The sequence below is a fragment of the Heptranchias perlo genome, unplaced genomic scaffold, assembly GCF_035084215.1.
Source record: "Heptranchias perlo isolate sHepPer1 unplaced genomic scaffold, sHepPer1.hap1 HAP1_SCAFFOLD_460, whole genome shotgun sequence".
Taxonomy (NCBI): domain Eukaryota; kingdom Metazoa; phylum Chordata; class Chondrichthyes; order Hexanchiformes; family Hexanchidae; genus Heptranchias; species Heptranchias perlo.
Window position 1 is genome coordinate 25,160 of NW_027139474.1, and position 144,179 is coordinate 169,338.

Genomic DNA, 144,179 nt, shown 5'->3' on the forward strand with positions numbered 1-144,179 from the left:
GTGGGATTCCTGCCGGCTGTTGACCCAGGTGGGATTCCTGCCAGCTGTTGACCCAGGTGGGAGTCCTGCCGGCTGTTGACCCAGGTGTGAGTCCTGCCAGCTGTTGACCTAGGTGGGAGTCCTGCCAGCTGTTGACCCAGGTGGGATTCCTACCAGCTGTTGACCTGGCCTCAAATCCCTGGGTCGGGGTCATTTGAATATTCGATCCTACCAGCTGTTGACCCAGGTGGGATTCCTGCCAGCTGTTAATCCAGGTGGGATTCCTACCGGCTGTTGACCCAGGTGGGATTCCTACCAGCTGTTGACCCAGGTGGGATTCCTGCCAGCTGTTGACTCAGGTGGGATTCCTGCCAGCTGTTGACCCAGGTGGGATTCCTGCCAGCTGTTGACCCAGGTGGGATTCCTACCAGCTGTTGACCCAGGTGGGATTCCTGCCGGCTGTTGACCCAGGTGGGATTCCTACCAGCTGTTGACCCAGGTGGGATTCCTACCAGCTGTTGACTCAGGTGGGATTCCTGCCAGCTGTTGACCCAGGTGGGATTCCTGCCGGCTGTTGACCCAGGTGGGATTCCTGTCAGCTGTTGACTCAGGTGGGATTCCTGCCAGCTGTTGACCCAGGTGGGATTCCTGCCGGCTGTTGACCCAGGTGGGATTCCTGCCGGCTGTTGACCCAGGTGGGATTCCTGCCAGCTGTTGACCCAGGTGGGATTCCTGCCAGCTGTTGACCCAGGTGGGAGTCCTGCCAGCTGTTGACCTAGGTGGGAGTCCTGCTAGCTGTTGACCCAGGTGGGATTCCTGCCAGCTGTTAACCCAGGTGGGATTCCTGCCGGCTGTTGACTCAGGTGGGATTCCTGCCAGCTGTTGACCCAGGTGGGCGTCCTGCCGGCTGTTGACCCAGGTGGGATTCCTGCCAGCTGTTGACCCAGGTGGGAGTCCTGCCAGCTGTTGACCTAGGTGGGAGTCCTGCTAGCTGTTGACCCAGGTGGGATTCCTGCCAGCTGTTAACCCAGGTGGGATTCCTGCCAGCTGTTAACCCAGGTGGGATTCCTACCGGCTGTTGACCCAGGTGGGATTCCTACCAGCTGTTGACCCAGGTGGGATTCCTACCAGCTGTTGACCTGGCCTCAAATCCCTGGGTCGGGGTCATTTGAATATTCGATCCGGGCACCCATGCATGTAGCGACGCATCGGGGGCACCCGCCCTGCTGAAGAGGCAATGGTCGCACCGCTTCCCTGCCCCTCTGAGAGGGGGAACCCCAGGCCTGAAACAGGCCAAAGGGTAGTTGCTAAAAAAGATTTATCAAGGAGCATAAGGCCAGCTTTATAAAAGTAATTGATCTCTCTGATCCACTGGAACAAGCTGGATGCAATTCCTGGAGTAACCCAGGAATGCCCCATAAACACCCGCCGAAAGTTCAATTGTGCCGTAATGGAAGCAGCCCTAACAAACTCCCAGAACACTGGTGAAATTGCAATTAATGGAAACCAAGTGGATCTGGGTTCCACCTCCCATTGTAACCCTACAGCTGGAATTCTGCTCCTCCTCCCAACTGGAATTTCAACTTCGGGCCTTGATTTCATAGTATTTTTTTTGGACTAAATGCACACAATTTTTTCCATAGAGGCATCGTACAACAAGGAGAAACTGGAAACAAAAAATAGACAAAGGGGGTAGGGAAACAAAGTGAACCAAAACATCAGCTCAACACCACTTATAAAAGATGCTTCAAAGGGAGAGTGGAGCTGGACTACATTGTATCTGCATGTTGAGCTCCTTACCTCAGCCCTGCCAGCTATTTCCTGACGGGAAGAGAGGGAAATTTCCATCCCTGTCCCTTTTGCAGAACTCCCAGCAGTTGATTTCAGGGCAGCATTGATTATAGGGCCAGGAGCAGGTCACATGTCCTCTCTACTGTGGATGGCTTGAAGCCAGGGGAGGGGAGTAAATAGCACAATGGCCGACAAATTAAGATGGGTATAGAGGGATATGGGCCAAGTGCAGGCAATTGGGACTAGCTTAGTGGTATAAACTGGGCGACATGGACATGTTGGGCTGAAGGGTCTGTTTCCATGTTGTAAACTTCTATGATTCTAAATACACCATTTCAGTGAGGTCCTATTCGAAATCAATTGAAATAATTAAAAATGTTCTTTTTTTCAAATAGCATGGCAAACTGCACAGAACAACCCCAAATGTTAACCATTTTTTCAGATGCTGACGGGATATACTGTATATTTTTCCAGTATCATTTTGTTTCAGATTTCCAGGATTCACAGATTTTTTATCTAACAAGATATGCAATCTCAAAGCATCCAGGCAATATCACAAGCCGAAGCTTCGCTGTGAAAAAATGCTTAAGAAGCACATGTTAATTGTTACAAAAATTGGTGGTGGAAGTGTTCTGATTTACGGTGGAAGGTACGTATCCTGAACCTCGAAGGTCATTATCTTTATTATCAGCATCCATCAAACTACATTTGATTGCTCCACATAGTTTTCCGAGAGCATTTATAATGCTCTATATTTTTGAACTTGCCTTCTATATCTGACTACTCAGTGACAATTTTCAGAAAATAACGCTATAGAACTAAAACATAATATCATACCATCATAGGAGGCCATTCGGCCCATTGTGCCTGTGCTGGCTCTTTGGTAGAGCCATACAACTAGTCCCACTCCCCTGCTCTTTCCCCATAGCCCTGTAATTTTTTTCCCTTCAAGTATTTATCCCATTCCCTTTTGAAAGTTTTTATTGAATCTGCTTCCACCACCCGTTCAGGCAGAGCATTGTGCTGCGTTAAAAAGATGTTTCCTCATGTCACCTCTGGTTCATTTGTCAATCACCTCTGGTTACCGACCCTTCTGTCACAGGAAACAGTTTCTCTTTGTTCACTTTATCAAAACTTCATGATTTTGAACACCTCTATCAAATCTCCCCTTAACCTTCTCTGTTCTAAGGAGAACAACCCCAGCTTCTCCAGTCTCTCCACATAACTGAAGTCCCTCATCCCTGGTACCATTCTAGTAAATCTCTTCTGTACCCTCCCTAAGGCCTTGACATCCTTCCTAAACCAGTGTTTTATAAAGATTTAGCATAACTTTTTTGCTTTTGTACTCTATCCCTTGATTAATAAAGCCATATGCTTTTTTAATAGCCTTCTTAACTTGTCCTGCCACCTTCAAAAGATTTGTGTATCTGCACCCCCAGGTCTCTCTGTTCCTGCACCCCCTTCAAAATTGTACCATTTAGTTTAGATTGCCTCTCTTCATTCTTCCTACCAAAATGTATCACTTCACACTTCTCTGTTTTAAATTTCATCTGCCATGTGTCTGCACATTTCACCAGTCAGTCTATGTCCTCCTGAAGTCTGTTACTATCCTCAACATTGTTTACTACATTTCTGAGTTTCGTGTCATCTGCAAACTTTGAAATTTTGCCCTGTATACTGATGTCCAGGCCATTAATATAAATCAAAAAGAGCAGTGGTCCTAATACTGACCCCTGGGGAACACCACTGTATACTTCCCTCCAGTCTGATAAACAACCATTCACCACTACTCTCTGCTTTCTGTCCCTGAGCCAATTTTGTACCCACGCTGCCACTGTCCCTTTAATCCCATGGGCTTTAATTTTGCCATCAAGTCTATTGTGTGGCACTTAGTCAAATGCCTTTTGAAAGTCCATATACACCACATCAACCACACTACCCTCATCAACCCTCTCTGTCACTTCATCAAAGAACTCAATCAAGTTCGTCAAACATGATTTTCCTTTAACAAATCCGTGCTGACTTTCATTTATTAGCCCAGACTTTTCCAAGTGCCAATTAATTTTGTCCCAGATTATTGTCTCTAAAAGTTTCCCCACCACCAATGTTAGGTAGAGTGGCCTGTAATTGCCGGGTTTATCCCCCTCTTTTGGAACGGGGTGTAACATTTGCAATCCTCCAGTCCTCCGGAACTGTCCCCATATCTAAGGACAAGTGGAAGATTGTGGCCAGAGCCTCCGCAATTTCCACCCTAACTTCCCTCAGTAACCTAGGATCCATCCCATCTGGACCAGGTGACTTTTCTACTTTGAGTACTGCCAATCTTTTAAGTACCTCCTCTTTATCTATTTTTATCCTATCCAATATCACTACTACCTCCTCCTTTACTGCTACATTGGCAGCATCCTCTTCTCCAGTGATGACGGATGCAAAGTATTCATTCAGTACCTCAGCCACACCCTCTGCCTCCACAAGAAGATCAACTTTTTTTGTCCTAATCGGCCCCACCCTCCTTGGGCTACCCTTTTTTTTTTGATTCGTTCATGGGATGTGGGCGTCGCTGGCGAGGCCGGCATTTATTGCCCATCTATTTATTACTATTTATATGTTTATAAAAGACTTTAGGATTCCCTTTTGTGTTAGCCACCAGTCTATTCTCTTTGCCCCTTTTGTTCCCTTTTTTAGATCTCCTCTGTACTTTCTGTATTTAGCTTGGTTCTCCACTGTATTATGAACCTTACATTTGTCATAAGCCTCCTTTTTCTCTTTTGCTTTAATCTGTGGAGCTCCTGCGTGCACACGGCAACATACAGAAACATTTAAGAGAATAAACTGCCGCGATGGCTTACTGAGGGGTTCTCAAAAAAAAAATTTTTTAAATTGAATGCCTTGTAGTCAGTGTTGGAACCTGTATTGGTAGCTCTTTAGCCAGGTCTTGAATGCCTGGGCAGATAGGACGAGTCTCTTCATTTGGATGGTTCGTCAGGGTCCTAAGTGACATCACGTTACTTGCTGTCAGTTGAGCCTTTAGCATAAAATTCAATTCTAATTGGGCAATTTCTCACAGAAAGATCATGAAATGAAAATGTGACACTGATGAAGTTAATGGTCCTTTAAACACTGGTCGAGAATTAGGAGTGGAAATCTGTCTCGGGCAAAATGGGCGCTGGCGAATCGGCAGCCCGTTTTACACTCTGCCTGATTTTCTTTTCCGATGAAATCAATCTCACCGCTATATTACCGTGTGCATGCAGAAGCTTCACTGTCTATGGGTAGCACTGTGCTGCGGTACGAAATCCAGCCTTTCAGAGAAATGGACCAAAATTTATTTTTTTGGAACTCTACAAGTCGGCTCACTAATGTTGTTGCAGCCAGCAACCCCAAGCCCCACCCAGTAACTTTCCTGAGGCAGGCACCCCAGATGAGACATTAATGGAATGGGCATCTGTCCTATGTATGATTGGGTAAAGTGGGACGGAGCCATGGCACAGCTGGTGGGTGAGTCGATGTTCTGTCCCGCCCAAGGTCTAGCCCCAAAAGTTCCCTTAAAATTCGGGACCAACTTGTTGTTTCAAATAGTAATATTGTGAGCAGCCATATTCTCGGTTTCTAAAATACTGAGAAAATGCAGGTAATTCAACTTAAGGCTATGAGCACAGAACTAGAGGATATGAGTGTAAAATGAACAAGGCTTAAGCAGTGGATATTCACAATAGACTGCCAACTAAGGCGGTTAATGTTGTGTTAATTACAACCTTTAAAAAGAGAGCTAAATGAATAGCTGGTTAAGAAGAGAATTAAGGGTTGTAAGGATAATTACAGCTGGAGCTAATCAAATACTGTGTGAAGCCACTGAGACCATGGATACGGGCCAATGAATTCAACCAGTCTCGAACATTTATTATCCTTTCATAAGATTTTAACACCATACAGATAGATTAGCTGGCCTTTCAGCTCATTGCTGTTTGAAGGGCACTGCTGGTGGAGAATGGCTGCTTTATTTGCCGACATAACATCAGTCACTGCAAAAGCAATTCATGCGGGGAGATTTCAATCTTTGGGCGGCTGACTGACGGAGCTGGCTGCCCGTTCTGGGATTGAAGAGGCCAGAGCCGATTTGAGGCCCGGGCCTCAACCGGCCAGCAGCAGGCACCAAACGGGTAGCTCCTCGGTTTCGGGCCTGAGGAATCTTGGCTGGCTCCTACTCCTAGCTGGTCCTGAGTAGTTTGGGGGAGGAGGCGGGGGTGGTGGGACGTGTGGCCCGGCCCAGCAGTGGCTCGCAGTAGTTTTGTGGAACCAGGAAGACCACTCCTGCTCCGTCTGGCTCCGCAAAAATATAACGTTAAAGATTTTTTGGGGCCCTTTAAGGACCGCTGCTTAGGCCGCTCAACACGAGTATGCATGCATGTGTGTCCCTTAAAATTGCAATCAGGGTCCTACTATGTCATAGGACCCCGATTTGAATAATCAAGATGCCTACTGCCTGAAACAGGCGGGTGCTCCGGCCACCCAAGGGAAGGCCCCTTTCAAAATGGCAGCAGCCAGCTGCCGGCGATAACAAGGGGGTAAGTCTACCGACCCCATTTTGAGGACGTTCCCTGCATTTTAACGCCGATTTCAGCCAGTTAAAATCGGCTTGATTGTGTGAACGACGTAGGTAGAAAGAGGGATGAGGTCCTGGAGGCAGATTTTAAGGAGCTAGGAAAGAGACTAATAAGCAGGACCTCGAAGGTAGTAATCTCCGGATTACTCCCGGTGCCGCGCGTTAGCAAGTATAGAAATAGGAGGATAGGGAAGATGAATGCGTGACTGGAGGCAGGGCTTTAGATTCCTGGGGTATTGGGAGCGGTTCTGGTGGAGGTGGGATCTGTACAGGCCGGACGGGTTGCACCTCAACAGGGCCGGGACCAATGTCCTCGCAGGGAGGTTCACTAGTGCTGTGGGGGAGGGTTTAAACTAATTTGGCAGGAGGATGGGCACCAGGATGTAGCACTGGAAAGGAGAATCAAGGTGCACAAAGGATTGGGAGAGTCAGATAGCACTAGAGTAAGAAATAGTACAGTATTAGGTGGAATCAGACTAAGAGAGAATACAAGAAGGTCTAAGATAGGCTTACAGTGCATGCGTGTAAACACACGAAGCGTGGTAAATAAGGTTGGTGAGCTGCAGGCACAAATAGCCACATGGGAATATGATGTCATGGCAATAACGGAGACCTGGCACAAAAAAGGGCAGGAGTGCGTACTAAATATTCATGGATACAAGGTGTTCAGGAAAGATAGGGAAGGATAGGAAGAATGGGGAGGGGTGGCAGTATTGATTAAGGAGAATATTGCAGTGCTGGAGAGAGAGGATGTCCTGGAGGGGTCAAGGACAGAATCTATTTGGTTAGAGTTAAGAAATAATAGAGGTGCCATTACACTACTGGGTGTATTCTATAGGCCACCAACTAGTGGGAAGGATATAGAGGAGCAAATTTGCAGGGAAATTACAGAGAGGTGCAAGAACCATAAAGTAGTGATAATGGGGGACTTCAATTGCCCTAATATAGACTGGGATGGTAATAACGTAAAGGGCAAAGAGGGGGAAGAATTTCTGAAATGTGTTCAGGAGAACTTCCTTGATCAGTACGTTTCTGGCCCAATGAGGAAGGAGGCATTGCTGGATCCGGTTCTGGGGAATGAGATGGGTCAAGTGGAACAAGTGTCAGTGGGGGAACATTTAGGGAACAGTGATCATAGTATCATAAGGTTTAGATTAGTTATGGAAAAGGACAAGGAGCAATCTAGAGTAAAAATACTTAATTGGAGGAGGGCCAATTTCAATGGGATGAGAACAGATCTGGCCCAGGCAAATTGGAATCAAAGATTGGCAGGCGAAACTGTAATCGAACAATGGGCGGCCTTTAAAGAGGAGATGGTTCGGGTACAGTCTCGGTACATTCACATGAGGGAGAAAGGTAGGGCAACTAGAGCCAGAGCTCCCTGGATGACAAAAGAGATAGAGAGTAAGATGGAGCCTTCTCGAGGGCAATTAGGGATGGGCAATAAATGCCGGCCTTGCCAGCGACGCCCACATCCCGTGAACGAATAAAAAAAAAAGACGTCAGGTTAATAATACAATTGAGAACCAGGCTGAATATAGAAAGTTCAGAGGGGAAGTGAAAAAGGAAATAAGAGGGACAAAGAGAGAGTCTGAGAATAGACTGGCGGCCAACATAAAAGGGAATCCAAAAGTCTTCTATAGGCATATAAACAGTAAATGGGTAGTAAGAGGAGGGATGGGGCCAATTAGGGACCAAAAAGGAGATCTACTCATGGAGGCAGAGGGCATGGTCGAGGTACTAAATGAGTACTTTGCATCTGTCTTTACCAAGGAGGAAGATGCTGCCATAGTCACAGTAAAAGAGGAGGAAGTTAAGATACTGGATGGGCTAAAAATTGATAAAGGGGAAGTACTAGAAAGGCTGGCTGTACTTAAAGTATATAAGTCACCAGGTCCGGATGGGATGCACCCTAGGTTGCTGAGAGAATGGTGGAAATTGCGGAGGTACTGGCCATAATCTTCCAAACATCCTTAGATACTGGGCTGGTGCCAGAGGACTGGAGAATTGCAAATGTTATACCCTTGTTCAAAAAAGGGTGTAAGGATAAACTCGGTAACTACAGACCAGTCAGTTTAACCTCGGTGGTGGGGAAACTTTTGGAAACGATAATCCGAGACAGAATTAACAGTCACTTGGACAAGTGTGGATTGATTAGGGAAATCCAGCACGGATGTGTTAAAGGCAAATCGTGTTTAACTAACTTAATTGAGTTTTTTGATGAGATAACAGAGAGGGTTGATGAGGGCAATGCAGTTGATGTGGTGCATATGGACTTCCAAAAGGTGTATGATAAAGTGCCACATAATAGGCTTGTCAGCAAAGTTGAAGCCCATGGAATAAAAGGGGCAGTGGCAGCATGGATACGAAATTGGCCAAGGGACAGGAAACAGAGAGTAGTGGTGAACGGATGTTTTTCGGACTGGAGGGAGGTGTACAGTGGTGTTCCCCAGGGGTCAGTGCTGGGACCACTGCTTTTCTTGATATATATTAATGACTTGGGCTTGGGTGTACAGGGCACAATTTCAAAATTTGCAGATGACACAAATCTTAGAAGTGTAGTGAACAGTGAGGAGGACAGTGATAGACTTCAAGAGGATACAGACAGGCTGGTGGTGGAATGGGCGGACACATGGCAGATGAAATTTAACGCAGTGAAGTGCAAAGTGATACATTTTGGTAGGAAGAACAATAAAGGCAATATATAAAGTAGGTGCAGAAACAGAGAGACCTGGGGGTATATGTGCACAGTTCGTTGATGGTGGCAGGACAGGTTGAGAAAGCAGTTAAAAAAGCATACGGGATCCTGGGCTTTATAAATAGAGGCATAGAGTACAAAAGCAAGTAAGTTATGATGAACCTTCATAAAACACTGGGTCGACCAAAACTGGAGTATTATGTCCAATTCTGGGCACCGCACTTTAGGAAAGATTTACTAGAATGATTCCAGGGATGTGAGACTTCAGTTACGTGGATAGACTGGAGAAGCTGGGGTTGTTCTCCTTAGAACAGAGACGGTTGAGAGGAGATTTAATAGAGGTGTACAAAATCATGAAGGATTTAGACAGAGTAGATAGAAAGAAACTGTTCCCATCGGTGGAAGGGTCGAGAACCAGAGGACACAGATTTCAGGTGATTGGCAAAAGAACCAGAGGCGACATGTGGGAAAACATTTTTACGCAGCGAGTGGTTATGATCTGGAATGCACTGCCTGAAAGGGTGGTGGAGGCAGATTCAGTCGTAGCTTTCAAAAGGGAATTGGATAAATACTTGCAGGGAATAAATCTCCAGGGCTACGGGGAAAGGGTGGGGGAGTGGGACTAATTGGATTGATCTTGCAGAGAGCCGACAGGGGCTCAACGGGTCGAATTGCCTACTTCTGTGCTGTAACCATTCTATGATTCTAAGTGCTTTGAGATACTTTGATGAATATTACGGGGCAATTTTCCACACTTGCCCGCTGACAGCACATATCAGAAAATGGCAGGCGTACTGCCCATAATTTTTTAAAAAATACAGTGAGGTGGTCAGGTTGGTATTCCAGAGTTTCATTTGTTTTACCCTTATTATTGGAGGTAGGGACAGAGACAAACTTCGCAAAACCTTTCCTTAGATGATACTGAGTTGAGTTCATTATAGAGGTCATTGTACATGGCCAGTGGAAGGAATGGAGCTGATTGACTAAATGCCATTTCATGTTTCATGTGCCCAATATGCACTGGTGGTGGCCGAGGCAGCTCACGGGCCACCTGCTTACTGGGAAAATGTACTCCTGTAAATCTAAATTCAGATATAGAACTCCGGTGTAGACCTTTGAAATAAGTAGGGTTAGTGAAATTTAGCTGATTAAGAATTGGGAAGGTACCAGGGTACTGAGAAATGGCAAATACTGTAATCTGAAAGAAACTAAAAGGCCAGAGGGGCATGCAGCATGAAGCTCCAGAACACTGCGTTCACAGTAGGTCGTACGTTCCACTTGCTAAGTTCCTTTATTTCAGCAAGTGCTACAGTGTCGAGGAATCGAACATCGACCAAGCATTTCCCCATGTGGAGGGAGGGAGAATAATAAGAAAAGTCACCCTACGACTCTTTGGCACGTCTCCTGCTTTTCAGGTAGACTTTGGAAGCACTCTAAGAACAGATTGGCCAGAAACTTTTTTTTTATTCGTTCATGGGATGTGGGCGTCGCTGGCATTTATTGCCCATCCCTAATTGCCCTTGAGAAGGTGGTGGTGAGCCGCCTTCTTGAACCGCTGCAGTCCGTGTGGTGACGGTTCTCCCACAGTGCTGTTAGGAAGGGAGTTCCAGGATTTTGACCCAGCGACGATGAAGGAACTGCGATATATTTCCAAGTCGGGATGGTGTGCGACTTGGAGGGGAACGCGCAGGTGGTGTTGTTCCCATGCGCCTGCTGCCCTTGTCCTTCTAGGTGGTAGAGGTCACGGGTTTGGGAGGTGCTGTCAAAGAAGCCTTGGTGAGTTGCTGCAGTGCATCCTGTGGATGGTTCACACTGCAGCCACGGTGCGCCGGTGGTGAAGGGAGTGAATGTTTAGGGTGGTGGATGGGGTGCCAATCAAGCGGGCTGCTTTGTCCTGGATGGTGTCGAGCTGCACTCATCCAGGCAAGTGGAGAGTATTCCACCACACTCCTGACTTGTGCCTTGTAGATGGTGAATGGCACAGGACTCCAAAGAAATAGGAAAACGAACAGCTCAGAAGAGTGATACTGGGAATCTGGACCGTGGAGGCTAGCTCGTGTTGGTTGGTGAAATGCATGAATATTGTAAAGGGAAACAGGTCATCTCCCCAAAATTAATCAGGATAAATGGATGCAAATATGCATTTTTGTTTGCTAGTGATTGTCTCACATACTTACTGGGAGGTGGCCCAGCCAGCAGGTAGCTTGGCACATAGAAAGCTCTGATTTTGCAAGACTGGCAAAATTGGGGCTGTGCCTGCTTGTGATGCAGGTGCATTGTATTAGCAGCATGGAGTACTGGCCTCACCTACATCTCTACACATGGAAAACATATAACCTGGCCATGAATGCTATTGGTTTGAGGGGTGAAAATACAGCCAAGCAGCAGCTCATAAAGGGTAGCTGCTGGCTTTCAGAGCACTCGTAAACTTCCGGTGGCCGAGATAAAACTTTGCTGGTCGGAGAAATGGATGCAAGGGAAAATGTGGGCAAAACTGTCCCATCTGCTGACAATACTTTGGAGGTCGTGCTGTAGGAGGTAATGCAAAATAAGGTGGCCCAGAAGGCTTACCCTCCCATGAGAGCTGAGATACAAACAGCATGGGGGGAGGTAGCCAAGCAAATCAATTCAGGCTCTCAGGCCCATCATACTTGGAAGCAAATGAGGCCCAAGTATGCCTGTATCAGAAGTGCCAAGGTAAGGATACCTCCATTTGTCTGCTTGCTTGAACTTTGTCCATGGAAGTTGTGGCCCCAATCAAAATGTTTCTCTCCTGCACCCTCGGGGAGATAGCATGCATTTACCTCTTTTCACAATAATCTTTCATACAACAGAAGCTCAAGGGCACAATTGCAAGTGGATCACAGTAACACCTTGCACATAGAAGTTCAAACTTCGACTGACGTTAGAGTACTGCCAGCAGAGACACCATGCTAGGTTACTTGCAAAGTCCTGTCACTGGGAGGTCTGGGCATAAGGTTGTTGTTTGCGGGGTTTAGGTAGTTGCTAAGATCTTCCTTAATGAGTTCTGCTTACTGACCAAGGCAGCATACGGCCACTGAGAGAAGACCAGGACAGTTGGCGGATCCACCATACAGAAGCAGCTCACTCATTATGAGGAGATGATCATGACACTTCTTAGCCATGAATATGTGAAAGGGTGAGTTTGGCAAGTTGGATGCACGTTGTCACAGCCCGAAACAGTGACAACATGTATCATCGAGAGGGGAGCAACCGGTCCCTGGCAAAAGTCTGCCGGACTGTAGTGAACCTCCACATTCAGGTACGTATCTTTAATAAACATACCGTTTTGGCAGCAACCTGCAGCAGTACCTTTCAGGCCGGCTGGTTGCGCTGCATGTAGAACAAGTTTTCCTGAACACAGCCAGTCCAGCACCTGCTACGTTCAAGGGCAACCCAATTTTGCACAACGGGCCTCAAACAGGTGTTAGGCCTGTAAGAGTAGGTACACCGGGTGGAATAGCCAGCACCATATTAGGCAGGATTAGAGTAGTGGTAAGGGTTAATGGAGTCTCCGAACATAAAGAGGTGCAGAGACCAGCACGGAGGCGTGGGAAGATGTGGGAAAAGGAATCTTAATAGGTGGACTGGCACCAGGGAGTCTGGAGAACAAGAAGGGAGTGTGATGGGATAATGGGTCTCTGTACCTCTTTTATGTAATTAAAACTAAGAGAGATAAGGATGTAAAGGCCATTATAAATAAATGTGGTCACTCATGGATGGAGAATGTTCGGAGAACAATAAACAGGTGGTACAACAACAACAACAACAACAACAACAACAACTTGCATTTCTACCCAGTGTAACTACTCTTACAAGCCTAACGCCTGGCGGAAGGGTCGAGAACCAGAGGACGCAGATTTAAGGTGATTGGCAAAAGTACCAAAGGCGACATGAGGAACAACTTTATTACTCAGCGAGTGGTTATGATCTGGAATGCACTGCCCGGGGGGGTGGTGGTGGAGGCAGATTCAATCGTGGCCTTCAAAGGGGAATTGGATAAGTACTTGAAGGGAGAAAAAATCTCCAGGGCTACGGGAAAAGGTCGGAGAAGTGGGACTAGCTTGATTGCTCTTACAAAGACCCGACACAGGCTCAACGGGCTGACTGGCCTCCTTTTGTGGTGTAACCATTCTATGATTTCTATTGCACCTTTAATGTAATAAAACCTCCCAAGACGCTTCACAGGAGCGTTATTAAACAAAATTTTTGAAGTAAGGAGATCACATAAGGAGATATTAGAACAGGTGACCAAAAGCTTGGTCAAAGAGGTAGGTTTTATGGTATTTCTTAAAGGAGGAGAGGTAGAGAGGCGGAGAGGTTTAGGGAGGGAATTCCAGAGCTTAGGGCCTAGGCAGCTGAAGGCACGGCCGCCAATGGTGGAGCGATTAAAATCGGGGATGTGTAAGAGGCTAGAACTGGAGGAGCGCAGAGATCTCGGAGGGTCGTAGGGCTGGAAGAGATCACAGAGATGGGGCGGGGTGAGGCCATGGAGGGATTTGAAAACAAAGGATGAGAATTTTAAAATTGAGGCGTTGCTAGACCAGGAGCCAATGTAGGTCAGTGAGCTTAGGGGTGGGTGAATGGGACTTCGTGCAATTTAGGATACGGGCAGCAGAGTTTTGGATGAGCTCAACTTTATGAAGGTTGGAAGATGGGAAGCCGGCCAGGAAAGTATTGGAATAGTCAGGTCCAGAGGTAACAAAGCCATGGATGAGGGTTTCAGAAGCAGATGAGCTGAAGCGGGGCCGGAGATGGGCAACATTACAGGAGGTGGAAGTAGGCGGTCTTGGTGATGGAGCAGACATGTGGTTGGAAGCTCATTTCATTGTCAAATAGGACCCCACGGTTACAAATGGTCCAGTTCAGTCTCAGACAGTGGCCAGGGAGAGGGATGGAGTCGGTGGCTAGGGAACGGAGTTCGTGGCGGACTGAATACAATGGCTTCGGTCTTTCCAATATATAATTAAGAGGAAATTTCTGCTCATCCAGTACTGGATGTCGGACAAGTGGTGTGACAAATCAGAGACAGTGGAGGGGTCAAGAGACGTGGTGGTGAGATTGAACTGGGTGTGTGGAACCTGACGTCGTGTTTTCGAATGATGTGGCCAAGGGGCAAGTATGTAGATGAGAAATAGGAGGGGGCCAAGGATAGATCCATGAGGGACTCCAGAGATAACGGTGCGGGAGCAGGAAGAGAAGCCATTGCAGGTGATTCTCTGGCTACAACTGAATAGTTAAGAACGGAACCAGGCGAGCGCAGCCCCACCCAACTGGACGACAGAGTAGAGGCATTGGAGGAGGATGGTGTGGTCAACCGTGTCAAAGGCTGCAGACAGGTGGAGAAGGATGAGGAGGGACAGTTTACCGTGGTCACAGTCACATAGGATGTCATTTTAGTGAGCATGGGTGAGGGGGGAAGTAGTTGTATTGAGCAATGCGATAACATATCAGCCGAAAGGACTTACACACTAACTGCACGCAGTCAGAACACGCTTATGTATTAACCTCACACTTAAGAGACGTAGTTAACCCTGTAAAGATACCGCACTTCAGGAACTTTACCTATTCTTGTATAGGGAAATCAAGACAACATCGCTTACAGGTCCCGATGAAGCATCGAAATTTACGGCATAAAAGGAGGCTATTTGGCCCATCATGTCTGTGCTGGCCGAAAAAGAGCTATCCAGCTGAATCCCACTTTCCAGCATTTGGTCCGTTGCCTTGTAGGTTACGGCACTTCAAGTACACATCCAAGTACTTTTTAAATGAGTTGAGGGTTTCTGCCTCTACCACCCTTTCAGGCAGTGAGTTCCAGACCCCCACCACCCTCTGGGTGAAAAAAATTCTCCTCAACTCCCCTCTAATCCTTCTACCAATCACTTTAAATCTATGCCCCCTGGTTATTGACGCCTCTGCTAAGGGAAATAGATCCTCCCTATCCACTCTATCTAGGCCCCTCATAATTTTATACACCTCAATTAAATCACCCCTCGGCCTCCTTTGTTCCAATGAAAATAATCCCAGCCTATCCAATCTTTCCCCACAGCTAAAATTCTCCAGTCCTGGCAACATCCTCGTAAATCTCCTCTGTACCCTCTCTAGTGCATTCATATCTTTCCTGTAATGTGGTGACCAGAACTGTACGCAGTACTCTGGCTGTGGCCTAACTAGCCTTTTAGACAGTTCTAGCATAACCTCCCTGCTGTTACATTCTATGCCTCGCCTGATGAAGGAAAGTATCCCGTATGCCTTCTTAACCACCTTCTCTATCTGTCCTGCTACCTTCAGGGATCTGTGGACATGCACTCCAAGGTCCCTCTCTTCCTCTACACCTCTCAGTATCCTCACCGCATGTAATGGGTTATATTAGTTTGTTCATTGATAAAGATTATTCATCAGACTTGAGTCTACCTTGAGTCCACGTACCTATAAGGGATAAGGATTATTCTGAAACCCAACAAGGCCCCTTATTTGCACATGCAATGGGACTAACGCCTGATTCAGGCGCGGACCCTGGATGCCTATATTTGTGCCTATACCAACATGGCGGGTGGAACACTACCCGCTTGTAATGAGCATGTGCTTCCTACCTGCTTTGGCACCTGTTTAGCATCTGAAAAACAAGCGTCTAAGCCATCGAATTTCTAGACCTTTAAGTCTATTCCTTTGCTTGCAGGACAAATTGGAACATTATAAAAGGGAACAGATCTGAAGTAGAAAACAGCTTGGAAATGACAAGCCCTTGATTCGAATTGAAGAGACCACTCTGGACATCAGTAACTATGGCAGCATTGAGGATGTAGGGGAGGGTGAAGACAATGGCTTCCTCCAATCTCAGGGCGAGTACCATCCTGCTCACCATGTTTTGTTCTTCTTTCTACTGATACACAGGCACACACTAAACCACTAAAGGGTCATGCCAGTATATTGCAAAGCCAGCAACGCTTGAAGATGTTTCTTGCAGCCAGTATTATACCCATATGTTCCTATTCCGTTTTGTAGACCTGAAGAGTGAGCATTATTTTCATCAACTTCTGCAAACCCCCGTACTAACCAATTGTATATTCAGTTGTCTGAAAGTTGTGATTTGCTATTTTTTTCTGGTTGCCAGATCTTCCCCAATAGCTGAAGGAGGACCCACTATGGCCAGAAAAGATAGCAGCTGGATTATCTCTGCTACTGGCAGCCGTGCCAGTAAGTGATACAGAAAAATACCTTTGAGCTGCCTCTCGAGTGTCTCTGGAAGCAACCTTATTTATTTTACAGCACTGTCACTGAACTCAGGACTGCTATCAGCAGGAGTACGATAAGAGGCAAGTATATAAATAGCATCTGCTTCAGTATGTATTAACAGGAACACATTTCTATCCTTGTATGTGTGTTACATATATTGCTGAATTATAAATAGAATAGGACAACGGTATAAGTTTAGTAAAGATTTTAATTCTGCGAATTTCGAGTCCATCTGCAGATGTTACAACTGATGAATGTACACATTACTCAGACACAGGTTAAACCAGCACACTCATGATTAAAGTTTAACAAAAATAACGTGATTTGACATTTGAGAGCAGCATTAACTGAAAATTTCAGTGCCTGTATGAGAAAAAAGGTACAGTAAATCACACTTAATTAAGACGACCAGAACAGCTTTGCTTAGAGTTTGTAGTGTATGCAGCCTTCGATTAAACCCCATAAACCAAGCGTTTACTTTTCTTTTGATATATGTTAGGGAAACCAATGTAAAAGTTTTGAAGAACCCTTGGCATTTACTCTCCACTAAAACTGAAAAAAAGATAGTGCTTCTAGCAAGTCTCCACTATGGTCACATATTTTGGCTCGGCTCTAGATACTGTTCTTTGATATTCCACGTTTCGATTTGTTTGTATATGTTCTCTTGTTCAGCACTGTGCTGTGTGATCATTCACGGTCAGGATTCTGTTCTTGGTTATACAACAGTTAAAACAATTACAAGCCCCCTAAAAGCAATAGGAGACCCTGGCTGTTCTGCAATTCTAGCTTTGATAACTCTGTATTCAAACATTTTACTCCCATTTTAAACTTTAAAAGTGGAGCTGGAAAATGTACATTGGCTACTGTCCTGCTCTAAGGCCAGTAAAAGGTATCGTTACCTGATCAAGTGAGTACTTAACAGGATTTTTCCATGAAGTGATTAGGTTGGTTGAATACAAAGAAGAGGGTCCAAATGGTGGGATTTTCAAGTAGGGTTTTAGTACCTTATGTCCAAATGTTTAAAATTCAGGTTGAATGTTGATTATACCTTTCTATGAACTCGACTTTGTTCAAAAGATTGCAGCTTCATTAATGCTTTCTTTTTTTGACTGAGTTCTCAAGTCCACCACACTATTAACTTACATGGATTCATAGCTGTAGTGTTACATATTGGGTCTTAAATGGCAGACTCAACTTCTAGACTTAATCTCAACTGACATTTACACATCGGCATTCCTTAAGGTGGGGTATGCAAACTCTGATCCATGGGGAGAGGGAAGGAAACTGGGATGATACTCCCCATCACCCAAATGCATTCTCTGTAATGGGCTGGCCAAAGAGCAGTCATTACAGTGAGATATTTGCAGGTCGAGTCACTGTGGAAAAAGAATTAATTACAACTTACAAGACCACCAAAAATGTGAGATCAGGGATTTAAAAAAAAAATAGCTAGGGATAACATTTCATTAGGTATGACACAGTTTTCATTAGTAATAAAGAACAATTTGCTGTTTGCTTAAAAGTATATCACAGTACTTGTTAATGTAACGTTGAAACATTTGAGAATGACGAGTTATAAACAAACATTTAATTCAAATATGGAAGAGAGAATTAGGGTCATCACACTGCTATTAATGCAAATTAGAAACTGCATGGACTTTTTCGTTCTTTGCACAGCTTCACCAACACGTCGGGTAACCCTGCAGCAAAGCTTTGGACCCTGCAATTTATTTTTAAGGCATATGTGTAACTGCATGAGTCAATTAAAGCAACACTGCTGCATAACTGTTATACTTTCAAATCACTGGATACCTCATAGGAACATTAATTTATCTTAATAAATACCAATTTTCACTGCAATTTTAAAATAAAATAATTTAAACGGCATAGTCAGCTTTTCAGTGTGTGCTTCAAGTATGGGACGCTACACTTGAAGCAGATATCACAAGTCCAGCTCCAGTAGGTGTAGACACTTCTCTCTTCTTTTCGCTACCCACCCTTGGCGTTAAATTCCTGATTGAAAAAGTCGACGCGCTGCCCCAGAATCCAATGCACATCAAGACATTGTCCTGCACCGAAAGCTCCCTAACTATTTACCGATGCAAGTTCAGCCTCCACCCAAAGGCTCATGCCAGCAAATCATTTCAACACGTGTGTTACTGGGTGGAATGGGTCACACTTTCGGGAGCCCGGCTTCCTTGTGAACTTGCAGTGCCGCTGCACATACACAATACGCCACGTTAGCATCTGCATATGCGCGGCAGTGATTTGCATTATTTTTGGGAGAAATGGGAGCATCACTCTGTGTACTCTGCATAACCTGACCACAACAACCAGGGTACAATTATTTAATTCACCTCACTCACACAAGACAGTGCAACAAGAGAAGAAGTTACCTCATATCCTTTTTTTTTTAGTATGGTGTGCCTACGAGTGAGCTACAACCATAAAACCAACACTTCAAAATAGATGAGTGCCCGTGTAACATGAGCAGATGTGTCCTCCGGCTTAACTCAAACGCACAGAACAAAAAAACCTCGAATGCTGGAAATCTGAAATAAAAACAGAAAATACTGAAGATACAAAGCAGCACCTGAAACAGTAACTGTTCTTTCTCTTTCAAATCCTTCACTGGGCTACAGTGCATCTCCAGCATTTTCTGTCTTTACCTCAACAGCACATAGGGCCATAGGCTTTCAGACGCAGGCTGTCCAGGTACCTAATGAACTGCAGCTTAAAAGTTTGTGGTAACAGAGCAAACTATCTCCACGCATCGAGCCTTCGACAAACAACAATCATGGAGATTCCTGAGAGGAGTGACTGGAGTTTCTGGGCAAGTACAAGGTGCACGGGATGACCAGGCGCTCGTTCGGAACTGCGTCCACTAGAATCAGCGGAAAACAGGAGATTTGTGTATGATTGTTGATCGTTCACTGAAGCGTCCAGTCAAACTGGGCATAGTTAGTGAGAGGAAGAGGATGGGTACACTGAGCAGACTTTTATTGCTGGATAGTCGCTTGCAGTGAAGAGGGATCGACTGTGCGAAACACATCTACGAAGCCCTCAATCACCTGCTTCGACAAGATGCCAACACAACCATGTCCTGTGTTTTTTAAAAACCAGCAAGCCAAGTATTTATGAAGAGGTATAGGATTCCTGAAACGTTTAAAATGTAATAATTATGCAGCATTGCAACTTTAGGTAGAGCTAAGGCATGGGACAAACCCAGAGCCAAATTACATTTCAGTTGAAACATATAAATATGGTTTAAGATTAAAGTGAATACAAGACAGCACCTAACACACAAATAAGCAGTAAGGCAACAACAGTATTGTAAACTAAAATCAACCACATTTTACCTGATTCACACTGGGATCCATTGCTCTAGTTCAGGAAACAAGCTAACATTTTTAAAACTATATAGGGCTGATATGATTTTCCCTACCTTTCTAAGACTTAGGTACTTTTTTTTTGTATAAGGAAGCTTCTCTAAATTTACTTTCCCTATTGATCACAACAATATTCAGTTCCAAATTCCTACCCTATATGGCTATATAACGCAGGATCGGATATAGTTAACACATTGGTAACTTTTGAAATTGCTTCAGAACATCACAAAAATCTTAGTGTGCTGACAAAACACGCTTCGAGCCCTGGAATCTTAGTGGATTTTCTTTGCTGGATAGTGGTCCATCTGTGCAGAGAGGCCATTTGTGTGTCCATTCGCAGCTATTGTAGAACCATTTAGACAGTCTTTCCTTCTGAAAGCACTCTTTTTCTTGTAGGTCTGAAATTGTCCAAACACAAAAGAGAAAAGAAATGAATATGGGCAAAGCATAGCACAGTAGGCCCACTTGTAGGCAATTCTAATGAATAAGTATCTTGTATACAAGGCAATTCTTCTTGAGACCTTAGATAAAGGTGTATTTGTATGTAACCCAATAATATACAAAAGACAACTCTGTGCCTCCCCCGGTTTCTTGCACTTTATACAGTAGTTTCATACACGCTCGGGACCATGGGGAAGTAGAGCCTTCCACAGTTAAACCGAGGCCTCGGTTTTTATAGGGAACGGTGCTTAGGCCTCATTTGAATAAATCTCTGCAGAGTCTCGCCCAACACCCGGCCAGAGTGACTACGTGACCAGCGGGCGGGAGTGGGCATCGGGCAGCAGGAGGCAGCAGCCAGGAACCCGTGAGAACGTCCTTGGGAGTCAGTCCCAGGGAAAGCTCTAGGCATGATCGGGGGGGGGGGGGGGGGGGGATAGGGTGGGGGGAGAGGCTCTGGACACAACCTGGGGGGGAAGAGAGGCTCTGGGCACGATCAGGGGGAAGGGGGGGGGGAGACTCTGGGCAGGATCGGGATGGGGCGGAGGCTCCGACAAAGGTCGGGATGGGGAAGGGGGGAGGCTCCGACAAAGGTCGGGATGGGGAAGGGGGAGGCTCTGACAAAGATCGGGATGGGGGAGGGGGGAGGCTCCGACAAAGATCGGGATGGGGAGGGGGAGGCTCTGACAAAGATCGGGATGGGGAGGGGGAGGCTCTGACAAAGATCGGGATGGGGAGGGGGAGGCTCTGACAAAGATCGGGATGGGGAGGGGGAGGCTCTGACAAAGATCGGGATGGGGGAGGGTCTGATAAAGATCGGGATGGGGGAGGGGGGAGACTCTGACAAAGATCGGGATGGGGAGGGAGGAGACTCTGACAAAGATCGGGATGGGGAGGGGGAGGCTCTGACAAAGATCGGGATGGGGAGGGGGAGGCTCTGACAAAGATCGGGATGGGGGAGGGTCTGATAAAGATCGGGATGGGGGAGGGGGGAGACTCTGACAAAGATCGGGATGGGGAGGGAGGAGACTCTGACAAAGATCGGGATGGGGGAGGGGGGAGGGTCTGACAAAGATCGGGATGGGGGAGGGGGGAGGGTCTGACAAAGATCGGGAGGCGGGTAGCCCAGCACAAGGGAGGCCCAAGACTTTGCCCCTCCTGGCCCAAAAGGAAACCTAAAAAAAAAACTTTAAAACTTACCTTCTGGGGCTCTTCTGGCCCAGGACCTGACTCGCAACAGGCAGCCATCACCTCGCATCGGACCCAATCTGAGTATTTAAAGTAGGATCCCATTTCCTTCCTGCAGGTGTCTCGCTCGCCTACTCAAAAGAGCAGGTTAAGATCGGGGCTCGGCGGGAAGGCAGAGGGATCAGAGGGGGTAAATCTTATTTTAACTGCTCCCCCCCCCCCGACCCCGCCCGGTTACCGCCAGGCGGGGCCAGTTAAAATCTGGACCTAACTCTCTCTCACTTGGATAGCAATGTATAACCAGGCAAGAGTAGAAGCACAAATGTTACACTCGGCCAGTCGATCCTGCCTGTGTGTATTTCACGGGAAAATCAGAGTTGCAACGAAGGAGGACTGACTTTCTATATCAAAGCTTTGAGAGTGTCCATCTCCCTCAAGATTCACATTCCAGATGCCACACTTCAAAGTGTCAAAACTATATTAAACGAAGGGGGTGCAGGAACAGAGAGACCTGGGGGTGCACATACACAAATTTTTGAAGGTGGCAGGACAAGTTGAGAAGGCTGTTAAAAATGAGTATGGGCTTTATTAATAGAGGCATAGAGTACAAAAGCGAGGAAGTTATGCTAAACCTTTATAAAACTCTGGTTAGGCCTCAACGGGAGTATTGTGTTCAATTCTGGGCACCGCACTTTAGGAAAGATGTGAAGGCCTTAGAGGGGGTGCAGAAGAGAATGATACCAGGGATGAGGGACTTCAGTTATGTGGAGAGACTGGAGAAGCTGGGGCTGTTCTCCTTAGAGCAGAGAAGGTTAAGGGGAGATTTGATCGAGGTGTTCAAGATCATGAACGGTTTTGACCGAGTAAATAAGGAGAAACTGTTTCCAGTGACAGGAGGGTCGGTAACCAGAGGACACAGATTTAAGGTGATCGGCAAAAGAGCCAGAGGCGACATGAGGAAACATTTTTTTTTACGCAGCGAGTTGTTATGATCTGGAATGCACTGCCTGAAAGGGCGGTGGAACCAGATTCAATAGTAACTTTCAAAAGGGAATTGGATAAATACTTGAAGGGAAAAAATTGGCAGGGCTATGGGGAAAGAGCAGGGGAATGGGACTAGTTGGATAGCTCTTTCAAAGAGGTGGCACAGGCACGATGGGCCGAATGGCCTCCTCCTGTGCTGTACTTACTATGATTTAGAGAAAGTAGGGCATTTTATTTTCTGACCTAGAGCTGAAAATTTTCACGGACCTGGTAATCGGGAACCTTTCCTCACAATGTGGATGTGACATGCTCTGAGATTACCTGGGATGTGACATGCTCTGAGATTACCTGGGATGTGACATGCTCTGAGATTACCTGGGATGTGACATGCTCTGAGATTACCTGGGATGTGACACAGCAACTTCTTCATTTTAATGCAGGGCTATAATTTCCAGGCTATACATTGCATGTCCTTACATGAGAAATTTTTCAGGGGTTCTTCCGGTCTCCCGCCGTAAAACCGGCTTAAAAAAAGCAGTAGGGACGAGCATAATTGGGCTACCTGTGTTTTTTGGGGGGTTTCGCCAGTCTTCTACCAGAGTTACGGTGGGAGATTGGGACAACCCCCACAAAAGTTCTGGGCCGATGTGTTTTTGATAATCCTACTTGTGATTTTTTTTTAAGCAATCATTTATGAAGTCAATGGGCCTGTATGGTAGAAAATAACTTTTCAGTACCAAGAAGTAAATGCTGCAATTTCCGAAACGATTTGACAGGAACCTTTGAAGCCATTGTGTTTCTGCGGTATGTCTTGATGCGGATTTTCTGCTGCTTACTGCCTGCGTGAAGTGGGGAAAATTCACTTGGATGGATTCTGAAGGGAAGATTCTGCACGAAAAACCTCTCTGACTTTTTTGACAAAGTAACATCCCAAGTGGGCTGAGGAGCCCTATGACATGATGTCCCTCGACTTCCAAAAGGCATTTGACAAAGTTCTTCATGAAGGGCTGTTAGTTAAGCTTCAAGCTGTGAAGATCCAGGGTAATGGATAAGAAATTGGCTTGAGGGTGGAAAACAAGTGCTTGTTGTTGAAGTTATGATGTCAGGGTGGAAGGGAGCACTAAGTGGAGTGCCAAGGCTCGGTGTTGGGAGCACAACTGTCTCTAATTTACAGCAATTAGATTCAGAAACCCTAGAAAAATTGGTCAAATTTGCAAATGATACCAAAATAGGAGGGGCAGTGGAATCAAAGGAGGCAGATCTGAAATTAAAGAATACGTTGCACAAAAAGTGGGGAGAACAATGGCAGATGGCGTTTAATGCAAACAACTGTAAAGTACTGCTCATAAGCAGGAATAATGGTCGGCATAAGTACTCCATGAATGATGCTGAAGCTAAAGGTAAACAATTTTACAACACCAAGTTATAGTCCAGCAATTTTATTTTAAATTCACAAGCTTTCGGAGGCTACCTCCTTCGTCAGGTGAACGATGTGAAGGAGGTAGCATCCGAAAGCTTGTGAATTTAAAATAAAATTGCTGGACTATAACTTGGTGTTGTAAAATTGTTTACAATTGTCAACCCCAGTCCATCACCGGCATCTCCACATCGAAGCTAAAGGTGAAAGAGACCTAGGATGTTTGGTAGACTTTGATGCTCAAAATGTTCAACCAAGAGTAGCAATCGACAAAGTCAATAGAATGTCGGACTATTTAGCCAGAAGAGCAGAATAGAAGTCAGAGGAAGTCATGCTCAAACCGCACAGTGATCTTGCCAGACCACACCTTCAGTACTATGTACACCGAGAGACAAAGGACTGTTTTCAGGAAGTCCTTCAACGCTTGGAGACAGTGCAGAAAAGAGCCATAAAGTTGATCTTTAGTGTCAGATGCCTGAGTTATGAGAAAAGATTGGAGAAAACTGGACTTTTCAGCATCAACAGACGTGTTTGATCTTACAGAGGTATATGTGACAGTTAACAGAATGGAAAAGATAAAGCCACAAAATTACTTTAAATTGAGAGTAGAACAAGGGAATGTAGGTTCAAACTAGTAAAAGGTGAATTTAGGATTGATATCTGAGAGTTATTCTTGATGACTCTCAAGAGTAACACATGGAATAGACTCCTGGATAGAGTATTAGAGGTGAAAACCCTGGAGTCACTCAAGAAACAACTGGATGCTGCCATGGGGGACTTCAGGGCCTTTCTGGATAAAATGGGTCAAACAGCTTTCATCATCCATAATTATCTGGTGATTTTGTTAAATGGCTTATTTACATTAGTTAAGGTGATAAGTTGGAATAAATACAGCTGACTAGCTATCTTATTTCTCAATTGGTGCAAATAAGATGTAATGAGAGCAAATTATTTAAACAGCTGCCTAATGCTACCACTTACCTGAATATAGAAATTAGTGAAGAGGATAATCAGAGAGATCATGTAGCCAATCTGGAAATACAGCCAGCCACTTGGAAATCCACACGGCCAGATAACACCAAAACTAGTCTGAACTATCGTCAGAACAAACTGGAGCTGAAAATATTGGAGAAATTTAGAATCGTATCTAAGAAACTTGTAAGCAAAGACAAAGTAAAATACCAGATATGGAGTACCATTCTAAAACTAGTGAACTGACAGGGCAATCTTAATTTCTTATTTTAACTTGCCACATTAAGAGAGAGGTTTTGGTCCATTCTATGAATATGACGATAATGGATGTGCATGAGTAATACTGGGGATCAGCTTGATAACTAAAACTAGAGTTCATGGGGGTAAATTTCCTTGGAGCTTCTCTCACTGTGCTGCTGTAACTTCCCTAACTCATTCACGCATGTAAACGGGGTTTCCGCTGCACTTCTGGTGAAGTTACGGTAGTAGGTTATTGGTGAGTAAGTGCTGCTTGATAGAACCGTTGACAACTCCTTCCACCATTTTCACACACCTCGTGCCAAACTGCAATTTGATCTTTTTTTTTTGAGTATCCAAATTTAGCCCAGGACCAGCTCCACAATTCAGATTCCTTCTTTAACACAGATTGATATTTATTTATTTATGTATTTATTGTTTAAATATCCCAGATTAGATCTTGCACTGAACCTGAGCTTAACAACTCATACAATGTGATATCACTTTAACTACTGCCCAAACTTGGTCATGAGAGGGTGAAGGCTACAGTGTGTAATAACATTGTAAACACAATGGAAGATTTTCTTTGATTGCTATTTCTAGTTAAATTGTAAATGCATTCTTTTAGAACATTTACTGAAAATATCAAAGAACATGTCCCTGCTATAATCTCCCCGCCCAATTTACCCAGTTTAACTCCAATTTATCCCAGTTCAATAACTAGTTCCTTTTCAAAAAATCACATCCTTTTGAAATAAAATGAAACCTCTGGGGTAATTTTCCACTTCACTGCCTGGGCGGTAATCTGGCGGAGCAGATCGCTGGCCCGTGGATTTCATTGCGATGGAAATCAGACAGGTTCTACAACCCATTGAGCAATCTGTTCTACCAGATTACTGCCCAGGCAGTGAAGATATAAATTACCGCCTCATCTCTCTCTCTCTCTCTCTCTTTTCTCCCCGGCCACTGCTTCTGCCTTTCTTAAAGCATCTCATATTCTGCAGTATGCACCATGTATCTGTTACTCTAATTATATCCAAATCTTACTTCACGTTGAACACTTTAGTCCCACCATTTTATTTATTCCAACAATTGGTATAAAAACTACTCAGTTTGATCCTTTCTCTTCCCACCCAAAGTTCACCTTTATCCTCAAATTCCTTGTTTTTATCTTACAGCAAATCCCTCCTTTGTGCCATAATTTCTGAGAATGCCCTCAAATAATATCAGGTTTGAAACAATCTTACAATTATACTGACAACCATCTGCTTGCTTGACTGTAGTTTTTTTTTCTGCATTACCACTAGGTCTTTCTTTCTAGGCTTCAATATGTATTTCTTCCATGTGGCCATCTTTACCCATTTGTGCCTTCTTTAAATCTTTCTTCATGATACTGAATGCTTTTCATTAGTTTTCTTGCATTTATTTATTTATTTCAATCTTTATTACAAAAGCCCTACCCCCAAAAGGCTCTCAATCATTAATGATGTTAAATCTTTCCTTTCCTACCACCTCTTTAACCACTCATTTGCACTATTTACAAACTGACAATGTGGTCTTCTACTTAAGCTATGTTCATGGCAATCCAGTTTCCTTTCATATCTTTATTTGCGCTGCAGTTGATGTCTCATCTTTTGACTCTTTCTCCATTAACTCAGGGGTTCCCTAGGGCTCTGACCTCTTTCCCATTCTGCTCTCTCTCTACATCAATGATCTTCTCCCGCTCATCATCCAAGCCTGCCCATACCTTTACTGATGATTCCACTCTACATTCATCAACTTTCTTCAGACTGCAGGCCCATAGTGCACACAATCTTCATTCTTTTCACGGTACAATAGCAGAATCCCTACATATTGGTCTCCTCCTTGTTCTTTGATGGGGCAAACCTCTATGATTCTATAAGTGCAGGCAATTGGGACTAGCTTAGTGGTATAAACTGGGCGACATGGACATGATGGGCCGAAGGGCCTGTTTCCATGTTGTAAACTTCTATGATTCATATGAAAATCTTGTTTTCTTTCAATTCTTCAAAGACACATTTTCTTTTGCAAGTCCTTCCCCTTTTGCCTTTGATGACTCCACCTTTAGTCATTCATCGATCGACATTCTCAGCTCCAAAATCTCCGCTGATTTTGAATTGAACTTCCAATCTCTTCAATTTTTTTAAAGTTGCTTCAAAGAAATGTTGTTTCTTTTTTGTGCCAAATACTTCTTTCCTCCTTAATAAATCTTAATTCTCCATAAACCCAAGACATGAATACACCCCTCTATCTTAGGAGATTCTTCTAACGCCTCTCTCATACTCTTGGACACAATATAAGATAAAGTTTTTTGTCGGATAAGCAATCTTTCTCTCACCTCTAGCCTACAATCTTCTTCTCTCCATTGTAGCCTGTCTCCCTATTTTTACCAAAATTGATGATTATTGCTCCTCTAAACTATTCTCTCTCGGTTCACCTAAGCTCCAAATGTGCCATTCTAAATGCTCTTCCTCATCACCTCTCTCTCTCATCAGTCCCTCCTACAATCTACAGGCTTTTAAAAGCCAAGCTTGGCATAACCTACTTGGTGATTTATCGCATCATCCCTCCGACTTTCTTCAACCTTCCTGGTGTCCTTACACTGTTGTCTTTGGCCTTTCACTGAGTTTTCTCAATAATTAACAAAAAGTAATCGACACATTCCAGAAAAGTCCAGACACCATGATCCCCACTTAACATTCTCTCCCCTGAAAGATCATGTCCAACTTCACAGATTCACTTCTCAATTTTGGAAATCATAGGGGGTGATTTTAAACCCCAAGAACGGGTGGGTTGGGGGCGGGTGGGAGTTGAAAATAATTGTTTTTTTGGGGTCGCAACCACAAAATTTTCGGACTTTGCATTCCCAGTGGGAAGCCTGTACTTTTACACGCCGATGTTAAACCCGGAAATAAAGCCGGGTTGCGGTCGCGACCCAAAAAACAACTATTTTCAACTCCCACCCGCCCCCAACCCACCCGTTCTTGGGTGTTAAAATTACCCCCAAAGAGTTCCTCATGTCAGCATTCTCCATTATTCTGGATTGGGTCCAAGTCTACCCTTGAACCTGCTGGGCCGGACTGACTGACTGTTTTCCATCACCTCATTCCTTTACAGGATTTCTGTAACGCACTTTCAGAACCCTCCATTCTTCCTCTTTCCCACAGATATTTTCTAAGTTATGGCACTGCCATCTTATCACAAGCTAGTACATTGGTAATTATCACTTAGTTACCATCCAGAAGTTGTAAAGATCATACAAAATCATATTCGTTACCAATGGGAAAGTGCACCGTGTAGATCAGGCATGGGGGAGGAGGAGGGAGCAAATGGTTATAAAAATGTTAAATAATTTTAAATTTTATATTCATGTGCACATTAAAACCATGCGTGCTTTCTGTTCTGTGACTTAAATTGCTTCATTGTTTAATATTAGCAGTTAGCTTGTGGTAAAATGGCAGCGCCGTAACTTCACCAAAGACAAGCCACAATGATGCCCAACCACCCTCTACATTGCAGGATCTCATGCTCAAGAATTACCAACACTATGTGACCCATCCTCCGAGTCACGGAAAACTGAAGGGTTGATACATGAGTATCAGAAGCCACATTTAAATATTTGCACAAAATATAAACTGCAAAATTACAACTTCAACATCAGCTCTCCGTTATGAACAAATATCCACATAAACCAAGACAAAACACAGTAATGGTGGAAATTTGACCTTTGCTCACAAGTTTCCAGGTGGTTGAGTAAAGTGACAAGTAACACTTACCAACTGCCCTTGAGTAATGTATTTCTTCCACCAAAGATAAGGTCGCATGGCTGGGATAGCAGAAAGACCATAATAGGAATACATCAACATATGAATGAAACTGTTAAGAGTGGCCCCAAAGAAAGCTGCAAACAAACATGGAGTGTCAGTTGAACACAATGGAGATTATAGACAAGAAAATACATCAATGCTAAAATCTGGAAAATATGGAAACCAAAAAGACTGGTCTTGAAAAGCAGTCCATGTAATAAGACAATCCGTCTAATAAAGGGATCCAATTTGCCTCATCCTCCTGAGTTCTGTAGACAAGAGTCACTTATGCATAACTTTGAAAGGGTAGAGATTCTATAAACATATCAGAAAGTTTATCAGATAATGGAAGTAACGATTATCAAATGCCATTAATATCTTCCATTACAAAATGTGTGCAACAGCCCATAAATTTAGGAAGCCATATAACAAAAATTTAGAAGATGTTCTGTTTTCCTGATGCTACATTAAGCTCTAGTAACATAATAAAAGTACAAATCACCATCAGTCAGGAAGTTAAATAGTTCCAATGGATTTCCTTCTAAATAAGTTCACAAATAAGAAACTTGTACAGAGTTTGGACTTCAGCATTGATCAAACACAAAACATTCTAGATCAGGTATACAGATACACGGATTACTAAGCTGGAATTCAAATTTTGTAAGTACGTAGCAGAAAACACCATAGCCCAAATGCTAGAGATGAGCCTTCAGATTCAGCTTTGGGTTCCCTAAAATTTGGTCTTTATAAAGCTGAGTCACAGGGACCACTCTTCAAGCCTCTTTAGTTTCCCAGGATTAGACATATACCTACCACCAACTGGATTGCCTACATGGCCGAAGCACAAATTAGCACTCGTCACTCGATCACAAGTACCAGATGAATATTTTGCCAGTAAATTGCCAAGAATCTGACAGGCCTCACCACACTGTGATGGCAATTTGCAAACTCCTCTCAATTAACAGACAGCAGTAAATGTGACAAGGTATGAAAAATGACTTTTCATTTGCAATTAGCAATGGCTGAACAGCAAACGTTAAGTAATGCTTGCACATGATGTTTTTGTGTTTCTGCTTTTTGCACACTACTGCTCTTTTTTAAAGGGGTCGTGTACATCTAAATCCAAACTGGTCAGAATTGGGCCAAATCCGTGTCAATTATTTCATTGCTCATCCTAGCCACATGGGCTAAAAGGACATTATTCATTTAGCAAGAGATACCTCAATTACATAAAAGAGGCAATAAAAATTTAATAACCTCCATATGATCCATGAATTAAGCAAAAGTAATCATGAATAGTATTTTATGTTTAAACGGAGCATGCTTTATCCCTTTTCAAACAGGCCTGTTTTTCAATTCAAAGAAAATTAAAATTTAATCAAACAGTAATTTTCAAGCAAACCATTTCAAAGTACTAGGCCTTGAAGGGACAGATGCCTGATTGTTAAATTTGTAAAATTGTCAAAACTGTCAATTTGAAAAGGAAATACTGCAGCTTTGAAGGGCAACTAAACCCAAAATAACTCAGCATTAAATTACTTTTTTTTTCAGTTTCCCTGCAGCATTTGTGACTTATGAATGGACTGCATTTATACAGTACACTTGACAGGCACGGTCACTGCCTGGTGTTTAATACTGAACATCGTCTCAAACATTCAGTTCAGAGCCAATCGCACAGTGGGGGGGTGTATAGGATGCTTTGACCAGTACCCAAATGGTGCACATCATATAAACAAAATAAGCATCCGCACCCCCTGTCCTAGTGAACCACCCCAATAAATGCAGTCGAAAATATTAAAGCCCCTGAATTTCCTCGGACTTTATGCTGCTGCGCCGTCGTAACTTTGTCGGAGGTGTGGCGGAAACCCCAGTTTACGCTCGTAAACAAGGTGATCGCCACACAACCGGCAGAGTTACGTCGTACATTGGCAAGAGGTTCCAAAGAAAATCAAGGCCAAAGTTTCAAAATAATGCACTGAAATAGGAGCAGGGAGTTAAAATAAAAGATCCAAACAGGTTTAGGTTTAGTTGCCCTTTGAAAAATAAAGTAAGTCTCCTAAAAAAGGAAAGACCGTTATCTCTCTTACAGTGACCACAGGGCACCCAGTTCATAACAAACCACCAGATGTTGAACATGGTGGCATGGTGATAGACATGCAGAATAGTGATCTGATGGTAGTTCTTTCGTAAAATGAAGAAAAAAGTGTCCATGAACTCTATGACTTTAGAGAAGTAGTACCACCAAAGGACACGGATAATCTGTGAAAAAGAGGGAATAATGCTCAAATGTAGTTTATCATGGATGCATCACCATAAAAACCATCTGCTTAATAGCTCGCACAAGGTCTATAAGTGCATCAATTCATTTGTTTTCTAAAGGCAAATAATGTGATGAAGTAGGTTGTAAAACATCGTGGGCCAAATGTTATTATTCTTTGTGCCATCTGGCAAATTCTGTGCTTTACTGAGGACAGTAAATACAAGTCTTCGGCAGTGATTCCGAACAAAAAAATGTTCTTCTATTGCATACCATGAGTCAGTTTGACCGCATAAGAGGTTCGAGCGAGATCAAAAATCTTTTGACGAAAACCAGATCACAAACAGAGGACTTTTATTTTTGAAGAAACAATAAAGGAATAACTGCCCATTTCACTTTGGAGGCTCCGGATTTCATGAGGTAAAAATGACTGCTCTACCTACCAGGTACATGGCGTACTAATTCCTCCAGGGTGTTCCCGACAGCAATGCCAGCCTTGTGCAAAAATCCGCAAGAAACTTTTGTGGCACTCAGCATCAAACCAAAAACCAGCATTTAAATAGTTTCATGTGAGGGCCCCATTTTGCGCTACTACAAGTATTTACGTAAGGAGTCTTACAACACCACGGACCTTGTATTATAGTATTGCACCAACATATGGGTCATTCCATTATATTCAAATTAAATTAAAAACAAAATGACACAACTTATAAGATTTTACAGCAGTAAAACAGGGCCCTGTATTACAACACAGCAAGTTTACCACAATTTACTATAAATTCATTAGAAGCCTAGAAATTACTCCATTGGCAGCAATAAAACACCAAACTAGCATCATTTATGTTTATCTGGGTAATAAAGCTCACTCATGAACATTTGCACAATGTGATTCCTGCATGATGGGGGAGCCAATCACATCAGGCCTCCAATAGCCCTGGCCAACGTCTGTTGACAGCACAAACCAGCCTTTCAAACTGTGCAGGTGAGAAGAATCGAGGTGTTCTGAGAACATTTTGGGCCTGGCAGCAGAGTGTGGGAAACGAAGCAAATGCCTATTTAACTTTCAGGTTTTTCTGAGTATCTGGCAGAAGGAGTGACCGTATGTGAGACACCATCACTCCCACCTCTCCCCGAAGATGTGGCTCACCAGGCATGACAAGGTTATAGCCGAGAGAGTAAATACTGTGTTGCAAAACTGCTGAACCTGGGAGCATGTCTGCAAGAAGATGTCAGACATGAAGGTAATCCACAAAGGTAATTAATATGCATGAAAGGCACCTTCCAAAATATTGACGTGCACTTGTCATAGATGGAAATGAAAAGAACTTAGCCCTGACGAGCTTATTATGCTGAGCTGCTTATTCATGAAAAACATTATATGGAAGTTAACAAGTGCATTGGTGCTATGAGATGACCAAAGGAACCAATAAGATGAACGTGAAGAATAAGTACAGGAAAGAAAAGAAGTGGTCCTGAAGGATTATTGTATCAAGTTCATAGAAACCTAGGCACACAGCATGAATTCAGAAAGTCATTTTGGATAGTAATTGAACTTAGCAAGATGTGTCCAATTCCCTTTAAAGACCAACAATTACCTTTCTACCATGGAATTACACACCAGATACCATGTGGATTACACCACCATGCTCTCCTGTTCAATCTAAAAGGTGGTAAATATCACACTATTGGATTGTAATATTCAGGCTAAAACTCCTGGTCAGGTTTAATTACAAGTAAAATATACAGAAGCGGGAAAACAGAGCAAGTAACTAGCGGTACAATACTTGGCTTACACAATACTTAAACTGTTCCAAAGCAATAAAAAAATCCTAGTAGTTTCTTTCAGTAGCTTTTAACTGAGTCTCTGATATAAGATGATGATCCCACAGAGCCCCTTTTGCCTACCTCGCATGGACTAGGCAGTATACCGCAGGGACAGAGAGATTATGGGAAAACCCCACATTTCTTATACAAAGGTGGTTTCATTGCCCAAGATCAAATGGATTCTTCTCAATAGTCAGGCAATTGAGATGTTAACCTTTTCTAGTTCCCGTATACTTGTCAATGCTTTTGAATAATGGACAACTTCAGGGTTCACCCATCGTAGAGAATGAGTTTCAACCGTTTCCCCGGTCTACAAACTTTCATAGATTAACAATCCAAGGAGGGTTTGACCCAGACATCAACTAAGCTCTGAAGCAATTAACTGTCATTTACAGGCAACAATATCAAAAGAAAACAAGTAGGACAGGTGACTTCTATTAAACGGCAGCTGGATTAAAAGAGGTCGGTGTAATGCCTACTCTTTGGGCCACATAGACAAGGAAACGATGAGGCAGATGATGAACTCCTGGTCTGGGTCAGAAAGACCTCTTCATCGCATTGGCCTTTGGCGGCCAAAGAAGTGAGGGCCAGAAACGAAGGATGGCCGTACAGGAAGGAGAGGCCCACCCAGAAGAAGCAAAGCAATTTTTAAAAATAATGGACTCCCTGAAAGCCTCCGTTCACATTGGGCGCTGAGTGTCTGGAGTGCTGCTGAAGGTGCTCCAGCTGCAATCCGGGGAGGATCCCTAATTTACATTGAAGTCAGGGTCACAATAATCCGAGAGCTTTGAGGCATTTTTAATGCATGCCAGGCGAAAGGGGCAGTGAGCAGGCCTGAGGCTGCAGTATCCTATCATGCAGGGAGCCAGCGCCCAACACACAACAACGCTGTGGGTGCTGAGCATCATAGTATCAACTAACTAAAAACGACTTTTAATTGGTACTACTCGTAAAAAGATAATATAACATAGAGATGTTCATAGGAGCATAAAAGTGCGATCTAGCAGCATCGCACCTATGAAACAGGGAATAGTCCTCAAGATGTCTTTAAAAGGCCATCATCATTTTAGCAAGCTGAAGAATGCTTATGTTCTATTATAACGCTGAACACCGATTTCATGCAGGGAGGAATTTTGGAAGCAGCAATAAAACCGGAGTTGGGGGGGGGGCGGGGGGGGGGAGGGAGGGAAAAATCAGTGTTATACTGCATTACTGAAATTTCACTGTGCTAAGACAATTAACGCACTTGATAAGCTTAACGACTAGAGTAATTTCTAGGCTTTAGTGAAGATTCAAATGAATAACTGAATAAATGTGAAAAACTCATCACATTTTACAATAATGTTTAGTTCTTCTTTCAACTAATCAAATCCACTGGGTGCATGTTTCTAAAACTGTGTGGTATGTGAGGCAAAGTCATCTTTTATGGTGATTTATTTTTCTAGCCCCAGGATGTGGGTTTATGCAACAAAAAGAAAACGAGGAATCCATTGTTAATCCAGAAAGGTGGGCAATTCAATTTGAAGGTGTTAGATTCTTGTAGGCAGAGATGAAAATTGCACTTTTACACTGAGATCATATCAGTATGAAAAGAAAATGAAAAAGATAACATTTTATCATAACTTCCTTACCAAAATTGACCAGTCTCACATTAAATTCATGCCTTTTACAATCTCTACTGACATGTAACCTTAAGCGGAGAAGCCATTTCATAATTTGGCGATCATAGTAAGTAACAGCAACTGCTTATCCTATCCCAGGAGCTAGTAATGTCCTCCACGTGATATACCCCAAGGGCTTCAATGAAATCCAACTCTCACAGAGGTCACAAAACGGAGACACCAACATCCTTTTGAAAAGGTTACAATCCTAGATTCTAGGCATTTGTGATCATCTGGTCATCAGGTGAATATGGACGAATTTCATTCCAATAGCATCCAGTTATTTTGTCACAGAACGGCAAGAAAAAAAAACTACAAAAGAAATATACATGCAAATGTACTGGGACTTTCCCTTACAGCACTGGTCAGTGCAAAAGATATTCGGAAGCGTTGTGTAAAATTTGAAAGGTTAAAAAAAGATAAAAGAAAACATGAAAAAAAGCAGCAATCACGGTCGTAATGCCACCCGAGGGATTTTACCAAGTCGTCATTCCAGCAACAATTCCGTACTCGTATAACAGAAATGTATGTCGTTTTACCTTCAGATCGGCTTCACCAGCATTATGAGTGTCCTGACAGAAAATACTGTATCCTCCATCCCAAACACCTCTCATCAGCTGAGGAAACAAACAGACTTATTTTGTAGTTATTGGTAGTTTATCTCACAAAATTAACAAAGAAAAGGGCTTTTATTTTTTTAAAAATCCTATCCATTCAACATATACAAACATTAACAAGAAAAGGAAATTTGTTCCAGCAAGCCTGTCACCTCACAGACCACAGGCAATCCGCTCCGTCACGGACCCTACCCGGCTCATTTCATTTCCCGGTGAATGGTTAAAGTTTCTCCGTAACATTCAAAGCAAATCTTGAGACTCAGCGAAACGAGAAAGTGTGGAACAGCAAGGAGCGTTCTGTGTGAATCTCTGAACGTGTGATGAAGACTTTTTTGTGACGTGCTTAAAAGCAACAAAACTACGGCTAACTACAGGATGAAAAGAACTGAGGATGTTACCAGAATGAGCTCTTTATCTATGGCCGAGTGAGAGAGCTGTACCTGGGGAGCTGGTGTGAAATTCTTAATGGGGAAGCATTCCTAGGTGGTTTTCCCCTGTGAAGATGATAGAAAATCTTATTTGTACATGGAAAGTGATGAATGAAGATCTGAAGATCGTGCTGGACAACCAATCATGCCAGACAAAATCATTTACCTTATCTTACTTTTGATCTGGTACACAATGTCCCATTCATGGCATTCTCCATCCTAATCTGTCACATATTTCCCTCCTAATCCACTGTCAAATACTGTCATCCTCAAAAAACAAATGCAGACAATAGGAACGTGCCCAGAGCTTTGCACATTGCATTCATTTAGGATTGGCGCAACCATGCCAAGCAACATGATCCAAAGGCATCCATAAAAGTAATGGGCAATGTCACGCCGTGTTCATCTAGACTGGACGGGGTGGGGGTTTCAGGCGGGCAGATCAAGCATTTGTGGCCTGAGCTATTTTTAACTCCCAGGCCTCACTTGCATGCTGCCAGCCGACTGCATGCCCAATACAGGCGGCAAGAGACAACTGGCCGGGATCAGACGCAGAAAAACCATGGGGCCCAGAGGTCGCCCGGATCCAAGGTAAGTCGCGGGGTATGGGGTGAGATCGGGGCTGTTTCATGCGTGGGAGTGGTGAACCCTGGGTCAGCAGAGGCATAGACTTTCCTTGTGGGGCTCGGAGCAGCTCTCCTGCTTCTTCTGGCCGCACTAAAGAAAACTTTTGACTTATCGTGGAGGGAGGTATACAGTGGTGTTCCCCAGGGGTCGGACTACTGCTTTTTCTTGATATATATTAATGGCTTGGGTGTACAGGGCACATTTTCAAAATTTGCAGATGGCACAAAACTTGGAAGGGTAGTAAACAGTAAGGAGGATAGAATCATAGAAGTTTACAACATGGAAACAGGCCCTTCGGCCCAACATGTCCATGTCGCCCAGTTTATACCACGAAGCTAGTCCCAATTGCCTGCACTTGGCCCATATCCCTCTATGCCCATCTTACCCATGTAACTGTCCAAATGCTTTTTAAAAGACAAAATTGTACCCGCCTCTACTACTGCCTCTGGCAGCTCGTTCCAGACACTCACCACCCTTTGAGTGAAAAAATTGCCCCTCTGGACCCTTTTGTATCTCTCCCCTCTCACCTTAAATCTATGTCCCCTCGTTATAGACTCCCCTACCTTTGGGAAAAGATTTTGACTATCTACCTTATCTATGCCCCTCATTATTTTATAGACTTCTATAAGATCACCCCTTAACCTCCTATTCTCCAGGGAAAAAAGTCTCAGTCTATCTAACCTCTCCCTATAAGTCAAACCATCAAGTCCCGGTAGCATCCTAGTAAATCTTTTCTGCACTCTTTCTAGTTTAATAATATCCTTTCTATAATAGGGTGACCAGAACTGTACACAGTATTCCAAGTGTGGCCTTACTAATGTCTTGTACAACTTCAACAAGACATCCCAACTCCTGTATTCAATGTTCTGACCAATGAAACCAAGCATGCCGAATGCCTTCTTCACCACCCTATCCACCTGTGACTCCACTTTCAAGGAGCTATGAATCTGTACTCCGAGATCTCTTTGTTCTATAACTCTCCCCAACGCCCTACCATTAACGGAGTAGGTCCTGGCCCGATTCGATCTACCAAAATGCATCACCTCACATTTATCTAAATTAAACTCCATCTGCCATTCATCGGCCCACTGGCCCAATTTATCAAGATCCCATTGCAATCCTAGATAACCTTCTTCACTGTCCACAATGCCACCAATCTTGGTGTCAACTGCAAACATCGAGTGATAGACTTCAAGCGGATAGAGACAGGCTGGTGGCATGGGCGGACACGTGGCAGATGAAATTTAACGCAGAAAAATGCAGTGATATATTTTGGTAGGAAGAACAAGGAGAGGCCATATAAAATAGAAGGCACAACTCTAAAAGGGGTACAGGAACAGAGAGATCTGGGTGCATATGTGCACAAATTGATGAAGGTGGCAGGGCAGGTTGAGAAAGCGGTTAAAAAAGCATACAGGATCCTGGGCTTTATAAATAGAGGCATAGAGTACAAAAGTTTGGAAGTCATGATAAACCTTTATAAAATACTGGTTTGGCCACAACTGGAGTATTGTGTCCAGTTCTAGGCACCGCACTTTAGGAAAGATGTGAAGGCCTTAGAGAGGGAGCAGAAGAGGTTTACTAGAATGATTCCAGGGATGAGGGACTTTAGTTTCGTGGATAGACTGGAGAAGCTGGGGTTGTTCTCCTTGGAACAGAGAAGGTTGTGAGGAGATTTGATAGAGGTATTCAAAATCATGAATGATCTAGACAGGGTAGATAGAGAGAAACTGTTCCCATTGCCGGAAGGGTCAAGAACCAGAGGACATAGATTTAAGGTGATTGGCAAAAGAACCGAAAGTGATATGAGGAGAAACCTTTTTTTACACAGCGAGTGGTTAGGATCTGGAATGCGCTGCCCGAGGGGGTGGTGGAGGCAGATTCAATCATGGCCTTCAAAAGGGAACTGGATAAGTACTTGAAAAGAAAACATTTGGAGAGCTACGGGGATAGGGCGGGGGAGTGGGACTAGCTGGATTGCTCTTGCATAGAGCCGGCACGGACTCGATGGGCTGAATGGCCTCCTTCCGTGCGTAACCTTTCTATGATTCTATCTTAGAGAGCCTCCTGTTCTTCCCCTTCAGGTTTTACTGAGCAACAATTTTCACTTATATAGCACCTTCAGTATAAATGCTTCCCAAGGTGCTTCACAAATGGAACTAGACAGGAAATTGGACAATGAGCCACAGAGAAACAGACTAGTAGGGGTGATCGAAAGCCCAGGTTAAAAAGATGTCTTAGGGTTACAAGCTCAGCTGAGGGTCAAACAGGGAGCCACGGCCGAGCACCATCAGGTTCAGTGTGAGTCAGTGTCTGTGAGGGAGATGGAATCCATGGCACGGGAATGGAGTTTATAGTGGGAGCTGGTAGCTTCAGTCTTCACGAAATTAAGTTGGAAGAAGCTGCAACTCATCCATGACTTGATGTTGGACAGGCAGCCTGACAGCAAAGAGAAGGCTATTCGGCCCATGGTGCCTGTGCTGGCTCTTTGAAAGAGCTATCCGATTAGTCCCACTTCCTTGCTCTTTCCCCACAGCCCTGCAATTCTTTCCTTTTCAAGTATATGTCCAATTCCCTTTTGAAAGTTACTACTGAATCTGCTTCCACCACCCTTTCAGGCAGTGCATTCCAGATCATTACAACTCGCTGAGTAAAAATGTTTCTCCTCATCTCCCCTGTGGCTTTTTTGCCAATTATTTTAAATCTGTGTCTCCCTATCTACTCTATCAAAACCCCTCATAATTTTGAACGCCTCTATCAAATCATCATTTAACCTCCTCCGCTCTAAGGAGAACAAACCCAGCCTCTCTAGTCTCTGCAGATAACTGAAACCCCTCATCCCTTGAGAAAGGTGGTTGAGAGGTAGAGCTGGGTGTCACCAGCGTACATGTGGAAGCTGACCTATGCCTGCAGATGATGTCGGCAAAGGGTGGCATGTAGATGATGAAGAGAAGGGGACCAAGGATAAAATATGTAGGATCTCCGGAGAGAGCAGGAGTGGGGGAGGGGAGGGGGGGGGGGGCCGGAGGGGAGAGACAAGCCGTCAGTGGAGATGCACTTGTTGTGTATGGAAACTAGGAATGGCACGACAGAAGGGCAGCCCCAGGGAGCTGGACAAGGGAGGAGGGGCGATGGCATGGTCCACTGTATGAAGCACTGCAGAGAGGGCGAGAAGGACAAGGAGGGATGGCGCACCATGGTCACAGTAACACAGCATGCAATTGGTTACTCTAGACTTTGTGACTGTGGTAATGTGAGCAGTGCGTAAACTAGACTGGAGAGATCGGAACGGGGAGCTTTGAGAGAGATGGGCACAGAGCTAGGGGGTAACAAAGCGTTCAAGAAGCAAGAACCATAGCGAGGGAATATAAGGGGTGATTCTACAATTCCCCAATGGTGAGAGGCACGGGAGTAGATTTTATACTGCTAGAAATTCATTATCCCTTCACCGCCCATCATGCTGCTGGGAAAGTAGTGAAGAGGCTTGCACAATGATGGTGCAAAAGCACAGAACAACAGTTACAGTTGTGCACTGGATTTTTTTTAAAAAGGACATACCAACCAGACTCTGACCTGATCTAAATTGGCCCATTCCAGTTACTTTGGGTTAAATTTTGGTTCCATCCAATCCCCCATCATGCCATTTGTTTTCATATTTAAATTTGAGAATTCATAAATATGTTTAACAAATGAGTCTAGCGTTTGTTTTACCGTGATTTTCATTATTGGTATTTTTTTTTTATTAACGTGAAAACACCCTCGTGTCTGGGGAAAATTACAAATCATAGGTGCAGATCAAGCCAAGGAATTTCAAAATCTCTACTGTTTGTCCAACATACAAATCTAGTTTTGCGTAATCCATGTTAATTAAACAGATCCATTGTTTGTACTGAGCAACTATTAAGTAATAAAGTATCATCACCTGGACAGTACTCAAACACAAAAATCAGTATGTTCCCTAAAAAGATTAGTGTAACCCATTCATATCGGGTTTCATTTGTTTGCCCACCGTATGTTGCAAGTTGAAATGGCTCATGTCTGCTTCACAGTGCATATATTTAAGGTCATTCAAGTGCTCAGATACGATTTACAACATTTTGACATTCTCTTGACACAAATTTGAAAAAAAATTGCCTGCTGGAAAAAGCTGCTGAACTATTATACGTGCGAGGGCAGATTTCCCTCTTTGGCGTCTAGAAATTGGATCACGCGTTCTGCACCCGTCTAAAAAAAAACATGGTGTTACCACGGGAAATTGGTCCGCCGGCCTCATTTGTTTATCACCGGCGAGTTGCAGGTGCCGAGATCAGCCGGCTCGGACACTGTCCGAGGTCATTAAGGGAGTCCCGGGGTGGGGCAGAGAGGGGAATGGAAGGCAATCAGGAAGGTGGCAAACGGTGGACGGCAGCAGCCCGTGGATTTAACGTAGGCCCTGGTCCTGCCGGCTCCACAATAAGGTAAGTAATAAAAATTAAATTTACCTTTGCTGGCAGTTTCCAGATGTTCCTTTAAAGGACCGCTGGCGGATGCCAAGCCTGTGAAGAAACTGACCGCAGCGTGCATGTCGCATTCTGCCGGTTATGCAAATCCAATTTTGCAAAGGGGACCTCAAACAGGTGTTAAGCCGGCTATCTGCATATCCAAAGGGCCTAACCCCCGTTTCGTGAGTGCGTCCTGGACGCCAAACGGAGGAGCCTTTACCAATATGGCAACCGCCGCACCTCTGGCACGTAATGAGCGTGCGCACACCGCCCGCCACATTGGACCCTTAGGTGCCCGTTTTATGTCTGTAAAACAGGTGCAGCGTGATCCAATTTCTAGGCCCAGGTGTCCATAATGTGCCTGAGGTGTGCTGCGCCTGGCAGAAAGAGCGTTCATGCAATTTGCCTGTCCCTGTATGGCTCGGGAACACTCCTGACGCAGGCCAGGAAAAGCTTTGCAGAGCCTTCTCCGAGGAGATTAAATAAATCCATGTTAGGTCAAAATTGTATCATCTTGGCTGAGTCAAAGATTGTGGGTTCAGGCCCAATCCAGAATTCGAGCACGCAATCTAGACTGACTCTGTAGTGCAGTACCGTGGGAGTGCTGCATTGTCTGAAACGCCATCCTTCAGGTGAGAATTGAAACTTGGGCCTCAGCTCCCAGTTCTGGTAGATGTTAATGTATGGCAGTACTCAAAGAATAACAGCATGTTTTCCTGGTGTCCTGACCAACATTCTTCCTTAATCCATCACCACCAAAAAATGATTAACTGGTCATTCAGGCCACTGTTGTTTGTGGGATCTTGCTGCTTGCAAAATGGCAACCACATTTTCATACACAATAACAGCCTACGCCCTTCAAAGTGATTCATTGCATCTGAAGCGTTTTGAGATATTTTTGAGAGACATGGTTTTGAAACCACTATATAAATGATTTTGTAACAGTCTGCAAAGACAGGCTTGGTGGAAAAATTCCTTTTCTTGTTCTGTGTTTTCTTACATTCTCTCTCTGTACACTCAAGATTCAATAATTTCTTCAGCAGCTTTACATAAAGACTATACACTGATGTAACAATGGAATTAAAGTTAATAGTTATAGGTTTTTAAAATGGCAGTGCGCAGGTATTACATTGCAGAAGTTCAGTACTGTTTTAGCCAAATGGATGTTGTATAAATACATACACAGATCAACATAGATAAGACTGGATGAGGCAGGAAACAAAAGGCTCTTTGCATCGACACAAAGAATTAAAACAGGATTAATCTGAAAAATTATATTTGACATGTTGAAGTAGGACAAGAAAACGGCTCATAGTGTAAACATTACTAGTTCTCTATATACTTGCATAATCATAATCAGGTTATGTTTGATGCACAATTATATTTCACATCTATATAATAACATACATAAGCACAGAGAAATCCAGTATAATAATAATATATATATTTAGGTGGTTTCATTTTTTCAATTTCCTCTCCTTACTGCTTCTTTCCTGAAGAAAGTAACTCATGCCAGCTCATTACTAATACCTTGTTTGGGTGGTCATTCTTCAGAGGAGACCCTGAACAGCGAGTGCCAATGGGCTAGTCTACCACAGGGGCTTCACAGCTGAGCTTGATCTTGAACTTATCTGATGCCCACGCTTGCACTTTTCAGCTGGGTCAGTGGATAGTGATGAGGGAACGAGAACCCCAGCTGAATTTTTATTCCCACACTGGCTCAGAGACCCAGCTGCCCCCTCACCACGACCAAGTGAAGTCAGCACTCAGCAGGAATTGAACCTGGGTCCCAAGCCAATTGTTGCAATTGCCTCCAAATTGTTTTTACCAAGCACAAATTATAATGAGAAACTGTCCTTGTGGGCTGTTAGACTACACATCAGAGAGAGCAATACATCAAAAAAAAAACTGGAAAAAATAAATTAGTTCATCAAAACTGACAAGAACGTTCATGCTTCTCACCTCGCAAAACATGTATAAGGAAAGGAGAGTTAATCCAATGTTATAGACCACTAGTATTCCCCTAGAAGAAAGAGGTGCCTTGTTCTGCATGTATTTTGGTCCAGCCCAGACCACGAAGAGGTACAGGAGACTAAGTATAAAGGTAGGGGGATATTTATCTAGGAGGAAAAAACCCTCAACTCTGGAATCTGGAATAAGAGAAAAATGAATGTGAGAACAGCTCTTCAAGAACAAAAAACGCTTTCAATCTGTAACTATGTATAGTAAATAATGAGTATTCCAGAAATACAGAGTTTAACTTCTAGTCAGCTTTGAGATGACGCATGATACAGTATACATCAGGCAGAGCTCAACATGTTTTATAACATGTAGAAAATAAGTTACAACACATCATTTATCTTTCCCAAGAATTGTGAAACCATTTGGAAAAGTGTTCAAACTAAATTAATAAAAATGTTTCCCCCCCCCCCGCACAACCCCCATCAAAATAAATGCTGATTGCATTTCAAAAAAACGGCACACTGTGAATTAAAGCATCTCGAATGAAAATACATTTTTGGCATTACTTTTTGCATCACACTCTTAAAGAACTGAAAAATAGCCATTATCTAAGCTGCAAGCTGAATAAACCGTAATTCCCCAGCATTAAGCAAATTGTTACGGTTCAATGCACTGCAAAGCACAGCCAGGCAACAGGTTGTTCACATTCACTGCACAGCCAGCTGAAGAGGAAGCTTTCAGATAGAGAATGCAACATTTGATGGACTATCTCAAATAAATGAGGAAGCACAGAAACTACTAGGCAGCATTTTCTGATAAAGTGTCTTCAATCATCCAAAAGATTCGAACATAAACAATGTACTTTAGTGGTGATACTGGATGAAACCACACATATCGTCAAATCGGGAACAGTCTGTATCTTTCTCCCGATGAGTGGGTCGCGTTGTAATTTCTTGCATTTCACACTGATTTATGGGTAAAGGGCAGGTTTTTAAAAAATTGTTAGGGTAGCAAAGTGACTAGGTGGCGAAGATACCCTGTCGGATATGGAAAAAGTACATTGCTTTCTCTGCACACCGTCAGGCTTCTGCAGTTACCAACCAGTCCGAATGAGGGAAATTGGACCGTCATTTAACAGTCTTTAACTGCTGTTAGGATGATATCTAGACTGAAACTTAAATAATTGGGCCACGATATAATGTCACTAACAATCCTTCCCTGCGCAATTTTTGAAACAGACAAGAAGTGTCAAAAAAAAGTGAATGAGTGAATAGAGGATAAGGAGGGAGTAAAATATTTTTTAAAAAGCCATTATTTGGAAGAATGAGAATCACTGCCAAGTAATTTTTTCTCACCTTATCCATCCCCTCTCTGCACATATATTCGTAGGATTGTCTACCACTGCCCTAAACACTGGTATGTGCCTCTACCTGTCCTCTCCATTTTATTATACGGTAATTCCTTTCTTTTAGTCAGTTGCCTTTTGTCACTTCAATGATGTTGGATTTTTGAGTTGTGCCCTACTTAAAAAAAAACGCCCACGGCCACAGTGCTCCATGGGCCTGTGTGCTATAATACGCAGTAGAGGGTATGCATGGTTAAAACTATTCAGAGACTGTGACAGTAGGGCCAGAAACCATACTATATAACACCAGAGAAACAGGCAATTCAATTACCAGCGTGAGTCTAAAAGAGACACCCTAACGTGTTGGACTCATGCAAATGCCTCCAGAAGCACAATCAAGTATGAAGGGTTGGGAACATCGGATCAATTCCAGTATTTGGAATGGAGGGAAGAGGGGGAAATAACCCATGCCAAAAGAACTTGGGAGAGGGAACACATTCCCCACATTCCCCAATCCCCTCCCTTACAAGGGGGCAGAAGTTATGCTGCAGCTATACAAAACCATGGTTAGACCACACCTGGAGTACTGTGAGCAGTTCTGGGCACCGCACCTTCGGAAGGACATATTGACCTTGGAGGGAGTGCAGCGTAGGTTTACTAGAATGATACCCGGACTTCAAGGGTTAAGTTACGAGGAGAGATTACACAAATTGGGGTTGTATTCTCTAGAACTTAGAAGGTTAAGGGGTGATCTGATCGAAGTTTATAAGATATTAAGGGCAACAGTTAGGGTGGATAGAGAGAAATTATTTCCGCTGGTTGGGGATTCTAGGAGTAGGGGGCACAGTCTAAAAATTAGAGCCAGACCTTTCAGGAGCGAGATTAGAAAACATTTCCACACACAAAGGGTGGTAGAAGTTTGGAACTCTCTTCCGCAAACGGCAATTGATACTAGCTCAATTGCTAAATTTAAATCTGAGATAGATAGCTTTTTGGCAACCAAAGGTATTAAGGGATATGGGCCAAAGGCAGGTATATGGAGTTAGATCACAGATCAGCCATGATCTTATCAAATGGCGGAGCAGGCTCGAGGGGCTGAATGGCCTACTCCTGTTCCTGTGTTCCTATGTTCCACGGTTGCATCTGTGCCATCTGAGGAAAATAAGATGTTTACACCACATGCTCCAAGCTGAACTAAAAGCACTCATATAACACCTTGGGTGACAATGAAGAGATGCTGTTTAAATGACATTCCACTCATTCATAATTATAACTCATTCACTTTTTCATTTTCACCCAAGGTGCTTCAAGTTTAGCCTGGAGCATGTGGTGGCATAGATGGGAAGGAAGGAAGGGTAAGAGGGAATATGGGTAATGTGTTCCCCCTCCCAAGTTCTTTTGGCATGGGTTATTCCCCATCCCCCTATTCCAAATGGTGGAATTGCACCAATGTGCCCAACTCTTTATACTTGATTGTGCTTCTGCAGACTATGTCATTGGCAAACACATTGGGGTGTCTCTTTTGGACCCACACTGGTAATAAGATTGGACTAGAGCTAACACTACATGAAAGTGTACTCAGATCCTTACTTATGGAGGATGCACAGTGTGTGAAACAATGTTAACAATGTACATCCTGTTATACTACAACTTGTTGCTGGACTTATGTTAAAACCAGAATGGATTTTGTACCAAAATGCTAGTCAAACATGAGCCTTTGGCTCTGATATGCACATGGCTTCTTGCTAAGAGTCCCTATCCAAGCTATTTGACAAATGTCTAAAATCAATCTACAAAGTACTCATCCCTCTTGGACTGGGCTCCAGCTGAACCTCTAGAATACCCAAAGGATCCATTCTGAAAGATGGGATAGAATCCTACTCAATTGCTGGTGCTGCCGAATCTTGTGGATGTAGTAACAGAAAGCTTTAGTGAAGAGTATAGTGAAGAGTTGCTGTCCTTTACCAGGTATTTAGGGCGGTGGTGGGGGGGGGGGGCCGCGGGGAGAGAAATGGCAGTTACAATGTGCAATTTCAGAAACCACCATCAAACGGGCACAGAGCGATCGGCAAATCGTGAGAGATGGGTTCAACTCTACGCTCTGCAATCTTGGGATATATAGCCAAAGTGATAGAGCACAAATCCCAGGAGGTGATAATAAATCTGGCCACACCAGGCCCTGGTGTGGCCACACCTGGAGTACTGTGTACAATTCTGGTTGCTGTATGACAGTAAGGATATTCTGATAGTAGAGGCAGTGCAAAAGGGGCAACCAAACTGATAACTAGCTTAAGACATCTGAGCTATGAGGAGAGATTGAAGAGGTTGGGATTGTTTATTCTGGAGAAGAGAAGCTTAGGGCACATACAATTCAAGTATCTTTAAGGGAAAAGATAAATTGAACCCTGATAATATGTTTGAGGTTGTCACGAACCCTGGAACTTGGGGATCTAGGCTCAGGCTTAGGGAAAAGTGCGGAGGCAGTTTAGATTTAACAACTTTATGCAAAGGGTGGTAAACATGTGGAATGAACCCGCCAGGGAGACAGATAGCATGGAAACAGTTAAGGAAGAATTAGATAGATATTTGAGGGAGAGGGTGATTGAGAGGTATTAGTTTTTGGGACAGGCTAGATGTACTACAGAGTCTTTTCCGTCCCTGTATTTTCCTAAATGATTTGATGATCTAGTCAGTGGTTGAAGTAAAATTTAATTAAACCCCAATTTGACTATCAAATTAGTGTTCCATATATTGTGCACCACAGAAGCGTAGAAGCCTTAATTACTTATAACTAGCTATGTATGTGTGAGACATTCAGAGAGAGTGGGAGGTATACAGAAGAAAGAGGAGACAGAGGGAAGGAGAGACATACAGACGGACTGAAAAAGAAAGAGAAATTAAGAGGCAGAAAGATATAGGTATATGACAATGAACGTGAATAAGATATAGATAGGTAGATGGACAAACAAATGGAAAAAGGAGGGAGATGGAAAGAGTGGAAAACAAACAAAGAGACAGGGAGGAAACATAAAAAAATTACAGTGAGAGTTGAGCAAAGATGGTTACAGGAAGAGGGTTATTTTTATCTATGAGCAATGTCACAGGAGATCAATTATTTATTTCTAATTGGCTGTAGTGAAAGAATATGCAGGCTGTTTTTTGGAAACAGCTGACTGAAAGCATTAGTTCAGGAATTCTCACTAACGCTTTGTCAAAGGCTGATATGTATCTACCCTCCCCCTGCCACTTGCTAGCAAGCTATAAATGGGAGGCCAGGAGATACATGGAACAGCAAGTCTCTTTAGGGTCATAGATGAGGGGGAAGCGGCCCCATGAATGCATTATGGATACCACTATGCTAGGCTATCGCTCTCTTCCTTATTTCTACATAAACATTGCATGTCACAATAGTTGGTCTCTAATTAAATCAATTTTACCAATCAAAGGATGTAAATAGTCACACTCCCCAACTTTCTTCATTTTCTTCTTTCCATTAAAGCAACATTGACTGCCATCGAGCTAATGGAGTTTGAAAGCCCTTTTGGGGGGGCAATGGCACTTTGTGCACAGCAGAGAACCACCACTGATTGATTGAATGTCAAAGACCTCTATTGTTTCCAAGGTACATTATTAAACATTAAGCAAGCAGGCAGCAAACAGATAAAGGTTGTTTATCTCCAGAGTACAGTCCTTCCAATTGACTGAACAGCACACTGGGGACCAACTGCTACCAATGGAAAATGTAAACTGGCATAACACTGAGCAAAGCCAGCTGCTAGCACAGTCATGTGAGAAGGCAGAGGGAGTATGGGTTTCACTCAGCATTCAGAAAACTGCAACCAGATTGAGACGATTAACTCAGTAAAAATAGGTCCAAATATAGAGTAAATGAACGATTTTAATTTTTAACATAAATCGATAGAAACACTAACAAAGGAGCAAAAAGGGTTGATATTTCATGACATCTGTATTTTGGTTTCAAATTAATTTAACAGTTATAGTTGTACAACTTCTTGCATGTGAGGGAGTACAGAACAGGACACGTGGTCCTGTAAACCGAAATGTAACATTGAAGCAATGTTTCCATAAATGGAGATAATGGTAGAAAGGAGCCAGTGTTTATATTACAGAAGGATTATTGTAAATTATGTTAGCATATTTCATTGCAGAGCCTGCTTTCCAACTTTACAATAGGTAAAGCTGCTCTCTGACCTCTTAAGCCCCTCTCTTTGTAAGGTTTCACTAAAGCATTTATTTTTTTCATCTAAAGTTTTTTCATTACTTTATTCAGGAAAAAAACCTAAGACAATGAGTATTGTCTAGGTTAAGACATAGATAGCTTCGAGGTCATTTGTTCCAGCAGGATATGTACTGCAACTATTCAGCTCTTAAATCTGTGGTTTCAGCCAATTTGCACAGCTGTTACACTCTGGTAACTAAACACAAATGTTTCTTTCTTTACACTTGCTCTGCAGTTTTTACCCCTTTTAGCTTATTCGGCACATGCCTGCAGAACAAAACATCATGTCATGAATCAAAAAACTATATCCAAAGTGTAATCATTTTAAAGCAAAAGTATATTCATCAGAAATTTAATGAGACAGGATTGCATGTATTGCATGAAGTGCGCATACCTGGCATTTAAGAGGCTAAAATTAAATCAAGAGGTTCTGGGGTCATAAATCATAAGTGCTAAAAAAGAAAAAAATACAAGTACTGGAAATCTGGAATAAACATAAAAAATGCAGGTCAACCTGTCAAATGTTTTTTTGTGGGACCTGCTTCTGATATTAATCTGACATGGTATGTGTTTCCAGCATTTTCTGTTTCCATTTTAGTGCTAAACTCAATATGACTGAGATTGAATTATTATAACTAAACTTTCAAGTTTCTTTTAAAGTACTGCTTTCCTTACAGTGATGCTGCAGGCACACTGAGCACTGTTGCTAGGTAGACACAACACACTTGAATAGATACTGAAGCCAACTGGGACATCTAACCTCGAAGTTACAAGGCAGCCTATAATAGACGCTAATAGGGTTAAACATTTCTCTTCTCCTATAGCGGTTTACATGCTAATCAGTATAATGTCACTGGTAGCAGCTACAAAGCATGACTTGATCTCATAAGACTTTAAATAAGGGTAAATCCCTAATATAGGTGAAAGGGCAATACAGAGGAGAGCTGATTATATAGCCTCACATCATGGTAGTAAGAACTGTCTTTCCAGATCTATGAGAAATTATATAGTTCCCCTCTAAAAGAAAATCTCGTATCCCGAAGGCAGTGACTCTGTTGGGTGACACTCCTCCAATATATCATCCAAGTGGTCATACTTTACATATGAACCTGCACAGTGAGTAGCATCAACAGACTGACTGAATCTGATGCACCTTCTTTACATCCTTTACACAAGTGCACTTTCCACATGGGAGGTCACTGAATAACAATTAAGAACGTAGAGCATGGTTGGTTTTACCCCTCCCTAACCCAGGAACAATGCGACCAATTGTAATGCCTCAATGCTGCCACCCTGCCCGAGATCAGAGACCGGGGCTGAGGAACCATGAGCAACGGGAGATTTTAAATGAGTCTGCATCCCACTGGGGTCAGGTTATGAGTGGGGTGCCCCAGGGTTCAGTTTTCTGTCCCCATCTGTTCATTATATTCATTAATGATCTGGAGATGGCCATACGTGGCACAGTAATTAACTTTGCAGATGATACCAAATCACGTCAGAGTCAGTAACCTAGAAAAGGGAAATGGTGGTTTTGGATAGATTGGGGAAGTGGCCCAAGACTGTTAAATGTCCTTTCATGTAGACAAATGCAGTGATACACATAGGTACTCATAATAAGAGCATGGAATATATTGTGAGTGGGTGATGAGTAAAGGGAAACGAGAGGGGAAAAGATTTGGGAGTGATTATGCCCGCTCCCCCAAGATTCAAGGTCAGTGTCTAGAAGCTGCAGTCAAAGGAAACGGGGCCCTGGGCTGCGTTGCCCAAACAAGTCAAAAAATAGGTCACAATAATAGGGCTACATAAGGATTTGGTACAACCTCATTTGGAGTACTGTGTCCAGAACTGGTCCTCCACCTCAGGAAGGACTTTGTGACTCTGGAGAAGGTGTCAGAGCAGTGGGAGATATTCAAGGGGGAGATTCAAGGGGTGATTCAAGGGGTGATTCAAGGGGGTGATTCAAGGGGGTGATTCAAGGGGGTGATTCAAGGGGGTGATTCAAGGGGTGATTCAAGGGGGTGATTCAAGGGGTGATTCAAGGGGTGATTCAAGGGGTGATTCAAGGGGTGATTCAAGGGGGTGATTCAAAGGGGTGATTCAAGGGGTGATTCAAGGGGGTGATTCAAGGGGTGATTCAAGGGGTGATTCAAGGGGGTGATTCAAGGGGGTGCTTCAAAGGGGTGATTCAAGGGGGTGATTCAAGGGGGTGATTCAAAGGGGTGATTCAAGGGGTGATTCAAGGGGGTGATTCAAGGGGGTGATTCAAAGGGGTGATTCAAGGGGGTGATTCAAAGGGGTGATTCAAAGGGGTGATTCAAGGGGTGATTCAAGGGGTGATTCAAGGGGTGATTCAAGGGGGTGATTCAAGGGGTGATTCAAGGGGGTGATTCAAGGGGGTGATTCAAGGGGTGATTCAAGGGGTGATTCAAGGGGTGATTCAAGGGGTGATTCAAGGGGTTCGGGGTAAACATGTTCCTACAAAGAAAAAGGGAGGGGCTGCCAAATCTACAGCCCCCTGGATGTCAAGAAGCATTCAGGGTAAGATAAGGCAGAAAAAGAAAGCCTATAATAGACATCGGGAACTCAATACTATGGAAAGCTCAGGAGTATACAAAGTGCAGGGGTGAAGTTAAAAAGGAAATTAGGAAAGCAAAGAGAGGGCATGAAAAATTATTAGCAGGTAAAACCAAAGAAAAGCCAAAGATGTTTTAAAAATACATTAAGAGCAAGAGGATAACTAAGGAAAGAGTCGGGCCTATTAGAGACCAAAAAGGTAAACCACGTGTGGAGACGGAAGATGCGGGTATGGTTCTTAATGAATACTTTGCATCTGTCTTCACAAAGGAGCGGGATGATGCAGGGATTGAAGTTAAAGAGGAGGAGTGTGAAATATAGGATGGGATAAACATAGTGAGAAAGGAAGTATTAAGGGGGTTAGCATCTTTGAAAGTAGATAAATCACCAGGGCCGGATGAAATGTATCCCAGGCTGTTAAAAGAAGTCAGGGAGGAAATGGCAGAGGCTCTGACCATCATTTTCCAAACTTCACTGGATACAGGCGTAGTGCCGGAGGATTGGAGGACTGCTAACGTTGTACCGTTGTTTAAAAAGGGAGCAAAGGATAGACCGAGTAATTATAGGCCAATCAGTCTAACCTCAGTGGTGGGCAAATTACTGGAATCAATTCTGAGGGACAGGATAAACTGTCACTTATTTGTTAAGGGGAGGTCGTGTCTGACTATCTGATTGAATTTTTCAAGGAGGATCGATGAGGATAGCGCAATTGATGTAGTCTACATGGATTTTAGCAAAGCTTTTGACAAGGTCCCACGTGGCAGATTGGTCAAAAAAGCACTCCAAGGTCCCTCACTTCCTCAAAAAGCATATGAAATGCTTTCCTTTATTAGCCGAGGCATAGAATATCAGAGCAGGGATGTTATGCTGGAACTGTATAAACACTAGTTAGGCCACAGCATGGGTACTGCGCACAGTTCTGGTCACCACATTACAGGAAGGATGTAATTGCACTAGAGAGGGTGCAGAGGAGATTTACAAGGATGTTGCCAGGACTGGAGAATTTTAGCTATGATGACAGATTGGATAGGCTGGGGTTGTTTTCCTTGGAACAGAGGAAGCGGAGAGGTGATTTGATTGAGATGTACAAAATTATGGGATTAGGCTGGGTGGCTCGTTTCTCAGCCGGCACGGACACGATGGGCCGAATAGCCTCCTTCTGTGCCGTAAATTTTCTATGATTCTAAGGGGCAGAGAAGGACAACAAGAGTCATTTATAGTCTGCGATCACTGAACTATGAAGACAAACTTGAAGCCTTGGGTATTTACCGTTTGGAGAGAAGGCGACTTAGAGGGGATCTCATCCAGGTACCTAAGATTATTAAAAGCATGGATATCTTGCAAGTAGATAGTGTGCATGAGGTGATGAGGTCAGGGAGAACTAAGAGGCACCCGTACAAACTGAGGAAGGAGGGGTGAGACTGGAAGTCTGGGAGTTTTACTTTTCCCGAAGGGTGATCGTCTTGTGGAACGGGATTCTGGAGAAGGTAGTGAAGGCTGATTCCCTGCAGTCCTTCAAGAAGATGTTCGATGGGATTCCTGGAAAAATGTGTGATCACAGCATATGGAAAGTAACAGTGAACGATTCTGAAAAACAGCTGGTGGGTTTGGGACATTCCGGGGCTCGCTTGGTTGACCATAAACGGTCAGAGAGGAATTTTTTTTAACAGAGGAACTGCTTTTCTTTTTTTTTTAACTTCTCCCAGGAATTGAGGAAAAGGAATGGTTGGAGCAGCTGAAAGGCGGGGGTGGGGGAAGAGGGGAGGGGACGGAGGACGGGGGTGTGGGATGATGTGTGGGCTGGATGGCCTTTCCTTTTCCTGCATGCCTCGACATAAACTGAACTCATTACAGAGCCAGGATCGTTCCTGGGTGGGTTTTTTTTTTGATCCATATGGCTTAAGCACCATACCAGGTGGGACAATAACCCATCAGAGGACCTCTGGGGGGATTCATTTATGAAGGGACGGTTCTGTAATTGGTGCTCCCAGTGCGGAGCTGCACTCACAGAAAGTGCATCACAGGAGATCATCGGTGCGCAGCCTGCAATTCTCTGTCCATTAAAATGAATGCATGAGAAATCACAGGCTACACACTGGCAGTTCTCCACGATGCGCCCACTGCAAGCACTGCTGACCGCTGAGAGCACGGGATTGCAAATTCATCCCTTTAATGAAGAATCCATTGGGAGTACACATGCGGGCCAAAAACAGCAAATCCTGTTGTACGTATGTGGTTTATCCTGCTCCTTTTGAAAAGTTTAATACTGAGATCATGGTGGTTATAATTCTGAGTAATGAAGTGAATGCCAACATCTGGACAAGCCAGAATTCAGAATGGCAAAAACAAGCAAGATTTATGATTTATATTTAGTTTTAAAATGAAACACATCTAGTCAATAAATGTCCTCTTTGATGTTACATTTGTAACTGAAAAATTAACAGGATGCATTCACGTTATAACTGTAGTATAACAGCGGCTTTGCATTGCACCGACCATGTAGTTAGTGTAAACGCAGCCTGGGTTTGTTGGTTTGGTGAGAAAACTGTCACTTGCTGTTCTTATAAGCATCCTCTTAGAAGAGCTATTTCTTTGCCATCACAAAGACCATGTACTTCCATCTCCATAACATCGCCTGCCTTCACTCCTACCTTAGCCCAACGGCAGCTGAAGTTCTCATCCGTGTCTTTGTCACCTCCAGATTCAACTATTCCAATGCTCTGTAAAGGTCAACTCATCTAAAACTCTTCTGCCCTTATCCTATCCCGCATCAAGTCCCATTCACTCATCACCCCCTGTCCTCCTCGGCTCCTAATTCCCCTAATGCCTCAAATTTAAAATCTTCATTGGCGTGTTCAAATTCCTTCACGGTCTTTCTCCTCCCTATCTCTGTAACCTCCTCTAGCCCAAACAACCATCCTCCCGAACTCTCTATTGCTCTGACTCTGGCCTCTTGTGGTGGCCCTACTTTCAGCCGCCAAGGCCCCACACTCTGGAATTCCCTCCCTAAACCCCTCCATCTCTACATCTCCCTCTCCTCCTTTAACACCCTCTTCGATCAAGCTCTTGGACACCCCTCTTAATACTTCCTTATTTGACTAGGCATCCATTTTCTGTGAAGTGCTTTGTGACATTTGTTTTTACGTTAAAGGTGCTAGAGAAATGCAAATTGTTGTTGGACCCGGAGCAGTTGGGAAAACTGTATGAAATCCTGGCCTTTTGATTATAGGTCATGGCCCTACCTGATACCAGAACAAAGTGGGTGAGGCTTCCTGGAGGAGAAACTCCCACTACACTTAGCTTGGAATAAGCTCAGCCGTTATTACTCCTTGTTTATCGTTGGTCTCGGGCAATTTTGACTTCGTACTGACACAAGAGACAGGAGAACAGTATAAGTAAACAGAAACAGTATAAGACATAAGGAAAGGGCATACAAAAAGGCAAAAAATGGCACAGATCCTGACGAATGGGAAAGATACAAAGATCAACAAAGGGTCACAAAACAGATAGTAAGGGCTACAAAAAGAGAGTATGAAAAGAAACTCGCAAGGGACATCAAAACCAATACGAAGAACTTTTATAGTTATATTAGAAAAAAGAGGGTGGTCAGGAGCAATGTTGGCCCATTAAAAACTGAAAGTGGGGATATTGTCATTGACAATGGGGAAATGGCGGACATGTTGAACAATTACTTTGCGTCAGTATTTACAGTAGAAAAAGAGGATAGCATGCCGGAAATCCCAAGAAAACTAATATTGAATCGGGGACAGGGACTCGATAAAATTAACATAAGTAAAGCAACAGTAATGAAGAAAATAATAGCACTAAAGAGTGACAAATCCCCAGGACCAGATGGTTTCCATCCCAGGGTTTTAAAGGAAGTAGGTGAGCACATTGCGGATGCCCTAATTATAATCTTTCAAAGTTCTTTAGATTCAGGAACTGTCCCTCTAGATTGGAAAATTACACATGTCACTCCGCTTTTTAAGAAAGGAGAGAGAGGGAAACCGGGGAATTATAGACCAGTTAGCCTAACATCTGATGTGGGGAAAATGCTGGAGTCTATAATTAAGGATAGGGTGACTGAACACCTCGAGAATTTTCAGTTAATCAGAGAGAGCCAGCATGGATTTGTGAAAGGTAGGTCATGCCTGACAAACCTGATTGAATTTTTTGAAGAGGTGACTAAAGTAGTGGACAGGGGAATGTCAATGGATGTTATTTATATGGACTTCCAGAAGGCATTTGATGAGGTCCCACATAAGAGACTGTTAGCTAAGATAGAAGCCCATGGAATCGAGGGAAAAGTACGGACTTGGTTAGGAAGTTGGCTGAGCGAAAGGTGACAGAGAGTAGGGATAATGGGTAGGTACTCACATTGGCAGGATGTGACTAGTGGAGTCCCGCAGGGATCTGTCTTGGGGCCTCAATTATTCACAATATTTATTAACGACTTAGATGAAGGCATAGAAAGTCTCATATCTAAGTTTGCCGATGATACAAAGATTGGTGGCATTGTAAGCAGTGTAGATGAAAACATCAAATTACAAAGCGATATTGATAGATTAGGTGAATGGGCAAAACTGTGGCAAATGGAATTCAATGTAAACAAATGTGAGGTCATCCACTTTGGATCAAAAAAGGATAGAACAGGGTACTTTCTAAATGGTAAAAAGTTAAAAACAGTGGATGTCCAAAGGGACTTAGGGGTTCAGGTACATAGATCAGTGAAGTGTCATGAACAGTGGCAGAAAATAATCAAGAAGGCAAATGGAATGTTGGCCTTTATATCTAGAGGACTAGAGTACAAGGGGGCAGAAGTTATGCTGCAGCTATACAAAACCCTGGTTAGACCACACCTGGAGTACTGTGAGCAGTTCTGGGCACCGCACCTTCGGAAGGACATATTGACCTTGGAGGGAGTGCAACGTAGGTTTACTAGAATGATACCCGGACTTCAAGGGTTAAGTTACGAGGAGAGATTGCACAAATTGGGGTTGTATTCTCTAGAGTTTAGAAGGCTAAGGGGTGATCTGATCGAAGTTTATAAGATATTAGGGGCAACAGTTAGGGTGGATAGAGAGAAACTATTTCCAGGGTTGGGGATTCTAGGAGTAGGGGGCACAGTCTAAAAATTAGAGCCAGACCTTTCAGGAGCGAGATTAGAAAACATTTCTACACACAAAGGGTGGTAGAAGTTTGGAACTCTCTTCCGCAAACGGCAATTGATACTAGCTCAATTGCTAAATTTAAATCTGAGATAGATAGCTTTTTGGCAACCAAAGGTATTAAGGGATATGGGCCAAAGGCAGGTATAAGGAGTTAGATCACAGATCAGCTATGATCTTATCAAATGGCGGAGCAGGCACGAGGGGTTGAATGGCCTACTCCTGTTCCTATGTTCCTAAAACTATAAGTCAGCATCATTTCTTAGTGCCAACATATAAATCATTCAGACGTTGACAAGCTAAGCCTACAGACATTTTTTTTTATATTCACTCAAGTACAGAAAAAACTGAATTGCATTAAAGATTCTCCTGCCTACAGGAAAGCAAGAACAATGCCTGTTCGGGAACATCGGGAGGGTGGGATCGGTGGGACAGCGGGAGGGTGAGTTTGGTGGGACAGCGGGAGGGTGGGATCGGTGGGACAGCGGGAGGGTGGGATCGGTGGGACAGCGGGAGGGTGGGATCGGTGGGACAGCGGGAGGGTGGGATCGGTGGGACAGCGGGAGGGTGGGATCGGTGGGACATCGGGAGGGTGGGATCGGTGGGACAGCGGGAGGGTGGGATCGGTGGGACAGCGGGAGGGTGGGATCGGTGGGACAGCGGGAGGGTGAGATCGGTGGGACAGCGGGAGGGTGAGATCGGTGGGACAGCGGGAGGGTGAGATCGGTTTCAAAAGGTAGGTGCATTTAGTGTTTTCACGTCATTGCATGTTTTTTTTATTTATTTAGTTTCTTTCTCCCTGATCCAGCCCTTCACACACGGTTTCACCAGGCGTGAATCAGAAGCGGTGGGCAAGCCGCCCAGGTAAGTTAAAAATCTTTCTAATTACTTCACCTGTCACAGGTAAAGTACCTCAATGGTAGTTTCGGCTCTTTAACTCTCATCCCATCGGCTTTAATTGCCAGCGGGACTTCTGGTTTCGGGTCGTCCGTGAAACTCGGAAGCCGGCGGGTTGGAGCCGGTTTCCAAACCTGGACGGGATTTGCGTGATTTTTGGAACCCCACCCGCCCCCAACGCACCCGCGTTTGCCTCCTAAAATCACCCCCAGAACGTCTAATAGCCTGAGATTTGCAACTAACATTATACTCGTAGCTGAAAACAGGTGAAAGATCTCAGGCTGCCCACCATAAGCAGCTCTTTCGAAGCCAAAGCGAATCCACAAAAACGAGTGTTGCAAGAGATGAACAGAAGTGGACACTCAAATAGAAGGCGAGACGTTTGAGCAATTCCATCAGTTGGGATGCTGGGTGATAGTTCTAAGAGATAAGAGCTAGACTGGCCAAAGCAAGAAAGACGACTGGAAGGTGGAACAAGAATTGGAAGGATGGAGGCTTGTCTTACTGGTATGAGACTACTGGAAAGGATGATTTGACCAACAGCTCTTGATGGATGCGAAACATGGGCATTGAAACAGGACACAAAATACTGCAAATCTTTGAGATGTGAGGATATAGAGAGATTCTTAGAGTCCCAAAGACCACAAAGAGGAGTAATGAAACTTGAAACAACAAAAATCTTGCATTTATATAGTGCCTTTAACATAGTAAAACGTCCCAATGCACATCATAGAAGGGTTATCAAACAAAATTTGACACCGAGCCACGTAAGGAGATATTAGGACAGAGGTAGGTTTTAAGTAGCGTCTTAAAGGAGGAAACAGAGATAGAGAGGATGAGGGGGTTAGGGATGGAATTCCAGAGTTTAGGGCCTAGGCAGCTGAAGGCACGGCCGACAATGGTGGAGTGATGAAAACCAGGTATACACAAGAGGTCCTAATTGGAGGAGCGCAGCAATCTTGGAGGATTGTAGGGCTGGAGGAGGTTACAGAGATTGGGAGGGTGCGAGGCCATGGAGGAATTTGAACACAAGGATGAGAATTTTTAAATCGAGGCATTGGGGGACCAGAAGCCAGTGTAGGTCAGCGAGCACAGGAGGTGATGGGTGACTAGGACTTGGTGCACATTAGGATACGGGCAGCAGAGTTTTGGAAGAGCTAAAGTTTACGGAGGGTGCAAGGTGGGAGGCCGGCCAGGAGAGCGTCGGAATAGTCGAATCTAGAGGTAACAAAGGCATGGATGAGGCTTTCAGCAGCAGATGAGCTGAGGCAGGGGCGGAGATGGGCGATATTACAGAGGTAGGCGTTCTTGGTGATGGAAAGGATATAGGGTCAGAAGCTCAGACGAAGGATCACGGGATCACCATGATACAGAATAGAAAATTCCAATCCTTTGGACATAGAGCCAAAGGGGTCGGAGACCAACTAGTCAAGACGATCAAGCTGGGAGAAATTAACAGCTAAAAGCAAGGAGGAAGACCGAGGAAAAAATGGCTGGACAATATAAGGAAATAAAAATAGAAAATCCTGGAAGTACATAACATCTGAAAAGAGGAAAGGCAGATAACATTTTGGCTATAGAGCTGAAAAGTTCACTTTACCCTTTTCAGATGTTAATGGTCTGGCTACATTTTTTTTGAATCTCCAGAATTTGTTGTTTTATTTTATTTTTATCTGGACAATACAAGGAACTGGACAGGAATAAGAACATAAGAATCAGGAGCAGGAGTAGGCCCCTTGAGTCTGCTCCGCCATCCAATCAGATCATGGCTAATCTTCGACTTCAACTCCACTTTCCAGCCCGATCCCCATATCCCTTGATTCCCTTAGAGTCCAAAAATCTATTGATTTCAGCCTTGAATATACTCAATGACTCAGCATCCACAGCCCTCTGGGGTAGAGAATTCCAAAGATTCACAATCCTCTAAGCGAAAAAATTTCTCCTCATCGCAGTCCTAAAGGGCCAACCCCTTATCCTGCGATTATGCCCCCCAGTTCTAGACCCTCCAGCCAGGGAAACAGCCTCTCAGCATCTTATATGTTTCAATGAGATCACCTCAAATTCTCCTAAATTCCAGAGAGTATAGGCCCATTCTACTCAATCTCTCCTCATAGGACAACCCTCTCATCCCAGGAATCAATCTAGTGAACCTTCGTTGCACCGCCTCTAAGGCAAGTATATCTTTCGTTAGGTAAGGAGACCAAAACTATGCACAGTAATCCAGGTGTGGTCTCACCAAAGCCCTGTACGATTGTGGCGAGACTTCCTTACTCTTATACTCCAACCCAGTTGCAATAAAGGCCAACATACCAATTACCGTCCAAATTGCTTGCAGTACCTGCATATTAACTTTCTCTGTTTCGCGTACAAGGACACCCAAATCCCTCCAAACACCAACATTTAATAGTTTCTCACCATTTAAAAAAGTCTGTTTTTCTCGTCTTCCTACCAAAGTGAATAACCTCACATTTCTCCACATTATACTCCATCAGTATAATCTGGAATGCCAACCAGAGAAGCAGTAGCAATAGCACATACAAGCAACATTGCCAAACAACCTCATTCATAGCTGTAACACTTTGAAGAAAGCAATCAATATGGTCCCAAGTTAAAAGAAATCCACGCTATTACTGTGGGCTTTACATTGTATGCAGTGCATCAGCTGTCATTATTATGTATATAGAATTTACTACTTAAGCACCATTCTCTCACTCCCAAATTACCACTTCTTTGTTAGATTAAGCAGCCAATTTAGTGCAATTTTATTTACAATAATGGATTTTCATCCAATTTATATTGAAATAGAATTTTTCTTAAACTCTCCTCCTACCACTCAAAAAATTAAAATCCCGCAGTTCCAACTCTCTCATCTAGATACTTTTTCATGGGACTGACATTAGTCACTATAAATGGGCGTTCTTTTAAGTGAACTTTTTTTTAAGGGCCTAAAGAAGAATGACAGCAAGATAAAAGATAATGAGAGTGGTTAAAAAATCAAAGTAAACAAAGGAGCAAGAAAAATCAAAACAAAGTCTGAAAAACAAGAGAGAAGCAAACACAAGAGAAGGAAAAGCAAAAATATGGTATCACGTAAAACATTACAGAAAAAAAAAGTCCTGTGCACTTTCTTCATTATTTTACAGTAGTTACAAACCTTGAATGTTAACAGTTCAATGGTTCTTTTAATTCTCTTGGTGGATTTACACGAGTGTGTACAGGAAAACCACCAAAATAATAAACGCTGATCTGCAGACAGAGTTTGATGAGAATCTGGAAAACGTAAGGGTGAAATCCAGGAGTACAAAAAGGCACTTTGGACAGAGTTTAGACATTTTAGGATTTAAAGAATCTGTTCAGCATTCTCTACCGTATTATTCACAATGAGGAGACTGAAGATTATGGTGGTGGAAATTTGTTTATGCTGGTGGGAAAATCAGAAGCCGGTTGTAATTATTTAAAATTATCACCTAAACATTGCAGAGTTACAGAACCTGACCAATGCACACGACTTTTCCCCCCGTTCAACAAAGGTGGTAAACAACAGAAAATGAAACTCAAGGCCCGTGACTGAAACCTAAATTCTCCGCAATGGCTCTATAAATTCTTGTAGAACAAATCAAAAAGAAATTTTGGAATTTAATTCTAAAGACACCACAAATAAAATTCCTAACTCACAGGACAATTAAAATGGTTGGCAAGTTATTGCTAAAGCAACAAAAAAAAAGTGGTTTCAGAAGTCGCGGACACGATGGGCCGAAGGGCCTCTATCCGTGCTGTATAACTCTATGACTCTAAGTCTCATGTACAGCTGAGGACTGCTGAAATTGCTTGAACAATCTGATATGTCGCTAAAGAAAATAAGTGCATTTAACAACACAATAAAACAGCAAAACAATGCACGACATGAAGTACCAAAGAAGAAAAATAACATGGGCAGAGGAAACAGGGACTTCGACAATCCACCTCGTGGAACAGACACTCACCACCTGTACTGATACTGGTGATGGTTATGTTAATTTATCAAACAATGCTCTATTAACTTTGTACTTGACAGTCTTAGTGGTTCATCATTCCTTATCCCCTAATATATATGGAAGTAATATATAACACGCAAGTCCCATTAAGCACTTGTTCTTAGTCCAGGATCATTTGCTTTTTATTATATATAAACTCAACAAAGTCTTGTTTGATGTTCAAAACATGGTGCTAACTTTCTACATAGTCCAAGGCAAGAAAAATTATTTCCTTATGTCATGATTCAATTGTGTCCTCAGGGTCAGCACAACAGGTCACCGTTGTGATCTTAGACCAGAAGGAGGAGATGGCAGCTCATTATTAAGGAGCTCCAACATAACAAACACAAGACCAACAATGAAGTCTATGCAGGAATGGCTTCTCGAGGCATCTCTTGTATGGAAAGCTAGCGAGATCAAGAATTCATTCCTCTGTGCTGTCCCTTTAGTTTCTCACATCACAATCTCATAATTCTCAAGAGGGAGTATTTAGCCTTGTACATCAGAGGTTAGATAAACTTGTGGGGGATGTGCAACATGGGCTTCACCGCCTACACGGGGGCATCAGTACACTGCAGAACATTAATGCTGGGCACAGCTCATCCCTCTTGTTGATATGCTGCATGTTTGTGGCTTTTGAAAAGTTTCAGGAACCATCTGCCGCATGTGGCCTTTCCTTTTATATTGTGGTTCTTGTATTCATATATATATATGTATTCACTCAGTGTGTGCTTTAGATTATACCATTTCACAGACTGACAAATCATCTCATATACCCACAAATTTTCACATGTATGTTTCACTAAGCTACATATTCCTGGTAACGCAGTGACAGAATTATACTGACAAGATTGCTTAGTGAAATGTTTGCACTTGATGTACAGGACACTCACTAATACACCATAATAACTGGAAAAACACTAACGTAAGGGGTAATTTTACAAATTTAGCGGAATTTGGGTGCACGCCTCTTCAAATTTTCATCCATTAAATTCAACAGATGGAAAATCATGGGGAGCCGCGCCTAAAATGTTGATTATACACTCGGAGCGGGTGAAGGTCCTCACTGGGAGTGCAAATTTGTAAAATTGTCTGTTATGTTAATCTCAAAGCAGAAATATTTTCCTTTCTATCTTAGAATGCGCTTATTAAAAAAAAAACTTGGTCTGCTTAAGCCTAAATTCCACATGTAGCATATGGCTGCAGGAGATGGCAACTGGTAGTTTGGATCTACCCTCTAATGACTGGATAATTCAGTGGTTTTCAACAGTGTGCAGAAAACTTTAAACTGGCAGAAAATTGGCCAGATGCCCCATTTCCACCCAAAATCCTGCTTTGCATGAACCGGACAGAGAGTTTTGCAACACTAGGCACATACAGCTCGGAGGTTTTTTTTGGAATGGATTGCTGGGAATAAGCTGCACATATCTCACACAGAAAAGGACAGATAACTCGAAGTGTAGTACGAGACTGTAAAATACTCATGTTACATAGACGACAAAGCATTAGAGTGAAGCTTGAGCAAATTAAGAAAGTTACTTAAACCCTGCCTTGTGACACACACATAGTCAGACTTAAAACTTTACAATATGGTCTATTCCTTCCTTCCCTCTAAAATTATTGAGCTTTTCTATTTGAGTTTTGCTACTGGGGCTGTATTTTTCTTTGATGCTAATCTTTCACTGTATCTTGACTCAATAATTACTCTTAATGAGCTATAATACTTTTACTATAATACTGTCTGATCTCATGTAGTGTTGCTTACGGACATAAATAAAAGCTGTCTCTCTCTTCTTGAGCCAAGAGGGTGGGAGGGACAACCTTCTGTCAAGAATCAGCTAATGACGTTCTGAAACCAAGCTCGGGGATGACTCTCCCTTTGACTTTCTTTCCCTCTCTCCCTGTGGAAAATTTTCTATCTTCTGCTCTGCACCTATCTGTGACATTAGGGCTGAAATAGGGAGCTCAGTGTATAGGAGATTAATCATGAGCCAATATTCTGCCACTCCCATGATGTGTTGCTGCCCCAGCACACTCTGCAATGGTACTGGCCATATAAAAAAACAGTTCAGAGGGTCGTGCCGATTAGTCTGCCTAGTGTAGATCGTCTCAGTCACTGTTTGCTAATTATTTGAGTTTCAAATTTAATACAGCTAAACGACTGGCCATCTGATGAGACATCCATTAGAATAACTCTGTACGCATAATAAAATGTACATTACTGTCACCAATTGTGTCACCAGCTCGATTAATGCTCACATATAATGACGTTATACATCTTGTAATGTACAGTAAAATATTAATCACAATCCTGTTGAAACACTTACATTGCATTACAAAATAACCTATATACACACATCATATCAAAACTCCTACTCACCTCTTGGTCCAAACCATGAAACGAAATAGTAATTTAGCGTCTTGTCCACAGCTTCCATTTTTAAAATCTATGGTAATTAAGCAAAATAACAAGAGTAAATAGAATGCGACGAATAAGAACATTTGGTGCTGTTTCAATGACTGTCAGTATATTCAATATAATTCCTCATTATCTACATCATACCCTGACCATGCATGTTGTAGGAAATTATATTCTGAAGTTTTAAATGGAGGATATTGCAGTTTAATAACATCGATGCTATTATGAGTTTTAGCTCTGCATCTCGGTTTCTCAACAAAGAAAAGAATGTCTTTCAAATGAAATGCACATTTTTCTTTTACACTGAATTCCGTTTATGATAATGGTCTCCAAATTTAAGCATCGGGGAAGGAGGGGGAAGAGATTTGCTTTGTGTGTTAGGTGTACCAAAACTCTAATATAAAGAATGGGTTTACGAACTCTACACCTAGAGCACAGGATGTCGTCCCCCAGAGTTCAGATCGCTCCACTTTTCCTTTAGGGATGGAAGCGGATGGGTGTGCAGATGGCACAGAGCATATTTTCACCACACAGAGTACATTTCACTAGCCCGGGAATCAGGAAAAGTGGCTGAATAAGTGAAATAACAGCAACCGTTAGATTTCCAAAGAGCACTGATATAAGCCAGTGTTTTGACTCCATGAGGCTTTCACAGATTTGTTCGTATGTGCAAATGCTTATTTTTAACCGGAGTAAAGAATCAAATAAACTGATAGCATTTGTGCTCAGTTGGTCTTCAGATAGCTTCAAATTTATAGAAGGGTGGTATGGGTCAAAGAAATTACACAGAATCTACAGCACAGAAACAGGCCATTCGGCCCACCTGGTCCAGGCTGGTGTTAATGCTCCACACAAGCCTCCTCCCTCCCTACTCCATCTGACCCTATCAGCATATCGTTCTATTCCTTTCTCCCTCTTGTGCTTTTCTAGCTTCCTCTTAAATGCATCTATTCTATTCACCTCAACCACTCCTTGTGGTAGCGAGTTCCACATTCTTATCACTCTCTGGGTAAAGAAGTTTCTCTTGAATTCCCTATTGGATTTATTAGTGACTATCTTAAATTTATAGCCCCTAGTTTTGGTCTCCCCCACAAGTGGAAACATCTTCTCTACGTCCACTCTGTCACACCTCTTCATAATTTTAAAGACCTCTATCAGGTCACCCCTCAGCCTTCGCTTTTCTAGAGAAATGAGCCTCAGCCTGTTCAGCCTTTCCTGATAAGTGTATCCTCTCAGTTCTGGTATCATCCTTCTGAATCTTTCTTGCATCTTCACCAGTGCCTCTATATCCTTTTTATAATATGGAGACCAGAACTGTGCACAGTACTCCAAGTGCGGTCTCAACAAGGTTCAATTCAAGTGTAACATAATGAACCCCAGCGCTTTGTTTGCTTTTTTAATGGCCTTATTAATCTGTGTTAAGTGTAAGAAACATTATTCAACCTATCATACAATCAGAAGAAGTTATAACTCAATATTTAGGTCAGACATTTTAATGAATCCAACAATTGGAGAGAAATTAGAGAGATGGGATAAATTTCTGGTCACAGTCTGAGTTCCCTCAATCAGAATTAACAAATGAAAACTTGCTGGACTTGTAAGGACTTAAGCTTTTTTCCATGTTAACTTTAAGATTTTCTTTTAAAAAATGTTTGCAGGTCAAAAAAAGGGAACAAAGGTCATCACCACCTGACGGATACCTTGAACTACTCATTTAGTTTGCTACTTGTGCGACCACATCTCCAGGAGGAAAAGATTCCCATCTAAATCCCTTTGAATAGCTTTGGGAAATGGATCTATGAAAACCCTATGAAGTCAAAATGCCACACTGTCCACCAATGCAGACAAAGATCTCTTTGGACATCCAGCTGTTGCTTCCCTGACATACGATTAAGATCTGTATACTGCTTTTGCTCAGGAACTCTCACCAGTACCTTACAAATAGATCCTCAAGGAAAAATAACAAAAGTATTCTCATGACAGAGTTAGAAAAAGATGTTGAAATTAAGGTAGATTTTCCAATAACACCTGTCATACATCCTTGATGGAATGGTTGTGATCCAGGCGTTAAAAGGCGCAATGCCAAAATATTTGGTGAACTTAATGATAACATTTATCACCCAATTATGGTTTTATTAAGTAATGAAGCAATGAAAAGAATTGATGGAATCTTCGATCGTTGTAACAAAGATGGTTCCATTGGGGCAGGCAAACATTCTAGGAGACAGGGTTTTAAACCATAAAGCTTGGAGGTCAAGATCCAATGTCCGTGTACACCAGTACCTAAGCAATGGGCAAAGTATTGAAGACTCTCATCAGCAAAGCAAATCTTGAGGCTTTTCTTTCAGAGTAGTTGCGTAGCAGAACTAAATCTCAATGCTCCTCTCATAACAGCTGCCAGTGGTTGGTGGTGTCTGCCTTGAATTCTGGTGGCCTCTTTGATTGCTTTTTCTGGCCAAGGCAGTTTCTAGAGGCAGTTGAGTAGCAGTTGGAAGCCTACCTGGCAGCCATGAGAAAGCTTGGCTGATTCTTCATGCCTACCCTGCATCTGAAGAATCATTCAGGGGTGAGAATTAATTCTTCAGATACAGATATTGTTGGGTTACGCATTTACTTCTTTCCATAGACGGCTGCTCACAAACTGTGGTACAGGACTGGTGTGAGGGATAAAATACAATATATTCCAATATGTACAATACCTTGGCTACCTCACACTGATTATACCTAAAATCCATAAGGGTGTGCTAGCACAAATGCTTTGAACAAAAGGTCAGGAAATCTTTACAAAAGTAGAAAGATATTTAGCCCCAGTTTTATTGACCTAGTCGAGGGTGAAGATTCCACTGGACATAAGTCAAAGGAGCATCCAGACCTCTGATGATGCATTGGATCAGATATTGAGAAAGCACCACGTGATCTGACAGGTAGATGTCAACTCAAGAATGAATCCTTCAGAAGCCACTAATTTGCACACTTGGAGAGAAAACTGCCAAATGTTGTTGCAGAAGATAGCAAATGAAAAGGATGGATTATGACAGAAGAGGAACTTAAGACTTCTGACAATATTACAGATATTTAGTCTCAAACTGTACCAATGAATCATGCAGATGATGTGTATACATTGTTTTATCTCCTAATGCCTCAAATGTAAAATTCTCATCTTACGTTTAAATCCCTACATGGCCTCATCTGTCCCTATCTCTCTTGTGATCTGCTCCAGCATTAACCCCTTCCATCCCCAACTCTCTGTTCCTCTGACTCTGGCTTCTTGCGCTCCCCCCCCCCTCCCTTTGTCTCACCATTGGCAGCCGTGCCTTCAGCCGCCCAGGTCCCAGTCCCTGGAATTCCCTCCCTGAATCCCCCTACCTCTCCACTCCCTCTCCTCCTTTGAGACACTCCTCAAAACCCACCTCTTTGACCAAAATCCCTCCTAATTTCTTCTTCTTCTCTAGCTCAGTGCCCATTTTTCTTCATGTCTTTGTGCAGTCTTGGAATGTTTTTCTATGTTAAAGTGCTATATGAATACAAGTTGTTGAATCAGAATTCTTTTAAGTAAGCAACTCTGCTGTTAGAAGTCACAATTACACTGGAAAATCTGATATTAGTTGTGATATCAAGATTGATTTGGGAAGAGTTATAAAGGGGCCATAAGTAAAAAGTTACTACATTTCCTGTAATTTAAGTAACTGCCCATTTGCTTATGGCTGTTTGAAGAGGAAGTTTGACTAGGAATACGTGGGAAAATATTTCTGGAACGAGAGCTGTCTTTTCTATGGATTTATGCGTTCTTTAAATTATTTTAAGGTCATAGTGATAAGAACTAGAATGAGACGTTATTAATTAGCAACTGTAGTGAATTGAGAACTTACTTCTTGATGTCAGTGCTGTTCTGATCACAACACCAATAGTTTTTATTAGAAACATAGAAACAGGAGTAGTCCATTCAATTAGATCATGGCTGATCTGTACCTCAACTCCATTTACCCACCTTAGCTCCATATCCTTTGATACCCTTACCTAATAAAAATCTATCGATCTCCGTCTTGAAAATTCCAATTGTCCCAGCATCCACAGCCTTCTGGGGCAGAAAATTCTAGGTTTCTATTACCCTTTGTGTGAAAAATGCTTCCTGATTTCCCTCCTTAATGGCCTAACTCCAATTTAAGATTATGTCGCCTCCTTCTTGATTCCCACATCAGAGTAAGTGCTTTCTCAGTGTCTAGCCCATCGAATCCTTCAAACACTATTATTACCATTTATAAAGTCAGCCATTAACTAATGTGCTGTCCCTAAACTCAAAGGGATATGCTGTAACTTATTACTAACCTGGAAGTATTACAGGCCAAACATTGTTCCTCTGGCTTTGCACTATCACATAATAGTCTCAAATCTTTTCTGTAGATGCTATGACTTCAAATTTATCTGGTCTTGGTTCCAGGTTTAAACTGGGATTTCAAGGAAGATGGTACAGGGTAGGACCTACAATTGTTCATCACTCTTCCCCTCAGGAATTTGTAAAGAGTATGATCTGAAGTAATGAACTGTATTTACTGTGGTTCACATCACAATATAATATCACTTTTTTTTTTAAAAACAGGGAAAGGTTGATGGTCCTGTATGCTCCAATTTCCACAGTGTATGGAGCAGGAAACAGAAACGGAGACCTGTAACACCAAGTGATGAGGAAGTGACATCACAACACCTTCCATGTCATTTTCCAAGGATACCGCTGGGTATACACGTGCCCTGCACACAGCCGAAGAAAACTGGCTGATAGTGCTACAGGGTTACACTCTCAGATCAGAGGATCTGTAACAGGGCAGCCAGCAACTTCAACTTACCTCAGCCAGGTCAATTTTTCAAATTCATCGGTACATGAGAGCTGTACTGTGGAGGCCGTTTCGCTGCTGTTTTTGACCGACCAAAATAACACTTGGAAGTTTATGCACCCGACATCCCGCCCGGGATTTGGAGCGAGTTCCATATCCAAGGAGGTAGCTCGCCCAACACGTAAACTCGGGTTTAACGGAGGTCACGTCAGGAGCACATGAAAGCACATGTCTCAACTTACACTGGCTAGGGGAAGGTTGGGGGGTTGTGGGGGGGGGGGGAGGAATTGGCCCCAGAAAGGCTACATTGGCCTTTAATAGAGAAGACAAAACTTTGCCTCAGGTGCAGTAGATGTTCAGACGTTGGAAATATCAGATACAGAAAGCAGGTGACCACGAGTACTTTACAATTTCTTTTTTTTCTTTCAGTACATCCCAAAACCAAATTGTAGCCTCTATGGACACTTTCCAGCAGTGATGTAATAAGTCCTCTCCCCTCCCTCCTACCTGTATTGTTGGAACTTCTATTCAGGCTGCACATAGAAGTGACTTTATTGTATATTTATTGCCCTATAGTGAGACACAGGTCCTGAAAACCCAAGATCCCTCTCTTCCGCGATACCTATGGTGCAGTGAGACTTTCACTGCGCTCCAGACTGATGTACCTGACCCCGTCAGCTTTCACAGGATGAGGCAATTTTCATATTTTTGGTGGGCACCTGCCCCGGTATCAACACAGCCTGGGTAGTCAGCAAAATGTGTTGCTGGCCAGTGCTTGTGTGAAAAACTCAGCACATCTGGCTGAGGATTTTAGAACAAATTTGAACTGGGCCCCATTATAAGAAAGCTGTCGTCACCAGGGCAAAAATGTCTAGTTTTTGGATGTTCCAGGCCATAAAACAGGCCTACAACACTCTTGTGGGCCCCACTTCTGCCCAAGAAAATCATAGACATCATAGAAAATTTACGGCACAAAAGGAGGCCATTCGGCCCATCGTGTCCATGCCGGCCGAAAATGAGCCACTCAGCCTAATCCCACGTTCCAGCACTTGGTCCGTAGCCCTGTAGGTTACGGCACTTCAGGTGCACATCCAGGTACTTTTTAAATGAGTTGTGGGTTTCTGCCTCTACCACCCTTTCAGGCAGTGAGTTCCAGACCCCTATCGCCTGGTCTGGGTGACAAGATTTTTCCTCAGTCCCCTCTAACCCTTCTAACAATTACGTTAAATCTATGTCCCCTGATTATTGACCTCTCTGCTAGGGGAAATAGATATCCACTCTATCTAGGCCCCTTATAATTACATATACCTCAATTAAATCTCTCCTCAGCCCTCCTCTGTTTCAAGGAAAACAACCCCAGCCTATCCAATCTTACCTAATAGATAAAATTCTCCAGCCCTGGCCACATCCTCATAAATCTCCCCGTTCTGTCTCTAGTGCAATCACATCCTTCCTGTAATGTGGTGACCAGAACTGTATGCAGTACTCAAGCTGTGGCCTAACCAGTGTTTTATACAGTTCCAGCATAACCTCCTTGCTCTTATATTCTATGCCTCGGCTAATAAAGGAAAGTATTCCATATGCCGCCTTGACCACCTTATCTACATGTCCTGCTACCTTCAGGGATCTGTGGACATGCACTCCAAGGTCCCTCTCTTCCTCTACACCTCTCAGTAATCTCCCATTTATTGTGTATTCCCTTGCCTTGTTTGCCCTCCCCAAACGCATTACCTCACACTTCCAATGGGGTAAAAGACCCAGTGTTTCCCAATCCTGCCTCTTTCCGCTGCTGAAGGTAATCGCCCATCCCAGACACACCCGAAGGTACTGTACACTTGCCTCTTGCAGGTATATAGTACTGGGTGCACAGAGGGCAGGACTAATGGGACACCAAGACACCAGTTCCACCTCCATTAATCACGTCAGGCTGCAAGGAGGCAGGCGCAACAGCTGCCCACCTCTGCCCTGACAGGAAACCCTGGCATTACTTCCAATGGGGTAAAGACCCAGTGTTACCCAATCCTGCCTCTTTCCACTGCTGAAGGTCATCGCCCACCCCACACACACCCGAATCCACTCAGACACAATGAGCTGATTTGTGTAACGGAAATGTCACCTCCCTAAGCATAAAGATGGTAGCCTAGCTTTTCCAAAATGGGTGAAGTTTGCAGCCGATTGTTTAGTTTGAGTCTGGTGTTTCTAACGTCAGCATCCTCCATTCCCCTATGGTAGAAAGTGCTAATGGATCTCCGCCCACTTTTAAAATTGGCATCACCCAATTTGCAAGTGCAAACCGGATGATTGCAATTGAAATTCCCACTAACGCTTCAAAAAATCCGCGGAGACTGCCTCCCGTGATGACTTTTCCGCAGATCTGGGGAATCTTAGGCCTGCATGAGCATAAAATAGCACTGATTACAAAAAGCCATTCGGCCCATAATCCCAGCTCTTTCCACAGACCATGTGCAATCTACCAGGTTGTGGACTCTACCTTTTTAATCTTTCTTACGGCCAGTCCAGCATAAATAGTCCTGATTCCCAAAGATAACCAAGTAAAACTGCAGAAGAACAATCAATCTTTCTATCCGTCTGTATATCCCCACATCTCAATAATTCAAGCACTGTCACGGACCTCCGCGAGTGACTCTCGCCATTCTCCTGGCCTCAGCAACACAGGAACATTTGTGTTCCATGAAATATTTGATAATCCCTGTCTATCTGTCACCTTCAATTCCTTTTCCAATAAAATATTTATCCATGTCCTTAAGTTAACTGACATAGCTTTGCCCATTTTTGCTGTGAGTCAGTTCAATATATCTGAGGGAAAAATATAATGTTCTAATCTCTAGTTATATTTAAGGCTTGTTAATTTAGAATGTGAGTTATCTTGTCCCATGTTTACAATCTGAGTCATATAGCCTGTCTTTTTCTTTTATTCGTTCATGGGATGCGGGCGTCGCTGGCGAGGCCGGCATTTATTGCCCATCCCTAACTGCCCTTGAGAAGGTGGTGGTGAGCCGCCTTCTTGAACCTCTGCAGTCCGTGTGGTGAAGGTTCTCCCACAGTGCTGTTAGGAAGGGAGTTCCAGGGTTTTGACCCAGCGACGATGAAGGAACGGCGATATATTTCCAAGTCGGGATGGTGTGTGACTTGGAGGGGAACGTGCAGGTGGTGTTGTTCCCGTGTACCTGCTGCCCTTGTCCTTCTAGGTGGTAGAGGTCGCGGGTTTGGGAGGTGCTGTCGAAGAAGCCTTGGCGAGTTGCTGCAGTGCATCCTGTGGATGGTACACACAGCGCCGGTGGTGAAGGGAGTGAATGTTTAGGGTGGTGGATGAGATGCCAATCAAGCGGGCTGCTTTGTCCTGGATGGTGTTGAGCTTCTTGAGTGTTGTTGGAGCTGCACTCATCCAGGCAAGTGGAGAGTATTCCATCACACTCCTGACTTGTGCCTTTTAGATAGTGGAAAGGCTTTGGGGAGTCAGGAGGTGAGTCACTCGCCGCAGAATACCCAGCCTCTGACCTGCTCTTGTAGCCACAGTATTTATATGGTTGGTCCAGTTAAGTTTCTGGTCAATGGTGACCCCCGGGATGTTGATGGTGGGGGATGCGGCGATGGTAATGCCGTTGAATGTCAAGGGGAGGTGGTTAGACTCTCTCTTGTTGGAGATGGTCACTGCCTACATCCATTGTCTACATCCACATCATCTACGTCTCTCCGTAATTTGAAGATCTGGGTCAAGGTTTTCCCCTTGCCCCACATTCACCGTCTTTTCTTATAGAATCATAGAAAGATTACATGTTAGGAAGCCATTCGGCCCATCGAGTCCGTGCCAGACTTCAGTAAAATCAAGTTCAGTTGTGTGATTCTATCCTCCCAAGTTCATAGAATCTTACAGCACAGATTGATCATGCCTTCACCGGAGTCCCAGGTCTTGGAAGCATCCTGGTCACTTTTCTATTAAACCTACATATCAATGCCATTTGAAGATAGCGGGGGGAAAAAAAATTGGGTAAGGGCTGTTTTTGGGCGCGGGTAGCGTGATGTGCTATTACCCCGCGCCCAATGACCCCCTGCGCAGGCAGGACGTAAGTTTCGGCCGGCCCGAGGACTCACCTGCAATCAGTGTTCCGTTCCGGGCCTTGCACGTGGAATCGATGCAATTCACACTTTCCACCACAAGGGGGAGCTCAATCTCTTAAAGGGAGGATGTTTCTTCGAAATCTCTTAAAGGTAGCTGGTACCTGTTATTTGCTGAAAATAACAGTCTACTGTCCGCACGGAGTCTGAACGGAGATCAGACATCGCACACGTAAAATACAAATACAGGTCCCATCCCTATGTTTACACACTGATGAGTTATATTAAAACATTGAATAAAGGTTGTGCACTACTAAATCCCACATCCTCCAATCTGCATGCCAGACCTCACCAATCTGCCGATCTGAGTTTGTGCCAGGCCTGCGAGAGTGCGTGCACCAAGGTTCTCTACTGAAGTACTAGAGGCCTTGGTGCAAGAGGTGGACAGAAGGAGGGACATCCTATATCCGCAGTGGGGGGGGGGGGGCAAGAGGCCCTCCAGACATATACTCAAAAGGCAGCGGGGGATGAAGTCAATGCCAGGCACACAGCATCATGACCATGGATGCAGTGCAGGAAGAAGTTCAATGCTTTGACATGAGTGGTCAAGGTGAGTGAGGTCAACTGTCAAGTGGTGTCTCCTACCAACTGCACCACACACTACACCCCCATCACCCACATACCAACAAACTCTTTCCATCAGTTCTCAACTCTTGCAACCAGATGCTTCCCCTCACCCTTATACATTTCCACTGTTTCAAGCCGCCCACCCACAACTCACAGGCCACATACACTGGCAGCTATTCAACCATGACAGGCACATCACCCAGACACACGTCCCGCTTTCTTGCAGGAGAAGGTGGCGCATATCAGGAGGCAGCAAGGGGCAGTGGCATTTAGCCCCTCGAGCCTGTTCCACCATTCAGTGAGATCATGGTGGACCTGTGACCTAACTCCATATACCCGTCTTAGCCCCGTATCCCTTAATACCCTTGGTTCACAGAAATCTATCAATCTCAGATTTAGAATTCACAAGTGAGCGAGCATCAACTGCCGTTGGCAGATGAGCGTTCCAAACGTCTCTCACCCTTTGCGTGTAGAAGCATTTTCTAACTTCACTCCTGCACGTCCTGGCTCTAAATATTAGGCTATGTCCCCTCGTCCTAGTATTCAAGTCCAGGAGACCTCCAAAAACAGTTACAAATGTCTCAGCAGCCAGAAGCAATAATCCAGCCACTAACCTGTAAAATCCTGCATGGTCCCTTTAAATAGCGCTGGTGGGGGGTCCTCCAGGCACTCTAAGACACGTTCAGGTGGTCAGGGTTAAGACTGTGAGTTGAATTGAGCGTTAAGTCTCAAAATGGTGTCTATCACTTTATATCAGCTTTGCACACCGATTGAAGCCATTTTCTCCCTAATTTACGTGATTCCAGCATTCATTATTTGCGCCTGCACTAATTCCTATACCAAGATGGCGTCCGGCGCACGTCACGCTGGAAACGTGCATGCGCGTCCAAGACGCCATCTTGGATGTGAGAGAGGCCGTGTAGCGCCGAAACAACGGGTGCTACACGGCCCAATTTAGCGCCCAGAGTGTCCAAATCGCACACGCTAGGGGTGGTACCATGATCCGGTGCACCCAGTGGGGAGCAGTGCTCCAAGGGAGTGCATCTCAGGAAATCGTGGCTGCACAACTTGTGATTTTTTTAGTCCTCTAAAATTAATAGTTGGAAATTCACAGGCTACACATCTGTGATTTACAAGTTCTGCTTTCTGCGAGCACAGCGGGGAGCTGGGAGTGCCGTATCATGGAATCACCCTTAATATTTCAAACATGGCCACAACAATGCAACGTTAGAATGACATCGTTCAGTTTATACTCAAACACCCTTGAGATCTAGTATTTGATTACCATGGTTAATAATGATTTCACACTTTCAACGAATGATGAATAATTATACCAAAATCTTTCTTTTAAGCTTCAAGATGGTTAACAAATTGCCCTTCTGATCTGTCCACACACTGGACAGAATAACCTTTATACAGTGTGGGTTAGGGGTTCCTGGTATTTAATCATGTGAGCATTCAACAGTTACACTCACAAAGCTCCCCATTGTTTGCATGGAATAATCAGAAGATAACAGTGGGAGGAACTACAATAATCTGTGACTGCAAGATCTTTTAACCGTAACGACAGTTTCCCCAACTAAAATGAAAAGAAAATAATACGTAGACATAAAAATAAAACTGTGAATGTGGAAACCTCAAATAAAAACAGAAAATACAACCAACGCCCAGCAGCTTAGTCAGCATCTGAAAGAGATTGATTAAGGTATGCAGTGGGATCCTTGAACCTCTCTTTCGGATGCTGACTGCTCTGCCAGTTTCTACCAATTTCTGGGGTAGATTTTCATCTTCGTCACGGGGGCAGTAATCCAGCAGAGTGAATAACCCAGCCATTATAGAAGCCGCCCAATTTTTATCCCACTGATTTCAATGCAATGGCAGTCGGGTAGCTTCTATAGCGGGCGGGCGGTCCACTCTGCCACATCACCACCTATGGGGCGAAGACAAAAATTTACCCCTCTGTTTTTATACCAAGGTAGCAGGTAGGCTGTTAAACTATTCCTGCATAAAGGAAAAGAAAACCAAAATGACAGTGCATAAATGATGGTTGCAGTCCAGTAGTATAAGCAGTTCAGTGCTTGCCTTCAACCCAGAGGTCAAGTGGGTTCAAGCTTCAAAGCCAACTGTGACTCAAACACACCTGCTGCACTCCATTAGTTCTTGGCTGGGTCATTGGATGAAAGCAAGGTAATCTCTCTCAGGAAGAGGTGAACACCACCTTGCTATCATCCAAATGAACCATTGCCAGACACTCGTGAAATGGCAATGAAATCTGTTCAGCTCAGAAGGCACATGAACCTAGAGATTCCTGCTGGAGATATCAGAGAATTCATGTTTAACGCGATCATGTAATATTGCTCTGTCTCATATATCAATGTTGGCATTAATCTGTTTATTTTATAACGTGTTAACACCTCCATTAAAACTGGAATGCCATTCGCCAACAACAATTTCTAGGTTATTGCAATCGAGCACTTTGCAAATGAGAGTAAAGTAAAATCACAAAAAAGAGCAGGAAAGAAAATGAATCTAAGAGTTATCTCTTATCAACTTAAATTCTATTTTGGTCCTTTTAATGCCCACTTTTAAATGTTACTGCATTGCTGCTGTAAGTATTGATTAACAAACAATCAAATGAGCATTTAGGACAAATAAAGGCTCATTTTATTGATTTCCAAATATCCTGCTTAGGCTTTGAACAATAAAAGTATCAATCTGTTGCATATCAGAACACTATGTTACAGATTCTCAGGATTATATATTTTGGGGTACAGTGTCCACTCTGGGCGCAATCGGGAAATTGGGCCCAAAATGCGCCTGAAATTGCGCTAGTTAGGGCAGAGTTCAAGTTTCTGCTAAAATGCATTTGCCTAATCACAAAAATAAGATCTTCCATGAGTAGGGGAAAACCAGGGAACTACAGGCCAGTGAGCCTAACATCAGTGGTAGGAAAATTATTGGAAAAAATTCTGAAGGACAAAATTAGTCTCCACTTGGAGAAGCAAGGATTAATCAGGGATAGTCAACATGGCTTTGTCAAGGGAAGATCATGTCTGACTAACTTGATTGAATTTTTTGAGGGGGTGACTAGGCGTGTGGATGAGGGTAACGCAGTGGATGTGGTATACATGGATTTCAGTAAGGCCTTTGATAAAGTCCCCCACAGGAGACTGGTCAAGAAGGTACGAGCCCATGGAATCCAGGGTGCCTTGGCACTTTGGATACAAAACTGGCTTAGTGGCAGAAGGCAGAGGGTGATGGTCGAAGGTTGTTTTTGTGACTGGAAGCCTGTGGCCAGTGGGGTACCACAGGGATCGGTGCTGGGTCCCTTGCTGTTTGTGGTCTACATTAATGACTTGGATATGAATGTAAAAGGTATGATCAGTAAGTTCGCTGATGATACAAAGATTGGTAGGGTGGTAAATAGCGAGGAGGATAGCCTCAGTCTGCAGGACGATATAGATGGGTTGGTCAGATGGGCGGAACAGTGGCAAATGGAATTTAACCCGGAAAAGTGCGAGGTGATGCACTTTGGAGGGACTAACAAGGCAAGGGAATACACAATGAATGGGAGGACCCTCGGCAAGACAGAGGGTCAGAGGGATCTTGGTGTACAAGTTCACAGATCCCTGAAGGCGGCGGAACAGGTAGATAAGGTGGTAAAGAAGGCATATGGGATACTTGCCTTTATTAGCCGAGGCACAGAATATAAGAGCAAGGAGGTTATGATGGAGCTGTATAAAACACTGGTTAGGCCACAGCTGGAGTACTGTGTGCAGTTCTGGTCGCCACACTACAGGAAGGATGTGATCGCTTTGGAGAGGGTGCAGAGGAGATTCACCAGGATGTTACCAGGGCTGGAGCGCTTCAGCTATGAAGAGAGACTGGGAAGATTGGGTTTGTTTTCCTTGGAGCAGAGGAGGCTGAGGGGGGACATGATTGAGGTGTACAAAATTATGAGGGGCACAGATAGGATGGATACTAAGGAGCTTTTTCCCTTCGTTGAGGGTTCTATAACAAGGGGACATAGATTCAAGGTAAAAGGCGGGAGGTTTAGAGGGGATTTGAGAAAGAACTTTTTCACCCAGAGGGTGGTTGGAGTCTGGAACTCACTGCCTGAAAGGGTTGTGGAGGCAGGAACCCTCACAACATTCAAGAAGCATTTGGATGAGCACTTGAAATGCCATAGCATACAAGGCTATGGCATTATCTACCTGTTCCGCCGCCTTCAGGGATCTGTGAACTTGCACACCAAGATCCCTCTGACCCTCTGTCTTGCCTAGGGTCCTCCCATTCATTGTGTATTCCCTTGCCTTGTTAGTCCCCCCAAATGCTGGAATATGGGATTAGAGTAGACAGGGCTGATGGCCGGCGCGGACACGATGGGCCGAAGGGCCTCTATCCGTGCTGTATGACTATGACTCTATGAACCAGTGCAATTGGGCAGCGTAACAGAACGTAATTGTTTATTTCTTTTTCTCTGCATTAAAAAGTATTCCTTGATGCATTTAAGAATGAGTGCAGTTTTATTAATACAGCTGAAAATGGGTTTATCACAAAAAATAAGCCTCTTTAATAAGGGTGTCCAGTCCTCCACCAGGCTTCAACCTTGCCTGTGAGCAATACCACGCTAGTACTGAAATGTGGCCGGCCCTCCACACAGGGATGGAATACCATGTTCTCAATTGTACCATCACCCAAAAAAGCTTTGACATTTTGTATAACTTAATTCCAAAAAAAATTTGTGAAAGTAAGTTTCTTGATTGCAAGCTCCCAGCACACAGCATTATCCTTCAGGAGCACAGATCAGGAAATTGCGAGTATATAGCCCACGATTTTCTAGCTATTAAAATTAACAAACAGAAAATTGTGCACACTATTTTCCCCAATATGTGCTCCCGGAGGCAGAGACTCCACGCTGGGAGGGAGCACTGGGAAAATTTACCCTGTGTGTCAAATGCTAGAGTGTCATTGTCGATAAAGAAATTACATTGGAAGAGTGTAGTACCATTTACGTTTGACTGCATGACATAGGGTGTTATCCTGCCGAGGTAACAAACATAAAAATAAGAACGTGAGTAACTTTAGGGGCAAACATTCCTTTTTCAGAGATGAAACCTCTTATCCCTAAATCCCTTCTCTTCACAAACCTCATTCAATTGTGTTTTGAATGTTTTTGTAATATGTGCTTCAGTGAACTTCGCTGGTAATTTACTTCACAATTCTGTGACCCTTTGAATTAGAACGTTCCACGTGACTTCCTTTCTTATTTCTAATTTGCTCTTTTTTTAAAAAAAAAATTGCTTTTGGAATAGTGCCTTGCACAGTAATGGCTGCAACATGCCGGAGAAAAATCCCAGCAAAAAGATATGAAAAGAGGGCATCGTCACACTACGCACAACTGGAAAGCAATACTGCAACAATAACAAACTTAAGTACAAGATCCTAACAGTAAAAACACATGAGACCAGATTACACTAATCAACAGTTTAAAGCAAGACAACAGCCATTGTGTTTCAATAAGGATGAAGCATGAGAGAAGCCTAATTAAGCCCGATATCAGCAGGGTCAGGGTGGATATAACTAAGGCAGTAAGTCGTGGGGTGTGCACGAGGAAAGGTGTTAGAATCATGGAAAATTTACAGCACAGAAGGAGGCCATTCGGCCCATCGTGTCCGTGCCGGCCGAAAATGATCCACCCAGCCTAATCCCACTTTCCAGCACTTGGTCCGTAGCCCTGTAGGTCACGGCACTTCAGGTGCACATCCAGGTACTTTTTAAATGAGTTGAGGGTTTCTGCCTCTACCACCCTTTCAGGCAGTGAGTTCCAGACCCCCATCACCCTCTGGTGAAAAAAATTCTCCTCAGCTCCCCTCTAATCCTTCTACCAATCACTTTAAATCTATGCCCCCTGGTTATTGACCTCTCTGCTAAGGGAAATAGGTCCTTCCTATCCACGCTATCTAGGCCCCTCATAATTTTGTACACCTCAATTAAATCACCTCTCAGCCTCCTCTGTTCCAAAGAAAACAACCTCAGCCTATCCAATCTTTCCTCATTGCTAAAATTCTCCAGTCCTGGCAACATCCTCATAAATCTCCTCTGTACCCTCTCTAGTGCAATTACATCTTTCCTGTAATGTGGTGACCAGAACTGTACACAGTACTCAAGCTGTGGCCTAACCAAGGTTTTGTACAGTTCCAGCATAACCTCCCTGCTCTTATTTGCTATGCCTCGGTTAATAAAGGAAAGTATTCCATATGCCTTCTTAACCACCTTATCTACCTGTCCTGCTACCTTCAGGGATCTGTGGACATGCACTCCAAGGTCCCTCACTTCTTCTACACCTTACAGTATCCTCCCATTTATTGTGTATTCCCTTGCCTTGTTTGCCCCCCCCCCAAATGCATTACCTCACACTTCTCTGGATTGAATTCCATTTGCCACTTTTCCGCCCATCTGACCAGTCCATTGATATCTTCCTACAGTCTACAGCTTTTCTCCTATCAACCACACAGACTATTTTTGTATCATCTGCAAACTTCATAATCATGCCCATTTAAGTCCAAATCATTGATATATAACATAAAAAGCAAGGGACCTCGTACTGAGCCCTGCGGATCCCCACTGGAAACAGCCTTCCAGTCACAAAAACACCCATCCACCATTACCCTTTGCTTCCTGCCAGTGAGCAATTTTGGATCCAACTTGCCACTTTCACTTGGATCCCATGGGCTTGTACTTTTTTGACCAGCCTGTCATGTAGGACCTTGTCAAAAGTCTTGCTAAAATCCATATAGGCTACATCAAACGCACTACCCTCATCGACCCTCCTTGTTACCTCCTCAAAAAACTCAATCAAGTTAGTCAGACACGACCTTCCTTTAACAAATCCATGCTGACTGTCCTTGATTACTCCTTGCCTTTCTAAGTGATGGTTTATCCTGTCCCTCAGAATTGATTCCAATAATTTGCCCACCGCTGAGGTTAGATTGACTGGCCTATAATTACTTGGTCTATCCCTCGCTTCCTTTTTAAGCAACGGTACAACGTTAGCAGTCCTCCAATCCTCCAGCACCACGCCTGTATCCAGAGAGGATTGGAAAATGATGGTCAGAGCCTCTGCTATTTCCTCCCTTGCTTCTCTTAACAGCCTGGGATACATTTCAACTGGACCTGGTGATTTATCTACTTTCAAAGAAGCTAATCCCCTTAATACTTCCTCTCTCACTATGTTTATCCCATCCAATATTTCACACTCCTCCTCCTTAACTACAATCCCTGCATCGTCCCTCTCTTTTGTGAAGACAGACGCAAAGTATTCATTAAGAACCAGACCCACATCTTCCACCTCCACACATAGGTTACCTTTTTGGTCTCTAATAGGCCCTACTCTTTCCTTAGTTATCCTCTTGCTCTTAATGTATTTATAAAACATCTTTGGCTTTTCCTTGATTTTACTTGCCAATATTTTTTCATGCTCTCTCTTTGCTTTCCTAATTTCCTTTTTAATTTCTCCCCTGCACTTTCTATACTCCTCTAGGTTTTCTGCAGTATTGAGTTCTCGGTGTCTGACATAAGCTTCCCTTTTTTGCCTTATCTTATTCTATATGCTCCTTGACATCCGGACATAGTTAGACATGGTTTTCAGTGTTCCAACAAGAGGGAATATATTCTTGTAACTAGGATGTGTTACAAGTAATGCGCAGCTAAGCAACTAATTAGAAAAAACCTGCAATAATGGTGCTGAAGCACCTGTTAATTCCTTTAATAGACGCACGTGGTATAAATAATGCTTAGTGCATCAGTCCAACTGTGCAGCATGCCATCTGGACCACTCAAAGAGGCATCGAAAGGCCCGCTTTACTGAATAGGTCCTTCAGATTATTGTGGAAAGCATGAGAAAATGGAGACATGCCCCCTACAGATGAGAAAGGAAATCCACCACTTCGCAGAGGGTCCAGGAGTGTGGGAGGAAATCACATGGGAGGTCAACAGTCTCCACAAGCCACCTTACTTGGAGAGATATGAGGAAAGTGTCCAATTTCTAAAAAAAAGAGCCAGGTTAAGCAAAAACAATGCCATCACTTCTGTGACACTGCAATTATATGGGTACAACCGTAAATGGCCTTACATTTCTACATATGAGTATTTCACATTAGTTGAAGTAGCTATCAAAGCAGGTTACAAGAGTCAGCTACATTTACCTGAATAGTTTCACCTAAGAATATTGTTAACTTAAATTTAGCCAGTAAATAAGGAGAAACTGTTCCCATGGCAAAAGGGTCGGTAACCAGAGGTCACAGATTTAAGGTGATCGGCAAAAGAGCCAGAGGCAACATGAGGAAACATTTTTTATGCAGCGAGATGTTATGATCTGGAATGCACTGCCTGAAAGGGCGGTGGAAGCAGATTCAATAGTAACTTTCAAAAGGGAATTAGATAAATAAATAGGAAGGAAAAAATTTACAGGGGAATGGGACTAATTGGATAGCTCTTTCGAAGAGTCGGCACAGGCACGATGGGCCGAATGGCCTCCTCCTGTGCTATACCGACCGTGATACTTTGCTGAAACTTAAACACAAGAGAGAGGTAATGAAGATATTTCTCATCATTACAACAGGCTAAGTTTCTCAACCTGTTCACCAATAGCTGAGAAAGATTACTCACGAACTATCCTTAAGCAAAGGTAGAACTGACAACGCAAAAGTACTCATTTTTCCAGTTTCAGCTGGCACGGTATTCTACATTTAATTTTACTAGACCTGATTATGTATACAATATAATGTTGTACAGGCTTTGTTTCTCATTACAAAATTACATCTCAAACAATCCATAACACCACCTTAGTGGGACTGCTGGCGACACACAACCATTAAAGTAGGCAATTATGGATGTCATAGGGTATCATGGAAGGGCACGGGGTGCTCAAATTTGCACAGTAAACAAAGCTCCTGGTTTGTGCGATGATAACAGCAAACGCTCACTGTGGCAATGATTTTTACTTTAATCAGATTCTGCCCTGCTGTAAAACATAAAAAGTACTATCACTGTAATAACAATATGAGTAACAATACCCGTGTGCCTATCCTGTGCCATCTCTTTTTTTTTTAGAAACAGGAAGGTTACAATCCCAGGAGAAGGAAGCCAGTACTATGGCCATCAAACACACCCATTCACACCTAAAGTCACTTGAAGCAAATGTCAGCCCAGCCACAAACACCTTTGGCGGGTATTAGTGAGCTTGATGAAGAAACACAGGGTGACTGAGTCACTGATCGCAGGAGAGGAAAGGGCAACAGAGGTGGATAAAGGAGGGCTTATGTGAAGATAAGACGTGATCACAGGTCCAGCTGAATCAATTCATGATTCTGGTCTCGTAGGGTCACTGATGAAGGATCCTTCACAAGAAGAGTAAGTAAGTTGCCTCGCTGTACAATACAATTCACTGGGCATTGTCATGCAGCAAGATCTGTCTCCTCTGTGGACTGCCATAGCATTAGTGGCATCTGCAGGGGAGACCTCAGGTACGTAGGTGGTGTGAACATCTCCCAGGAATCTTCCTACTGACGTTGAGATCCACAGTTTAAAGCTTGATAAAGATTAATTTCAGTGTCCTTGGAACAGCAATCAAGGAGGGATCCAGAGACCTTGCAGCAGTGCAACAGTCTCTGTCCACAGAATCAGTCGTCACAGTCGGGGCTTGGGCTCCAGTGCTTGCATGCTTGCAAAAGCACAGCAGGAGATGAATGGCTCTCAAGGCATCACCAGTCCCAGGCCTAGTAACTGCCTACGGGCAAGTGACAGAAGAAACACCAAAATTTGGACATGTTATTCCTGGCACACTGATAGGACCATCTAGTTCTGCAATACGTAGAAGTAGGCGGCCAATGGATCCTCAGGGGACCTCTCAAGAATACGACACATTGGGGGTGATTTTCACTTCTGGCGGACATCGGGCAGAAGGTGGGAGGAGCGAATACGCCACCCGTCCGATGACATCAGAGGTCCGAACCCTTTTAACGGTTGGGGCTCATTTGTATAATTCCAGGACTGCGAGCGCTGAACCAGTGCTTGGTTTTCAGTGCAATACAAAATCCAACGGGGCAATTTTAGTTACGATATATGTACAAAGTTCTGCATTCTGTCCTGTTTGAAGAAATGAACAATGTGCAGGCCTCAAAAGGAAAACAAAAACAAACTGATCAATGGCGGCCACATCCAACCCACTCGGGGCACTGGCTGGTAGGCTGCAGGAGATCAATGCTGCCCCTCCCCTAATCCCCATCCTGGAACCTGCCTTCCTCTAGCTCTTCTGCTGCAAGCGTTGCTTTTTCAGTAATAATATTGTGCAGCATACAATGGTTATTCTGCCAACTCAGTCAGCCCAAATTGCAAGGCACCATTGGAGTGGTCAAAATATCGGAAATGATGTCTTCAGGAGGCCAAAGGTCTGCTCTATTATTTTAAATCTAAGTTGATCTTATGTGGTGTGGAGGTTCTACAGAGGTGTAATCTGCCATTGTGGAGCAAGGAACTCATGCATTCGGTCTTCCCCATTCAAGTTACTCAACAACTGTAGAATCCTTGGTTCCCTCAAGATGTGTGCATGGTGAGCACAGCCCAGAAAATATGCATTCGCTTGCAGAATGTTTTGCTGGTAGTTGCATAACATGTGTATGTTGAGAAGCAGTAAGCTTTGCTGTTGATAAATGGGAAGAAACGCCAAACGGTGACGCAAGTACAATTAATGACGCTTTATACTCAGGGGATGGCAAACGACTGGTAAAATTGGTTCTGTATGCTGCAGCTTAAGTTGATGCATACTGGCACGTGGTGAAAAAGGGCATTTGTTACCTCAGCGAGGCTGGGTGACTGCATACTGGTTGATATCTCCTTTGATGTGTGGAGAAGTTGAGTGTAGTGGTTCTCTTAGTTCACCTCCTCTGACCTCAAGCCTCCCAGGTCGTCATCACCTGATAACTGCTGCTCCTCATACTTCAAAGTACCTAGCATTAACAGACTTAATGCACTCTCCACATTGCAAAGTTCTTCGAAATCAGAAAATCGGGCGGGTTGGGGCCTGTAAAGGGATCCATCCAATTTTCCTTCCATTTTAAATTAAGGGAGGGAAATCAACATGTTTCTTCACAGACATGCACTCCGACCTAGCCGATGTTCCACTGCACCTTGGTGATCCGCCCCATTTTACTCGATCGTAACACATCATTAGCAACAATTCGCCTCAGTGCCCTGGGCAATGAAGAGGAAAAGATAAAAAATTGCCCAGGGGTCCCATTCTTAATTAGCATCTAGTGACTCATGCTAGAAACTCCATATCCAGACAGGATCAGATTTGGCTATGACGCCCCCATAGTCCAATAGCCTGCTGACACTGTACGGGCCCACACATAAAGAAAGGCGATTTGTGATGCAGCACTAGAACGTGCCAGTTACCTGTGGAATTGTGCACAATCATAATTATGATTACGTTACAATTATGAAGCAGGCTATCCATCGATATTGTACATAGCCACATACACCATGTGACTTCAACACTGTTCACTGAACTTAGCAAAATACATTCGCTGGTTTTTTTTTTCAATTTTCAGCCCAACCTGAAGCCGACTGAGTACCGGTCAGGACAAAAAAAGACTGCAAATTTTGAGACGGCTTCCTGCAGCTGAATGAGGATGCACATGTACAAAGACTCAGGCTATCATTATGCTCCCACTCATCGGTGTAAAGCAATTTTTGATACATATCAACGTGAAAGCAGCAGTGTAACTATGGAGTCAGGTCCTGATCAATCTCCCGAACTCAACGGAAGTAGTCAAACACTGCTTGGGCTTCACACCGAGTGCAGTAGAATCACAGAAGCACAGAGACAGGCCATTCAGCCCATCAAGTTTGCCCAAGTGTTTTTCTGCATATGAGCTACCTGGTCCAATCCCATTCCCAATCCCCAAAATTTAAAAAAAATTAAGCAATTATATAATTCTCCTTAAAAAGAATTTGTGAACTCTACGACAGCTTGTGGCAGAGAATTCCACATTCTAACCGCTCTCTGTGTAAAGACATTTTTCCAACCGCCCTTTAAATTTTTTTTGTGATTCTATTAAATTTGTGCCGTCTCATTACTACCTTGCTGACCAGTGGACACAATCAATCACTATTTACCCTCTCATAATCTTAAAGACTAACCACTAACCTTCTCAGCAACCAGTAGCAAAGCCCTAACTTCTCAAAGTCTCTCTTCATATCTGCATCCCCATATAAAATCCGAGGGAATCTATGCTGCGCCATTTCACGGAATTACACAGAACGTACAGCACAGAAACAGGCCATTCGGCCCAACTGGTCTATGCCGGTGTTTATGCTCCACACGAGCCTCCTCCCTCCCTACTTCATCTCATTCGATCAGCATATCCTTCTGTTCCTTTCTCCCTCATGTACTTATCTAGATTCCCCTTAAAAGCAATTGCCATTGCTTTTATATCCTTATCATGGAATGACAAAAACTGCAGCCCAACTAATGTTTCGTACATTAGTACAATGTTTTGTAGCTCCTTGCTTTTTTATTCTACGGCAGTGAATTTCCGCAGGGATTCTCCCACTCTCAGCCGTAACTTCAGCAAAAGAGCCGCAGAAATCTTGGGAAAATACTATAAACCGCACAAACACCATTTTTCTGTGGTTTCTGTAGCTCTTCCACTTAAGTTATGACAGACGAGGAGAATGCTTACCCCCCATACCTCTAGGTACAAAAATAAAGATTGTGTTTGCTTTTTTTTAAGGTCTTATCTACTTGTGCTGCCACTTGTAACTGTGTATCTGCACACTTAAGTCCCTCTGTTCCTCTATTCCATTCAAAATTTTACTCTTTGAAGGTGTACATCCTTCCTCAATTCTTACTTTGAAAAAGTAACTACTTCACAGTTTTCTGCATTGAACTGCATCTACCACCTGTCTGCCCACCCTGCTCACCTATCTTTATCCTCCTGCAGTCTTTTATAATTCTCATTACAAATTGCCAATACCCGCCCCCCCCCAACCATAAATAGTAATATTGTTCTCTGCATTTTAAATCCAGTTCATTTAATCACATAGAAATTGCCCTGAAATTACACGGGCAGTTACGCCGGGATCATGCCCACCAGTGCCCTCCAGTACTGACCCCGCCAGTGTACGCCGGGGTCAGCGGATGGACAACTCATTTGCATAGGGCCGACAGGCCCATGTACCGTTGTGGAGATTATGAATGAGGACTTTGTCATGGTTTTTCAAGGAGGAATGTAGCAGTGGGAATGAATGGGCGCAAGAGGAGGAGGTAGAGTAATTAGATAGGATAACTAAAGATAAGGAAGTAGTACTGAAAAAAGATTGCTGGAACTCAAAATAGAAGAGGCAGTTTCAGGTGCCTTACTTCAGGAACGATGTCAAAGCCATGGAGAGGGTGCAGAAGAGATTCAATACCAGTGGTGAGAGGAGTTACTTATTAGGAGAAACTAAAGTGACGAGCTCTTTACAACAGTGAAGGTTATGGGGAAATTCGATAGAGATGTTCAAAATTATGAAGACTTTTCATAAGTTAAATAGGGAAAAATTATTTCCCCTGGTTGGCGAGTCGATAATTAGAGGGTGTAAATTTAAGATCATCACCAATTGAACCGAGGAAGAGGATAGACAAATGTTGTTTCCGCAGGGGATTGCTCGGACGTGGAAGGCCCGACCAGAAATGGTGCTGGAAGCAGAATACATAACAGCTTTTGAAAGGGAAGTGAATAAACATTTGTAAACAAAAAATTTAAAAGGGCATTTTTGTCTATTTGGCTTACTCGGGACTTTGGGCTAATTCATATTAAGACGCTGCTGTTATGTTAAATTCGACCACAGGGAGTTAACACCTATTTGGGAATGTTGATTATACATGTTAGCTGAGACCAGGTGAAGTGACTAACAGAATTGTGTTTCCTGCACACCCTATCAGTTTGAGACATTGGGGTTCATTAGTACATTTTAGAGAAATGTTAGAATGACTTCCCTTCACTGAGCACAGTAGGGGTCTTAGCTGAACAGACCATGTAGGTGCCATGGTGGAAGGCAGGTTTCTGATTCAAGGCAAAAGTTTTAATTGGCAGCACAATCAGCCAGTCCGCGACACAATGTTAGGGCAGGGTCAGAGTTCAGCTTTATCTGTCCGTGTCTCTCTGGAAAAGACACTGTGGTTTAAAGTAGAGTTTTGAAACAGGGAAGTAAAGAACTCTCTTTTTCTAAAGTTAGCACCAGTCAGCTCATCAAACACTTGCTTGCAAAGTAAAGCCAGGCTTATATCATGGACTAAGTTTGAGTAATTGCGTAATTTACTATTTTTGATGTTATAAGGAGTGACAGGAAATAAATTTAATTTCACTGGAAACTGTATTCCATTCAATCATGAATTGCATGTAAAATAAACCAGTTCGTTGGTTAGCCTTTGACCTCATCTCACTCGGCTGATTATCAGTCCGCATTCCAGAAGCTAGGGGAAACACACATGGGACACATGTGAAATCATAGCATCCAGCACACACATCAAGAGGTCTTACTGTTATGGCTCCGGGTCACACTATTGTAGGTCTAGATATTGAGTAACAAAGGGACTCTCCATATTGTAGGATATGCAAGAGTTTACTTACAGGAGAGTCCGTTGACACTGAATCCAAGAGAATATCTAGGGCAGACCCAAAATTTGCGACATGGAACAAGTGGATGGATTTTTCAGAGAGCAGGCACGGTCATGATGGGCGAATAACATTCTGCGCTATAAAATTCTACGATGCTATGTTATGAGCGCAGCCACACCATCCGGAGGAGCGAGCTCGAAGCACACATCCATGCACGCATGTGCAGTGTTCCTTTAACACTGATCTCAGCCTGATCCACCACAGAAGTGTAACTCGAGCCTGCTAACTGCATATCTCACTATACAAATATCAGTCCCATATCAGCATCTGTGGTATAACGGCAACCTAAGACTCGATCATTGTGCAGACCCAGATTAAAAAGAGGCATCATTCTCTCCTGGTAAAAGGTCACTTTATCAGCAGTGCGTAAGGCGTACAATTACATGATTGTGTCAGCCATCTCTGCTTAAAAATTTAATTTGAATAAACTTAAACAAGCTACATAAGCATTGAAACACAATTTGTGCTGCAGCAAACATTGCCCAGCAGGTAAATTGGAACATTTTCAACGAAGATTCATCATAAAAGACTTTACACCAGTTTCACTCTTTGCCCCAATATCGACAAAACGCTAATCTAGCAGTCTGCAAATTTGCTCCAGCCAAAACAAAATGAACTGAATAAAGATGATGTAATGCACCATCTGTCTTATGTACACAATTTTCAGATCCCCACGACTAACCACAATCCCCACCACATTTTTTGTTCCATGGGCATGCACACATTGTGTACACATTTAATAATTTCATACAAAAAGAAAGAACGGTGGCCTTTTTGCTTGCACATAATTTTTAACTTGCAGCTGAGGTCAAATTCTTTTGAAAAAAGACCCAGGTTGAACCATTCGATATTATTTTGCATATTAGTCACTAACATCTAAAGCTGGCTGCAGACTTTTGTCTCTATTGGGTAATAGCCCAGGCAATGGAGTGAGGTTTGAAATCTGATAAGATAAAAACCATTTGTCCATTGTAATGAAGTGAATGTAATTTGCTAGAGAAAGGTTTCACACATCTGTTCTTCCTGGCACTTATTGCAAAATATGCTCCAATGTGTAAACAGCAGATTTGTATCCCTTATTATTACTCACTTGTCAATTCCCTGCACTCGGGCAGAAAGTCAACTTCTTGCACTTGGATGCAAGTCAATCTTGTCTGCCTATAGCAAATGAATGCTTGGCTTCACTGAGAACATGTGGCCCCATGCATTAGAGCTTCTCAGCAGGCTAATAGTGCAACACTGCACCATCCAGCTGGCACCTTCCTAATATACAAAATTTCTCTTCACAGCTTAACAACAACATCTTGTCTCTCACGTGGAACAAGTCGGAGGGTTAATTAAGAGGCTTTCAGAAGAAGGGAACGTGACAGCAGTTTTGGGTGGTGGGTTGAAATATACAGTGGGGGGGAACAGACAGAAAAGGTGGGTCGAAACTCATCTTCTCATGTTCATACTTTTAAAAATAAGTAATGCAACAATCAAGCTCACTCTCCAGCAGTCAGATCTGGTAGAAACTGACTGTTTGGGCCTAACAAAGTTTCTGAGGTGCTAAATTTCCGCTTTATCTAATACAATACTGGGAATAAAATACAGACAGAAGGTGTTTTTCTCTTCCATCCTTTGGAAAACTGACTGATTACCAGTACAAGATGAGTTCTTTTCCTTCACAGATGAACTGTCTTTCACAACTCTTCTAAAATAGAAGCTGCACATCAAGTGATTGAGCAGGAATTAAATTCATGCCTGCTGCTCAAATGTTTCTCATCTTTGAACCACACCATTTTTTTTTAAAGTTTACTGTATCAATAATCGTGGCCCTGAATTTCCTCGGGCTTTCTGCCGCTGTGCCGCCGTAACATCATCGGAAGTGCGTCGGAAAGCCCGTTTATGCGTGTAAACAGGCGTTCCGCTGCATTTCCGATAAAGTTACAACGGCACAGCAGCAGAAAGTTCAAGGAAATTTAGGGCCCATGTTTTTCTGGTGATTTATTTCCTTCCTCCCTTTTTCCACCAATTTTCTCTCTTGCCGTCCTGAAAGCCCCGACTCCTTGCTGGGTCCACTCGCACCAGAGTTCTTCTGCACCTTGATCAAGTGGTCACGTGCGACCCTAGACAGCGAGTGTCGGAGGGCATCAGAGCCAAGCTTAATTCCCAGTCGTCACCCGATGCCCACAAACGTGTACCTTCAGCAGATGTTAGGAGCAGCACCTCTTGTAGATTTGCCCTTCCCTAACCCAGGAACGCTGCGGCCAATGTTAATTGCCCTCACCACTGCCCCTCAGCAACAACAAGGATGGAATCTGGGATCTTCCTGTTCTGTACGGCTCAGCCATTCACTGCCTTCGCCAGCTGCTGATTTTTTTTTCTGTCCCAGTCCCATTTTTATAACGATTTTTCTCCCTTGTCATGTATCATCAAAAGGATACTATACGCAAACGGGAGCACAGAAATGACCATGGGGAAGTGACCGGCAAATTTTCCTCTATTCCTATGGGGGCCTGTTGACTTTCTGCTTACTGCTTCAGCCGGTTAGGCTGAGATTGAGAATGTACCATATTGGAAACTGGGGGGTTCAAACCCAGGTCCTAATCTCAACCGGTGATTAGTATGGTAACATACAGCACCACAGACTGTCTCCTGCCAGGTACCTTAACCAAAAATAAAACATAACCTACTTCACCCTATAATCTACTTCCTTTTCATTTTTTTCCCCTCATCAGCTCCTAATACGTAATATAAAAATAAAGACATGCCAACAACATTCCCAACTTCAACATGATTCTCAATTCCAAGTTGACAGGGGTCCACTGCAAATCACTTCAGCAAATCGTCTGCGCTGTGTGCCATCGACAGATGTTGCCAAATGCGTTTTGGAGGACACAGAAAATTAGAAGAGTAAAAAGTTACATATGGAATGCACCTGAAAGATTATACAGCACTGCTCGTGAACAGAATAAGTGAGATTATTCAGGATTACTTTGCCATCTTGTACAAAACAGCAAAGACACACATACCAAGTTACTTAATTGCAAGACACTGCTTGTACAATTATGCACAACACAAGGCAACATCTCCTGCGTAATTATCCTTCTGAACACAGCATGAATTGTGCTTTCTGACACAGTATCTGCACTACACTGCAATCAAGCTGGCACAACTGGTTAAACAGTCCACTGTAGTTTTGATGGGGTAAGCAGTGACATGGATGCTGCTAATTCCTGGTCTGGATACGTCTGCTCAACAAACAAAAACCCAGCTGCGTATGTAACATGGAGAGCATTTTACAATGATGTAGATACTGAGCAGACAGTAAGAAAATCGGGAGGAGGAGGTGGAGATAAAAGGCACAGTAAATTAGCACCAGCCCACGGACTGGTGATTCTCCCACAAGTTGGAATACCGATCTCAGTAGTACCACTGTGGGGAGGCACTGAGGTACTTCCCCAAGGGCAGCAGGGAAGATTAGAGGATGGATCACCCGGGCTGTCCAAGCACATCACCTAGTAGGCAGTTTTAAAGATAATGGCAAATCGCCACCTATCCTCTGAGTTGTGTTGTCAATTTAAAACAGTGAGCTTAGGAGAAACGTCTTTGACCAAAAAAAATATACACTTTGGGTCGAGAGAGGGAAAGAAAAGAAGAGAAAGAAATGGTCCTTGAGACTAAGTTGCTTCATATGAAGATTTCCTCCAGAAAACAAGACAGAATAACAAAAGCAGCCTCCTGTGAATCTCCAGCAGCTGCGAACCATACCCGAGCCACACATTTTGAAACCTTCCATGATTTCCAACGGGGGCGAGAGGTGGCATGAAGGCTGCAACCATCATCAGTTACTACAAGAAACGACAGGTGAGGCTTCAAATCAATCATTAAGGGTCGAACCTGTGGGCGAAATGCACTTTTACTCTGATCCTTAAATATTCTTCAGCTCTTATGTTAAATGTCACGAGATGACATCAGTACATGAACAGATACTGCAGCACCTGCACTGCCATATTCAAATTGACTTGTTAGCAAGCAGCGAACAATTTTGGCTTAAGTGAATTACAAATGTAGTACCCAGTAGGAGACTGTGAATCAGGTTTGGTCTAGAATTGTTGTAATATTGATCTCAGCAGCTGTCTAGAATGAAAGGCACATTTAATGAAGCCTAATTTGCTACTGTTTTTAATATTCAGTCAACATTTTTGGTAAAGATGAAGTACGAAGCCAAAACAGCTCCTGTTAAATAATGCTCCTGCAAACAGGGTAAAAGGTTTCTCAGAATAACAAATCCACAGCTGCTTTTTAGTTACCAGCACAGCTGTCAACACTGGAGAAATCTATGTCTAAGACATAGATTCGACAGCACCTCCCAAACCCGCGACCTCTACCACCTAGAAGGACAAGGGCAGCAGGCACACGGGAACACCACCACCTGCACGTTCCCCTCCAAGTCACACACCATCCCGACTTGGAAATATATCGCCGTTCCTTCATCGTCGCTGGGTCAAAATCCTGGAACTCCCTTCCTAACAGCACTGTGGGAGAACCGTCACCACACGGACTGCAGCGGTTCAAGAAGGCGGCTCACCACCACCTTCTCAAGGGCAATTAGGGATGGGCAATAAATGCCGGCCTCGCCAGCGACGCCCACATCCCATGAATGAATGAATAAAAAAAGACTTGCAGTTGTGAGCTTTGTACCTGAGCCATCCGGTTGGGCCAAATACATCAAACATACTTACAAACAGCAAGCTGCGGCTGCCACATAGGCTATCAGGATTGCTCAGTAGTATTAATGTGCTCTCCATCTCATCTTTTACTATCTTCTCTATCTCCTTTCTCTTCACAGATACCTGTTTGTGGGATTCGCAACCACAGATCCTATAGTTCCATTATATAGCTTTCATTAACAATATGAATGTTAAAATAGTCCTGTCTTTTTAGCAATCTCATGCCTTCTCTCAGTGGATTACCATCACTATGCTAACGCATATAAAATTTTTGGACTTTTACCTAAATGGAGGTGATTTTGCCCTAATTTAAGTTATGTTACTGATGGCAGGTCAAATCAGCTTGCAATGGGTTAACTGCCAGAGATACACAAGTCACTTAGCATTTTGACTAGTATGATTCCAAAGTGAGATCCTAATTTGAACAGCCATCAAACTGTGTACTTTTACATGTGACATAATCTTTGAGACAATGGGAAGTAGCTTACTACATACCTGCAGTCCTGCAGCTGGAATGATTTTCATTCTTTGTGCCCTATAGGGGGTTTAGCTGAGCGAGACATAAAGGTGGCACCAGGTCCCAAACCAAAGGAAGCAGCTTTCAATCAAGGTGCTAACTATGACTGGTAGCTGGGCAGACTCATCCTCAGAACTCAAGAGTTGAGGGAGAGGTCAGGGGACAGTCGTTGTTTCTCTCTCCATCTGGAGAGGGAGTCTGATACAGTGAGAGACACAGAAACATCTCTCTTGCTAGTCTGTCAGGGAGATTGCGAGGCTCCAGGGCTAAGTATGAACATCTACACCCTGTAACAGATGAAGTTAGGTTCCTGCTTTCCTCAGGGCAGCTAATTTGTAAGTGACTTTTGTTGGTTTATAATCGTGCCTTGTCTCACTACAGTGCTTTTCGATCCCCCTTCTGTAAAGACAGGAGGACGCGTGTGGCAGCACAAGAGATCAAAATAACCAGTATTTGCAACAAGAGGTCTATGCTACGATTCCCAGCCACGCTATCGTTTAACTACAGTAAAGGTGCATCTCCAGATTGTAAGGGATGCAAGGTCACATTACAGGAGTGACTAAGCCCTAGAGAATACCCACTGTAGACCCACGAAGGTTATAACAACATGCAAGACCACAACTGGGTCAAGTGAAATTTTCAAGACTGAGGTGGATAGATTTTCGTTGGGTTATGGGTATCAAGGGATAGGGAACAAAAGCGGGTAAATGGAATTGAGGTACAGATCTGCCATAATCTAACCGAGTGGCAAAACAGGCTCGGCCAGCTGAATGGCCTACTCCTGTTCCTACGCCCTAAATACTTACTGTTCTTAAGTAAGCAAAGATGGCAGTCAATTTGCACACACCAAGATCCCAAAGTACAAATGAGATGCATGACCAGTTAATCTGATTTTGATTGAGGAAGGAATGTTAGCCAGGATATCACCCTTTAATTTGAATAGTACCAGCTGATAATTTATGTTCACCTTAATAGGTAGATAGGGCCTTGGTTTAATGTCTCATCCAAAAAAACAGCGCCCCTGACAATGTTGTATTCCCTCCCTTAGTACCACACTGAAGTATCCGCCTAGATTATTTGCTCAAGTCCTGAGTAGAGGCTAAATCCAGAATTTTATGGCTCAGCGACAAGAGTTCTGACAATTAAAACAAGCTGACACTTATGGACTGCTACCGAGAAAAGGGAGTGAAAGAAAAGGAAAGAAGCCATTAAGCTGGCATTAAGAGCAGTCAGAAAGAAATGGCTCGTTAGGCCTAATGGCTTTTTCCTGTTTCTAGAAGTTCTAAAGATTTGCATTTTGTTAGTTTAGACAGTTCTCTGGGCAACTTGAACACAAGGCAGCTGCATTTTCCTCAGCAATTCCACCAGACTTCCACCATTCCACCAGAAGAATTAGGAGCAGGAGTAGGCCATACGTCCCCTCGAGCCTGCTCCGCCATTCAATAAGATCACGGCTGATCTTCTACCTCTACTCCACTTTCCTGCCCTATCTCTTGATTCCCTTGGTGTCCAAACATCCATCGATCGTTGAATATACTCAACGGCTGAGCATCCACAGCCCTCTGGGATAGAGGATTCCAAAGACTCGCAACCCTCTGAGTGAAGACATTTTTCCTCCTCTCGGTCCTAAATGGCCGACCCCTTATCCTGAGACTGTGATCTCTAGTTCTAGACTCTCCAGCCAGGGGAAACAGCCTCTCTGTATCTACCCTGTCAAGTCCTCTAAGAATTTTAAACGTTTCAATGAGATCACCTCTCATTCTTCTAAACTCCAGAGAATTTAGGCCCATTCTAGTCAATCTCTCCTCAGAGGACAGCCCTCTCATTTCAGGAATCAATGTAGTGAATCTTCATTGCACCCCTTCTAAGGAAAGTATATGTTTCTGTGGTAAGGCGACCAAAACTGTACATAGTACTCCAGGTGTGGTCTCACCAGAGCCCTATATAATTGCAGCAAGACCTCCTCACTCTTATGTTCCAACCCCCTTGCAATAAAGGCTAACATACCATTTGCCTTCCTAATTGCTTGCAGTATCTGCATGTTAAGTTTCTCCTCACTTAATGATGGCACTATCCTTCCTTCTCTGACTGGATCTATCATATAAACTGGAGATTACACTAAAACTGATTTGGGAAGATACCTATAGTAGATGGGTGCACTATCAAATGGCCAGGGTGAGCATTGATTGGCTTTATAGGTTGCCAAATTCCTCGGAGCTGCTCCTGCTCCGTCGCCTTAACTTCACCAGAAGTGTGGTGAAAACCCTATTTATATGCGAGGCCGCTGTGGCTCAGTGGGTAGCAATCTTGCCTCTAAGTCAGCGAAGGTTGTGGGTTCAAGTCCCACTCCAGAGACTTGAGCACAAAATCTAGGACTGATACTCCAGTGCAGTACCGAGGGAGTGTTGCACTATCAGAGGTGCTGTCTTTCAGATGAGATTTTAAACCAAAGGCCCCTTCTGCCATCTCAGGTGGACATCAAAGATCCCATGGCACTAATTCAAAGAAGTGAAGGGGAGTTCTCCTTGGTGTCCTGGCCAATATTTATCCCTCAACTAATATCACTAGAACAGATTATCTGGTCATTATCATATTGCTGTTTATGGGACCTTGCTGTGTGCAAATTGGCTGCCATGTTTCCTACATTACAACAATGACTACACTTCAAAAAGTACTTCATTGGCTGTAAAGTGCTTTGAGATGTCCTGAGGTCGTGAAAGGCGCTATATAAATGCAAGACTTTCTTTTTTTATAAATGGGGTTTCCACTGCACCTCCGACAAAGTTAAGTCAGCAGTTCCAAGGAAATTCCCAGCCAGAGTTTTTTCTCAGCTTTCTTTTCATGTGTTCATATGTACTTTCACACATACCTTAAGTATTGTTTAAGGCCTGTTAACGTTATTCTAATATCCTCTAGTTGTGCACTCACAGTCCAAATTAAGTAACATTTACCAACTCTCAGTCTTTTAAAAGCCTGGATTGTGTCTTCTCCAAATCCTTTGTCTCAGTTCTAAGAATTTCTATTCACAAAATAGAATCCTAAATTCTTATTGCTCGTCTCTGACATCTCTACAATGTATTAGTCCCTTGAAGGTCATGTGCCCAAACCGAACGCACGTCATTACAAATGTATAAATGAATGGTTGGGCTACAAGATTGGAATAACTTGTTTCAACTCTAAACAAATGTTGTTGAGGTCCATTCTTGTACACGATTAATCTCCTTAATAACAATTTCAAGTTGACTGAATGCTTTGATGAATGGCCAATTATCTTACCCAATTCCTTTTCAATTCCCATCTTTGCCGAGGCACACACTTATGGCCATGTTTCACATTCCATTTGCAACGCATATAATATTTCACTGCATCAAAATCTGTCGTTTCTTAACCAATCCGTCTAATTGGCCCTTTAAACGCTATCAACACCTCATACACATCTAGCCGCATAGCATGGCATCATCAGCAAATATTATAACGTTACATGAGATATCCTACTCCACATTATTCATAAGCAAAATGTTTTGAAATGCCTTCCAAAAATTCAAGTAGACTATTGATCACTTCAGCAACCCTGCGTTGCTAGTGCGCAAGTCGGAGATAAGGCTGCAACATCGTAGCGCTGACCCTCCAACGTGCTCTCCATTGGGAGCGCAGGGTTGCTAAATTTACCTTAATAAGTGCCAGCCTTGGTTAATGGCGGCTCTCAGAAGGTCATGAGTTCAAGCACCACTCCAGAGACTTGAGCACGTAATCTGGCTGACAATTCAGTGCAGTACTGAGGGAATGCTGCACTGTCAGAGGTTTGATCTTTCTGGTGAGATGTTACGGAATTACATAAAATTTACAACATGGAAACTTGCCGTTTGGCCCAATCAATCAGTCTATGCTGGTGCCCACCCTCCTCACGAGCAGTAGTCCTAATCCCATGTGCCCGCCCTGTTCCTATATCTCTATTTCCTTTTCCATCAACCACCTATCTAATCTATTCTTAAATGTTGACATGGTCTCTACTTCAATCCCTAACTCCAGTAGTGCATTCCATAGCCTTACAGCCCTGTCAAAACATTTCTCCTGCTCTGTCCTAAATATCTTACCTTTAATCTTATATCTATTTCCCCTCTGGAAACAGTCCATTCCCTCTACTCTGTCCCATCCCTTTGTGATTTTAAATACCTCTATCAAATCACCCTATGATCTCCTCTGTTCTAATAAAAACTGCCCCGACTTTTCAAGTCTTTCTTCATACTTTTATTTCCTCCTACCAGGCAGCTGCAGCAACTCGCCAAGGCTTCTTCGACAGCACCTCCCAAACCCGCGACCTCTACCACCTAGAAGGACAAGAGCAGCAGGCACATGGGAACAACACCACCTGCACGTTCCCCTCCAAGTCACACACCATCCCGACTTGGAAATATATCGCCGTTCCTTCATCGCCGCTGGGTCAAAATCCTGGAACTCCCTTCCTAACAGCACTGTGGGAGAACCTTCACCACACGGACTGCAGCGGTTCAAGAAGGCGGCTCACCGCCACCTTCTCGAGGGCAATTAGTTATGGGCAATAAATGCCGGCCTTGCCAGCGACGCCCACATCCCATGAACAAATAAAAAAAAAGCATCCTAGTGAATCTGTGCTGTACCCTCTCCATTGCCTCAACATTTGGAGTACTGTTTGCAGCTTTGGACTCTACACTATAGGAAGATAATATAGAGCCCAAAACTGCAAACAGCACTGCAACTGTGGTCCTACTAAGGTTTTACATAGATTCACCATACATCTCGATTTTTACATTCCATACTTTGTGATAAAACCCAGTATTTCATTAGCTTTTATATCACCTTATTGACTTGAGGTGCTTAAAACAAGGCCCCATCTGCCCTCTCAGGTGGATGTAAAAGATTCCATGGAACTGTTCCAAGAAGAGCAAGGGAGTTCTCCCCTGTGTCCTGGCCAACATTTATCCCTCAACCAGATTATCCCTAAAACAGATTATCTAGTCATTTATCTCATTGCTGTTTGCGGGACCTTGTGATGCACAAATCGGCTGCTGTGTTTACCTACATTACAATGGTGGCTATACTTCAGAAGTACTTCATTGGCTATGAAGCAGTTTGGGACGTTGTGAAAGTTACATCAATGTAAGTTCTTTCTTTTATATCTTATTGGGCTGTTCGCTAACCTAGATAATTAACCGCTTCAAAAATTATAGATTTGTGAAGTACCCAATTTTTCTCTAAATCCATGCTGACTACTCCTTGTCGCCACTGCTTTCTTTCACTGAGCAATGAAAGAATTCCTTAAAATACTCTCAATCACATGCTCCAATACTTACGTTAGGCTAGCTAGTCTGTAATTCCTGGATCCTTTTATTTGAAGTCTTGGGATAATATTTCTAACGTGTTCATCCTCAGGAACAGCTCCTGTATCTGTGGAAATGCTGGAAAATACTAATCAAAGCCTCACCTATTCACTGTCTCATTTCTTTGAAGAATTTTGGATACATGCCAACAAATCTAGGTGCCTTCTGAATGTACATACCTAATCCAGACACCAGCCAAGCGAAGAAGAAAAGGTAACACTTGCTTTGCACAAAGAATTCTGTAAAAATAATGATTAAAATAACAGATTGAGGCAGGCCCACAACTCAGCCTTAAAGTGAGGCAAGCTCACAACTCAGCCTTAAATTGAGGCAAGCTCGCGACTCAGCCTTAAATTGAGGCAAGCTCGCGGCTCAGCCTTAAATTGAGGCAAGCTCACAACTCAGCCTTAAATTGAGGCAAGCTCGCGACTCAGCCTTAAAGTGAGGCAGGCCCACAACTCAGCCTTAAATTGAGGCAAGCCCACAACTCAGCCTTAAAGTGAGGCAAGCTCACGACTCAGCCTTAAATTGAGGCAAGCTCGCGACTCAGCCTTAAATTGAGGCAAGCTCGCGGCTCAGCCTTAAATTGAGGCAAGCTCGCGGCTCAGCCTTAAACTGAGGCAAGCTCGCGGCTCAGCCTTAAACTGAGGCAAGCTCGCGACTCAGCCTTAAACTGAGGCAAGCTCGCGACTCAGCCTTAAACTGAGGCAAGCTCGCGACTCAGCCTTAAATCGAGGCAAGCTCGCGACTCAGCCTTAAATCGAGGCAAGCTCGCGACTCAGCCTTAAACTGAGGCAAGCTCGCGGATCAGCCTTAGAGTGAGGCAAGCTCGCGACTCAGCCTTAAATTGAGGCAAGCTCGCGACTCAGCCTTAAATTGAGGCAAGCTCGCGGCTCAGCCTTAAATTGAGGCAAGCTCGCGGCTCAGCCTTAAATTGAGGCTAGCTCGCGGCTCAGCCTTAAATTGAGGCAAGCTCGCGACTCAGCCTTAAAGTGAGGCAAGCTCGCGACTCAGCCTTAAAGTGAGGCAAGCTCGCGACTCAGCCTTAAATTGAGGCAAGCTCGCGACTCAGCCTTAAATCGAGGCAAGCTCGCGACTCAGCCTTAAATCGAGGCAAGCTCGCGACTCAGCCTTAAATCGAGGCAAGCTCGCGACTCAGCCTTAAATCGAGGCAAGCTCGCGACTCAGCCTTAAATCGAGGCAAGCTCGCGACTCAGCCTTAAATTGAGGCAAGCTCGCGACTCAGCCTTAAATTGAGGCAAGCTCGCGACTCAGCCTTAAATTGAGGCAAGCTCGCGGCTCAGCCTTAAATTGAGGCAAGCTCGCGGATCAGCCTTAAATTGAGGCAAGCTCGCGACTCAGCCTTACATTGAGGCAAGCTCACGGCTCAGCCTTAAATTGAGGCAAGCTCACGGCTCAGCCTTAAATTGAGGCAAGCTCACGGCTCAGCCTTAAATTGAGGCAAGCTCGCGGCTCAGCCTTAAACTGAGGCAAGCTCGCGGCTCAGCCTTAAACTGAGGCAAGCTCGCGGCTCAGCCTTAAATTGAGGCAAGCTCACGACTCAGCCTTACATTGAGGCAAGCTCGCGGCTCAGCCTTAAACTGAGGCAAGCTCACGGCTCAGCCTTAAATTGAGGCAAGCTCACGACTCAGCCTTAAACTGAGGCAAGCTCGCGGATCAGTCTTAAATTGAGGCAAGCTCGCGACTCAGCCTTAAATTGAGGCAAGCTCGCGGATCAGTCTTAAAGTGAGGCAAGCTCGCGGCTCAGCCTTAAATTGAGGCAAGCTCGCGGATCAGTCTTAAAGTGAGGCAAGCTCGCAGATCAGCCTTAAATTGAGGCAAGCTCGCAGATCAGCCTTAAATTGAGGCAAGCTCGCGGCTCAGCCTTAAACTGAGGCAAGCTCACGGCTCAGCCTTAAATTGAGGCAAGCTCACGACTCAGCCTTAAACTGAGGCAAGCTCGCGGATCAGTCTTAAATTGAGGCAATCTCGCGGATCAGCCTTAAATTGAGGCAAGCTCGCGACTCAGCCTTAAATTGAGGCAAGCTCGCGGATCAGCCTTAAATTGAGGCAATCTCGCGGATCAGCCTTAAATTGAGGCAAGCTCGCAACTCAGCCTTAAATTGAGGCAAGCCCACAACTCAGCCTTAAATTGAGGCAAGCCCACAACTCAGCCTTAAACTGAGGCAAGCTCGCGGATCAGCCTTAAATTGAGGCAGGCCCACAACTCAGCCTTAAATTGAGGCAAGCCCACAACTCAGCCTTAAACTGAGGCAAGCTCACGGCTCAGCCTTAAACTGAGGCAGGCCCACAACTCAGCCTTAAATTGAGGCAAGCCCACAACTCAGCCTTAAATTGAGGCAAGCCCACAACTCAGCCTTAAATTGAGGCAAGCCCACAACTCAGCCTTAAATTGAGGCAAGCCCACAACTCAGCCTTAAACTGAGGCAAGCTCGCGGATCAGCCTTAAACTGAGGCAAGCTCACGACTCAGCCTTAAATTGAGGCAAGCTCACGACTCAGCCTTAAACTGAGGCAAGCTCGCGGATCAGTCTTAAATTGAGGCAAGCTCGCGACTCAGCCTTAAATTGAGGCAAGCTCGCGGATCAGTCTTAAAAGTGAGGCAAGCTCGCGGCTCAGCCTTAAATTGAGGCAAGCTCGCGGATCAGTCTTAAAGTGAGGCAAGCTCGCAGATCAGCCTTAAATTGAGGCAAGCTCGCAGATCAGCCTTAAATTGAGGCAAGCTCGCGGCTCAGCCTTAAACTGAGGCAAGCTCACGGCTCAGCCTTAAATTGAGGCAAGCTCACGACTCAGCCTTAAACTGAGGCAAGCTCGCGGATCAGTCTTAAATTGAGGCAATCTCGCGGATCAGCCTTAAATTGAGGCAAGCTCGCGACTCAGCCTTAAATTGAGGCAAGCTCGCGGATCAGCCTTAAATTGAGGCAATCTCGCGGATCAGCCTTAAATTGAGGCAATCTCGCGGATCAGCCTTAAATTGAGGCAAGCCCACAACTCAGCCTTAAATTGAGGCAAGCCCACAACTCAGCCTTAAACTGAGGCAAGCTCGCGGATCAGCCTTAAATTGAGGCAGGCCCACAACTCAGCCTTAAATTGAGGCAAGCCCACAACTCAGCCTTAAACTGAGGCAAGCTCACGGCTCAGCCTTAAATTGAGGCAGGCCCACAACTCAGCCTTAAATTGAGGCAAGCCCACAACTCAGCCTTAAATTGAGGCAAGCCCACAACTCAGCCTTAAATTGAGGCAAGCCCACAACTCAGCCTTAAACTGAGGCAAGCTCGCGGATCAGCCTTAAACTGAGGCAAGCTCACGACTCAGCCTTAAATTGAGACAAGCTCGCGGCTCAGCCTTAAATTGAGACAAGCTCACGGCTCAGCCTTAAATTGAGGCAAGCTCACGGATCAGCCTTAAACTGAGGCAAGCTCACGGCTCAGCCTTAAATTGAGGCAAGCTCGCAACTCAGCCTTAAATTGAGGCAAGCTCGCGGATCAGCCTTAAACTGAGGCAAGCTCACGGCTCAGCCTTAAAGTGAGGCAAGCTCGCGGATCAGCCTTAAAGGTGGGTACTTGAATTTGGAGCCTCGGGAGAAGCACTATTTGAATTTCTAATGCAGCCTTTACCACCTTACAACATACGCCAGGGTCATTAGATCACTGACAGACTGAACCTTATCTTTCTATGGAAAGACCGCCAACACGGTGACGACACTGTAACACATCAGAGAAATACTCAATTAAGCTCAATTAACGGTATTATTCATCAAACCAAAACAAACTACCCCAGTCCCAAACCAGGGATTTTCTTCTTTTATTTATTAGATGCCAAACAACATGGCCAGATGCAAATGCTACAAAGATTGATGTCTCACAAATCTGGCCATTGCCATTGTTGAAAGCATGAAACCACAAATAAATTTGTACTGGGGGCTGACACTGCGATTCAGTGAATAACCATAGCCTAAATCATGTTCCAGTAATCCTGGTCAATACAAGAGTATAATCTTTCCACAGGCAGAAAACTCCCTTTTGTTTAAAGCTGCTTGACTACTAAAACACAAAGTAGGCTTTCCATTCACATCAGTTGCAGTTAAGATCGAAAATATCCAACCCAAAAACTCAGTACAGTGGGGAAACCAAAAGACCCCTAATTTAGGAACACAGAACGAGAAAGTGATAGCTTGCATTATAGCATACAGAATAAGAGATAAGAGAGAAGGGAAAATATGGAGGCTGAGAGAAGTGTGAGATAGAGGAGACAGCAAGAGAGATAGAGGGAGACAAAAAGAAGAGAAGAAATGTAGAGATAGATAAAGAGAGACAAGGTGAAAGAGAGAAAAGCAGAAAGAGATTTAAAGAAATGATGAGGGAGAGAGAAAGAAAGCTTGAGATGTTAAGCTTGAGAGAGGAAGAAAACAGAGAAAGGAAAGAAAATTGCGAAACAAATGATAATGCGTAAAAGATAAAGTGCACCAGGAAGAAAAAAGTGAAAAGGGGGCAAGAGATAAACCAAACGAAAAAAGTGTGATAGGAGAAGAGAAAGAGTACAAGAGGCTGATATAAACGAGTGACAAACAAGGAGAGAGAAATGTGGGAAACAAGAGAAAGGCAAAGTGTCAGAGCTGGAGATACAAAAGTCAGGAAGAATGTGAAAACTGATTAGGGTGAGACAGTAACAGAGAGTAAAGACAAACAAACGTGAGATAAGGACAGAAAAAGAGACAAGGCAGAAGGAGAAAGATTAGGAACGATATGAAGAGAGGGACAAAACGTGAACAAAAAAAGAGAGAAGAGCGAGCAAAGAAAGAGATGAAGAAAAAGGATGGAGCAAGAAAGCAAACGAGAGAAAAAGGAGAGAATGTGAAAATAAATTAGACAGAGGGAGAGAGACATACAGATACATGAACACAAAGGCAGACTGAGGCACAAAGACCAATGATTTTCCAGCTTTCTGTGTGGGGGACTTGTGAAAATATTGGCACACTTCCAGGCATGCTGGCCTAAAAAAAAAACGGGCACTGAAGGGTCCAAATGGTGTGCGGTGCACCGGGAAATCACCGTATGACAAATTGGTTAGGTCGAACTCGAATTGTCGCGGGCGGGCGGCTGAAACTAGCGCTAAAGCCCACTGCCTATGCGAACGGAGGGCCTAACGGCCATTTCAGGTCCATTTGCGAAATTGGATCACGACTGACCGCAGAATGAGGTCAGTTTTCTCGGACCTAAAGCAGCGGTGCTTAATGGGACCACTGGAGGTCGCCATGAAAAACATTTTACTTGCCTGAATGCGGAGCCAGGAGAAGCAGGAGCGCTCACCCCTTCCTGAACTCCTAACCCCCCCTAACCCCCCCAAACCAGACTTATTGTAGGCCCGGTGCCAGCAACCCTGCCGGCCAACGTTCCTCCTCTTTGCCACCGGTGAACTGTCTTTCAGGGCGCCACTAGCACTCCCTTTGCGCCGGTTGCAAACTGGCGCAAGAGGCCCAATTTTCGGTGGTCCTCCTGCGCATCAGTTACGCCGCGGTTTTGCCGCTGCTGGGTTCACTCCTGAATTCAGGCACAAACCAATTTCTCAGTCCTAACTCCTGAAAGACAGTATTAGATACCCAAAGGAAAACAGTACCGACACTGTAGAATTTTTTTTTGCATATACTGCATTAGTGGGTCAGCAAACACAGAAGAAAATACAGAGAAATATAGAATACGTTATTCGAGACACCCTGCTTTGCCGCACAGGGTATGGGCAGCCTCGGGTGGACGGAAATCTGATGGCTCTGTACACTCCTGGGGTCTCGTGCTCTCTCGCCCTGTTTCTTGCTTCTCCGTTTTTCTCTGTCTCTCACAATGATTTTTTTTTTGAACCTCGGCTTCTTTCTTGTTGAGGTGCAGGAGGCACTGTACATGAGGAGACAGGGGGAGCCGTTGAACAGCCAAGAGCTGAACAGCAAGCACACTGCTAGCTGCTAAGGATACCGAGGTAATTTTCTGGAGACTCCACTACCAACGTAAAGTCTCATTCGACAGGAGTCCAGAGTGGATGTCGGAAAAATTGCTAATGCCACAAACGGGGCATGCTGACTTCCACACACAATTCTAGGGTCTGCACTCCTGCCAAGCGGGACTCTGCGCCAGAAGGTCTTTGAACATTTTCCCTGATGACTGCATAAATTACCTTTTATAGTCAACAGCACTTCTCCACAGATCTGGGACTTTACAGCATCTCTGAGGGCTTTTTTTGGGCCCTATTTGTCACCACCTTTGGGCTGTCACCCAGCCATCCAAGTTTGTTCTGATTCCTGCATTTCCTCTGCTATGGGCTGAACAGAGATTAGGGTAACACAGCTGCTGGCTACCAAGATTAAGGCTTTCCCCTAATCCTGAGCCCAGAGGGAAGCACCGCCAATTATAAAAGACATCTTTTACAGTTAGTAGCTCTCCTCTTTTGGCCAGGCATCTTTCAGGCTTCTCTGATGGTTTCTTTGGGGCCATTGTGTTTGTCTTGGGCAAAACTCTGATGACCTCATGAAGCCCCTGGGATCCCCACCTGGACCCCAGATTGAAAGCCTATAGCACTGATAGAATGACACATAAACAGAGGTAAAGAGACACAAACAGATTGAAAAAGAGAGGGACACACAGAGAAGTCAACAGTAACAATATGCATTTGTACTGCACTTTTAAGATAGTAAATGCCCCAAGGCACTTAACAGAGGAGAAAAAAACAGACACGAAGCAGTAGTAAAGAGTTAGGGGAGGTGGGCCAAAGGCACGTTCAGAAAGTCGGATTTTGAGGAGGCTTTTGAAAGTGGTAATAAAGCAAAAGGTTTAAGGAGAAAAATCCAAAATGTAGGACCAAGTCAGCTGGCACCAAAGGTGGAACAAAGCAAGGGATGGATGCTCAGGAGGCTGGAAGAAGGGAGGGACGTAGGGCTGTGGAGGAGCTTGCAAAGGTAGGGAAGGGTGAAGTTGTGGGGGGATTTGTAAACAAAGATGAGGATGTCGAATTCAATCTTGCTGGGGAATGGAGAACCACTGGTCAGCAGAGACAGGGTGACTGGTGCATAATAGGATGTGGTCAAGAGAGTTTTGGATGAGTTGGGGTGAGCTTGGAAGGTCAGCAAGAAGATAAAGGTGCCCATCAGAGTTTCACTAGTGGAGGGGTTGAGGTAAGGGTGGAGGTGGGTGATATTGCAGAGGTGGAAATAGGTAGTCTTGGTAATGGGTAGGAAATGAGGTTTCAAGCTCAGTTCAGTCAGATAGGACACTAAGGTTTTGCCCTGTCGGGTTCAGTCTGAGGTGGACACTCCTCCTCCCAGTTCTGACGAAGGGTCATCGACCTGCAACGTTAACTCTGTTTCTTTTTCCACAGATGCTGCCTGATTTGCTGAGTATTTCTAGCATTTTCCCTCTCTTTTTCAATCTGTTTGTGTCTCTTTACCTCTGTTTATGTGTCATTCTATCAGTGCTATAGGCTTTCAATCTGGGGTCCAGGTGGGGATCCCAAGGGCTTCATGAGGTCATCAGAGTTTTGCCCAAGACAAACACAATGGCCCCAAAGAAACAATCAGAGAAGCCTGAAAGATGCCAGGCCAAAAGAGGAGAGCTACTAATTGTAAAGAGTTGGAGATGGGATTGGAGGCTAGGGTTTTTGGCATGGATTGAACAGGGTGGTTTTCATATTGGCAATATGAACGTGGAGAAAGGTCTGGTTCATCTGCCACTTTACGTTGGATAAAGAGTCAGACGGCATATTGATGGTATAGACTCGTGGATGCTCATGGAGAGGTAAAACTGGGTGCTCTCAGCATACATATAGAAACTGAACCCACATCTATAGATGATGTTGCCAAGCGGCAACATGTAGGTAAAGAATATGAGGGGCAAATGTAGCCTTTCAGGCACTCCTAAGGTGACCGTGTGGGGAGGGAGGAGAAGACATTGCAAGAGATGCGCTGTATATGTTGGGACGGGGACAAATGGAACCAAGCAAGAGTGGCGGCAAAAAGGTGGATCATGAAGGAGAGGCAGTGGAGGAGGTGAAGGGGTCACTGTATCAAATGCTGCTGAGGATCATTACCTTTTGCCTAATAGGCACTGGTGATTCCATGTTCCAGGATAGCAAAACACTTTCACACAACAAAATGTACGAGCAAGCAAAAACAAGCAGCCTCCCACCGACGGATACACAAACTAATCCTTGACCTTGGCACAATTGAACACGACTTAGCAAGTGGGTAACTGCACCACAAAACAAGAAATGTCTCACATTTCCTGACCTTACAACTGGAACTAAATAACAAAGAATATTTCCTAAGTACTGTATTCCAATACTACAAAGGTTTTCTCTGTATTGTTGCGCGTTTAAAAAATTCTGAAGACAACAGAGAGTCTAACCACCTCCCCTTGACATTCAACGGCATTACCATCGCCGAATCCCCCACCATCAACATCCTGGGGGTCACCAGAAACTTAACTGGGCCAGCCACATAAATACTGTGGCTACAAGAGCAGGTCAGAGGCTGGGTATTCTGCGGTGAGTGACTCACCTCCTGACTCCCCAAAGCCTTTCCACCATCTAAAAGGCACAAGTCAGGAGTGTGATGGAATACTCTCCACTTGCCTGGATGAGTGCAGCTCCAACAACACTCAAAAAGCTCGACACCATCCAGGACAAAGCAGCCCGCTTGATTGGCACCCCATCCACCACCCTAAACATTCACTCCCTTCACCACCGGCGCACCGTGGCTGCTGTGTGTACCATCTACAGGATGCACTGCAGCAACTCGCCAAGGCATCTTCGACAGCACCTCCCAAACCCGCGACCTCTACCACCTAGAAGGGCAAGGGCAGCAGATGCATGGGAACAGCACCACCTGCACGTTCCCCTCCAAGTCACACACCATCCCGACTTGGAAATATATCGCCTTTCCTTCATCGTCGCTGGGTCAAAATCCTGGAACTCCCTTCCTAACAGCACTGTGGGAGAACCTTCACCACATGGACTGCAACGGTTCAAGGTGGCGGCTCACTACCACCTTCTCAAGGGCAATTAGGGATGGGCAATAAATGCCGGCCTTGCCAGCGACGCCCACATCCCATGAACGAATTAAAAAAAAGCTCCAGTCTCACACTTTTCTACATAATGAATCTCAAATACTTTATTTTCATGTCAACAATACACAATTATGACGGATTGTTTCTGAACACAAACGATATGGGTGAGTGGAAGAATCCATTAATAATGTCTGTGTTTTAATGTTAGGGCAAGCAGTCACACAACCAATAATCTGTAATATTGTGAATGACCTAATGAGGAAGAATTTATGCAGTGTTCGCAGAGACCGTGAGCTAAGATTCTAGTGGAAGTGTTACAAGAAGTTTCTTTCCTCAACTATACACTAGGTGAAAATGATTAGTAAATTTGGTGCAGAAATCACCAGGTCTCAGTGTATGTCTATGTATTTATTGAAGTACTGGGTAAAATAAAAGTGTTCCATTTTGTTGGTGATCTGATACTTGCAGTGTTAGAATCATAGAAAGGTTACAGCACGGAATTGGTCAGACTTGATGCCAAAAATAAACATAGAATTACAACAATCATCAAAGCAACAGCAATCTGAACCAGTGCTAAGGTATCAATGAAATTCTACATTAACACTGGTACGCTGAGAAATTCAGTTCACTATTTATGACGTATAGAAGGTGAATCAGGATGGGAAAGAAAGTTCTAACACAGAACTCTGCATGGTCATGGACCACTGCAGTTTTTTTTAAACCAATTTGAGGTTAGCAATAAATCCATACAAAATTATGGTCAATGGTGAAACGAGCTATGGTAGTTTGAAATATTACTATGCCAACTTATTTGTTGGCAAAACAGGGCTTAGGACTTGATATACACGCTCCTGACATAGAAAGGTAGGAACAGGAGTACTTAAGAACATAAGAAATAGGAGCAGGCGTAGGCCATACGGCCACTCGAGCCTGCTACACCATTCAATTAGATCATGGCTGATCTGTACCTCAACTCCAGTTATTCACCTTTGCTCTATATCCCTTGATGCCCTTACCTAAAAAAAAATCTATCGAACCGCCTTGAAAATACAACTGACCAGCATCCACAGGCTTTTGGGGGAAGAGGGTTTGAGGTTTCTACTACCCTTTGTTTGAAAAACCTGATGTCACTCCTAAATGAGCCGGCACTAATTTTAAGATTGTGCCCCCCTTGTTTTGAATCCCCCCACTAGAGGAAACAGTTTCTCTGAATTTACCCTTTCGAATCCTTTTATCATTTTAAACACCTCAATCTTCTAAACACAGGGGAGTACAAGCCAAGTTTATGCAACCTGTCCTCATAATTTAACCCAGTATCATTCTGGTAAATCTACGCTGTACCCCCTCCATGGCCAGTATATCCTTCCTGAGGTACGGTGCCCAAAGCTGAATGCAGTACTCCAGATGGAGTCCGACCAAGGCTCAGTACAACTGAAGCATCACTTACTCCCCCTCAATGTATTGCAGCCCCCTTGAGATAAAGACCAACATTCCATTAGCTTTTTTGATTACTTTTTGTACCTGCGCAATAGCTTTTAGTGATTTGTGTACCTGGACACCCAAATCCTCCACAGTTCCTAATCTTTCACTATTAACAAAATATTCTGATTTGTCTTTCTTAGATCCAAAGTGGATGACCTCACACTTCCCCATATTGAACTCCATCTGCCACAGTCTTGCCCGTTTACTTAATCTGTCCATGCTCCTTTGTAACTTCCTACTCCCATCTACATAACTTATTGTGCCTCCTAACTCAGTGTCATCTGCAAACTTGGATACGCAACTAGCTCATACTTGTTTTAAGTGTTCAGTCACTCTGTCCCTGATGATAGATTCCAGTAACTTCCCCCACAACTGATGTTAAACTGATAGTGCAAATTCACTAGCCCTGTACCTCCGCATGGTCAATATATCCTTCCTGAGGTTAGGTGTCCAAAACCGAACACGGTGCACCAGATGATCAAAATCTAAACTAAACGCACACTGCAAAATCCGAGATGTCTTAACTGGATTTGTAATTGCTCTTTGGATTAGGAATGCAAAACTGAAAAATCAAAATTTCCACTGCTTCAATGGTCTGATCATTTTTGACCGGGGCCAGCAGAAAATATTACTTCACTGATCCTAAGGACCAGGGGAGGAATATACAGGCATCCAACTACTTGAAAAATTCTGCTTAGAAATATTTATTCTAATTTGTGCCAGAATATTGATGCAATGAAATGGACTGAAAATTGAACTGGGAAAAGAGCAAACAGTTAAAATTGGAATAAATGCTTAGCAAATTTCGTAAAAAGGGATTTTTTTTTTGGGGGGGGGGGGGTGAACATACAAAAATCCAGAAAACTACCAGAAGAAAAATTGTCCCTAACTTGTATGATTATAGTAACTGAACTCAGGACTAGCAGCTCACTATTCCTATTCAACCAGTTCCCAAAACTAAAACTTTTTCACTTGGGTATTTGCTGCAGCACGACCACAGATCCTGATGTCCCTCATGTTCGGAGACCGTCCCTGAATTTCCTTAATAACCTTGAATCCTGGATCAGTCCATTTTTGCCATTCTAACTAAAGCCAACACTGATTTAAAAAAAATACACTGCGCCTGTGCCAAAACAAAGCTTTATCCCTGATTCAGACCAAAATGTTTCACCTACATTCAGAAAGTTAGCTTGGATGGAAAATGTTGTATAGTCATAGTGAGAGGAATGTCAGTTCTAGCACTGTCCTCGAAAGGGTTGAAAGTTTGATCTCTGCTCCTACTGTACCTTCCTGTAACAAGAAAAACTTTGCACACCACACACTATTTCAATTTTTTAAAACTATCCAAATGCCATTTCCTTGCCTTATTTTACTAATTTTGCAACATCACACATCATGTATAGTTATATCCCCATCTCAGAAACACCAAACATTGCCAGATTGACATGTAGGTGGCACTTAAATATTAAATCACAACATAAACTGGTAGGTCTTCAAAAAGACTGTAAATGGATCACGTCAAAACGGGGAGAGAGAGAGAGAGAGAGAGCACACCCTGAGAGAAAAAGCTGCAAAATGATTTTCTCCGCCAGAGTAACAAGAAGAAAAAATATATATATATTACAAGAAACACTGCTTTGTGTACAATCAGTGCAAGAGGTCTCTTTTTTTTTTCCAGAAAGCCTCCCTTGAAATCAGGCGGAAAACAAGATGCAAATCCAAAAACACATTTACTTGTTTCTACAATGCAAACTACGATTGAAATGCAAAATATATAAAGTATTGTCTGTACTGTTGGAGATTGCACTGCTGCCCGTCCACCGCCCGGAATCACACTACAACCGGAGGCAGTCACCTCCAGACTGAATCCTACATCACTCCCACCTAGTCGCCTTCTTGTGGAACAACATAAAATAACATTTTATATATATCCACATATATATATATTTAATGATCTGAACTCACGAGAATGTTTAATGCAGCAATGCCTCACTCACCTCGCCAAAAATAAAAATCCTGATAGCAGAAGTAGGGGGAAAAAACACACACAGAAAAAGAAATCCCTTCTCCTCCTCTCCGGGACAAGCGGCGAGCAGAGACCCGGACTTCAGCTCCCTCTGAGTCTGATAACCTAGTGCAGAAAGAGAGAGAGAGAGAGAGAGATGAGAGGACCAGGGGGAGAGGGAAAGGAGCAACGTGGGGCTGAGGATCCGCTTTATAGTCCCGGCAACGTCACATAACACAGCTCGCAACTCACCGCGGGTCGTGGCCGGGTGCTCACACTCCCTCTCCACTCCCTCCTCCTCACTCTCCCTCTCCTCTCCACTCCCTCTCACACTCCCTCTCCCTCTCCCTCTCCTCCACTCCCTCTCCCTCTCCTCCACTCCCTCTCACTCTCCCTCTCCACTCCCTCTCACACTCCCTCTCCCTCTCCTCTCCCTCTCACTCTCCTCTCCCTCCTCCTCACTCTCCCTACCCCTCCCCACTCCCTCTCACACTCCTCCACTCCCTCTCCCTCCTCCTCACACTCCCTCTCCCTCTCCACTCCTCCACTCCCTCTCCCTCTCACACTCCTCCACTCCTCTCTCTCCTCCTCACACTCACTCTCCCTCCTCCTCACACTCACTCTCCCTCTCACACTCCTCCACTCCCTCTCCCTCTCCTCTCCCTCCTCCTCACTCTCCCTACCCCTCCCCACTCCCTCTCCCTCTCACACTCCTCCACTCCCTCTCCCTCTCCTCTCCCTCCTCCTCACTCTCCCTACCCCTCCCCACTCCCTCTCACACTCCTCCACTCCCTCTCCCTCTCACACTCCTCCACTCCCTCTCTCTCCTCCTCACACTCCCTCTCCCTCTCCACTCCCTCTCCTCCTCCCTCTCCCTCTCACACTCCCTCTCCCTCTCACACTCCCTCTCTCCTCCTCACACTCCCTCTCTCCTCTCCTCTCCACTCCCTCTCACACTCCCTCTCCTCCTCCTCCCTCTCCCTCTCCTCCTCTCCCACTCCCTCTCCTCCTCCTCTCCCTCTCTCCACTCCCTCTCCTCCCCCACTCCCTCTCCTCCTCCTCCTCCTCTCCCACTACTTCTCCTCCTCTCCCACTCCCCACTCCCTCTCCTCCCCCTCTCCTCCTCCTCTCCCACTCCCTCTCCTCCTCCTCTCCCTCTCCCCACTCCCTCTCCTCCTCCTCTCCCCCACTCCTCTCCCCCTCTCACTCCCCCTCCCTCTCCTCCTCTCCCACTCCCTCTCCCCCTCTCCTCCTCCTCTCCCACTCCCCCTCCACTTCCCCTCTCCTCATCTCTATCGTATTCTCGCTCCCTCTCTCCCCCACGTTCTCCTCTTTCTCTTCCCTCTTTTCCTCCCTCTCTCCTCCTTTCTCTTTTTTCTCTCCCTCTTTCTCATCTCCTTTCTCTCCCCCTTTCTCTCTTCCCCTCTTTCTCCTCTCTCCCCTTTCTCCTCTCCTCTCTCCCCCTTTCTCCTCTCCTTTCTCTTTCTCTCTCCCTCCCTCTTTCTCCCCTTTCTCCTCCTCTTTCTCCCCTCTCTCCTTTTCTCTTCTCTCTCCCCCTTTCTCCTCTCTCTCTCCCCCTCTTTCTCTTCACTCTCTCTCCCCCTTTCTCCTCCTCTTTCTCTCTCCCCCTTTCTCTTCTCTTTCCCCCTCTTTCTCCTCTCCTTTCTCTTTTTTTCCTCTCCTCTCTCTCCCTTTTTTCCCTCTCCTCTCTCTCTCCCTTTCTCCCCCTCTTTCTCCTCTCCCTCTTTCTCCTCTCCTCTCTCTCCCCCTTTCCCTCTCTCTCCCTTTTTCTCCTCTCTCTCCCCCTTTTTCTCCTCTCTCTCCCTCTTTCTCTCCTCTCTCTCCCCCTCTCCCTTTTTCTCCTCTCTCTCCCCCTTTCTCCTCTCTCTCTCTCCCCCTCTCCCTTTTTCTCCTATCTCTCTCCCCCTCTCCCTTTCTCTCCTCTCTCTCCCCCTCTCCCTTTTTCTCCTCTCTCTCTCCCCCTTTCTCCTCTCTCTCTCCCCCTCTCCCTTTTTCTCCTCTCTCTCCCCCTTTCTCCTCTCCTCTCTCCCCCTTTCTCTCCCTCTCTCTCTCCTCTCTCTCCCCCTTTCTCTCCTCTCTCTCTCTCTCCCCCTTTCTCTCCCTCTCTCCTCTTTCTCCTCTCCTCTCTCTCTCCCCCTTTCTCTCCCTCTTTCCTTCCTCTCTCCCTCTCTCTCTCCCCCTTTCTCCTCTCCTCTCCCTCTCCCCCCCTCTCCCTCTCTCTCTCCTCTCTCCCCCCCTCTCTCTCCCCCTTTCTCCTCTCCTCTCCTCTCTCTCCCCCCCTCTCTCTCCCCCCCTCTCTCCCTCCCCCCCCCTCCCCCTCCCTCTCTCCCTCCCCCCCCCTCCCTCTCCCTCTCTCCCTCCCTCTCTCCCCGGTCCGATCTATTGAACCTCGGTTGTCATCGCCCGGCCGGTCTGAACCCGTGAATCACTTGGGAAGGTGAGGGCGGGAGAGGCAGAGAGACCGCCTCAAGAGCGGACACCCGGCAACGTTAATACCGGATATTCAACGTTATAATTTAATATTTCTAACACAATAAATGTTTAAATGCAGCCGCTCAGACAGGGCGGTGGGCGCCCGCTGCCAGCACCGCGAATCTATCCCCCTTTCCCCTTACACTCGCAACAGTCGTTACCAGGGAAACAGTATTTTTTTTTGTTGCAAAAACCCAGCCTCAAAATAACTTAAGATTAAACCCCATGAAAGTATGGACTAAATTGCATTTTTTTTTTTTTGTTGCTTCTGGTGTTTAATGCCTGTTTTTTTTGTTTCTCTATATAAATCCCTCAATGCCCCCCTCCCCCAGCAAGCTGTTGCACACTGCGCTCTGGGTGATGGTCTCAGTCTCTGTCTCTCTCTCTGTCAGTCAGTCAGGCCGATGCTCCTCTCCTCTCCTCCCCTCCGCCTCTCTCCACAGCTCAGCCCCCGCTCACGCCACTCATCTGGCGGCTCCTGGGGCCAATCAGGACTCGGTGAACCTGCACCCAGAGGGAGGAGTGATGAACGGAGCAGCAGGGGCAGTGGGTAGGACGCAGGGGCCAGCTGGGGAACAGCAATGTAAATACTGCACTGCTCTCCCCTCCAGCTTGGTCTGAGGCACTTTCAGTAACAAAAAAAAATATTAATAGTTTCCTCATATGGTTATTTTCTCTTACCCCCCCCACCACCACCCCATTTAAAATTCTCTCCAGTACCAAACCATCATGCCTCTAATTGAAATGTCCCACTGGCCTCTATAAAATATGATCTCTATAGATGCTACTCATAAACAGGCTGATGAGCTCCCGAACATATAAAAGAAAGAAATTATTCCCCTGCCACAGTATGTAAGAGACTTGTCTCCACCTTGTGAAACCATACGAAAGCAGGTCCCAGATCAAAAATTCCCTACGCGGAGAGTTACGGGCACAAACGCAATGGAGGCCAGATTTAACTGGAGCGGGGCATCTCACGGTTTGCCCCGTTAGTTAGATTTGTTTGTGCGCATTTAGATTTTAAAATTTTTTTTGCCCACAAAGTTGCTGGAAGTGCGAGCTGATAACGATGCAGCGAGGGCCAACAGGGCATCTGGGACCCTGGTGAACAACGGGACAAGCAATGTATCTCCATAACCTATGAGATTTAATGATTGAGAAGTAAACGGAGGAAGGACTGAGAAGGAGGGTGACTTCAATGTAGAGAAAGAGAAATAAAGAGATGGAAGGAATGATTGGATTAAGAGAGAGAGAAAAAGGAGACAGAAAAGAAAAATAAAATTTAAATTTTAAATTTGACATTTTTAAAATCTCCAACTAACAATTCACAACCTGAAGGGATGAGAATTGTTCACTCTCCGGACAAGAGAGGTTGAGTGGCCGTCATTAATAATTATCACGTTGTTAAAAGGATGCTTATGCTATTAATTATCAGACTTAACTTCCTGTGGCGAGTTTAATGGGCAATCAATGCGCTAATGCAGCAACTTCATGAAAATCACCGGGAGGTTAAGGGCGAGTTGCCATTTTTGCAAAGCTAACGGTGGATGGGCGCAAATCGGCCAGCAACTTGTGGCAATTCGCAATTCATGGTCTATCTCTTCCTCACCACAAGTTGCTGGCCGATTTGCACATTAATAATGGTGTACCTCGTTCAGACGCTGTTATTTTTTCAGCAAAATCGGGCCCATTATTATTACCACCTCCAAATATTTCAATCAGAATTTCTCCTATATTGATTTCTCTCCTCACCCCAATATCTAATAAGTTACTTTCTCCCACTTTGGAACACTTCACACTACATTATTCCCTGACCGAGAGGATCGCCAAGCCAGTGATTTCCAAACTGTTGCAATACCATTCTTGTGCCAGACCCAGGGAGACACAGGTTGACTCACCTTTCAACTGTTACAGATTTTGTGGGACCTTTCCAAAAATTGGAACCTGCATTTTTGATGTCTGCTTGTGCTCTGAGTGGCTGCCAGTGTTCAGACACTAGGGCCTCAATTTTTACGGGGGTGGGAATGGGGGAGGGGTGCGCGGGAACCCGGTAGCGGGCGACAAACCCGGCAAGGTCGGGGCCGATCTTAATGGCAGGGTCTCATTTGAATGTATCGCTGCAGAGTCCTGCCTTCTGGGCTTCGTCTGGCCCAGGATCGGGTTCCCGGCAGGTTTTTCCTGAAGGTTGAAGCCGACACTGCTCACCTCGCTCAGACCTCTGGTTGAAATTGCGGATCGGGTCCTAATGACATCATCAGACCCCGAACCCGCGTATTTGAAGTCGGACCCCGTTTCCTTCCTGCGGGGGTCCCGCTCGCCTGGTCAAAAGAGCAGGTTAAAATCGAGACTCGGCGGGGGGCGGGGGGGGGGGGGGTGTGGGCAGCGGGATGGCAGGAGGTAAGTGACTCGCCTTATTTTAACTGCCCGCCCCCTCTCCCGCCCGGTTTCTGCCAGGCGGGGACAGTTAAAATCGGAGCCTAGGATTCAATACTATTCTTTGTGTTTGTTCTCCAGTTAAAGAAAGCCAGAGAATGCGACTCGAAAGAAGGTTTATCCTGTGCTCTACATGAATTAAGCTTGTAAAGCTCTTTCAATCGCAAAACAGAGAATAGGATTGCTCTACTCTCAAATAGCATTCCCTTGCTTTCTATTACTGGAGAGTGAGGTGGAATACCTATGATAGAAGCAGCAAATAAGATTTCCATTCAAATGGAGAGAGAGAGAGAGAGAGAGAAGGCAGTAAAAAGCAGGTACATATCATAGTATCATAGTAGGTACAGCACAGGAGGAGGCCATTCAGTCCATCATGCCTGTGCTGGCTCTTTGAAAGAGCTATCCATTTAGTCCCATTCCCCTGCTCTTTCCCCACAGCCCTGTAAATTTTTTCCCTTTAAGTATTTATCCAATTCCCTTTTGAAAGTTACTATTGAATCTGCTTCCACCGCCCTTTCAGGCAGCGCATTCCAGATCATAACAACTCACTGCGTAAAAAAAATGTTTCCTCATGTCGCCTCTGGCTCTTTTGCCGATCACCGTAAATCTGTGTCCTCTGGTTACCGACCCTCCTGCCACTGGAAACAGTTTCTCCTTATTTACTCTCTCAAAACTGTTCATGATTTTGACCACCTCTACCAAATCTCCTCTTAACCTTCTCTGTTCTAAGGAGAACAACCCCAGCTTCTCCAGTCTCTCCACATAACTGAAGTCCCTCATCCCTGGCACCATTCTAGTAAATCTCTTCTGCACCCTCTCTAAGGCCTTGACATCTTTTCTAAAGTGCGGTGCCCAGAATTGAACACAATACTTCAGCTGAGGCCTAACCAGTGTTTTATAAAGGTTTAGCATAACTTCCTTGTTTTTGTACTCTATGCCTCTATTAATAAAGCTCAGGATGCCGTATGCTTTTTTAACAGCCATCTCAACTTGTCCTGCCACCTTCAAAGATTTGTGTATGTGCACCCCCAGGTCTCTGTTCCTGCACCCCCTTTAAAATTGTACCATTTAGTTTAGATTGCCTCTCCTCATTCTTCCTACCAAAATGCATCACTTCACATTTCTCTGCATTAAATTTCATCAGCCATGTGTCTGCCCATTTCACCAGTCAGTCTATGTCCTCCTGAAGTCTGTTACTATCCTCCACATTGTTTACTACATTTCTGAGTTTCATGTCATCTGCAATCTTTGAAATTATACCCTCTGTACGCAAGTCCAGGTTATTAATATAAATCAAAAAGAGCAATGGTCCTAATACCGACCCCTGGGGAACACCACTGTATACTTCCCTCCAGTCTGAAAAACAACCGTTCACCACTACTCTCTGCTTTCTGTCCCTTAGCCAATTTTGTATCCACACTGCCACTGTCCCTTTAATCCCATGAGCTTTAATTTTGCTAACAAGTCTATTATGTGGTACTTTATCAAATGCCTTTTGAAAGTCCATATACACATCAACCGTACCACCCTCATCAATCCTCTCCGTTACTTCATCAAAGAACTCAATCAAGTTAGTCAAACACGATTTGCCTTTGATAAATCCGTGCGGACTTTCATTTATTAGCCCATACTTTTCCAAGTGACAATTAATTTTGTCCCGGATTAATGTCTCTAAAAGTTTCCCCACCACCGACGTTAGGCTGACTGGCCTATAATTGCCGGGTTTGCCCCTCTCCCCTTTTGTGAAAAGGGGTGTAACATTTGTAATCCTCCAGTCTTCCGGAACCGTCCCCATATCTAAGGAGGATTAGAAGATTGTGGCCAGAGCTCCCGCAATTTCCACCCTTACTTCCCTCAGTAACTGAGGATCCATCCCATCTGGACCGGGTGACTTTTCTACTTTGAGTACCGCCAATCTTTTAAGTACCTCCTCTTTATCTATTTTTATCCACTCCAATATCGCTCCTACCTCCTCCTTTACTGTGACATTGGCAGCATCCTCTTCTCTAGTGAAGACTGATGTGAAGGATTCATTTATTACCTCAGCCACGCCCTCTGCCTCCACAAGAAGATCTCCTTTTTTGTTTCTAATTGGTCCCATGCTACTTTGACTACCCTTTTACTTCTTATATGTTTATAAAAGTCTTTTGGGTTCCCTTTTATGTTAGCCGCTAATCTATTCTCATACTCTCTCTTTGCCCCTCTTATTTCCATTTTTTAGATCTCCTCTGTACTTTCTGCATTCAGCCTCGTTCTCTACTGCATTATGAACCTTACATTCATCATAAGTCTCCTTTTTCTGTTTTATTTTAATCTCTATATCTTTAGTCATCCAGGGATCTCTAGCTTTGGATGCCTTTCCTCTCCCCCTCGTGGGACTGTGTCTACTCTGTGCCCAAACCAACTCCTCCTTGAAGGTTTCCCATTGTCCAATTACTGTTTTGCCTGCCAATTTTTGATTCCAATCCACCTGGGCAAGATCCCTTTTTAACGCATTGAAATTTGCCCTCCTCCAGTTGAGCATTTGATTGTTCCTTGTCCTTTTCCATAACTATCCTAAACCTTTATTATGATCACTGTTCCCCAAATGCTCCCCCACTGAAACATGTGCCAGATGTCCCACTTCATTCCCCAGAACTATATCCAGCACTGCTTCCTTCCTCATTGGGCTGGAAACACACTGTTCCAAAAAGTTCTCTTGTATACATTTCAGTTATTCCTCCCCCTCTTTGCCCTTTACACTGTTACTATCCCAGTCTATATTGGGATAATTGAAGTCCCCCATTATCACTACTCTATAGTTCTTGCATCATTCTGTAACTTGCCTGCAAATTTGCTCCTCTATCTCCTTCCCACTATTTGGTGGCCTATAGTATACACCCAGTTGTGTAATAGTTCCTCTATTGTTCCTTAATTCTAACCAAATAGATTCTGTCTTTGATCCCTCAACTACATCATCCCTTTCCAGTGCTATAATAGTTTCTTTGATCAATACTCCCACCCCCTCCTTTCTTTCCCGAGTACCTTGTAGCCAGGAATATTAAGTACCCAATCCTCCCCCTCTTTGAGCCAGGTCTGTGTTATTGCCAATATATCATAGTCCCATTTGGTGACTTATGCCTGCAGCTCACCAACCTTATTTACCACACTAGGTGCATTTACACACATGCATTCCAAACTCATCTTAGACTGCCTCACATTTGCCCCCTGATTGATCCCTCCTATTTCTGAACTATTCTTTACTCTAATGCTACTTGTCCCTCCCAATCTTCTGTGCACCTCTCTCTCTCTCAACTGTTCTGGATTTTGCAGTAAGGAAAGGATTTATGTAGCACTTTTCACATCCTCAGAACATCCCAAACTGCTTCGCAATCCATTAATTACTTTTGAAGTGTAGCCACTGTTGCGTTGTAGGCAAATGCAGCAGCCAACTTGCGCACAGCAATAAGAGGGGAGGATGCACTGGAGGGCCGAATCAGAGGAGCAAAGGACATGGCTGGGGCATAGGACTGGAGGAGGTTCCAAAAGTGGGGTGGACCGAGGCCATGAAGAGATTCACAAACGAGAATATGAATTTTAATTCGAAAGGTTGAAGGGTCTTGGAGCCAGTGGAGTTTGTGGAGGGTAGTGATAATGGGTGAAATGAACTTGATGCTGGATAGGCTGTTGGCAGCAGAATTTTTGGACAAGTTGGAGTTTATGTAGGGTGGGGCTCACATATATGCCGACCATTAGATCTTTAACCTGAGTTTAGATCGAGTTTACAAGAATGAGAGGGGATCTCATTGAAACATATAAAATTCTGACAGGGCTAGACAGACTGGATGCAGGGAGGATGTTACCCCTGGCTGGGGGGTCCAGAACGAGGGGTCACAGTCTCAGGATACGGGGTAGAATATTTAGGACTGAGATGAGGAGCAATTTTTTCACTCAGAGGGTGGTGAACCTGTGGAATTCTCTACCACAGAAGGTTGTGGAGGCCAATTCACTGAATATATTTAAGTTGGAGCGAGATAGATTTCTAGACACAAGAGGCATCAAGGGGTATGGGGAGAGAGTGGGAATTTGGTATTGAGATAGAGGATCAGCCATGATCATATTGAATGGTGGACCAGGCTCGAAGGGCCGAATGGCCTACTCCTGCTCCTATTTTCTATGTTTCTATGTTTCTTAAGCTGACCATCAGCATTTCAAACCATGTCAGTGTTTCATGATAAAAATCAGCTTTATTTACTGAAATTGAAGGGCAGTTGGCAGGCAGAACTGGAGGCTGTCAGAACCAATCAGGACAGACATTCATTTTAACTTCCGTTAAAATCGCAGTCAGAGGATCATCATATGAAGGTGTTAAACGTAGACCCCTATTATCACCAGCACTAATTTGTAGCCTCATAGTATCACAGTAGGAACAGCGTAGGAAGAGGCCTTTCGGCCCATCGTGCCTGTGCCGGCTCTTTGAAAGAGCTATCCAATTAGTCCCACTCCCCTGCTCTTTCCCCATAGCCGATGTAATTTTTTTTCCCTTCAAGTATTTATTTAATTCCCTTTTGAAAGTTACTATTGAATCTGCTTCCACCACCCTTTCAGGCAGTGCATTCCAGATCATTACAACTCACTGCGTAAAAAAATGTTTCTGGCTCTTTTGCCGATTACCTTAAATCAGTCTCCTTTCTCCTTATTGACTCTATCAAAACCCTTCGTGATCTTGAACACCTCTATCAAATCTCCCCATAACCTTCTCTGCTCTAAGGAGAACAATCCCAGCTTTTCCAGTCTCTCCACATAACTGAAGTCCCTCATCCCTGGTACCATTCTAGTAAATCTCTTCCGCACCCTCTCTAAGGCCTTGACATCCTTCCTAAAGTGTGGTGCCCAGAATTGAACACAATATTCCAGCTGAGGCCTAACCAGTGTTTTATAAAGGTTTAGCATAACTTCCTTGCTTTTGTACTCTATGCCTCTATTAACAAAGCCAAGGATCCCATGAGCTTTTTTAACGCCTTTTCAACTTATCCTGCCACCTTCAAAGACTTGTGTACGTACAAGGTCTCTCTGTTCCTGCACCCCCTTTAAAATTGTACCATTTAGTTTATATTGCCTCTCCTCATTCTTCCTACCAAAATGCATCACTTCACACTTCTCTGCGTTAAATTTCATCTGCCACGTGTGTGCCCATTTCACCAGTCTGTCTGTCCTCCTCCGCATTGTTTATTGCATTTCCGAGTTTCATGTCGTCTGCAATCTTTGAAATTATACCCTCTGTACCCAAAAAGAGCAGTGGTCCTAACACTGACCCCTGGGGAACACCATTGTATACTTCCCTCTATTTTTCAAGATTTTAAAAACAGAAAATGTTTCAAAAGCACAGCAGGTTTATCAACATCTAATAGAAGAAAAGACAGGTTTGTGTTTTGGAGTTACCCTTCATCAGCAAAACCAGAAATAAGTTCCACTCCACGAGGCCTGGTGGTAATATGTCAGGGATCCCCGACTGGACAACTGTGAGTTCAAACCCAGATTTAACTGAGATTCACACATGCTTCCCCTCATTTTGCAAGTTTAGGTGGTTTGTCAGACCACAAAATGATGCAGCACTGCTGCTGTGAAGCATCGGACTGCCTTATTTCACACTCCACACATGCAAGTTCCCTGATTTTACAACAAAGTCCAGTAAACAACAAGATAGACACACACAGTGGGGTAGAGATTCACTTTGGGCCATATCGAATTGGCCGCCCATTATACGCCCCACTCGATATTCGGTCCCACTGACTTCAATAGAAATGAATATCAGGTGGGGCGTATAATGGGGGGGGCATTTATCAGGCAGGGCAAATAACAGGCAGGGCGTATATTGGCTGGGGCATATATTGGGCGGGGCATATATTGGGCGGGGCATATATTGGGCGGGGCGTGTAGCTGGCGGAGCGTATAATGGCCGGGGCATATAACTGCTGGGGCATATAACGGGCGGGGCGTATATTGGACGGGGCTTGTAACAGACAGGACGTATAACAGGCGGGGCGTATATTGGGCGGGGCCTGTAACAGGCCGTCGATGTGATAGCTCCCGTTTAGCTCTACCACCCAGGATGAATTTCTACCCATATAAGTCTTTTCTGAGGGGAATACACCACTTTAAAAGTAGCTTAGAAAGTACTTTATATCTATATTGTAACACAAATGGGCAACAGATGATGGTACTGCATTTGTACTTATTCTATGCTGGTGTTCATGTTCCGGCATTGGCAAATGAGCTCCAGTGGAAATTTTGGCTTAAGTTCCCGTCAGCAAGGTCAGTGCAGAAACCGGTATAAATTGCAGCATGATTTCTGCTTAGTGCGATCCAGAAAATTTGGGGCCAGTGGGCCAGTTTTGTCTTGTGAATAGAGAGCACACTGCTGCTCGGGATTACTGTGGGTGTGTGTTGTAAAAGGCTTCAATTCATAAATTGACATGATGTACCTGGGGTTAGATTCCAAGTGAAAGGGGCTAGATTATGTAAGGTTGCATTTAAGTCTGTACAACTGTTCTTATTTTCATATTTAAAGTACGTGCAGGAGAAATTATTTTTGGCTTGAAAGGCAGAATTACTGTAAGATCCAGGGCGTTGCAAAATGCACCAAGTAAAGTGTCAAAAATCAAAACTGGAAAATAAATACCTTCAGCACTCACATCTCTTTCAGTAAGTTCTAAACCCAGACCTGCTACAAACTGCACTTTTGTGTTCTTTGGATATTTTACCTGCAATAAACCTGATGTTGGGTATCTCTGCAGCTTAAGTTATAACAAGCTCATGTGCCATTGCACTGTCTTCCTAACTCTGTGTCACATGGGCTTTAATCAGGGCTACTTTTGCTGAGTTGTCAGCTTTCTGGGGGCTTTTTTGAAGTTTATGGTCAGTTGCCGTTAAATTTCTAGGTTGGCGTGTATGAGCAAGGTGCGTGTTGGAGAAATCAAGTCTCGAGGTAGCAATGCATGGATATGGATTTGAGCAGCAGTGGGGATGAGGTAGAAGCAGAGCCGGGCAGCGCTGTGGAGGTAAGCAGTCTTGGGGATGAATAGGATTTTGGGATCTGAAGGGTCAAAGAGAACATGAAGATTCTAACTCAGCTGAGGAGGAACGGAACAGGGGAAAGAGTTTCTTGGTGGGAGCTGAATAAGTTGGATTCTATCTTTATATTGTTCAATTGGAGAAAGTCCTGCTATATCCACGATTAATATGAGATAGGCAGATTGACAACACAGAGATGGTTATGGGTCGAGGCTGGTGGTGGGTAGGTAAAGCTGGGAGCCATTAGCAAAACATATGGAAACTGAGAGGAGGGAAACAGTGCCTGTGCTAAGGGAGCTGTTTATGTCAGTGATGACTGGAGCAAGAAGGAGCAGTGAAGTGGTCAGAAGTTGGGTAGGGAGAGTATTGAAGGAACAGAAGATAGATCTCTTGGAGGAAATGAGCTTGTTGAGCAACAGATTGAGGAGAAGGTGAAGAATGATATAGAGTTGGGACTTGGGTGGAGAAGAAGCTGGATGGCATAGTGATGCACACGGCATTAGAGGTGAGGATGGAGGGAGCAGGGGCGGGGGAACGGAGGAAGAAGTTGGTTGTTGAGAAAAGGGAGTCCGGGATTTCCCTTACCCTTAAGGATGATGCTGGAGTCGTAGGAAGATTTGGGCTTGGAGAGGTAGATATGGTACTGCTTAACATGGTCAAAACAGATCGAGTGATGACTGACCAGGCTGATGGTGAACCAGGTGAGCTTGTATCTGCAGCACTTGGAGTTGAGGATGCAGAGATGAAGATTGTACCAGGAAATTGGTGGGGGTGAAAGGCTATGAGTGACTTGGAGGGATGAGGGCACCAAAAACAGAACCAAGGCAGTTCAACAGCAGCAGAAATATTAACACCATCACCAGTATTAACACCCTGAGTATAACTTTGCTTCCTGCTTCTCTGCTAACATTTTCGTAAGATGTGCATGAAAATGCAACTCCCTTACCTTGTACTGGAAATACCACGTGCTACTTTTCCGAATATATTCCCCAGTGTCATACAAAACAACAACCCCAAGGCCTTATGACTGCCCGGTGTACATTTGCACATTTAAAATCACCAGAGAGATGATATTAAATCTCAATGGCTGAAGTGGTATTGCTGTTGGAACAAAATCAGCCTCAGACCCACTGCGGCCCACATAAGGTAAACACATCCATTGTGTTTGAAATGTTTTGTCATTGATATAACACAGCTCCCATCGCATCACAAATTACAGTACTGAGTGGTAAACTTTCTCAAATTCGACAGACGTCGTTTCAATCTCACGACCATCCTTCCGAGGCCATGAGGTCACTGCTGTATCCGGCCTGAAATGTGACCAATTGTCCAATCCCAGTTTCATTCACCAAAACAAAGTTGCACTCACTTTATTCACGAATGCGATTGAATATTTTCATCTCCATCTTTCCCCAAATCACTACCATCCCCCGCCCCCCCACCAAATCACTACCATCCCCCGCCCCCCCACCAAATCACTACCATCCCCCGCCCCCCCCACCAAATCACTACCATCCCCCGCCCCCCCCACCAAATCACTACCATCCCCCTCCCCCCCACCAAATCACTACCATCCCCCGCCCCCCCCACCAAATCACTACCATCCCCCGCCCCCCCACCAAATCACTACCATCCCCCGCCCCCCACCAAATCACTACCATCCCCCGCCCCCCCACCAAATCACTACCATCCCCCTCCCCCCCCCAACAAATCAGTACCATCCCCCGCCCCCCCACCAAATCACTACCATCCCCCGCCCCCCCCACCAAATCACTACCATCCCCCGCCCCCCCACCAAATCACGACCATCCCCCGCCCCCCCCACCAAATCACTACCATCCCCCACCCCCCCACCAAATCACTACCATCCCCCTCCCCCCCACCAAATCAGTACCATCCCCCGCCCCCCCACCAAATCACTACCATCCCCCGCTCCCCCACCAAATCACTACCATCAACCCCCCCCACCAAATCACTGCCACCCCCCACCCCCCCACCAAATCACTACCATCCCCCACCCCCCCACCAAATCACTACCATCCCCCTCCCCCCCACCAAATCAGTACCATCCCCCGCCCCCCCACCAAATCAGTACCATCCCCCGCCCCCCCACCAAATCACTACCATCCCCCGCTCCCCCACCAAATCACTACCATCCCCCTCCCCCCCACCAAATCACTACCATCCCCCACTCCCCCAACCAAATCACTACCATCCCCCTCCCCCCACCAAATCACTACCATCCCCCACTCCCCCAACCAAATCACTACCATCCCCCTCCCCCCACCAAATCACTACCATCCCCCACTCCCCCAACCAAATCACTACCATCCACCCGCCCCACCAAATCACTACCATCCCCCACTCCCCCAACCAAATTACTACCATCCCCCACTCCCCCAACCAAATCACTACCATCCCCCTCCCCCCACCAAATCACTACCATCCCCGGCCCCCCCACCAAATCACTACCATCCCCCTCCCCCCCACCAAATCACTACCATCCCCCTCCCCCCCCACCAAATCACGACCATCCCCCACTCCCCCCACCAAATCACTACCATCCCCCTCCCCCCACCAAATCACTACCATCCCCCGCCCCCCCACCAAATCACTACCATCCCCCGCCCCCCCCACCAAATCACTACCATCCCCCGCCCCCCCACCAAATCACTACCATCCCCCGCCCCCCCACCAAATCACTACCATCCCCCACCCCCCCAACAAATCACTACCATCCCCCGCCCCCCCCCACCAAATCACTACCATCCCCCGCCCCCCCCACCAAATCACTACCATCCCCCACCCCCCACCAGATCACTACCATCCCCCTCCCCCCCACCAAATCACTACCATCCCCCGCCCCCCCCACCAAATCACTACCATCCCCCGCCCCCTCAACCAAATCACTACCATCCCCCTCCCCCCACCAAATCACCACCATCCCCCGCCCCCCCACCAAATCACTACCAACCCCTCCCCCCACCAAATCACGACCATCCCCCGCCCCCCCACCAAATCACCACCATCCCCCGTCCCCCCACCAAATCACTACCATCCCCCGCCCCCCCAACCAAATCACTACCATCCCCCGCCCCCCAACCAAATCACTACCATCCCCCGCCCCCCCACCAAATCACTACCATCCCCCTCCCCCCACCAAATCACTACCATCCCCCGCCCCCCGACCAAATCACTACCAACCCCTCCCCCCACCAAATCACGACCATCCCCCGCCCCCCCACCAAATCACTACCATCCCCCGCCCCCTCAACCAAATCACGACCATCCCCCGCCCCCCCACCAAATCACTACCATCCCCCGCCCCCTCAACCAAATCACTACCATCCCCCTCCCACCTCCAAATCACTACCATCCCCCGCCCCCCCACCAAATCACTACCATCCCCCGCCCCCCATCAAATCACTACCATCCCCCGCCCCCCCACCAAATCACTACCATCCCCCGCCCCCCCACCAAATCACTACCATCCCCCTCCCCCCACCAAATCACTACCATCCCCCTCCCCCCACCAAATCACTACCATCCCCCTCCCCCCCACCAAATCACTACCATCCCCCTCCCCCCCCCACCAAATCACTACCATCCCCCTCCCCCCCACCAAATCACTACCAACCCCCTCCCCCCACCAAATCACTACCATCCCCCGCCCCCCACCAAATCACTACCATCCCCCTCCCCCCAACAAATCACTACTATCCCGCGCCCCCCCCACCAAATGACGACCACCCCCCGCCCCCCCACCAAATCACTACCATCCCCCGCCCCCCACCAAATCACTACCATCCCCCTCCCCACCAAATCACTACCATCCCCCTCCCACCTCCAAATCACTACCATCCCCCGCCCCCCCACCAAATCACTACCATCCCCCGCCCCCCCCACCAAATCACTACTATCCCCCGCCCACCCACCAAATCACTACCATCCCCCGCACCCCCCCAACAAATCACTACCATCCCCCGCCCCCACCAAATCACTACTATCCCACTCCCCCCAAACAAATTACTACCATCCCCCGCCCCTCTACCAAATCATGAACATCCCCCGCCACCCCCACCAAACCACTACCATCCCCCTCCCCCCCACCAAATCACTACCATCCCCCGCCCCCCCCACCAAATCACGACCATCCCCCGCCCCCCCACCAAATCACGACCATCCCCCGCACCCCCGACCAAATCACTACCATCCCCGCCCCCCCACCAAATCACGACCATCCCCCGCCCCCCCACCAAATCACGACCATCCCCCGCCCCCCCCCGACCAAATCACTACCATCCCCCTCCCCCCCACCAAATCACTACCATCCCCCTCCCCCCACCAAACCACTACCATCCCCCTCCCCCCCACCAAATCACCACCATCCCCCTCCCCCCACCAAATCACTACCATCCCCCTCCCCACCACCAAATCACCACCATCCCCCTCCCCCCACCAAATCACTACCATCCCCCACCCCCCACCAAATCACCACCATCCCCCGCCCCCCCATCTATTCACTACCATCCCCCCGCCCCCCCACCAAATCACTACCATCCACCTCCCCCCACAAAATCACTACCATCCCCCTCCCCCCTCCAAATCACTACCATCCCCCTCCCCCCCACCAAATCACTACCATCCCTGCCCCCCACCAAATCACGACCATCCCCTCCCCCCACCAAATCACTATCATCCCCCTCCCCCCACCAAATCACTACCATCCCCCGCCACCCACCAAATCACTACCATCCCCCGCCACCACCAAATCACTACCATCCCCCACCCCCCCACCAAATCACTACCATCCCCCACCCCCCCACCAAATCACTACCATCCCCCGCCCCCTCCACCAAATCACTACCATCCCCTCCCCCCACCAAATCACTACCATCCCCCGCCCCCTCCACCAAATCACAACCATCCCCTCCCCCCACCAAATCACTACCATCCCCCGCCCCCTCCACCAAATCACTACCATCCACCTCCCCCCACCAATTCACCGACATCCCCCGCCCCCCCATCAAATCACTACCATCCCCTCCCCCCACCAAATCACTACCATCCCCCGCCCCCCCACCAAATCACTACCATCCCCTCCCCCCACCAAATCACTACCATCCCCCGCACCCCCCCACCAAATCACTACCACTCCCCCACCAAATCACTACCATCCCCCGCCCCCCCACCAAATCACCACCATCCCCCGCCCCCCCCACCAAATCACTACCATCCCCCCCACCAAATCACTATCATCACCCTCCCCCCCCACCAAATCACTACAATCCCCCGCCCCACCACCAAATCACTACCATCCCCCTCCCCCCCACCAATTCACCGACATCCCCCACCCCCCACCAAATCACTACCATCCCCTCCTCCCACCAAATCACTACCATCCCCCGCCCCCCCATCAAATCACTACCATCCCCCCCCCACCAAATCACTACCATCCCCCGCCCCCCCACCAAATCAGTACCATCCCCCGCCCCCCCACCAAATCACTACCATCCCCCGCCCCCCCACCAAATCACTACCATCCCCCGCCCCCCACCAAATCACTACCATCCCCCGCCCCCCCACCAAATCACTACCATCCCCCTCCCCCCACCAAATCACTACCATCCCCCGCCCCCCCACCAAATCACTACCATCCCCCTCCCACCTCCAAATCACTACCATCCCCCTCCCCCCACCAAATCACTACCATCCCCCGCCCTCCCCACCAAATCACTACCATCCCCCTCCCCCACCAAATCACTACCATCCCCCGCCCCCCCACCAAATCACTACCATCCCCCTCCCACCTCCAAATCACTACCATCCCCCTCCCCCCACCAAATCACTACCATCCCCCGCCCCCCCACCAAATCACTACCATCCCCCGCCCCCCCACCAAATCACTACCATCCCCCGCCCCCCCACCAAATCACTACCATCCCCCCCCACCAAATCACTACCATCCCCCGCCCCCCCACCAAATCACTACCATCCCCCGCCCCCCCACCAAATCACTACCATCCCCCTCCCACCTCCAAATCACTACCATCCCCCTCCCCCCACCAAATCACTACCATCCCCCGCCCCCCCCCACCAAATCACTACCATCCCCCGCCCCCCCACCAAATCACTACCATCCCCCGCCCCCCCACCAAATCACTACCATCCCCCCCCACCAAATCACTACCATCCCCTCCCCCCACCAAATCACTACCATCCCCTCCCTCCACCAAATCACTACCATCCCCTCCCCCCACCAAATCACTACCATCCCCCTCCCCCCACCAAATCACTACCATCCCCCACCAAATCACTACCATCCCCCACCCCCCACCAAATCACTACCATCCCCCTCCCCCCCACCAAATCACTACAATCCCCCGCCCCCCACCAAATCACTACAATCCCCCTCCCCCCACCAAATCACTACCATCCCCCTCCCCCTTCCAAATCACTACCATCCCCCTCCCCCCTCCAAATCACTACCATCCCCCGCCACCCACCAAATCACTACCAACCCCCACCCCCCCACCAAATCACTACAATCCCCCGCCCCCCACCAAATCACTACAATCCCCCTCCCCCCACCAAATCACTACCATCCCCCTCCCCCCACCAAATCACTACCATCCCCCTCCCCCCACCAAATCACTACCATCCCCCACCAAATCACTACCATCCCCCACCCCCCACCAAATCACTACCATCCCCCTCCCCCCACCAAATCACTACCATCCCCCGCCCCCCCCACCAAATCACTACCATCCCCCCCCACCAAATCACTACCATCCCCCTCCCCCCCACCAAATCACTACAATCCCCCGCCCCCCACCAAATCACTACAATCCCCCTCCCCCCACCAAATCACTACCATCCCCCTCCCCCCACCAAATCACTACCATCCCCCTCCCCCCACCAAATCACTACCATCCCCCACCAAATCACTACCATCCCCCACCCCCCACCAAATCACTACCATCCCCCTCCCCCCACCAAATCACTACCATCCCCCGCCCCCCCACCAAATCACTACCATCCCCCACCCCCCACCAAATCACTACCATCCCCCTCCCCCCCACCAAATCACTACCATCCCCCGCCCCCCCACCAAATCACTACCATCCCCCGCCCCCCCACCAAATCACTACCATCCCCCCCCACCAAATCACTACCATCCCCTCCCCCCACCAAATCACTACCATCCCCTCCCTCCACCAAATCACTACCATCCCCTCCCCCACCAAATCACTACCATCCCCCTCCCCCCACCAAATCACTACCATCCCCCACCAAATCACTACCATCCCCCACCCCCCACCAAATCACTACCATCCCCCTCCCCCCCACCAAATCACTACAATCCCCCGCCCCCCACCAAATCACTACAATCCCCCTCCCCCCACCAAATCACTACCATCCCCCTCCCCCTTCCAAATCACTACCATCCCCCTCCCCCCTCCAAATCACTACCATCCCCCGCCACCCACCAAATCACTACCAACCCCCACCCCCCCACCAAATCACTACCATCCCCCGCCCCCTCCACCAAATCACTACCATCCCCCGCCCCCCCACCAAATCACCACCATCCCCCGCCCCCCCACCAAATCACTACCATCCCCCGACCCCCCACCAAATCACTACCATCCCCCGCCCCCCCCACCAAATCACTACCATCCCCTCCCCCCACCAAATCACTACCATCCCCCACCCCCCACCAAATCACTACCATCCCCTCCCCCCACCAAATCACTACCATCCCCCACCCCCTCCACCAAATAACTACCATCCCCCACCCCCCCATCTATTCACTACCATCCCCCGCCCCCCCACCAAATCACTTCCATCCCCCTCCCCCCACCAAATCACTACCATCCCCCACCCCCCACCAAATCACTACCATCCCCTCCCCCCACCAAATCACTACCATCCCCCACCCCCTCCACCAAATCACTACCATCCCCCATCCCCCCCCCCACCAAATCACTACCATCCCCCACCCCCCATCTATTCACTACCATCCCCCGCCCCCCCACCAAATCACTACCATCCCCCACCCCCCCACCAAATCACTACCATCCCCCACCCCCCCACCAAATCACTACCATCCCCCACCCCCCCACCAAATCACTGCCATCCCCCGCCCCCTCCACCAAATCACTACCATCCCCTCCCCCACCAAATCACTACCATCCCCCGCCCCCTCCACCAAATCACTACCATCCCCCTCCCCCCCACCAAATCACTACCATCCCCCTCCCCCCCACCAAATCACTACCATCCTGCGCCCCCCCCCACCAAATCACTACCATCCCCCGCCCCCCACCAAATCACTACCATCCCCACCCCCCCACCAAATCACTACCATCCTCCGCCCCACCTCCACCACATCGCTACCATCCCCCTCCCCCCCACCAAATCACTACCATCCCCCTCCCCCCACCAAATCACTACCATCCCCCGCCCCCCCACCAAATCAATACCATCCCCTCCCCCCACCAAATCGCTGCCATCCCCCGCCCCCCCCCACCAAATCGCTACCATCCCCCGCCCCCCCACCAAATCACTACCATCCTCCGCCCCCCCACCAAATCACTACCATCCTGCGCCCCCCCCACCAAATCACTACCATCCCCCGCCCCCCACCAAATCACTACCATCCCTCTCCCCCCACCAAATCACTACCATCCTGCGCCCCCCCCCACCAAATCACTACCATCCCCACCCCCCACCAAATCACTACCATCCTCCGCCCCACCTCCACCACATCGCTACCATCCCCCTCCCCCACCAAATCACTACCATCCCCCTCCCCCCACCAAATCACTACCATCCCCCTCCCCCCACCAAATCACGACCATCCTCCGCCCCACCTCCACCAAATCACTACCATCCCCACCCCCCCACCAAATCACTACCATCCTCCGCCCCCTCCCCACCAAATCGCTACCATCCCCCTCCCCCCCACCAAATCACTACCATCCCCCCCCACCAAATCACTACCATCCCCCCCCCACCAAATCACTACCATCCCCCACCCCCCAACAAATCACTACCATCCCCCGCCCCCCCACCAAATCACTATCATCCCCCACCAAATCACTACCATCCCCCACCCCCCACCAAATCACTACCATCCTCCGCCCCCCCCACGAAATCACTACCATCCCCCTCCCCCCACCAAATCACTACCATCCCCCTCCACCCACCAAATCACTACCACCCCCCCCACCAAATCACTACCATCCCCTCCCCCCACCAAATCACTACCATCCCCCGCCCCCCACCAAATCGCTACCATCCCCCTCCCCCCCCACCAAATCACTACCATCCCCCTCCACCCACCAAATCACTACCACCCCCCCCACCAAATCACTACCATCCCCTCCCCCCACCAAATCACTACCATCCCCTCCCCCCACCAAATCACTACCATCCCCCGCCCCCCCACCAAATCACTACCATCCCCCTCCACCCACCAAATCACTACCAGCCCCCGCCCCCCCACCAAATCACTACCATCCCCTCCCCCCACCAAATCACTACCATCCCCCGCTCCTTCCACCAAATCACTACCAGCCCCCGCCCCCCACCAAATCACTACCATCCCCTCCCCCCACCAAATCACTACCATACCCCGCCCCCCCCACCAAATCACTACCACCCCCCCCACCAAATCACTACCATCCCCCTCCCCCCACCAAATCACTACCATCCCCCGCCCCCCCACCAAATCACTACCATCCCCCGCCACCAAATCACTATCATCCCCCTCCCCCCCACCAAATCACTACCATCCCCCGCCCCACCACCAAATCACTACCATCCCCCTCCCCCCCACCAAATCACCACCATCCCCCGCCCCCCCCATCAAATCACTACCATCCCCCCCCACCAAATCACTACCATCCCCCTCCCCCCCACCAAATCACTACCATCCCCCTCCCCCCACCAAATCACTACCATCCCCCGCCCCCCCACCAAATCAATACCATCCCCTCCCCCCACCAAATCGCTACCATCCTCCGCCCCCCCACCAAATCACTACCATCCTGCGCCCCCCCCCCACCAAATCACTACCACCCCCCCCACCAAATCACTACCATCCCCTCCCCCCACCAAATCACTACCATCCCCCGCCCCCCACCAAATCGCTACCATCCCCCTCCCCCCCCACCAAATCACTACCATCCCCCTCCACCCACCAAATCACTACCACCCCCCCCCACCAAATCACTACCATCCCCTCCCCCCACCAAATCACTACCATCCCCTCCCCCCACCAAATCACTACCATCCCCCTCCCCCCACCAAATCACTACCATCCCCCTCCCCCCACCAAATCACTACCATCCCCCGCCCCCCCACCAAATCAATACCATCCCCTCCCCCCACCAAATCGCTGCCATCCCCCGCCCCCCCCCACCAAATCGCAACCATCCCCCTCCCCCCACCAAATCACTACCATCCACCTCCCCCCACCAAATCACTACCATCCCCCTCCCCCCACCAAATCACTACCATCCTCCGCCCCCCCCACCAAATCACTACCATCCCCCTCCCCCCACCAAATCACTACCATCCTCCGCCCCCCCCCCCACCAAATCGCTACCATCCCCCTCCCCCCCCACCAAATCACTATCATCCCCCGCCCCCCACCAAATCACTACCATCCCCCCCACCAAATCACTACCATCCCCCACCCCCCACCAAATCACTACCATCCCCCACCCCCCACCAAATCACTATCATCCCCCACCCCCCACCAAATCACTACCATCCCCCACCCCCCACCAAATCACTACCATCCTCCGCCCCCCCCACCAAATCGCTACCATCCCCCGCCCTCCCACCAAATCACTATCATCCCCCACCCCCCACCAAATCACTATCATCCCCCACCCCCCACCAAATCACTACCATCCCCCACCCCCCACCAAATCACTACCATCCTCCGCCCCCCCCACCAAATCACTACCATCCCCCTCCCCCCCCACCAAATCACTACCATCCCCCTCCACCCACCAAATCACTACCATCCCCTCCCCCCACCAAATCACTACCATCCCCTCCCCCCACCAAATCACTACCATCCCCCGCCCCCCCACCAAATCACTACCATCCCCTCCCCCCACCAAATCACTACCATCCTCCTCCCCCCACCAAATCACTACCATCACCCTCCCCCCACCAAATCACTACCAGCCCCCTCCCCCCACCAAATCACTACCATCCCCCTCCCCCCACCAAATCACTACCATCACCCTCCCCCCACCAAATCACTACCATCCCCCTCCCCCCACCAAATCACTACCATCCCCCTCCCCCCACCAAATCACTACTATCCCCCGCCCCCCCACCAAATCACTACCATCCCCTCCCCCCACCAAATCACTACCATCCCCCTCCCCCCACCAAATCACTACCATCCCCCGCCCCCCCCACCAAATCACTACCATCCCCCGCCCCCCCCACCAAATCACTACCACCCCCCCACCAAATCACTACCATACCCCGCCCCCCCCACCAAATCACTACCACCCCCCCCACCAAATCACTACCATCCCCCCCACCAAATCACCACCATTCCCCGCCCCCCCACCAAATCACTACCATCCCCCCCCCCCACCAAATCACTACCACCCCCCCACCAAATCACTACCATACCCCGCCCCCCCCACCAAATCACTACCACCCCCCCAACAAATCACTACCATCCCCCGCACCCCCACCAAATCACCACCATCCCCCGCCCCCCCACCAAATCACTACCATCCCCCCCACCAAATCACTACCATCTCCCTCCCCCCACCAAATCACCACCATCCCCCGCCCCCCCATCAAATCACTACCATCCCCCCCACCAAATCACTACCATCCCCCTCCCACCTCCAAATCACTACCATCCCCCTCCCCCCACCAAATCACTACCATCCCCCTCCCCCCACCAAATCACTACCATCCCCCTCCCCCCACCAAATCACTACCATCCCCCGCCCCCCACCAAATCACTACCATCCCCCGCCCCCACCAAATCACTACCATCCCCCGCCCCCCACCAAATCACTACCATCCCCCGCCCCCCCACCAAATCACTACCATCCCCCTCCCACCTCCAAATCACTACCATCCCCCTCCCCCCACCAAATCACTACCATCCCCCTCCCCCCACCAAATCACTACCATCCCCCTCCCCCCACCAAATCACTACCATCCCCCGCCCCCCCACCAAATCACTACCATCCCCCTCCCCCACCAAATCACTACCATCCATCGCCCCCCCCCAACCAAATCACTACCATCCCCCGCACCCCCCACCAAATCACTACCATCCATCGCCCCCCCCAACCAAATCACGACCATCCCCCGCCCCCCCCACCAAATCACTACCATCCCCCGCCCCCCCCACCAAATCACTACCATCCCCCGCCCCCCCACCAAATCACTACCATCCATCGCCCCCCCAACCAAATCACGACCATCCCCCGCCCCCCCCACCAAATCACTACCATCCCCCGCCCTCCCCACCAAATAACCACCATCCCCCTCCACCCACCAAATCACTACCACCCCCCCCCACCAAATCAGTACCATCCCCTCCCCCCACCAAATCACTACCATCCCCTCCCCCCACCAAATCACTACCATCCCCCGCCCCCCCACCAAATCACTACCATCCCCCTCCACCCACCAAATCACTACCAGCCCCCGCCCCCCCACCAAATCACTACCATCCCCTCCCCCCACCAAATCACTACCATCCCCCGCTCCTTCCACCAAATCACTACCAGCCCCCGCCCCCCACCAAATCACTACCATCCCCTCCCCCCACCAAATCACTACCATACCCCGCCCCCCCCACCAAATCACTACCACCCCCCCCACCAAATCACTACCATCCCCCTCCCCCCACCAAATCACTACCATCCCCCGCCCCCCCACCAAATCACTACCATCCCCCGCCACCAAATCACTATCATCCCCCTCCCCCCCACCAAATCACTACCATCCCCCGCCCCACCACCAAATCACTACCATCCCCCTCCCCCCCACCAAATCACCACCATCCCCCGCCCCCCCATCAAATCACTACCATCCCCCCCCACCAAATCACTACCATCCCCCTCCCCCCCACCAAATCACTACCATCCCCCTCCCCCCACCAAATCACTACCATCCCCCGCCCCCCCACCAAATCAATACCATCCCATCCCCCCACCAAATCGCTACCATCCTCCGCCCCCCCACCAAATCACTACCATCCTGCGCCCCCCCCCACCAAATCACTACCACCCCCCCCACCAAATCACTACCATCCCCTCCCCCCACCAAATCACTACCATCCCCCGCCCCCCACCAAATCGCTACCATCCCCCTCCCCCCCCACCAAATCACTACCATCCCCCTCCACCCACCAAATCACTACCACCCCCCCCCACCAAATCACTACCATCCCCTCCCCCCACCAAATCACTACCATCCCCTCCCCCCACCAAATCACTACCATCCCCCTCCCCCCACCAAATCACTACCATCCCCCTCCCCCCACCAAATCACTACCATCCCCCGCCCCCCCACCAAATCAATACCATCCCCTCCCCCCACCAAATCGCTGCCATCCCCCGCCCCCCCCCACCAAATCGCAACCATCCCCCTCCCCCCACCAAATCACTACCATCCACCTCCCCCCACCAAATCACTACCATCCCCCTCCCCCCCACCAAATCACTACCATCCTCCGCCCCCCCCACCAAATCACTACCATCCCCCTCCCCCCACCAAATCACTACCATCCTCCGCCCCCCCCCCACCAAATCGCTACCATCCCCCTCCCCCCCCACCAAATCACTATCATCCCCCGCCCCCCACCAAATCACTACCATCCCCCACCCCCCACCAAATCACTACCATCCCCCACCCCCCACCAAATCACTATCATCCCCCACCCCCCACCAAATCACTACCATCCCCCCCACCAAATCACTACCATCCCCCACCCCCCACCAAATCACTACCATCCCCCACCCCCCACCAAATCACTATCATCCCCCACCCCCCACCAAATCACTACCATCCCCCACCCCCCACCAAATCACTACCATCCTCCGCCCCCCCCACCAAATCGCTACCATCCCCCGCCCCCCCACCAAATCACTATCATCCCCCACCCCCCACCAAATCACTATCATCCCCCACCCCCCACCAAATCACTACCATCCCCCACCCCCCAACAAATCACTACCATCCTCCGCCCCCCCCACCAAATCACTACCATCCCCCTCCCCCCCCACCAAATCACTACCATCCCCCTCCACCCACCAAATCACTACCATCCCCTCCCCCCACCAAATCACTACCATCCCCTCCCCCCACCAAATCACTACCATCCCCCGCCCCCCCACCAAATCACTACCATCCCCTCCCCCCACCAAATCACTACCATCCCCCTCCCCCCCACCAAATCACTACCATCACCCTCCCCCCACCAAATCACTACCAGCCCCCTCCCCCCACCAAATCACTACCATCCCCCTCCCCCCACCAAATCACTACCATCACCCTCCCCCCACCAAATCACTACCATCCCCCTCCCCCCACCAAATCACTACCATCCCCCTCCCCCCACCAAATCACTACCATCCCCCGCCCCCCCACCAAATCACTACCATCCCCTCCCCCCACCAAATCACTACCATCCCCCTCCCCCCACCAAATCACTACCATCCCCCGCCCCCCCCCACCAAATCACTACCATCCCCCGCCCCCCCCACCAAATCACTACCACCCCCCCACCAAATCACTACCATACCCCGCCCCCCCCACCAAATCACTACCACCCCCCCCACCAAATCACTACCATCCCCCCCACCAAATCACCACCATTCCCCGCCCCCCCACCAAATCACTACCATCCCCCCCCCCCCCACCAAATCACTACCACCCCCCCACCAAATCACTACCATACCCCGCCCCCCCCCACCAAATCACTACCACCCCCCCAACAAATCACTACCATCCCCCGCACCCCCACCAAATCACCACCATCCCCCGCCCCCCCACCAAATCACTACCATCCCCCCCACCAAATCACTACCATCTCCCTCCCCCCACCAAATCACCACCATCCCCCGCCCCCCCATCAAATCACTACCATCCCCCCCACCAAATCACTACCATCCCCCTCCCACCTCCAAATCACTACCATCCCCCTCCCCCCACCAAATCACTACCATCCCCCTCCCCCCACCAAATCACTACCATCCCCCTCCCCCCACCAAATCACTACCATCCCCCGCCCCCCACCAAATCACTACCATCCCCCGCCCCCACCAAATCACTACCATCCCCCGCCCCCCACCAAATCACTACCATCCCCCGCCCCCCCCACCAAATCACTACCATCCCCCTCCCACCTCCAAATCACTACCATCCCCCTCCCCCCACCAAATCACTACCATCCCCCTCCCCCCACCAAATCACTACCATCCCCCTCCCCCCACCAAATCACTACCATCCCCCGCCCCCCACCAAATCACTACCATCCCCCTCCCCCCCACCAAATCACTACCATCCATCGCCCCCCCCCAACCAAATCACTACCATCCCCCGCCCCCCCCCACCAAATCACTACCATCCATCGCCCCCCCCAACCAAATCACGACCATCCCCCGCCCCCCCCACCAAATCACTACCATCCCCCGCCCCCCCCACCAAATCACTACCATCCCCCGCCCCCCCACCAAATCACTACCATCCATCGCCCCCCCAACCAAATCACGACCATCCCCCGCCCCCCCCCACCAAATCACTACCATCCCCCGCCCTCCCCACCAAATAACCACCATCCCCTCCCCCCACCAAATCACTACCATCCCCTCCCCCCACCAAATCACTACCATCCCCTCCCCCCACCAAATCACTACCATCCCCCGCCCCCCCACCAAATCACTACCATCCCCCTCCCACCCTCCAAATCACTACAATCCCCCTCCCCCCACCAAATCACTACCATCCCCTCCCCCCCACCAAATCACTACCATCCCCGCCCCCCCACCAAATCACTACCATCCCCCTCACACCTCCAAATCACTACCATCCTCCTCCCCCCACCAAATCACGAACATCCCCCGCCCCACCACCAAATCACTACCATCCCCCCGCCCCCCCACCAAATCACTACCATCCCTCGCCCCCCCACTAAATCACTACCATCCCCCTCACACCTCCAAATCACTACCATCCTCCTCCCCCCACCAAATCACGACCATCCCCCCGCCCCACCACCAAATCACTACCATCCCCCGCCCCCCCACCAAATCACTACCATCCCCCGCCCCCCCACCAAATCACTACCATCCCCCTCCCCCCCACCAAATCACTACCATCCCCCGCCCCACCTCCAAATCACTACCATCCCCCGCCCCCCCACCAAATCACTAGCATCCCCCGCCCCACCTCCAAATCACTACCATCCCCCACCCCCCCACCAAATCACTACCATCCCCCTCCCCCCCCACCAAATCACTACCATCCCCCGCCCCACCTCCAAATCACTACCATCCCCCACCCCCCCACCAAATCACTACCATCCCCCGCCCCCCACCAAATCACTAGCATTCCCCGCCCCCCACCAAATCACTACCATCCCCCTCCCCCCCACCAAATCACTACCATCCCCCGCCCCCCCACCAAATCACTACCATCCCCCGCCCCCCCACCAAATCAATACCATCCCCCTCCCACCTCCAAATCACTACCATCCCCCTCCCACCTCCAAATCACCACCATCACCCTCCCCTCCACCAAATCACTACCATCCCCCTCCCCCCCACCAAATCACTACCATCCCCCTCCCACCTCCAAATCACTACCATCCCCCTCCCCCCCACCAAATCACTACCATCCCCCTCCCCCCCACCAAATCACTACCATCCCCCTCCCACCTCCAAATCACCACCATCCCCCTCCCCCCCACCAAATCACTACCATCCCCCTCCCCCCCACCAAATCACTACCACCCCCCTCCCCCCCACCAAATCACTACCATCCCCCTCCCACCTCCAAATCACCACCATCCACCTCCCCCCACCATATAACTACCATCCCCCGCCCCCCCACCAAATCACTACCATCCCCCTCCCACCTCCAAATCACTACCATCCCCCTCCCCCCCACCAAATCACGACCATCCCCCGCCCCACCACCAAATCACTACCATCCCCCGCCCCCCCACCAAATCACTACCATCCCCCGACCCCCACCAAATCACCACCATCCCCCCCACCAAATCACTACCATCCCCCTCCCCCCACCAAATCACGACCATCCCCCTCCCCCCCAACAAATCACTACCATCCCCCGCCCCCCCCACCAAATCACTACCATCCCCCGCCCCCCCACCAAATCACCACCATCCCCCCCCACGAAATCACTACCATCCCCCTCCCCCCACCAAATCACTACCATCCCCTCCCCCCACCAAATCACTACCATCCCCCTCCCCCCCACCAAATCACTACCATCCCCCTCTCCCCCACCAAATCACTACCATCCCCCTCTCCCCACCAAATCACTACCATCCCCCTCCCACCTCCAAATCACTACCATCCCCCTCCCACCTCCAAATCACTACCATCCCCCTCCCCCCACCAAATCACTACCATCCCCCACCCCCCCACCAAATCACTACCATCCCCCGCCCCCCCACCAAATCACTACCATCCCCCGCCCCCCCACCAAATCACGACCATCCCCCGCCCCCCAACCAAATCACTACCATCCCCCGCCCCCCCACAAAATCACTACCATCCCCCGCCCCCCACCAAATCACTACCATCCATCGCCCCCCCAACCAAATCACGACCATCCCCCGCCCCCCCCACCAAATCACTACCATCCCCCGCCCCCCCACCAAATCACTACCATCCCCCGCCCCACCTCCAAATCACTACCATCCCCCGCCCCCCCACCAAATCACTAGCATCCCCCTCCCACCTCCAAATCACTACCATCCCCCGCCCCCCCCACCAAATCAATACCATCCCCCTCCCACCTCAAAATCACTACCATCCCCCTCCCACCTCCAAATCACCACCATCCCCCTCCCCCCCACCAAATCACTACCATCCCCCTCCCCCCCACCAAATCACTACCATCCCCCTCCCATCTCCAAATCACTACCATCCCCCTCCCCCCCACCAAATCACTACCATCCCCCTCCCCCCACCAAATCACTACCATCCCCCTCCCACCTCCAAATCACCACCATCCCCCTCCCCCCCACCAAATCACTACCATCCCCCTCCCCCCCACCAAATCACTACCATCCACCTCCCACCTCCAAATCACCACCATCCCCCTCCCCCCACCATATCACTGCCATCCCACGCCCCCCACCAAATCACCACCATCCCCCGCCCCCCACCAAATCACCACCATCCCCCCCACCAAATCACTACCATCCCCTCCCCCCCACCAAATCACCACCATCCCCCCCACCAAATCACTACCATCCCCTCCCCCCCACCAAATCACCACCATCCCCCGCCCCCCACCAAATCACCACCATCCCCCCCACCAAATCACTACCAACCCCCGCACCCCCCACCAAATCACCACCATCCCCACCACCAAATCACTACCATCCCCTCCCCCCACCAAATCACTACCAACCCCCTCCCCCCAACAAATCACTACCATCCCCCTCCCACCTCCAAATCACTACCATCCCCTCCCCCCAGCAAATCACTACCTTCCCCCTCCCCCCCACCAAATCACTACCATCCCCCGCCCCCCACCAAATCACCACCATCCCCCCCCACCAAACCACTACCATCCCCCTGCCCCCACCAAATCACTACCATCCCCCTCCAACCTCCAAATCACTACCATCCCCCTCCTCCCACCAAATCACTACCTTCCCCCGCCCCCCAAACCAAATCACTATCATCCCCCGCCCCCCCACCAAATCACCACCATCCCCTCCCCCCACCAAATCACTACCATCCCCTCCCCCTACCAAATCACTACCATCCCCTCCCCCCACCAAATCACTACCATCCCCCGCCCCCCCCCCACCAAATCACTACAACCCCCCCCACCAAATCACTACCATACCCCGCCCCCCCCACCAAATCACTACCACCCCCCAACAAATCACTACCATCCCCCGCACCCCCACCAAATCACCACCATCCCCCTCCCCCCACCAAATCACTACCATACCCCGCCCCCCCCACCAAATCACTACCATCCCCCTCCCCCCACCAAATCACTACCATCCCCCGCCCCCCCACCAAATCACTACCATCCCCCGCCCCCCCACCAAATCACTACCATCCCCCGCCCCCCACCAAATCACTACCATCCCTTTCCCCCACCAAATCACTACCATCCCCCGCCCCCCCACCAAATCACTACCATCCCCCTCCCACCTCCAAATCACTACCATCCCCCTCCCCCCACCAAATCACTACCATCCCCCGCCCCCCACCAAATCACTACCATCTCCCGCCCCCCACCAAATCACTACCACCCCCCGCCCCCCACCAAATCACTACCATCCCCCGCCCCCCACCAAATCACTACCATCCCCCGCCCCCCCACCAAATCACTACCACCCCCCGCCCCCCCACCAAATCACTACCATCCCCCGCCCCCCCACCAAATCACTACCATCCCCCGCCCCCCCACCAAATCACTACCATCCATCGCCCCCCCAACCAAATCACGACCATCCCCCGCCCCCCCACCAAATCACTACCATCCCCCGCCCTCCCCACCAAATAACCACCATCCCCTCCCCCCACCAAATCACTACCATCCCCTCCCCCCACCAAATCACTACCATCCCCTCCCCCCACCAAATCACTACCATCCCCCGCCCCCCCACCAAATCACTACCATCCCCCTCCCACCTCCAAATCACTACAATCCCCCTCCCCCCACCAAATCACTACCATCCCCTCCCCCCACCAAATCATTACCATCCCCCGCCCCCCCCACCAAATCACTACAATCCCCCTCCCCCCACCAAATCACTACCATCCCCTCCCCCCACCAAATCACTACATTCCCCCGCCCCCCCACCAAATCACTACCATCCCCCGCCCCCCACCAAATCACTACCATCCCCCTCCCCCCACCAAATCACGACCATCCCCCGCCCCACCACCAAATCACTACCATCCCCCGCCCCCCCACCAAATCACTACCATCCCCCGCCCCCCCACCAAATCACTACCATCCCCCCTCCCCCCCCCACCAAATCACTACCATCCCCCTCCCACCTCCAAATCACTACCATCCCCCTCCCCCCCACCAAATCACTACCATCCCCCTCCCCCCCCACCAAATCACTAGCATTCCCCGCCCCCCACCAAATCACCACCATCACCCTCCCCCCCACCAAATCACTACCATCCCCCTCCCCCCCACCAAATCACTACCATCCCCCTCCCACCTCCAAATCACTACCATCCCCCTCCCCCCCACCAAATCACTACCATCCCCCTCCCCCCACCAAATCACTACCACCCCCCTCCCCCCCACCAAATCACTACCATCCCCCGCACCCCCACCAAATCACTACCATCCCCCTCCCACCTCCAAATCACTACCATCCCCCTCCCACCTCCAAATCACCACCATCACCCTCCCCCCCACCAAATCACTACCATCCCCCTCCCCCCCACCAAATCACTACCATCCCCCTCCCCCCACCAAATCACTACCACCCCCCTCCCCCCCACCAAATCACTACCATCCCCCTCCCCCCCACCAAATCACTACCATCCCCCTCCCACCTCCAAATCACTACCACCCCCTCCCCCCCACCAAATCACTACCATCCCCCTCCCACCTCCAAATCACTACCACCCCCCTCCCCCCCACCAAATCACTACCATCCCCCTCCCCCCACCAAATCACTACCATCCCCCTCCCCCCCACCAAATCACTACCATCCCCCTCCCCCCACCAAATCACTACCACCCCCCTCCCCCCCACCAAATCACTACCATCCCCCTCCCCCTCACCAAATCACTACCATCCCCCTCCCACCTCCAAATCACTACCACCCCCCTCCCCCCACCAAATCACTACCATCCCCCTCCCCCCACCAAATCACTACCACCCCCCTCCCCCCCACCAAATCACTACCATCCCCCTCCCCCCCACCAAATCACTACCATCCCCCTCCCACCTCCAAATCACTACCATCCCCCTCCCCCCACCATATAACTACCATCCCCCTCCCCCCCACCAAATCACTACCATCCCCCTCCCACCTCCAAATCACCACCATCCCCCTCCCCCCACCATATAACTACCATCCCGCGCCCCCCACCAAATCACCACCATCCCCCGACCCCACCAAATCACCACCATCCCCCCCACCAAATCACTACCATCCCCTCCCCCCCACCAAATCACTACCATCCCCCTCCCCCCACCAAATCACGACCATCCCCCTCCCCCCCAACAAATCACTACCATCCCCCGC

The 144,179-nt window shown here is 46.5% G+C and overlaps 1 protein-coding gene across 1 annotated transcript; it reads right to left on the reverse strand.

Annotated features, from left to right (window-relative positions):
- Positions 1–16,518: 16,518 nt before the first annotated feature.
- Positions 16,519–111,013, reverse strand: LOC137313285 (very long chain fatty acid elongase 5-like). Its single transcript, XM_067979410.1, has 9 exons — positions 110,948–111,013; positions 110,688–110,821; positions 63,255–63,321; positions 42,638–42,825; positions 35,062–35,139; positions 30,868–31,039; positions 28,751–28,875; positions 24,726–24,860; positions 16,519–20,115 (listed from the first exon to the last, which is right to left on the reverse strand). The coding sequence occupies exons 3-9, from the start codon at positions 63,310–63,312 to the stop codon at positions 19,990–19,992; spliced, it is 882 nt and encodes a 293-aa protein (XP_067835511.1). The 5' UTR covers positions 63,313–63,321; positions 110,688–110,821; positions 110,948–111,013; the 3' UTR covers positions 16,519–19,989.
- Between the last annotated feature and the right edge of the window lie 33,166 nt (positions 111,014–144,179).

Coding starts and splice junctions, on each gene's coding strand:
- LOC137313285 (XM_067979410.1), bottom strand. CDS start 63,312: ATGGAAGCTGTGGACAAGACGCTAAATTACTATTTCGTTTCATGGTTT. Junction 35,140..42,637: donor CCTTATACATGTTTTGCGAG/GTGAGAAGCATG, acceptor TTGTTTCCTCAG/CTGATGAGAGGTGTTTGGGA. Junction 31,040..35,061: donor CTGGTGAAGCCGATCTGAAG/GTAAAACGACAT, acceptor TCTTTTTCACAG/ATTATCCGTGTCCTTTGGTG.